The sequence below is a fragment of the Rhinolophus sinicus genome, chromosome 18, assembly GCF_057876585.1.
Source record: "Rhinolophus sinicus isolate RSI-liver-muscle chromosome 18, RSI-T2T, whole genome shotgun sequence".
In the NCBI taxonomy this organism is placed as follows: domain Eukaryota; kingdom Metazoa; phylum Chordata; class Mammalia; order Chiroptera; family Rhinolophidae; genus Rhinolophus; species Rhinolophus sinicus.
The window spans coordinates 46309695-46416634 of record NC_142518.1 but is presented as its reverse complement, the minus strand read 5'-3'; the positions used below and the strand labels follow the sequence as shown (position 1 = coordinate 46416634).

Sequence of the window (106940 nt, the reverse complement as noted above, 5' to 3'; positions counted from 1 at the left end):
AAACTGGCAGGTAGCAGCAGGCCTCAGGATGTCCTGACCTTTTGCAGAGCTACCCCAGGCCCAATACTGGTGGCAGAGGTCCTTGGTTCACAGCCTGGTCTCTCCCACCCGCCTCCAGGAATAGCACAGGCATTGAACAACAGCCAATCACCTTGCAACTTTTACCATGTAGTCCCCAGCTGGTTCCAGGCAGTGGGTGACCTGGGTGACCTGGGTCTGCACCAGAGACCATAGCAAGAGGCCCCAGAACTGACATACTTGGAGGTTGGCTTCAGACCACAGCAGAGCACTGCCCAAATAATCCCATTAGTGGCACACCCAAAGGACAGTCTCAACAGGCACCAAAGATCACTGGGATGAATCCTACTCAGTGAGGTAAGCCCTACTCCCCCCATGCAGCAGTCCATAAGCTGTGGACTTGGCCAAACCTCACAGACACTCAGCCTGAGGGTCAATCCTACCCACTAACATGCAAAGAAAAAGGAGGCTCAACTATTTTTTCTTTTAATTTATTTTTTATTTTTTAATTTTTCAAATTAAATTTATTGGGGTGACAATGGTTAGTAAAACTACATAGGTTTCAAGTGTACAATTCTACAATACATCATCTATATATAATATTGTGTGCTCACCACCCAGAGTCAGTTCTTCCATCACCATATATTTGACCCCTTTACCTCCTCTACAATCCTCCCTCCCCCCATAACCTATGGTAATCACTAAACTGTTCTGTGTCAATGACTTTTTGTTTCTTTGTTTGTCTTGCATATTATTTCTTTCAGTTTTATATCCCACATATGAGTAAAGTCATATGGCTCTTGACCCTTTCTGTGTGAGTTATTTCGCTTAGCATAATAATCTCCAGATCCATCCATGTTGAAACAAAAAGCAGCATTTCATCTTTTCTGATGACAGAGTAGTATTCCATTGTGTATATATACCACAACTTCTTTATCCAATCATCTATCAAAGGACACTGGTTATTTCCATGTCTTGGCCACTCTGAATAATGCAGCAATGAACATCACACAGAGGACATACATCTTTACGGATCAATGTTTCCAGATTTTGGGGGTACATACTCAGCAGAGAGATTGCTGGGTCATATGGTACGTCTATTCTTAATTTTTTAGCATTATCCATATGGTTTTCCATAGCAGATGCACCAACCTGCATTCCCACCAACAGTGTATGAGGGATCATTCTTCTCCACAGCCTCTACAACACATGTTATTATTTGTCTTGTTGAAGATACCCATTCTAACTGGTGTGAGGTGACAGCTCATGAACATTTTCTTTATACCAGGAAAATACCAGGGGTGCCAAAAAAATGTATACAAGTGGACACTTTGGTCAAAGTTCTTCAAGCAGTAGTTTGCTATAATCAGAAGTATCTGGGGACTCCGGTCATCAAAATGTGGGCGTGAGATGAGCCTCTGTAAAACTTCCCTGGAATTCACAACAAATGAACAACTATAACTCCACAAAGGACTCCCTGGACAGCAGACAGGCAAGACAAAGAGGCCCACTACTGAATTAAACTAAAGGTGGGCCAATCTGGCAAGTGGGAGATGAGGGAAGGGAGAAGTGCAGAGACGGAGCCACGCGGGCTCAGGACGCAGACCTAGCTCAGTGCTCCAAGTGCGCTTGCTGCATCCCAGAGCTACTGTAGCTGCAGGAGAGGGAAGAACTCGGGCTGCTAGGGCTCTAGTTATGGCCCACAGGGCTGAGGGGACAGCATATAACACGGCTGAACCCAACACTCACGACAGAGAACTCGGAGAAAAGACTGAGGGAAGAAGGCTGAAAATGGTGATTTAAGCCCTCAACATGGCAGAGAACGGAAGCCTTAGGCACTGAGACTAGCTGCCTTCTCCCTACCTTCCCAGAGCTCGCCACGCCCCCACCTGCCCAGTGCCAGAAGCAGAAGAGTAGCAGTATCAGATCAAAAGAAGAGAATATTTGCTGTTCTGAGAACTGTGGACCACAGACACAGATTCGCAACCCAACTAGTTCCAGCAAAGGGGAGGGAGCTGTGGAAGGACTAACTGTGGTGGTGGTTGCTGCCATTGCTCTGTGCTAACTCTCACAACTCAACCCGCCCCTGGTCGCACGTATCTGGGCGGATCCCTGCAGGACTAACAGAAATGCTGAAAATCACAGGCTCTGAATCTGGTGCAGGAAGATCTTTGGAACTTCAAAAGCTCTCCGAATACCCACACAGACACTGCGCCCTGTGACCCAGGCAAACTATTAACAGAGGAGAAGCCCGTCTCCCAGGGAATCCCCCCATTCTCTGAGAAGCTGGAATAGTGCAAAGAAAACATAGCACTACCATGTGAAAGAAAAAAAAAAGGCTGCAGTCGGAGAAAAAATAAAACATTCTACCAACAAGTACTGGAAAACAAAAGAAAGATCTCTTCCTATCAACCTGTTGCAGAAGTCACTCCTGTAGATGTCTAGGAAGAGAAATAATATATCAGTAATTGCCATTAATAACCAAGACAACAAGACAGCTCAGAAAGAAAGTAAAAAGTCTCCAGAAAAGGAACTTAAAGATATGGAAATATGTGACTTAAATGACAGAGAATTCAAGATTGCAATTCTGGAAAAACTCAAGGAGATGCAAGAAAACACAAAGGCAGTTTAATGAACTCAGAAACACAATCAAAGAAAAACATGAGCATTTTACGAAAGAGATTGAATTTTTAAAAAAGAACCAAAAAGAATTTCTGGACACTAAGAACTCAATTGAACAAATTAAGAATGAAATACCTAGCTTAGGTAGTAGACTTGACCAGATGGAGGAAAGATTCAGTGACATCGAAGATAGAAACCTGGAAATGACACGGATGGAAGACGAAAGAGACTTGAGACTTCAAAGAAATGAAAGAACTCTACAAGAACTTTCTGACAACATCAGAAAGAGCAATATAAGAATAATGGGCATACCAGTAGGAGAAGAAAGAGAGAAGGGAACAGAGAATATATTCAAACAAATTGTCGATGAGAACTTCCCAAACTTGTGGACAGAACTGGACCCTCGAATCCAACAAGCAAATAGAACACCTAATTACATCAATCTCAAAAAGCCTTCTCCAAGGCACATTGTATTGAAGCTGTTTAAAATCAACAACAAAGAAAGAATCCTCAAGGCAGCCAAGGAAAAAAAGACGGTAACCTACAAAGGAAAGCCCATTAGATTATCCTCAGATTTCTCAGGAGAAACTACACAAACCAGGAGGGAGTGTAACCAAATATTCAAACTATTGAAAGGGACAAATTATGAACAAAGAATTACATATCTAGCAAAGATATCCTTTAGATATGAAGGAGGAATAAAGACCTTTCCAGACATACAGAAGCTGAGGGAATTTTCTAATACATGACCTGCACTACAAGAAATATTAAAGGTGGCTATTCGACCACCATCAATAGGGACAATTTGTGGCAACCAAAACATAAAAAGGGGGAGAGTAAAGGCCTGAACCGGAATATGGGAATGGAGAAAGTAAGCGTGCTGACTAAAATGGAATACTCTAAATATCAAACTTTCTTTTACATAAACTTAAGGGTAACCACTCAAAAAAAAATCCAGAACTGAAATACATACTGTAATAAAAGAAGAAACAGAGGGAAACATCATAGAATACCACCACACAGAAATAATAGACAAAAACAAAAAGGCAAAGAAACAATGGAGACACAGCCCTACCAGAAAACTAAAGATAGCATGACAGGAAATCCTCACATATCAATAATCACCCTAAATGTAAATGGACTGAAGTCACCAAGAAAAAGGCAGAGAGTAGCAGATTGAATAAAAAACCTAAACCCAATCATATGCTGTCTCCAAGAGACACATCTCAGCTACAAGGACAAGCATAGACTCAAAGTGAAAGGGTAGAAATTGACAATCAAAGCAAATGGTATCCAGAGAAAATCAGGTGTAGCCATACTGATACCAGATGAAACAGACTTCAGGGTGAAAAAGGTAACAAGAGACAAAGATGGACATTTCACAATGGTAATGGGGATTACACAAGAAGATATAACAGTCTTCAATATTTATGACCCCAATCAGGGAGCACAGAAATATACCAAGCAACTACTAACAGAACTAAAGGGAGAAATTAACCAAAACACAATTACACTAGGGGACTTAAATACATCATTGACAGCTATGGATAAATCATCCAAAGAGAAAATAAAAAATAAAATAACAGCCGTAAATGACACATTAGATGAAACGAACATAATTGACATATATAGAGCACTTTATCCTAAACGTCAGACCATACATTGCTTTCTAGTGTACATGGAACATTCTCAAGGATAGACCACATATTGGGACATAAAATCAGCCTAAGCAAATTTAAGAAGATTGAAATCATACCAAGCATTTTCTCTGATCACGAGGCTTTTAAATTGGATATCAACTGCAAAAAAAAAGCAGGAAAAAACACGAATACACGATGATTAAACAACGTACAGTTAAAGAACGACTGGGTCACAGAAGAAATTACAGTAGAGATCAAAAGATACATAGAAACAAATGACAATGAAAATACATCCTACCAAAATTTTGGGGATGCAGCAAAAGCTGTTGTAAGAGGGAAATTTATATCATTACAGACCTATCTCAAGAAACAAGAAAAATCCCAAGTAAATAACCTCAAGTTACACCTTAAAGAACTAGAAAAAGAAGAACAAGTGAAACCCAAGGTCAGCAGAAGAAAGGAAATGACAAAAGTCAGAGCAGAACTAAATGAAATAGAGAACAAAAGGGCAATGAGAAAAATTAATGTGACAAAGAGCAGGTTCTTTGAAAAGATTAACAAAATTGACAAACCCTTGGCTAGACTCTCTAACATAAAAAGCGAGAAGACACTAATTGACAAAATCATAAATCAAAAAGGGGAAGTTAACACGGATGCCACAGAAATACAAAGGATCATCCAAGAATACTATGAAGGACTATAAGCCACCAAATTAAATAACCTAGAAGAAATGGACAAGTTCTTAGAAACATATAGCCTTCCTAGGCTGAACCATGAAGAACTGGAAAATCTAAACAGACCGATCACCAGTAATGAAATTGAATCAGTCATCCAAAACCTTCCCAAAAGCAAAAGTCTGGGACCAAATGGCTTCACTAGTGAATTATACCAAACCTTCAAAGAGGATCTAATACCAATTCTGCTCAAACTCTTCCAAATAATTGAAGACGAGACAGTATTCCCCACTCATTTTATGAGGCCTACAATACCCTGATACCAAAACCTGGTAAGGACAACACAAAAAAAGAAAATTACAGACCAATATCTCTGATGAATACAGATGCAAAAACCCTAAAAAAAATTCTAGCATATTGAATACAACAATGAATTTTAAAGATTATTCATCAAGACAAGTGGGGCTCATCCCCGGAGCACAAGGATCGTTCAACCTCCGCAAATCCATCAATGTGATACATCGCATAAACAAACTAAAGGAAAAAATCACACGATTATATCAATTGATGCAGAAAAAGATTGAAAAGATACAGCATCCATTTATTATTAAAACACTTAATAAAATAGGTATAGAAGGAAAATACCTTAACATAATACAGGCCATATATGACAAGCCCTCAGCTAATCTCATAATTAATGGTGAAAAACTGAAGACCTTTGCTCTACATTCAGGAACACGACAGGGATGTCCCCAACACCTCTGCTTTTCAACATAGGGTGAAGACCTTGCCAGAGCAATCAGGCAAAAGAAAGAAATAAAAGGCATCCAAATTGGGAATGAAGATATTAACCTGTCACTCTTTGCAGATGTCATGATGCTGTGTATAGAAAACCCTAAAGGCTCCACCAGAAAGCTGTTAGAAACAATCAACGAAAACAGTAAATTTGCTGGCTACAAAATCAACGTACAAAAGTCCATTGCATTCCTATATACTAACAATGAAATCTCAGAAAAAGAAATACAAAAAAAAAACAATTCCTTTTGCACTTGCAGCAAAAAGAATAAAATACCTAGAAATAAATTTAACCAAGGATGTGAAAGAACTCTGCTGAAACTATAAGACATTTTTGAAAGAAATTGAAGAAGACACAAAGAAATGGAAAGACATTCCGTGCTCATGGATTGGAAGAATCAACATAGTTAAAATGGCCATATTACCCAAAGCAATATACAGATTTCATGCAATCCCCATCAAAATCCCAATGGCATTTTTTAAAGAAATAGAACAAAAAAACATCAGATTTGTTTGGACCACAAAAGACCCCGAATAGCCAAAGCAATCTTAAGAAAAAAGAACAATACTGGAGGTATCACACTCTCTGACTTTAGCTTGTACTGCAGGACTCCAATAACAAAACAGCATGGTATTGGCAGAAAAACAGACACAGAGACCAATGGAATAGAATTGAGAACCCAGAAATAAAACCACATAAATATGGACAGATAATTGTTGACAAAGAAGCAAAAAACATACAATGAAGGAAAGACAGACTCTTCAATAAATGGTGCTGGGAGAATTGCATAGCCACGTGCAAAAGAATGAAATTGGACTGCTATCTGTTCACCATATATCAAAATTAATTCAAAATGGATCAAAGACTTAAGCATAAGATCTGAAACAATAAACTGCATAGAAGAAAACATAGGTACTAAACTTATGGACCTTGGGTTCAAAGAGCATTTTATGAATTTGATTCCAAACGCAAGGGAAGTAAAACTGAAATAAATGAATGGGACTATATGAAAGTTAAAAGCTTCTGCATAGCAAAGAAACCATCGACAAAATAAAAAGGCCACCAACTGAATGGGAGAATATTTTTGCAAACAGTACTTCTGATAAAGGACTAATATCCAAAGTATACAAGGAACACATGCAACTCAACAACTGAAAAACAAACAACCCAATTGAAAAATGGGCAGACGACCTGAAGAGACATTTCTCCAAAGATGACATACAAATGGCAAATAGACATATGAAAAAAAGCTCACTATCACTAATCATCAGAGAAATGCAAATCAAAACCACAATGAGACATCACCTCACCCCTGTCAGAATGGCTACCATGAACAAGACAAATAGTAACAAGTGTTGGAGAGGCTGTGGAGAAAAAGGAACCCTCACACATTGTTGTTAGCAATGCAGACTGGTGCAGCAGCTATGGAAGGCAGTGTGGAGGTTCCTCAAAAAAGTACGAATAGAATTACCAGATGACCCAACAATCCCTCCCCTGGGTATCTACCCAAAAAATCTGAAAACATTTATACATAAAGACACGTGTTCGCCAATGTTCATTGCAGCTTTATTTACCGTGGCCAGGACATGGAAACAACCAAAATGTACTTCGATAGATGAACGGATAAAGAAGTTGTGGTATATATACACAATGGAATACTATTCAATGGTAAGAAAAGATGATATAGGAACATTTGTGACAACATGGATGGATCTTGAGAATGTAATGCTGAGCGAAATAAGTCAGACAGAAAAAGCAGAGAACCATGTAATTTCACTGATATGTGATATATAAACCAAAAACGACAAAAGAACAAGACAAACAAATGAGAAACAAGAACTCATAGACACAGACAATAGTTTAGTGGTTACCAGAGTGTAAGGGGGAAGGGAGTGGTAGGTGAAGGTAAATGGGATCAAATATATGGTGATGGAAGGAGAACTGACTCTGGGTGGTGAACACACAATGGGATTTATAGATGATGTAAACCAGAATTGTGCACCTGAAGTCTATGTAATTTGACTAACATTTGTCACCCCAATAAACTTAAAGAAAAAAGAAGTGTCTGGACACTGATCGTACCCACTCTGAACACTTCTTGTCCTTGCAGAAGTCAAATGTGACATGTGTTCTTTTTTTGTTATCTGTATATATTGAGTATTACAATCTGAATAGTTTTTTGCCTATCTTAAAATTTGTACACATTTTTTTAGTATCCTCTGTACACTTAATTGGATGAGAAATTAATGTTTATTTTTTGTTCAGGCACTCACACTGATCACTTTTGTCACATTTCTTAACATACAGCCTGAGGTATTGTTTTTCAAGTTCTCATTGTTGATTAAATGAGGTCAAGCACTTTGAAAATGGGAATGCATTATAAATGTCTGAGATTATTACTTGTTATTAGCTTAGTGTTGGTTGTCAAATGCTCTTGTTGGAGAATGTTGAACTTTCTCTTTTATATAAAGATATTATTGGTGTCCTCCCTTCTCTAAAATGATTCTAACACTCACTTTGATTTCTAGATGAAGTACATTTTTGAACCTGATAACTATTCAATCTCCAAGCTGCCTTGAGTCCACTATTCTTCAAACAAACAAACAAACAAACAAACAAACAAAAAAGTAAAGTAAAACAGTCATCAGGAGCAGTCAAAATGGTAGGTGTAGTCTCTCTTTTTGTTTCTGAGATAAGGAGTCCTCCTCATTTTACTCATTTTGGGTAAACTGTCAGTCCTTTTCTTCCTGATTTAAGCAGGAAGTGCAGATAGCATTATATATAAATAAGTACTCCACGTTGCATAACTGTTGCCTCCTTTCAAATTTTAAGAGTGTGTCAGACATTCTTGTTGTATTTAATAGGTACTCAGGAGAGCTAGTCAGGGGCTAGAAATCTAGAAACCCCTTTCCACACTGTGTATGTTTTCTTGGGAGAATGGTTTATCTGCCATTCATGTAAAATTGACACTAAACTTGTCAGTCCAGCAGGGTCAGCCTTGAAGAAAATTAGAGAATAAATGAAGTGAGTCCTTCTTGACTTATCTTTTAATTACAGATCTCTTTTTCTCTTTCTTTTCTGCTGTCCAGACATCCAGTACTTCTCTTCTTATGCTGACTAGGTTTCAACTACTTGAAGAAAAGTGAATTGGAGAAATCACTAACATTTCAGTGTAAATTAATTTAAATTGTTTGTTTTATTTCTGAAGCGACTTTCTTTTATTTTAGTTATGAAACTACAAAATGTCACTAAGCAAAAATAAAATCAATAAAAAATCATCTGTGATCCCACCATGCTGAATTAACCCACTCTTAGTATTTATGTGTATGGCCTTTTTTGCTTTGTTCTTTACAGATATAGATATAGATATAGATATAGATATAGATGATATAGATATATTCATCAACATGGATTATATTATACATGCTGTTTATCAACCTGTTCCTTCTATTTTTAGTGATTTTTTCTTCTAATTAAAGTTTGTTGGTGTGACAATTGTTAGTAAAGTTACATGGATTTCAGGTACACAATTCTGTAATACATCATCTATATCTCACATTGTGTGTTCACCACCCAGAGTGAGTTCTCTTTCCATCACCATACATTGGATCCTCTTTACTCTCATCTACCATGCCCATCCCCTCTTACCCTCTGGTAACCACTAAACCACTGTCTACATCTATGAGATTTTGTTTCTTCATTTGTTTGTCTTGTTCTTTTGTTGTTTTCAGTTTTATATACCACATATCAGTGAAATCGTATTGTTCTCGACTTTTGCTGTCTGACTTATTTCGCTCAGTATAAAAATCTCAAGATCCATCCATGTTGTTGCAAATGGTGCTATTTCAACTTTTATTATGGCAGAATAGTATTCCATTGGGTATATATAAACAACAACTTCTTTATCTGTTCATCTATCGAAGGAAACTTCAGTTATTTCCATGTGTTGGCCACTGTAGATAAAGCTGCAATGAACATTAGAGCACATATGTCTTTATGGAAAAATATTTTCAGATTTTCTGGGGAGATACCCAACAGAGGGATTGCTGGGTCATCTGGTAATTCTATTCTTAATTTTTTGAGGAACCTCCACACTGCCTTCCATAGCAGCTGCACCAATCTGCATTCCCAACAACAGTGTATTAGGGTTCCTTTTTCTCCACAGCCTCTGCAACACTTGTTACTATTAGTCATATTGATGATAGCCATTCTAACTGGGGTGAGGTGATACCTCATTGTGGTTTTTATTTGCATTTCTCTGATGATTAGTTATATTGACCATATTTTCAAATGTCTCTTGGCCATTTGTATGTCCTCTTTGAAGAAATGTCTCTTCAGGCCCAGTTTTTAATTGGATTGTTTGTTTTTTCTTCTTGAGTTATATGAGTTCCTTATATATTTTGGATATTAGCCCCTTATCGGAGGCATTGTTTGCAAAAATATTCTCCCTTTAAGTTAGTTGACTCATTGCGTTGTTGATAGTGTCTTTTGCTATGCAGAAGCTTTTTAGCTTGATATAGTTCCATTCATTTATTTTACCTTTTACTTTCCTTGCCTTTGGAGTAAAATTCATAAAATGCTCTTTGAACCCTAAGTCCATAAGTCTAGTGCCTATGTTTTCTTCTATGCAGTTTTTTGTTTCAGGTCTTGTTTAGGTCTTTAATCTATTTTGGGTTAATTTTGGTACATGGTGACAGATAGCTGTCTAGCTTCATTATTTTGCATGTGGCTTTCCAATTCTCCCAGCACCGTTTTTTGAAGAGACTGTCTTTTCTCCATTGTATGTTTTTTGACTTTTGTCAAAAACTCTCTGTCCATATTCATGTGGGTTTATTTCTGGGTTCTCAATTCTATTCCATCGGTCTGTGTGTCTGTTTTTCTGCCAACACCATATTGTTTTAATGATAGCTTTCCTGTGGTAGAAGCTGAAGTCAAGGAGTGTGATACCTCCATCATTGTTCTTTTTTCTTAGGATTCCTTTACTATTTGGGGTCTTTTGTGGTTCCATACAAATCTGATGACTTTTTGTTCCACTTCTTTAAAAAATGCCCTTGGCATTTTACTGGGGATTGCATTAAATCTGTATATTGCTTTGGGTAATATAGCCATTTTAACTATGTTGATTCTTCCAATCCGTGAACATGGAATGTCTTTCCATTTCTTTGTGTCTTTTTCAATTTATTTAAGAATGTTGTATCATTTTCAGCATATGGGTCTTTCACATCCTTCGTTAATACCTAGGTATTTTATTGTTTTGTTGCAATTGCAAAAGGAATTTTTTTCACTCTTTTTCTGAGGTTTCATTTTTAGTATATAGGAATGCAAAGGCCTTTTGTAGGTTGATTTTGTAGCCGGCAACTTTACTGTATTTGTTTATTGTTTCTAATAACTTTTTGGTGAAGTATTTCAGGTTTTCCATATATAGCATCATGTCATCTGCAAAAAGTAACAATTTAACTTCTTTGTTTTAATTTGGATGCTTTTTATTTCTTTATTTATCTCTCTTGCATGATTGCTCTGGCTAGGACTTCCAATACTATGTTGAAAAGCAGAGGTGATACGGGACAGCCCTGTCATGTTGCTGAACATAGAGCAAAGTGCTTCAGTTTTTCACCATTAATTGTGATATTAGCGGTGGGTTTGTCATATATGGTCTTTATTTTGTTAAGATATTTTCCTTCTGTATCTATTTTAGTAAGTGTTTTAATCATAAATGGATGTTGTATCTTGTCAAACCCTTTTTCTGCATCTATTGATATTATCATATGAGCTTCGTCCTTTATTTTGCTTTTGCGGTGTATAACATTGATCAATTTCCCTATGCTGAACCATCCTTAGGTCCCTTGGATGAACCCCACTTGGTTGTGATGTATAATAATTTTAATGTATTGTTGCATTCGATTTACTAGAATTTTGTTTAGGAATTTTACATCTGTATTCATAAGAGATATTGGTCTGTAGTTTTCTTTTTTTGTGTTATTCTTACCAGATTTTGGTATCAGGGTAATGTTGGCCTCATAAAATGAGTTAGGGAGTATTGTCTTATCTTCAATTTTTTGAAGAGTTTGAGTAGCAGGGCTATTAGGTCCTCTTTGAATGTTTCTTAGAATTCACTAGTGAAGCCATCTGGTCCTGGATTTTTATTTTGGAAAGGTTTCAGATTACTGATTCAAATTCCTTACTGTTGGTCCATCTATTTAGATTTCCCAGTTTATTGTGATTCAACCTAGGAAGGCTATATGTTTCTCAGAACTGTCCATTTCTTCTCGTTATTGACTTTGCTGGCATATAATCCTTCATAGTATTCTTGGATGATCCTTTGTATTTCTATGACATCCGTGGTAACTTCCCCTCTTTCATCTGATTTTGTTTATTTGCATCTTTTCTCTTTTTATCTTAGTGAGTCTATCCAAGGGTTTGTCAACTTCATTAATCTTTTCAAAGAGCCAGCTCTTTGTGGCATTAATTTTTTCTGTTCTCTTTTTGCTCTCTGTTTCATTTAGTTCTGCTCTGATTTTTATTATTTCCTTCCTCCTGCTGACTTTGGGTTTCATTTGTTCTTCTTTTTCTAGTTCTTTATGGTGTAATGTCAGATTTTTTTATCTGGGAATTTTCTGCCTTCTTGAGGTAGGCCTGTAATGATACAAATTTCCATATTAAAACTGCTTTTGCTGCATTCCAAAAATTTTGGCAGGATGTATTTTGATTCTCATTTGTTTCTATGTATCTTTGGATCTCTCCTCTTATTTCTTCTTTGACCCAATCGTTCTTTAAAAGTATGTTGTTTAATCTCCACGTATGTTTGGTTTTTCCTACTTTCCTTTTGCAGTTGATATCCAATTTCAAACCCGTGTGATCAGAGTTTGTTTGGGATGATTTCAACCCTCTTAAACTTGGTGAGACTAGTTTTATGTCCCAATATATGGTCTATCCTTGAGAATGTTTCATGTATACTAGAAAATAATACATAGTCTCATGTTGTTGGATGAAGTGGTCTATAAATGTCAAATATGTCCATTTCATCTAATGTGTCATTTACGACTGATATTTCATTATTTTCTGATGGATGATCTATCCATTGTTGTCAATGATGTATTTAGGTCTCTTACTATAACTGTGTTTTGTCCATTTCTCCCTTTAGTTCTGTTAGTAGTTGATTAGTATATTTCAGTGCTCCCTGAGTGGGGGGCATAAATATTGATGACTGTTATATCTTCGTGTTGTAAAGTCTCCTTTATCACTATGAAATGTCCATCTTTGTCTCCTGTTACCTTTTTTATCCTGAAGTCTGTTTCACCTGATATCAGAATAGCTACACCTGCTTTTCTCTGAATACCATTTGCTTACAGTGTCAGTTTCCACCATTTCACTCTGAGTCTATATTTGTCATTGTAGCTGAGATCTGTCTCTTGTAGGCAGTATATGGTTGGATTAAGTTTTTTTTAATCAGATCTGCTACTCTTTGCCTTTCTATTGGTGAGGTCAGTACATTTATGCTTAGGGTGATTATTGATATATGAGGACTTCTTATCATTCTATCTCTAGTTCTGGTAGGATGGTGTCTTGATTGTTTCTTTGCCTTTTTGTTGTTGTCTATTATTTCAGTTTGGTGCTATTCTATGATTTTTCCCTCTATTTCTTCTTTTTTTATGTTACATGTTTCAGTTCTTTTTTTTTTTTTTTTTTTTTTTTGAGTAGTTACCCTCAAGTTTATGTAAAAGAAAGTTTCATATTTAAAGCATTCCATTATCTTTAGTATGCTTACTTTCTCCATTCCCTTGTTCCAGTTCAGACCTTTGCTCCCTCCCCTTTCATGTTTTTGGTGTCACAAATTATCCCTATTTATGCTGTGAGTTGATTTCTGCACTGCAGTAGCAAGTTCTCCTTTTCCTCTTTTTTTAAGTGTTTCTTTTTCCCCTTCTTTCCCATGTATGTTATATTTAAGTGTATAGTATCCTATTTGGTGTAGGGGTTGCAATTTCTTGTTTCTGTCTCTTCATAATACTTCTCATGGTTTTGTGTTCTTTTGCTTTTTTTTTTTTTTTTTTTTTTTTTTCCAGGTTGAATAGCCTCTTCAGTATTTCTTGCAGTGCAGGTAGTGTGTTAGAAAATTCACTCAGCTTCTCTATGTCTGGAAAGCTCTTTCTACCTCCGTCATATCTAAAGGATATCTCTGTTTGATATATTACTCTTAGCTCATAATTTCTTTCAATAGTTTGAATATTTGATTTCACTCCTTCCTTGCTAGTAGAGTTTCTGCTGAAAAATATGATGATAATGTAGTGGGCTTTCCTTTGTAGGTTACCGTCTTCTTTACCTTGACTGCCATGAGGATTCTTTCTTTGTTGTTGATTTTTGACAGCTTCAATACAATGTGCCTTGGAGAAGGCCTGTTGGGATTGAGGTAATTAGGTGTTCTATTTGCTTCTTGGATTCGAAGATCCAGTTCTGTCCACAAGTTTGGGAAGTTCTCATTGACTATTTGTTTGAATATACTCTTTGTTCCCTTCTCCCTTTCTTCTCCTTCTGGTATGGCCATTATTCTTATATTGCTCTTTCTGATGGAAAAAAAAGTTATTGTATAGTTCTTTCATTTCTTTCAATTCTCAAGTCTCTCTCTTCTTCCATCCATGACATTTCCAGGTTTCTATCTTCGATGTAATTTCCAGGTTTCTATCTTTCCCTCATCTGGTCAACTCTGCTACCTAACCTGGCTATTTAATTCTTCATTTTTTAATGAGTGCTTAATATCCAGAAATTCTGTTTGGTTCTTTTCTAAAATTTCAGTCTCTTTGATGAAGTGTTCATTTTGTTCTTTGATTCTGTTTCTGAGTTCATTAAACTGCCTGTGTGTGTTTTCTTATATCTTGTTCAGTTTTTTAAGAACTGCAATGTTGAATTCTTCACTATTTATGTCACATATTTCCATATCTTTAAGTTCATTTTCTGGAGACTTTTCATTTTATATCTGAGCTGCCTTGTTACCTTGGTTATTTATGGCAATTAATGAATTATTATTTCTTTTACTAGGCATCTGCAGGAGTGGGTTCTACAACAGGTTAATAGAAAGAGGTCTTTCTTTTGTTTTCCAGTAGGTGTTGGTAGAATATTTTATTTTCTCTCTGACTGCAGCCTTTTATCTTTTCTCATGCTGTAGTGTTATATTTTATCTGCAGTGTTCCATCTTCTCACACAATGGGGGGATTCCTTTGAATGTGGTCTTCTCCTCTGTGAACAGGTTACCTGAGTCACATGGCACTGCTTCCGTGGGGGATGTGAAGACCTAAAGCTCTTCCTGCATAAGTTTTAGAGCCTGTTTGCTTCAGCAGCTCTGTTTATTCCTGTAGGGATTCACCCAGATAGGTGGGGACAGGGGCAGGATGTGTCATGAGAGGTGGCCCAGAACAATGTCCGTGACAACCAGTATAGCTCATCCTGCACCCAAGGCTCCCTCCCCTTCACCAGAACTAGTTAGACTACGAGTCCCTGGTTGTAGGCCACAGTTGTCAGAACTGCAAATATTCTCTTCTTTTGATCTGACAGTGCTACCGTTCCACTGCTAGCACTGGGAGTGTGGGGGTGGGGCGAGTTCTGGGAAGGTAGGGAGGGGTCAGCTAGGCTTCGTGCCTAAGCCTTCTGTCCTCTGCTTGGCAGTGAGGGCTTAAACCACCATTTTCACCCTTCTTCCCTCAGTCTTTGCTCTGAGGTCTCTGTAATGAGCGTTGGGTTCAGCCATGTTATATGCTGATATCTCAGGCGGGACTGTGGGCCATAAGCGGAATGCAAGCAGTCCGAATTCTTCCTGTCCCAACTGTGGTAGCTCCAGAATGCAGGGAGCACGGAGTTCCCTTCTCCCCAACTCGCCCAATTTTCCCATCTTTAGATGATTTCAACGGTGCGTCTCTTAGTCTTGCCTGTGTGTTGCACAGAGAGCCCTTTGTGGAATTATAGCTGTTCAATTTGTTGTGAATTCCAGAGGAGAGTTCAAGAGGCTCTCCTCATGCTGCCATTTTTATGACATAGTCGCATCTTTTCATTTTGTTGATGGTTTCCTTTACTGTTTTATGTAGTTCCATTTGTTTATTTTTTGTTTGTTTCCCTTCCCCAAGGAGATAGATCAGAAAAAAAATTATGAAGAGCAATGTCAGAGAGTTTACTGCCTATGTTTTATTCTAGGAGTTTTATGATTTGTGGTCTTATATTTAAGTATTTAATCCATTTTCAGTTTATTTGTGTATGTGGTGTAAAAAGATGGTGCTGTTTCATTTTTTGTTGCATGTATCTGTCCAGTTTTCCAAACACTATTTATTGAATAGACTGTCTTCACCCCCACTGTATATTCCTGTCTCCTTTGTCATAGATTAAATAACCATATGGGCATGGGATTATTTCTGGGCTCTCTATTCTTGTTCCATTGATCAATGTGTCTATTTTTATGCCATTACCGTGTGTTTTGATTACAATAGCCTTGTAGTATAGTATGAGATCAGGTAGCAGGATACCTCCAATTTTATTCCTTTCTCTCAAGATTGCTGTGGCTATTCAGGGTCTTTTGTGGTTCCATATAAATTTTAAGATGCCTTGTTCTGGTTCTGTGAAAAACAGCAGTGGTGTTTTGATAGGGATTTTATTGAATCTACAGATTACGTTAGGTAGTTAGGACTTTTGAATGATGTGCTTCCTATCCATGAGCATGAAATGTGCTTCCATTTATTTGTATCTTCTTTAATTTGTCTCTTCAATGTGTTATAATTCCCTGAGAATAGGTCTTTTACCCACTAGGTTAAATTTATTTTTAGGTATTTTATTTTTTTGATGCAATTACACATGGGATTGTTTTCTTAATTTCTCCTTCTTATACTTTGTTATAAGTGTATATAGACATAACTGTTTTAATTAAACTAAACTTAAATCAGTTTTAATATTAAATAATTTCCTAGATCACATGACACTGAAAACCATTTGGATTAGTTTATTATTACATTTTTTAATTTATATGAGTACTTAATTCCCTTAAGGCAATAAAACAGAGCTGTTAATATAAATGAATGCTAATAATTTCTTCCAGATGTAGACATACATACATATAGACAGATAGACACAAACTAAGAACTGAAAGCTTCATTTCAAAATTTTAGGCATGACACAGGTATGGCAAAATCAAAACACAAAACAAACAAAAAACAAAAAAAACCTTCTAACAGTTGAAAGAAGTTAAGTTTAATCATCCAGATGGCTAAGACTTTACGATTTCTATTTATCCTTGATAAAAAATATGTAAGGAGACTGGAGGGTATGGTTACTTAGGCAGGGAACTTTTCAGCCACTTGTATGTTAAAAGGTATTCCTTTTCCCATTTTTCCCTTTGGTTTGTTTAGACTGTTGTGGGTTACGTTCACTTTCTGATATCAGTACAAAGACCTTAGGGCTATTGAGGCTTAAAAAATCTTATTAGACTTTTAATTCTGCCAAATTTCTGAATATAGAGTCACTAAATTCTTTGAAATATCTTGTAAGGTATCAGGCAAAACAAACAGCAACAAATTTTACAGGAGCTGATCCAGTGGTCAATGTTTCTTTTTTTTTTTTTTTAATTAGTTTATTGGGGTGACAAATGTTAGTAAAGTTACGTAGATTTCAGGTGTACAATTATGTACTACGTCATCTATAAATCGCATTGCATATCCAACACCCTGAGTCAGTTCTCCTTCCATCACCATATATTCGATCCACTTTACCCTCATCTACCACCCCCTCACCCCCTTACATTCTGATAACCACTAAACTATTGTCTGTGTCTATGAGTTTTTATTTCTCAATTGTTTGTCTTGTTCTTTTGTTGTTTTTGGTTTATATAGCACATATCATATGGTTCTCTGCTTTTTCTATCTAACTTATTTCTCTTAGCATTATAATCTCAAGATCCATCCATGTTGTCACATATGGTCCCATTTATTCTTTTCTTACTGCCGAATAGTATTCCATTGTGTATATATACCACCACTTCTTTATCCATTCATCTATTAAAGGACATTTTGGTTGTTTCTATGTCTTGGCCACCGTAAGTAAAGCTTCAATGAACATTGGAGCACACTTGTCTTTATGTATAAATGTTTTCAGATTTTTTGGGTAGATACCCAGGAGAGGGATTGGTGGGTCATATGGTAATTCTACTTTTAATTTTTTGAGGAAATCCACACTGCCTTCCATAACGGCTGCACCAGTCTGCATTCCCACCAACAGTGTATGAGGGTTCCTTTTTCTCCACAGCCTCTCCAACATTTGTTATTATTTGTCTTGTTGATGATAGCCATTCTGAGTGGGGTGAGGTGATATCTCATTGTGGTTTTGATTTGCATTTCTCTGATGATTAGTGATGTTGAGCATTTTTTCATATGTCTATTTGCCATTTGTATGTCTTCTCTGGAGAAATGTCTCTTCAGGTCCTCTGCCCATTTTCCAATAGGGTTGTTTATTTTTCTGTTAATGAGTTGTATGAGTTCCTTGTATATTTTGGATATAAGCCCCTTATCAGAGGCACTGATTGTAAAAGTCTTCCCCCGTTCAGTTGGTTGCCTCTTTATTTTGTCGATGGTTTCTTTTCCTGTGCAGAAGCTTTTAAGTTTGATATAGTTCCATTCATTTATTTCAGCTTTTACTTCCCTTGCCTTTGAAGTCAAATTCATAAAATGGTCTTTAAAACCAAGATTCATAAGTTTAGTACCTACGTTTTCTTCTATGCAGTTTTTTGTTTCAGGTCTTATGCTTAAGTTTTATATCTATTTTGAATTAATTTTGGTACATGGTGACAGATCGCAGTCCAGTTTCATTCTTTTGCACGTGTCTTTCAATTCTGCCAGCATCATTTATTGAAGAGGCTGTCTTATCTCCATTGTATGTTTTTTGCTTCTTTCTCAAAAATTATCTGTCCAGGGGCAGCCCCAGTGGCTCAGGTGGTTGGAGCTCCGTGCTCCTAACTCCGAAGGCTGCCAGTTAGATTCCCACATGCACCAATGGGCTCTCAGCCACGAGGCTGCCAGTTCAACTCCTCGAGTCCCACAAGTGATGGTGGGCTCCGTTTCTGCAACTAAGATGAACAGGGCACATTGAGGTGAGCTGCCTCCCTGATGGCTCAGTTGTTGGAGCACGAGTTCTCAAGTGCGGGCTCTCAACCACAAGGTTGCCAGTTCGATTCCTCAATTCCTGCAAGGGATGGTGGGCAGCACACCTGCAACTAAGATTGAACATGGCATCTTGAGCTGAGCTGCCGCTGAGCTCCTGGATGGTTCAGTTGGTTGGAGTGTGTTCTCTCAACCACAAGGTTGCCCATTGCATTCCCACAAGGAATGGTGGGCTGCGACCCCTGCAGCTAGCAATGGCAACTAGACCTGGAAGTGAGGTGTGCCCTCCATAACTAAGACTGAAAGGACAACAACTTGAAGCTGAACGGCACCCTCAAAAACTAAGATTGAAGGACAACAGCCTGACTAGGAAAAAAGTCCTGGAAGTACACTCTGTTCCCCAATAAAGTCCTGTTCCCCTTCCCCAATAAAATCTTTTTAAAAAAAAAAGTCTCTCCATATTTATGTGGTTTTATTTCTGGATTCTCAATTCTATTCCATTGGTCTATGTGTCTCTTTTTCTGCCTATACCATGCTGTTTTAATTATTGTTGCCCAGTAGTAAAAGCTAAAGTCAGGGAGTGTGGTACCTACAGCATTGTTCTTTTTTCTTAAGATTTCTTTGGCTATTCAGGGTCTTTTTTGGTTCCAAGCACTTCTGATGAGTTTTTGTTCTATTTCTTTTTAAAATACCAATGGGATTTTGATGGGGAATGTGCGAAATCTGTATATTGCTTTGGGTAATATGGCCATTTTAACTATGTTGATTCTTCCTATCCATGAGCATGGAATGTTTTTCATTATTTCTTTGTGTCCTCTTCAATTTCTTTTAGAAATGTCTTATAGTTTTCAGCATATATGTCTCTCAGATCCTTGGTTAAGTTTATTCCTATGTATTTTATTCTATTTGCTGAAATTGCAAAAAGCATTCTGTTTACTTTTTCTGCGATTTCTTTGTTAGCATATAGGAATGCAATGGACTTTTTTTTAATTTATTGGGGTGACAATTGTTAGTAAAGTTACATAGATTTCAGGTGTACAATTCTGTATTACATCACTTATAAATCCCATTGTGTGTTCACCATCCAGAGTCAGTTCTCCTTCCATCACCATATATTTGATCCCCCTTATCATCTTCTCCCAACCCCACCCCCCTTACACTCTGGTAACCCCTAAACTATTGTCTGTGTCTATGAGTTTTTGTTTCTCATTTGTTTGTCTTGTTCTTTTGTTGTTTTTGGTTTATATACCACATATCAGTGAAATCACATGGTTCTCTGCTTTTTCTGTCTGACTTACTTCGCTCAGCATTACATTCTCAAGATCCATACATCTTGTCACAAATGTTCCTATATAATCATTTCTTACCGCCGAATAGTATTCCATTGTGTAAATGTACCACAACGTCTTTATCCGTTCATCTATCAAAGGACATTTTGGTTGTTTCCATGTCTCGGCCACGTTAACAAAGCTGCAATGAACATTGGAGCACACGTGTCTTCATGGATAAATGTTTTCAGATTTTTTGGGTCGATAGCCAGGAGAGGGACTGCTGGGTCATATGGTAATTCTATTCATAATTTTTTGAGGAACCTCCACACTGCCTTCCATAACGGCTACACCAGTCTGCATTCCCATCAACAGAGTATGAGGGTTCCTTTTTCTCCACAGCCTCTCCAACACTTGTTACTATTTGTCTTGTTCATGGTAGCCATTCTGACAGGGGTGAGGTGATATCTCATTGTGGTTTTTATTAGCATTTCTCTGTTGATTAGTGATGTTGAGCATCTTTTCATATGTCTATTTGCCATTTATATGTCCTCTTTGGAGAAATGTATCTCCAGGTACTCTGCCCATCTTTCAATTGGGTTGTTTGTTTTTTTCTTGTTCAGTTTCATGAGTTCCTTGTATATTTTGGATATTAGCCCATTATCGGAGGCACTGTTTGCAAAAATCTTCACCCATTCATTTGGTTGCCTCTTGATTTTGTCGATGGTTTCTTTTGCTGTGCAGAAGCTTTTAAGTTTCATATAGTTCCATTCATTTATTTTAGTTTTACTTCCATTGCCTTTGGAGTCAAGTTCATAAAATGCTCTTTGAACCCATGGTCCATAAGTTTAGTACCTATGTTTTCTTGTATGCAATTGATTGTATGAGGTCTTATGCTTAAGTCTTTGATCCATCTTGAATTAACTTTGGTACATGGTGACAAATAGCAGTCCAGTTTCATTCTTCTGTACGGGGCTATCCAATTCTTCCAGCACCATTTATAAAAGAGGTTATCTTTCCTCCATTGTATGTTTTTAGCTTCTTTGTCAAAAATTGTCTGTCCATATTTATGTGGTTTTATTTCAGGGTTCTCAATTCTATTCCATTGGTCTATGTGTCTGTTTTTCTACCAATACCATGCTGTTTTGATTATTGTAGCCCTATACTACAAGCTAAAGTCAGGAAGTGTGATACCTACATAATTGTTCTTTTTTTAAAAGATTCCTTTGGCTATTCAGGGTCTTTTCTAGTTCCAAACAAATCTGATGATCCTTAGTTCTATTTCTTTAAAAAATGCCATTAGGATTTTGATGGGGATTGGATTAAATCTGTATACTGCTTTGGGTAATATGGCCATTTTAACTATGTTGATTCTTCCAATCCATGAGCACGGAATGTCTTTCCATTTCTTTGTGACTTCTTCAATTCCTTTCAAAAATGTCTCATATTTTTCAGCATATAGGTTTTTCACATCCTTGGTTAAGTTTATTCCTAGGTATTTTATTCTTTTTCCTGCAATTGCAAAAGGAATTGCTTTTTGTATTTCTTTTTCTGAGATTTCATTGTTAGTATATAGGAAAGCCTTGGACTTTTGTACGTTGATTTTGTAGCCAGCAACATTACTGTATTCGTTAATTGTTTCTAATAGCCTTTTGGTGGAGTCTTTAGGGTTTTCTATATATAGCATCATGTCATCTGCAAAGAGTGATAATTTAACTTCTTCATTCCCAATTTGGATGCCTTTTATTTCTTTCTCTTGCCTGATTGCTCTGGCAAGGACTTCCAACACTATGTTGAAAAGCAGAGGTGATAGAGGACATCCCTGTCGTGTTCCTGAATGTAGAGCAAAGGGCTTAAGTTTTTCTCCATTAATTATGAGATTAGCCGAGGGCTTGTCATATATGGCCTTTATTATGTTAAGGTATTTTCCTTCTACACCTATTTTATTAAGTGTTTTAATCATAAATGGATATTGCATATTGTCAAATGCTTTTTCTGCATCAATTGATACAATCATATGATTTTTGTCCTTTATTTTGTTTATGTGATGTATCACATTGATGAATTTGCAGATGTTGAACCATCCTTCTGCCCCGGTGATGAAACCCACTTGGTCGTGATGAATAATTTTTTCAATGCATTGTTGTATTCGATTTGCTAGAATTTTATTTAGGATTTTTGCATCGGTATTCATCAGAGATATTGGTCTATAGTTTTCTTTTCTTGTGCTGTCCTTACCAGGTTTTGGTATCAGGGTAATATTTGCCTCATAAAATGAGTTAGGGAGTACTGTCTCTTCTTCAATTTTTTGGAAGAGTTTGAAGAGGATTAGTATTAGATCCTCTTTGAAGGTTTGGTAGAATTCACTAGTGAAGGCATCTGGTCCTGGACTTTTGCTTTTCGGAAGGTTTTGGATGACTGATTCAATTTCGTTACTGGTGATCGGTCTGTTTAGATTTTCCAGTTCTTCATGGTTCAGCCTTGGAAGGCTATATGTTTCTAAGAACTTATCCATTTCTTCTAGGTTGTTGAATTTGGTGGCATATAGTCCTTCATAGTATTCTTGGATGATCCTTTGTATTTCTGTGGTATCCGTGATAACTTCCCCTTTTTCATTTCTGATTTTGTTAATTAGTGTCTTCTCTCTTTTTATCTTAGTAAGTCTAGCCAAGGGTTTGTCAATTTTGTTAATCTTTTTAAAGAACCAGCTCTTTGAAACATTAATTTTTTCTATTGTCTTTTTGTTCTCTATTTCATTTAGTTCTACCCTAATTTTTGTTATTTCCTTTCTTCTGCTGACCTTGGGTTTTACTTGTTCTTCTTTTTCTATTTCTTTAAGGTGTAACATGAGGTTATTTATTTGGGAGTTTTCTTGTTTCTTGAGATAGGCCTGTAATGAGATAAATTTCCCTTTTAAAACTGCTTTCACTGAATCCCAAAAATTTTGGTAGGATGTATTCTCATTCTCATTTGTTTCTATATATCTTTTGATCTCTCCTCTAACTTCTTCTTTGACCCAGTCCTTCTTTAACAATATGTTGTTTAATCTCCATGTATTTGTGTTTTTTCCTGCTTTCTTTTTGCAGTTGCTATCCAATTTCAAAGCCTTGTGATCAGAGAATATGCTTGGTATGATTTCAATCTTCTTTAATTTGTTGAGACTGATTTTGTGTCCCAATATATGGTCTATCCTTGAGAATGTTCTGTGTACACTAGAAAAACATGTATACTCTGATGTTTTAGGATGAAGTGCTCTATAAATGTCAATTATGTCCTTCATCTAATGTGTCATTTAGGGCTGCTATTTCGTTATTTATTTTCTGTTTGGATGATCTATCCATAGCTGTCAATGATGTATTTATCCCCTGGTATAATTGTGTTTGGTCAATTTCTCCCTTTAGTTGTGTTAGTAGTTGCTTGGTATATTTCGGTGCTCCCTGATTTGGGGCATAAATATTGATGACTGTTATGCCTTCTTATTGTACAGTCCCCTTCACCATTATGAAATGTCCATCTTTGTCTCTTGTTATCTTTTCACCTTGAAGTCTGTTTCATCTGATATCATTATGGCTACACCTGATTTTCTCTGGGTACCATTTGCTTGGAGTGTCCATTTCCACCCTTTCACTTTGACTGTATGCTTGTCCTTGTAGCTGAGATGTGTCTCTTGGAGACAGCATATGGTTGGGTTTAGTTTTTTTATCCAATCTGCTACTCTGTGCCTTTTTATTGGTGAGTTCAGTCCATTTACATTTAGGGTGATTATTGATATGTGAGGATTTCCTGTCATTCGATCTTTAGTGTTCTGGTAAGGCTGTGTCTCCATTGTTTCTCTTCCTTTTTGTTGTTCTCTATTATTTCTGGGTGGTGGTATTCTATGTTGTTTCCCTCTGTTTCTTCTTTTATTACAGTATGTATTTCAGTTCTGGATTTTTTTCCAGTGGCTACCCTTAAGCTTATGTAAAAGACAGTTTGATATTTAGAGTATTCCATTTTCTTCTGCACACTTACTTTCTCCATTCCCATATTCCGGCTCAAGCCTTTACTCTCCCCCTTTTTGAGTTTTGGTTGCCACAAATTGTCCCTGTTGATGGTGGTCGAATAGCCTCGTTTAGTATTTCTTCTAGTGCAGGTCGTGTATTAGAAATTTCCTTCAGCTTCTGTATGTCTGGACAGGTCTTTATTCCTCCTTCTTATCTAAAGGATATCTTTGCTGGATATATTATTCTTGGCTCATAATTTCTCTCTTTCTATAGTTTTAATATTTCTTTGCACTCCCTGCTGGCTTGTACAGTTTCTGCTGAAAAATCTGATAATAATCCAATGGGCTTTCCTTTGTAAGTTACCGTCTTTTATTCTCTGGCTGCCTTGAGGATTCTTTCTTTGTCTTTGATTTTAGACAGGTTCAATACGATGTGCCTTGGAGAAGGCTTGTTGGGATTGAGGTAATTAGGTGTTCTATTTGCTTCTTGGATTCGAGGAACCAGTTCTGTCCACAAGTTTGGGAAGTTCTCATCGACAATTTGTTTGAATATATTCTCTGTTCCCTTCTCTCTTTCTTCTCCTTCTGCTATGCCTATTATTCATTTATTGTTCTTTCTGATGGAGTCAGAAATTTCTTGTAGAGTTCTTTCATTTCTTTGAAGTCTCAAGTCTCTTTCTTCTTCCATCTGTGTAATTTCCAGGTTTGTATCTTCGATGTCACTGATTCTTTCCTCCATCTCGTCAACTCTACTACCTAAGCTGGTTATTTCGTTCTTAATTTCTTCTATTGAGTTCTTAATCTCCAGAAATTCTAGTTGGTTCTTTTTTAAAATTTCAATCTCTTTCGTAAAATGCTCATGCTCTACTTTGATTGTGTTTCTATGTTCATTTAACTGCCTATCTGTGTTTGCTTGCATCTCGTTGAGTTTTTCATAACTGCAATCTTTAATTCTCTGTCATTTGAGTCACGTATTTCTGTATCTTTAAGTGCATTTTCTGGAGACTTTTCACTTTCTTTCTGAGCTATCTTGTTGCCTTGGTTTTTCATGGCAATTACTGATTTACTACTTCTCTTCCTAGACATCTACAGGAGTGGCTTCTGCAAGAGGTTGATAAGAAGTGGTCTTTCTTTTCTTTTTCCAGTACTTGTTGGTAGAATGTGTTTTTTTTTCTCTGACTGCAGCCTTTTTTTTTTTTTCTTTCACATGGTAGTGCTATGTTTTCTTTGCACTATTCCAACTTCTCACACAATGGGGGGATTCCCTGGGAGACAGGATTTTCCTCTTTAATATTTAGTCTAGGTCACAGGGCGCAGTGTCTTGGTGGTTATGGGGAGAGCTTTTGATGTTCCAAAGCTCTTCCAGCTCCAGATTCAGAGGCCATATGTTTCAGCAGTTCTGTTTACTCTTGCAGGGATCCGCCCAGATAGGTGGGGTCAGGGGCAGGGTGAATTGTGAGACGTGGCCCAGAGCAATGGCAGCGACCACCACCACAGCCAGTCCTGCTTCCACAGCTCCCTCCCCTTTGCCGGAACTAGCTGGGCTTTGAATTTGTACCTGCGGTCCACAGTCCTCAGAACAGCAAATATTCTGTTCTTTTGATCTGACACTGCTACTGTTCTGTGTCTAGCACCGGTAAGGTGGGGGCGGGGTGAGCTCTGGGAGGGTAGGGAGGTGGCAGCTAGTCTCAGTGCCTAAGGCTTCCATTCTCTGCTCAGCAGTGAGGGCTTAAACCACCGTTTTCAGCCTTCTTCCCTCAGTGTTTTCTCCGAGCTCTCTGCCATGAGCGTTGGGTTCATCTGTGTTATATGCTACCCCCTGAGCCTTGTGGGCCATAAGCGGAGCCCTAGCAGTCCGAGTTCTTCCCTCTCCCGCAGCTGTGGTAGTTCCAGGATTCAGTGAGCTCGTAGCACTGAGCTAGGTCTGCGACCTGCGCCCGTGGTGCTCCGGCTCCGTCTCTGCACTTCTTCTTTCCCTCCTCCCCTGCTCATGCAATTCGCCCACCTGTAGGTGAGTTCGGTAGTGGGCCTCTTCGTCTTGCCTGTCTGCTGTCCAGGGAGTCCTTTGTGGAGTTATTGTTGTTCGATTCGTTGTTAATTCCAGGGGAGCCTTACAGAGGTTCACCTCACCCCACCATTTTGATCTCGCAATGCTTTTTTACATTCATTTTGTAGCCGGCAACGTTACTGTACTCATTGACTGTTTAGCTTTTTGGTAGAGTCTTTAGGGTTTTCTATATATAGCATCATGTCATCTGCAAAGAGTGACAATTTAACTTCCTCATTCCCAATTTGGGTGCCTTTTTTTCTTTCTCTTGCCTGATTGCTCTGGCTAGCAGTACCAATACCTGTTGAAAAGCAGAGGTGATAGGGGACAGCCCTGTCATGTTCCCGAACGTAGAGCAAAGGGCTTGTTTTTCACCATTACTTTTGAGATTAGCTGAGGGTTTAACATACATGGCCTTTATTATGTTGAGGTATTTTCCTTCTATACCTATTTTGTTAAGTGTTTTAATCATAAATGGATGTTGTATCTTGTCATATGCTTTTTCTGCATCTGCTGATAAAATTACGATTTTTGTCCTTTATTTTGCTTATGTGATGTATCACATTGATGGATTTCCGGATGTTGAACCATCCTTGTGCCCCTGGGAAGAACCCCACTTGGTCGTGATGAATAACCTTTTTAATGCATTGTTGCATTCGATTTGCTAGAATTTTTTTTAGGATTTTTGCATCTGTATTCATCAGAGATATTGGTCTGTAGTTTTCTTTTTTGTGTTATCCTTGCCAGGTTTTGGTATCAGGGTAATTTTGGCCTCATAAAATGAGTTAGGGAGTACTGTCTCTTCTTCAAATTTTTGGAATAGTCAGTGTTTCTTTTATGATTCATTTAGGAGTTATTTTGTGAGATTTTCCAGTCAAGATGGCAGAGTAGGTTAACAATGTGCTCACCTCCTCTGTGGACCACTTCAATTCCAACTAAACTACAGAATGACCATCATTGAGAATTGCCTGAAGTCTAGCTGAACCGAAGCCCTACAACCAAAGACATACAGAAGAAGCCGCCTCTAAAATGATAGGAGGGGGAGTGTAGGGTGTGGGCTCATCCCACACCTAAATATGACCATTACAAATCAGGAGAAATGTCTAGGCTGTGGAAGTGCTCCCCCTCAGAGAAGCAAGGGGTCCCAACCCCACACCAGGATCTCCAGCCATGGGTTCCAGTGCTGGGGAGAGACGTCCCCATAACTTCTGGCTGGGAAACCAGCAGAGATTGTGGCTGAATGAGCTGGCGGGCATCTGCAGTCCCTCTTTTGTTTTATTAGCTGCAGGTGTATAAAGCAACATGAAAGTTAGACATTTAAACCCCTCATATAGTGATAACACCCCCCACCCAAAGCTACCACCCATCTGACATCTTGTATAGCTATTACAATGCCATCAACTATCTTCCTTATGTTGTACTCCATATGTGGTGACTATATATACCTATATATTTAGTTATAGTTGACATTCAATATGACACTACTTCAGCTCTTCAGGTGTATAGCGCATTGGTCAGGCATCTACACAGTCTATGACCTGATTCCCCCCTGATAAGTCCGGTGCCCATCTGGCACCTTAGATGATCTTTACAACATTGTTCATTATATTCCCCATACGGTATTAACAATCAATTTATATTTCTTAATGCCTTCAGCTTTTTCACCCTGACCCCAACCCCATTTCTATCTACCACCCTGATAGATCTAGTACCTATCTGGCATCATACCTAGTTATTATAATATTGTTGACTATATTCCTTATGCTAAAACGTACATCCCCATGACTACTGTATAACAACCAATTTGTTCTTCTTAATCCATTCCCCTTTTACCCGCCCTTAACCCCATCCCATCTTATAGAAGTTCCTCAAAGAGTCCTTGTAATATTGGTTTGGTGATTAACTCCTTCAGCTTTTTCTTGTCTGGGAAGATCCTTATCTGTCCTTCAGTTCTAAATGAAAGCCTTGCTGGGTAGAGCGATCTTGGTTGTATGTTGTTGCTTTTCATCACTTGGAATAGTTCCTGCCACTCCCTCCTTGCCTCCAAAGTTTCTGTTGAGAAATCAGCTGACAGTCTTATGGGGGCTCCCTTGTAGGTAACTAACTGCTTTTCTCTTGCTGCTTTTAAGATTCTCTCTTTGTATTTAACCTTTGACATTTTAATTATGATGCATCTTGGTGTTGGCCTCTTTGGGTTTAGCTTGTTTGGGACTCTCTGTCCTTCCTGGACTTGTATATCTTTTTCTTTCACTAGGTTAGGGAAATTTTCTGTCGTTATTTCTTCAAATATGTTTTCAATTCCTTCCTCTCTCTCTTCTCCTTCTGGTACCCCTATAATGCAAAAGTTGATATGCTTGATATTGTCCTGGAGGCCCCTTAAACTCTCTTCAATTTTTTTGTTTTCTTTTTTTCTTTTAATCCGTTCTGGTTCGGTGTTTTCTTTTACCTTATCTTTTGTTGGGTCCTCTGCTTCATCTAATCTACTGTCGATTACCTTTAATATAGTCTTCATTTCCATTATTATATCCATTATTTCTGACTGGTTCTTTTTTATGGATTCCATCTCCATTTTTGTGAGATAATTGAGCATTCTTATACCGGTGTTTGGAACTCTGTGTCTGATAGATTGCTTATCTCTGTTTCACTTAGTTCTTCTTCTGGATCTCTGTTCTGTTCTTTCATTTGGGACATGTTTCTTTGTCTCCCCATTTTGGCTGCCTCCCTGTTTTTGTCTCTATGTATTAGGTAGGGCTGTTATGTCTTCTGGTCTTAGTAGAGTGGCCTTATGTAGTAGGTGTGCTGTGGGGTTCAGTGGTGCAATCTTTCTGGTCACCTGAGCCACACACTCCAGATGTGTGCTTTGTGTGGGTTGTGTGTGCCTTCCTCTTGTAGTTGAGCCTTAGTTGATAATTGTACATCAATGTGAGTGCCTGACCCTTGGGCTCAGTTGTTGTGAAGACTAGTCTTGACTACAGTGGAAGAGTTATTATGCAGGGGCTGATCCTACAGAGCAGGATCTGCCTCAGCAGGACTCTGGTGCCTGTCCAATATGCCCCTTGGGTTTGTTGTACTTGGAGACAGCTAGGTGATGCTCCAGCTCATTTTGAAGCAGACCACTGGGGGCACCAGCCCGAGAACCACCTTGGAGGGAACCTACTATAGGTCTACTTCAGCCACAGCCCATGCCCCACAAAGAGCCACCTAGCAGGAGCCAGAAAGAAATCTGCAGATGTCTGCTGCCCGTGCTGTGCTTAGAAGCACCTTGAGAGGCCAAGCCATGAAACAAGGCCAGCTGCCACTAGTGCCAGCTTAGGGCTGCTCCTTCAGAAGTATAGGACACACTCAAGCTAGAGGCTGCTTGTCTGGGTTTCGTGAACTTTTGAAAGACCTTTGAGAGGAAAGTGCAACTTGAGCCAAGGTAAGCGGTCTGCATGAAAAAGTCACTGTAAGCAGCCTAGATGTGCCCAAAAGTTGTGCGGGGCCAGGTCTCAAATCACCAGGGCAGTGCGAACAAACAGCAGAGACTCAGAAATGGTGTCTTCCTATGTTCGCACGTCGGGTAGGGGGAAGGCTCAACAAAAATACAATGGCCTCCACCAGCTCCCCTGTCTAGGAGAAATCTGCTTCTCCAGCCCCCATGCCAAGCCAGACAACTCAATTCCCCACCATTTGTCCCTGCTGCCTTTCCAGCTGTTGCCCCAACACTGGAGCTCAGAGCAAGTGATTCCACTAGTGGGTAAATCCGCATGCAATCCTTTTAAGAGGAGCGCCTGTGAGTACAGCTACACTGTCTCACTCGGTCACAATCTCCACTGTTTTTCACAGCCAAAAATTATGGGGACTTCTCTCCCCTGCACTGGAACCCTGGGCTACAGTGGAGCTGGTATCTCTCACTCCTTTAGGAGATGGTGGGAACCCCACAGCCGAAATAGCCCTCCCAATGTTTAATGGTCACAGGTGGGTGTAGGATCAGCCCATGCCTCATCTCTGACCTTCCTACAAGTTCAGGTGGCTTCTTCTGCAAGTCCTTAGTTGAAAAGCTTCAGTTAAGCTTGATTTTAGGTGATTCACAATAATGGTTGTTTTGTAGATTAGTTGTAATTTTGATGTGGTTGTGAGAGAAGGTAAACACAGCCTTTACTTACTGCACCATTTTGGTTGTCCAAACTGCAGTTGTCTGCAGTCCCTCTTAAAGTACCCATGCATGGACTTACTCATTGATAGACTCCCTTGCTCTAAGCTCCAGTGCTGGGAAAGCAGCCCAAAATGTTCCAGGGACATACAGGGCTTCAGGACAAGGAATGGAGTTGCAGCTTTCTCCTGGACAAAGGAGTTGGCAGAAGCCATTGTTTCTTTGTTGAGCTCTCCCACTCTCTGCATGCAGATAGGACCAGACACCATATGCATCACCATCAAACTGGCTATCACCTTTATCCACCCCAACCTAGTGATTCCCTGAGACCATGCCACACCCAACTTTTGGGCATACCCAAGCCACTTCCAGGTCATGCTGTGGACTTTCCTAAAATCTCTCAAAGGTTCACGAAACCCAAACAAGCAGTGTCTGGTTTTGGCATGTCTCATACCTCTGGCTGAGCAGCCTTAAGCATGGCACTAGCAACAGTTGGCCTTGATTCTCAGATTGGCCTCTCAAGGCACCTCCAAGCCCAGCAGGGGCAGTGGCCATTTGAAGATTGCTTTCTGGCTCATACCACATGGCCCCAAGCAGGGCACAGGCTGTGGATGACTTTGGTCAGCATCAGGTCCCCTCCTAGGAGGCCACAGTGTTAGTGTGCACAGTGGCCAGCTTCTGACCAAGCTGGAGTATCACCTGGCCACGTCCAGGGATAACACACCCAAGGTGCAGACTGGACAGGCACCAGAGCCCTGATAAAGCAAACCCTGCTCTGTAGGGTCAGTCTTTGTATCATAGTTCCTCCACTATAGTCATGGCCAGTTTTCGCAATCAGCCCAAGGGTCAATCCCTCCCACTAACTTGCAAAGAGCAACCAAGGCTCAACTACAACAGGAGGGCACACACAACCCATACAAGGGACACATCTGGAACACCCAGCTCTGGTGACTAGAGAGACTGCACCACTGGACCCCACAGGACACTATGTAATGCCACACTACTAAGACTGGGAGACATAGCAGCTCTACATAATACATAGAAACAAACCCAGGGGCACACAAAATGGGGAGATAAAGAAACATGTCCCAAATAAAAAAACAGAACAAAGGTCCAGAAAAAGAATTAAACAAAATAGAGAAGAGCAATCTACCAGATGCAGCATTCAATACACTGGTTATAAGGATGCTCAATGATCTGAGACAGAGCTTCAACAAAGAGATAGGAAATGTTAAAAATAGAGATAAAAAAACAAAAAAACGAAACAGTCAGAAATAAAGAAAAAACAACTGAAATGAAAAATACATTAGAGGGAATCAACAGTAGATAAGATGAAGCAGAGGATTGAATCAGTGATTTTAGAAGACAAGGTCACAGAAAACAGCCAATCTGAACAGGAAAGAGAAAACAGAACACAAAACAAAAAAAATGAAGAAAGTTTAAGGGGCCTCTAGGACATCATCAAGCATACCAACATTCGCATCATAGGGGAATCAGAAGGAGAAGAGAGAAAGAGCAAGAATTTGAAACCCAACTTGAAGAAATAATGATAGAAAACTTCCCTAACCTGGCAAAGAAAATAAATATACAAGCCCAGGAAACACAGAGTCCCAAACAAGATGAACCGAAAGAGGCCCACTCCAAGACACATCATAATGAAAATGCTAAACATTAAAGACAAAGAGATAATCTTAAAAGCAGCAAGAAAAAAACAGTTAGTTAACTACAAAAGAGCTCCCATAAAATTGTCAGCTGATTTCTCAACAGAAACTTGCAGGCCAGAAGAGAGAGGCACAATATTCAGTGATGAAAAACAAGGAATTACAACTCTACCCAGCAAAGCTATCATTTAAAATTAAGAACAGATGAAGAGCTTCACAGATGAGAAAACGGTAAAAGAGTTCATCAACACCAAACTAGCATTACAAGGACTCTAAAAGGGACTTCTTTAAAACAAAAAGATCAAAATTATGAATAATAAAATGGCAATAACTACATATCTATCAACAATTACTTTAAATGTAAATGGATTAAATGTTCCAAAAAAAAAAAGATAGGGTGGCTGAATGGATAAGAAAACAATGCCCTTACATATACTGCCTACAAGAGATTCACTTCAGATTGAAAGGAATACACAGACTGAAAGTAAAGGGATGAAAAAAGATATTTTGGGAAAATGGAAATGGAAAAACAAAATCCTGAAGTAGCACTACTTATAGCAGACAAAATAGACTTTAAAACAAAGGCAATCACAAGAGACAAAGAAAGACCCAGTAATCCCACTTCCGGCTATTTATCCTAAGAAACCCAAAATGGTACATTGAGGGAATGAGTGCATCCATATGTTCATTGCAGCATTGTTTACAATGGCTAAGATGTCGAGACAACCTGGGTGTCCATCGATTGGTGAATGGATAAAGAGTAAGTGTTACATATACACAATGGAATACTGTTCGGCCATGGATGTGAATAGGTTCTTGCCATCTGCAACAGCATGGATGGACCTGGAGGGTGTTGTGCTGAGAGGAGTATGTCAGACAGTGAAAGACAGATGCAATATGATTTCGCTTATATGTGGAATCTAAAGAACAAAATAAACAAGCAAAACAGAAACAAACTCATAAATACAGAGAATATTTTGATGGCTGCCAGATGGGAATGGGGTTGAAAGGATGCATGAAAAAGGGGAAGGGATTAAGAAGTACAAATTGGTTGTTACAAAGTTGTCTTGGAGATTTAGGGTATAGCATAAGAAATATAGTCAATAATATTGTAATGGCCATGTATGGTGCCACATTGGTACTAGATCTATTGGGGTGATAGATGGGAGGAGGAAGGGGGGCAGATAGAAAAGGTGAATGAATTAAGAAGTACAAACTGATAGTTACAAAGTAGTCCTAGGAATGAAAAATAAAGCATAGAGAATATAGTCAATAATATGGTAATAACTATGCATAGTGCCAGTTGGGTACTAGACTAGTAAGAAAATCTGGATTAAGAAACTGGTACATTTATACAATGGAGTATTACTCAGCCATAAAGAAGAATGAAATCGACTTCCGGAAAAATGGGGGCGTGAGGTGAGCCTCTGTAAAGCTCCCCTGGAAATTACAACGAATCGAACAACAAAAACTCCACAAAGGACTCCCTGCACAGCAGACACGCAAGACGAAGAGGCCCACTACCGACTGAAATCACCTACAGGTGGGAAATTCGCGCGAGTGGAGGGTGGAGGAAAGGGAGAAGTGCGTGGAGACTGAGCCGCGCGGGCGCAGGAAGCAGACCTAGCCCAGTGCTCCGAGCTCGCTGCTTTCCGGAACTACCGCGATGCGGGAGATCAGACTGCTAGGGCTCCGCCAGGGCTCCACAGGGCTGAGGGGACAGCATATACCACGGCTGAACCCAACGCTCACGACAGAGACCTCGGAGAAAAGACTGAGGGAAAAAAGCTGAAAACGGTGGTTTAAGCCCGAACTGCTGAGCAGAGAACGGAGCCTTAGGCACTGAGACTAGCCGCCCCCTCCCTCCCCTCCCAGAGCTCGCCTAGCCCCCACCTGGCGGTGCTAGAACCGAAACAGTAGTAGTGTCAGATCAAAACAACAGAAAATTTGCTGTTTTGAGAACTGTGGACCGCAAACACAAATTCACAGCCCAACTAGTTCCGGCAAAGGGGAGGGAGCTGTAGAAGCAGGACCAGCTGTGGTGGTGTTTGCCGCCATTGCTCTGGGCCACCTCTCACAACTTACCCCGCCCCTGACCCCACCTATCTAGGCGGATCCCTGCAGGAGTAAACAGAACTGCTGAAACATACGGGCTCTGAATCAGGAGCTAGAAGAGCTTTGGAACATCAAAAGCTCTCCGCATACCCACCGGGACACTGAGCCCTGTGACCTAGACGAACTACTAACAGAGGAGAAGCCCGTCTCCCAGGGAATCCCCCCATTGTGTGAGAACCAGGAATAGTGCAGAGAAAACATAGCACTACCGTGTGGGAGAAGAAAAATAAATTGCAGTTGGAGAAATAATAAGACATTCTACCAAAAAGTACTGGAAAACAAAAGAAAGACCTCTTCCTATCAACCTGTTGCAGAAGTCACTCCTGTAGAAGTCTAGGAAGAGAAATAGTAAACCAGTAATCGCCATGAATAACCAAGGCAACAAGATAGCTCAGAAAGAAAGTGAAAAATCTCCAGAGAAGGCACTTAAAGATACAGCAATATGTGACTTCAGTGACAGAGAATTCAAGATTGCAGTTCTGAAAAAACTCAACGAGATACAAGAAAACACAGATAGGCAGTTAAAGGAACTCAGAAACTCAATCAAAGAACAACATGAGGATTTTACGAAAGAGATTGAAATTTTAAAAAAGAACCAAAGAGAATTTCTGGAGATTAAGAACTCAATAGAAGAAATTAAGAATGAAATAACCAGCTTAGGTAGTAGAGTTGACCAGATGGAGGAAAGAATCAGTGACATCGAAGATATAAACCTGGAAATGACACAGATAGAAGAAGAAAGAGACTTGAGACTTCAAAGAAATGAAAGTACTCTACAAGAACTTTCAGACTCCATCAGAAAGAGCAATATAAGAATAATGGGCATACCAGAAGGAGAAGAAAGAGAAAAGTGAACAGAGAATATATTCAAACAAATCGTCGATGAGAACTTCCCAAATTTGTGGACAGAACTGGACCCTCGAATCCAAGAAGCAAATAGAACACCTAGTTACCTCAATCCCAACAGACCTTCTCCAAGGCACATTGTATTGAAGCTGTATAAAATCAACGACAAAGAAAGAATCCTCAAGGCAGCCAGGGAAAAGAAGACCGTAACTTACAAAGGAAAGCCCGTTAGATTATCATCAGATTTTTCAGCAGAAACTCTACAAGCCAGGAGGGAGTGGAACCAAATATTCAAACTATTGAAAGAGAGAAATCATGAGCCAAGAATAATATATCCAGCAAAGATATCCTTTAGCTATGAAGGAGGAATAAAGACCTTTCCAGACATACAGAAGCTGAGGGAATTTTCTAATACACGACCTGCACTACAAGAAATACTAAAGGAGGCTATTCGACCACCATCAACAGGGACAATTTGTGGCAACCAAAACTCAAAAAGGAGGAGAGTAAAGGCCTGAACCGGAATATGGCAATGGAGAAAGTAAGCGTGCTGAAGAAAATGGAATACTCTAATTATCAAACTTTCTTTTACATAAACTTAAGGGTAACCACTCAAAATAAATCCAGAACTGAAATATATACTGAAATAAAAGAAGAAACAGAGGGAAACATCATAGAATACCACCACACAGAAATAATAGACAAAAACAAAAAGGCAAAGAAACAATGGAGACACAGCCTTACCAGAAAACTAAAGATAAAATGACCGGAAATCCTCACATATCAATAATCACTCTAAACGTAAATGGACTGAACTCACCAATAAAAAGTCACAGAGTAGCAGATTGGATCAAAAAACTAAATCCAACCATATGCTGTCTCCAAGAGACACATCTCAGCTACAAGGACAAGCATAGACTCAAAGTGAAAGGGTAGAAATTGACACTCCAAGCAAATGGTGCCCAGAGAAAATCAGGTGTAGCCATAATGATACCAGATGAAACAGACTTCAAGGTGAAAAAGATAACAAGAGACAAAGATGGACATTTCATAATGGTGAAGGGGACTGTACAACAAGAAGACATAACAGTCATCAATATTTATGCCCCCAATCAGGGAGCACCGAAATACACGAAGCAACTACTAACAGAACTAAAGGGAGAAATTGACCAAAATACAATTATATTAGGGGAATTAAATACATCATTGACAGCTATGGATAGATCATCCAAACAGAAAATAAATAACAAAATAGTAGCCCTGAATGACACATTCAATGAAATGGACATAATTGACATTTATAGAGCACTTCATCCTGAAACATCAGACTATACATTCTTTTCTAGTGTACATGGAACATTCTCAAGGATAGACCATATATTGCGACATAAAATCAGTCTCAACAAATTTAAGAAGATTGAAATCATACCATGCATATTCTCTGATCACAAGGCTTTGAAATTGGATATCAACTGTAAAAAGAAAGCGGGGAAAAAACACAAATACATGGAGATTAAACAACATACTTTTAAAGAAGGACTGGGTCAAAGAAGAAATTAGAGGAGAGATCAAAAGATACATAGAAACAAATGAGAATGAAAATACATCCTACCAAAATTTTTGGGATGCAGCGAAAGCAGTTTTAAGAGGGAAATTTATCTCATTACAGGCCTATCTCAAGAAACAAGAAAACTCCCAAATAAATAACCTCATGTTACACCTTAAAGAACTAGAAAAAGAAGAACAAGTAAAACCCAAGGTCAGCAGAAGAAAGGAAATCACAAAAACTAGAGCAGAACTAAATGAAATAGAGAACAAAAAGACAATAGAAAAAATTAATGTCACAAAGGGTTGGTTCTTTGAAAAGATTAACAAAATTGACAAACCCTTGGCTAGACTTACTAAGATAAAAAGAGAGAAGACACTGATTAACAAAATCAGAAACGTAAAAGGGGAAGTTATCACGGACACCACAGAAATACAAAGGATCATCCAAGAATACTATGAAGGACTATATGCCACCAAATTCAACAACCTAGAAGAAATGGACAAGTTCTTAGAAACATATAGCCTTCCAAGGCTGAACCATGAAGAAATGGAAAATCTAAACAGACCGATCACCAGTAACGAAATTGAATCAGTCATCCAAAACCTTCCCAAAAGCAAAAGTCCGGGACCAGATGGCTTCACTAGTGAATTCTACCAAACCTTCAAAGAGGATCTAATACCAATTCTGCACAAACTCTTCCAAAAAATTGAAGAAGAGACAGTACTCCCTAACTCATTCTATGAGGCCAACATTACCCTGATACCGAAACCTGGTAAGGATCACACAAAAAAAGAAAACTACAGACCAATATCTCTAATGAATACCGATGCAAAAATCCTAAATAAAATTCTAGCAAATCGAATACAACATTGCATTAAAAAGATTATTCATCACGACCAAGTGGGGTTCATCCCCGGGGCACAAGGATGGTTCAACATACGCAAATCCATCAATGTGATACATCACATAAACAAAATAAAGGACAAAAATCATATGATTATATCAATTGATGCAGAAAAAGCATTTGACAAGATACAACATCCATTTATGATTAAAACACTTAATAAAATGGGTATAGAAGGAAAATACCTTAACATAATAAAGGCCATATATGACAAACCCTCTGCTAATCTCATAATTAATGGAGAAAAACTGAAGCCCTTTGCTCTACGTTCAGGAACACGACAGGGATGTCCCCTATCACCTCTGCTTTTCAACATAGTGTTGGAAGTCCTTGCCAGAGCAATCAGGCAAGAGAAAGAAATAAAAGGCATCCAAATTGGGAATGAAGAAGTTAAATTATCACTCTTTGCAGATGACATGATGCTATATATAGAAAACCCTAAAGACTCCACCAAAAAGCTATTAGAAACAATCAACGAATACAGTAAAGTTGCCGGCTACAAAATCAACGCACAAAAGTCCATTGCCTTCCTATATACTAACAATGAAATCTCAGAAAAAGAAATACAAAAAACAATTCCTTTTGCAATTGCAGCAAAAAGAATAAAATACCTAGGAATAAACTTAACCAAGGATGTGAAAGACCTATATGCTGAAAACTATAAGACATTTTTGAAAGAAATTGAAGAAGACACAAAGAAATGGAAAGACATTCCGTGCTCATGGATTGGAAGAATCAACATAGTTAAAATGGCCATATTACCCAAAGCAATATACAGATTCAATGCAATCCCCATCAAAATCCCAATGGCATATTTTAAAGAAATAGAACAAAAAATCATCAGATTTGTTTGGAACCACAAAAGACCCCGAATAGCCAAAGCAATCTTAAGGAAGAAGAACAATAATGGAGGTATCACACTTCCTGACTTTGGCTTGTACTACAGGGCTACAATAATCAAAACAGCATGGTATTGGCAGAAAAACAGACACATAGACCAATGGAATAGAATTGAGAACCCAGAAATAAAACCACATAAATATGGACAGATAATTTTTGACAAAGAAGCTAAAAACATACAATGGAGGAAAGACAGCCTCTTCAATAAATGGTGCTGGGAGAATTGGATAGCCACGTGCAAAAGAATGAAACTGGACTGCTATTTGTCACCATGTACCAAAGTTAATTCAAAATGGATCAAAGACTTAAGCATAAGACCTGACACAATAAACTGCATAGAAGAAAACATAGGTACTAAACTTATGGACCTTGGGTTCAAAGAGCATTTTATGAACTTGACTCCAAAGGCAATGGAAGTAAAAGCTAAAATAAACGAATGGGACTATATGAAACTTAAAAGCTTCTGCACAGCAAAAGAAACCATTGACAAAATAAAGAGGCCACCAACTGAATGGGAGAAGATTTTTGCAAACAGTGCCTCCGATAAGGGGCTAGTATCCAGAATATACAAGGAACTCATGCAACTCAACAACAAAAAAACAAACAACCCAATTGAAAAATGGGCAGAGGACTTGAAGAGACATTTCTCCAAAGAGGACATACAAATGGCAAATAGACATATGAAAAAATGCTCAACATCACTAATCATCAGAGAAATGCAAATCAAAACCACAATGAGATATCACCTCACCCCAGTCAGAATGGCTATCATCAACAAGACAAATAGCAACAAATGTTGGAGAGGCTGTGGAGAAAAAGGAACCCTCATACACTGTTGGTGGGAATGCAGACTGGTACAGCCGTTATGGAAGGCAGTGTGGAGGTTTCTCAAAGAATTACGAATAGAATTGCCATATGACCCAGCAATCCCTCTTCTGGGTATCTACCCAAAAAATCTGAAAACATTTAGAGATAAAGACACGTGTGCTCCAATGTTCATTGCAGCTTTGTTTACGGTGGCCAAGACATGGAAACAACCAAAATGTCCTTCGATAGATGAATGGATAAAGAAGTTGTGGTATATATACACAATGGAATACTATTCGGCTGTAAGAAAAGATGATATAGGAACATTTGTGACAACATGGATGGATCTTGAGAGAGTAATGCTGAGCAAAACAAGTCAGACAGAAAAAGCAGAGAACCATGTGATTTCACTGATATGTGGTATATAAACCAAAAACAACAAAAGAACAAGACAAACAAATGAGAAACAGAAACTCATAGACACAGACAATAGTTTAGTGGTTGCCAGAGGGTAAGGGGGGCGGGGGGTGGGGGGTGGGAGATGAGGGTAAGGGGGATCAAATATATGGTGATGGAAGGAGAACTGACTCTGGGTGATGAACACACAGTGGGATTTATAGATGATGTAATACAGAATTGTACACCTGAAATCTATGTAATTTTACTAACAATTGTCACCCCAATAAATTTAATAAAAAATAAATAAATAAAAAAAATAAAAACCATTGTCTATGTCTATGACATTTTGTTTTTTCATTTGTTTGTCTTGTTCCTTTGTTGTTTTCAGTTTTATATACCACATATCACTGAAATCACATGGTTCTCTACTTTTTCTGTCTAACTTATTTTGCTTAGCATAACAATCTCAAGATTCATGCATGTTGTCGCAAATGGCACTATTTCATCTTTTCATACGGCAGAATAGTACTCCATTGTGTATGTATGTACCATATCTTCTTTATCCAATCATCTATCGAAGGAGACATTTTGGTTGTTTCCATGTCTTGGCCACCGTAAACAAAGCTGCAATGAATATTGGAGCACACAAGTCTTTATGTATAAATGTTTTCAGATTTTTTTGGGTAGATACCCAGGAAAGGGATTGCTGGGTCATATGGTAATTCTTTTCTTAATTTTTGAGGAACCTCCACACAGCCTTCCATAGCGGCTGCACCAGTCTGCATTCCCACCAACAGTGTATAAGGGTTCCTTTTTCTCCACCGCCTCTCCAACACCTGTTACTATTTGTCTTGTTGATGATAGGCATTCTAACTGGTGTTAGGTGATATCTCATTGTGGTTTTTATTTGCATTTTTCTGATGATTAGTGATGTTGAGCATTTTTCATATGTCTATTGGCCATCTGTATATCCTCCCTGCCCATTTTTAATTGGATTGTTTGTTGTTTTGTTGTTTAGTTGTATGAGTTTCTTATATATTTTGGATATTAGCCCCTTATCAGAGGTGTTGTTTGCAAAAAATTTTCTCCCATTCAGTTGGTTGCCTCTTTATCTTGTCAATGGTTTATTTTGTTGTGCAGAAGCTTTTTAGTTTAATATAGTCCCGGTCGTTTATTTTGGCTTTTACTTCCCTTGCCTTTGAAGTCAAATTCTTTATTTTAGTTACAGTTTATTGGGGTGACAATTGTTAGTAAAATTACATAGATTTCAGGTGTACAATTCTTTACTATATCATCTATAAATCCCACTGTGTGTTCATCACCCAGAGTCAGTTCTCCTTCCATCACCATATATTTGATCCCCCTTACCCTCATCTCCCACCCCCCACCCCCCTTACCCTCTGTTAACCACTAAACTATTGTCTGTGTCTATGAGTTTTTGTTTCTCATTTTCTTGTCTTGTTCTTTTGTTGTTTTTGGTTTACATACCACATACAGTGAAATCATATGGTTCTCTAGTTTTTCTTTCCGACTTTTTCACTTAGCAAAGTCAAATTCATAAAATCCTCTTTGAACCCAAGGTCCATAAGTTTTGTTCTATGCAGTTTATTGTTTCAGGTCTTATGTTTAGGTCTTTGATCCAATATCAGACTCCCTGACTTTAGCTTGTACTACAGGGCAACAATAATTAAAACAGTATGGTATTGGCAGAACAACAGACACACAGACCAATGGAATAGAATTGAGAACCCAGAAATAAACCCACATAAATATGGACAGATAATTTTCAACAAAGGAGCCAAAAATATGCAATGGAGAAGACAGTGTCTTCAATAAATGGTGCTGGAAGAATTGGAAAGCCACATGCAAAAGAATGAAACTAGACTTCTGTCTGTCACCATGTTCCTTTTTTTTTTTTTTGGACACTTCGCTGATGGTGTTTTCAGTATACCATCTCCGCATTCCACTTTTCCAAATTCTCTCAGTTTTCATGGTGCTCAGAGCTAGACTAAATTCTTTTAGTGGTAAATCCCTATGAGCTGTTTGTCGTTTGCCTGGCAAATAAGTTATCTGTGTGCACTTTCAAATGTCTCCACAAAGAAATCTTGTCTAAGGTCAAATATAACAAAAACAGCTTACAAAAATCCCCAAAGCACTCTCCAGTTTGAACATTTGGAGGCTACCATAAAGGATCCTGTGAAAGGGGTAAAAAACGTAAGACATGGTTGCTGCCTTTGGAGAAACCAACAGCCTTTCCTTCTTTCAGCTGTGGCAGCTCTCCTTGAGATTAGAACTTCTCTTAAACTAGGCAAACTGCAGTGCTGCAAAGTGAAGTGCAGACCTCCTTCATCTAAGCTTTGAGGGTGTGGGTGGTAGAGAGCACAGAGTTGAGAGTCAGGAGAGTAGTCTTGCCACTAAACAGCAAGTTCCGGCACCTCACTGGATTCCACTTTCACCCTTAAATGAGATGTTTGGGCAGCCCCATGGTTCAAAGTTTCCTACATTTGATTCCATAAGTAAGTTACAAGTACATCTGTCAGTATTCTTTATTTAATTTTTACTTGTCCTCCTGTTCCAGTCACTTTCAGACCCTCCTTATTTCTCCTCCAGTTAGCTCCTTTAGCAGTCTAAATCTGGGGATTCCTTGACTTTCCTGTTAGCTTTTTATTCCCAATTCCACAGTTCCAGCCGCGTGCTTTATTTGTGAACTCACTTTGTCTTTGGCTCTGCCTGCAGTCCCTATTGGTCTATTTGGTATACTGGCAGTACCCACCTTCATTCCGCAGAGCTGCTCCTGCTTGCCTGATGTCTTCAGAAATTGCTGACTCTGTAACAGTGATCTTCTATTTTTTAAATTTAAACCTCTGGTGTAATTCTGTTTGACCACGGTTTGGCTTGGGACTTTTTGAAAGTTTTTTTTTTTTTTCTTCATTCTTTGCTTCCCTCACCTCCCACCATTCTTAATGACTCTGTTTACTATTCATTTGCTATGCATACCAGTTTCAATGGTTCTGTTTACTTCAGACCTAGTGCATGCCTGGCCCCATGACTTGAGGGAAGTTTTTGCATCTGTATGGGACCCACTCCTGTCCCTGGGGCAGACCAGCCTCTGGGAAGCTTTTTTTTCCTGGTGTTGCCTGTCTAACTTCTCCTTTTCTTTGTTCTGCTCATCCTTGCATGTCTATAAAACTTTTAGCGATATTGAGAGAGGAAGGCAGTGTTTGTGACAGGGGGTCCATTCTCTTCCCTTAATGCTGGCATTTTGGAATAAAACTGCTTTTCTTTCCACCAATCTTGCCTCCTGAGTTTTGGTTTTCCTGCAGCAAGCAGCTAGACGTTTTGCATGATAACACCTCCATAGCTACTCTCAAACCTCCCAAACTTTTTCATCAGGTTTCTTAAGTTTAGGCAATTGGGAACGGATCTCACCTCTCCTAGAACTCTCCTAGAACTCTCTCCCCCCCCCACCCCTTCTCTGATACCAACAGCAGTAAACTCTTCATAAAGGCAGTAGATTTAATTGAATTGACTGAACTCCTATCTGAGGATCACCATCCCCCAAACTCAGGTCCTGGCATTTGTCTCCCGTCAAACATTAGCATCTCTATAACTCTTAAATAACAGTTTGTTTACTCTTGCCTTAGCCAGGCTGGAGAGACTCTCACATCAACTTATTGGAGAGCATGGGGGATGGGCGGGGAAGAGGGAGCCTGGCTACACCGTTCATTGTGAGTTATAGTATTTTTAAGTGCCCCTGCCCTTTCCCCTCACAAATCCTTTTGTTAGCTAACACTTGTGTTCAATCCTATGATTCAGCAATTTCCTCTTTCATTCGGGGCCGCAGCTGCTGCGACCCTTAAGAAACAGAATTCACACAATGAAACGGCCAAGGAGATAGGTTTGCAAATTGGGAGCGCTAATCTCAAGAGAACGGAAGAAAAGGTTGGCGGGTCCCACGATTGCGCAAATCAATGAATAGCCTGGTATACAATGAGGTAACGGCCCTCCTGTCAAAGAACTCCGGAGCAGTGGCTCTCCACTCCCGGGCCTGGGCAGGCACACACTGAGTCCTTTGATGTCTCTCTTTCAAAGGGCGAGGCTGCAGCGACTGGCAATTGTGCTGGACATATCTGGGAAGGACCTGGGAGGACCTGTAAGCTAGGAACTCTTAGCCAGAAGAAAGGCGGCCGCTCCACGGTCACTCCTAATTTCTTTGCTAAACGGACTAGAGAAAAAAATGCAAAAGAGCTAGAGGGCCTGCAGAAAAAGTTCCGTCCTTTATATAATCTTCCCTGGAGGGCAATGCTTTTCAAGGAGCCCCTATCATCCAGCTCACTTTGCCTTCCCTGCTGAGGCGTGCGGTCGTCCCCTGCCCATTGTTGACCCCAGACGTTGAGGTCTGGAAGCGGCTCTGTCCGCCACCCAAATTATTTTCGAGGTAACTTCTTGCATGCCCATCATAAAGGTGATGATGACATCCAGAGGACACTTAATTGCTTAAAGCGCAGAGACAGAGAAGATAGGGAATAGGTCTCATTCAGCAGCCAGGGAGGGGAGGCAGCCTAGAAGTCACTGCCACTACCTTCCCCTGACCTGGTGACCTGTCAGTGTTCGCCACCATGTGACCCCGCTGAGGCCACAGCGACCACTCTTCTTTTTCTTTTCCTCTCACTTTTTCTTTCTTGCCCCTCCCCTCCCAGTCCCTGGGCTAGAAACAGCTGCTGCTGCTGCTGCTGTAGCTCCTAACTTTGTGTCTTTCATCTGTCCCCAATGGCTGTTGGCGTGCTCAGAGATGCCAAGGGGACAGAAACAGCCTCCAAGAGGACTTCTGCATGGGGACTTGTGCTCTGGGAGAGGACACCGAAGATGCGGACGGAACGCACAGAGTAGCACGGGGCGGGGCCGCCAGGCCTGGAGATGAATTCGCCTGTTGCTGGGATGCTGATGGATAGAGTTACACAGCTACTGGGGGCGGCTCAAGTAGGTGTGGAGAAGAGTTTCCGAGTTGGGGGGCAGGGCGAGAGGACTCCAAGGGCTCTTTTTACATCTGGAGCCTCATTAGATTGGGACCGTATAAAAGGCGCATTCCCTCGCCAGCCATTGAGTGCCGCGTGGAAGGACCTTCATTCCACCGCCCTCAACGCCTAGCGTCCGCCGCTGGGGCCAAGTAGGTCCCGCCTTCTCCTCTTTCTTTGCTTAGCTTCACTTCCCGGCTTGTCTTTGTGTTTGGTGACTGCTTTTCCAGCCCGGTCTTTTATCTTTATTAATCTCGGACGGGTCACTGTAGCTCGGTCTCTTTTCCTATTCGGTACACACTGTCCCGACTAGAAAATACCTGGAGAGTGACTTGCTTTAGGACAGCCATCCTTTTTTCTACTTTCTATGTTCCTAGACTTTACAGTAACTTTAGTTTTCTGCGCCAGTTATAGAATCTGGAGTTCCTAGGGTCGGAGGACGGTTTTCAGGAAAGTCTCGTCTATTTATGCCCAGTGTTGATTTTAATGTTACATTTTATTCCTTTTCCGTAGACATTGACTGGTAAATGACGGTTAGGTGCTTATTTTATTGAAGAGAGAAATGTAAATTCCTTGCGGAATGTACACAAGAACTTTGCCCAGCGCTGTTTTTTATTTATTTATTTATTTATTTATTTATTTATTTATTTATTTATTTATTATTTTTAAATCTTTTTTTATAACCACCTAAGTGATCACTATTTGTGGCTTAGGGTGGAGAGGTTGATTTGTTAGGAAATCATTGGGCTTTTTCTGTATCTTTGCATCGCACGTTGAGGGTACCCGTTATCATTTCTATGAATCATTTACTTTTCTAAAGCTAAAAAGAAAACTAATTGGTAATGCCCTTGCTTTTTCTACCTGTAATTTATTATTATTATTATTATTATTATTATTATTATTATTATTAAACACTTGCTTGAATGGGCGCCATGTGAAATCCTTTGAGTCAAGTTGTCTGGGTCTCTTTCAGTAGTACACTTGGAAGTTTTTTTCTTTCCCAAATTTGTCCGTATATAAGCAATCCGTTGATAATTGGACAAATTATTTTCAAGGATTTTGACTAATGCCGAATTCATTGAAAAAAGTGATTATCAGTATCTTCACAAATATTCAAAGGAATCAAGAACCATAAGCATTAATTCATAACTTACAACACCTTACAGAGAGAAATCAACCCTTTTCTCCCTCCAGTCTCCATACTGTCCTATCCCCTGCCCCACTCTTGCGCATGCTGCCCCCCTCTTTGGCTATGCCACTCTCTCTTAGAAGATTGAAAGAATAATGAATATAAGTGAAACATAATTCGTAAAGCAATATCTGTGTCATAAAGAGTGGGTGACAGAAATACCAAGGAGCTTTCATGGTTTATTTTTGTAACTTACCACAACAATTTTTAAAAGTGTTACTTAATTTTTTTATTTTTTTTTGCAAAGAATGGAAATTAACTCTAATTCTTGGAAACTTGTTTATATTTTTCTCTGCAAGTGATAATGTAAATTGTTTTTAATCAAAGATAAAGGAATAAAATTTTCAGGGAGGGAGGCAAATACAGCTAGTTTGTATCTTGAGAATACTTTTAAATAACTCTCACTAACAGAATTTAAGTTTTATTTCATACTGTTCTTCAAGCTCAAAAATAAATAACTTATTAGAAAAGTTCAATTTTTCATTCAATGCTAAATAGAAACCTGGTTGGCAGAATTAGCAAAGCATGGCTTTTTTTTTCTTTTGGTAAATTTTTCAACCTGTTTGTGTGTCTATCTCAGAGCAAGTCTGTCTTGAAATCTTCCCAGATCGAGGTGGTTCCATGCAGCTCATCCCTGCTGAGCGCCAGATTTTAGCATAAGAGTAAGTACCTTTTGCAGCGCTGACTTCTTTTATTAAACCCTTAAAGCACTTATTGAAAACTCACTTCCAGCTCCAAATTTAAATTGCTCAGCTCATCAGTATAAACCTGACATCCTAGGTCCCCAAATCCAGTTTTAAGCTCTAGGGAAAATTCCTTGTGTTTTATTACAGTAGAATTAAATTGACAAATTTGAATCTCAGCCTCTTTCTACCGTATTTCAACTGTGCTGTAAATTGAAATTGCAATTCATAATGCAATTTGTTCTGGAAATATTTGAGAAGTAAATTTATAATTGCCACTTAAACTTGCTAGGTTTCAAGGTCTCTAAAATCTTAACACACTGCGTGTGTGTTGGGTTTTGTTTGTTTTTGTTTGTTATGCTATGATTTGGATTTAGAGTTTGGAGCTATCACCAATATTTTCATCTCTAAAGGAAAATAACATTTTTCACAAACTCTCATTCTGTTTTAATTACACTACTTAGTGAATTAAATACTGTCTCTAAACAGGAAAAATATGGTAAGTTTAATACTTATCAAATATAGTCACTTGGTTTTTATTTGTTGACTTACTTTTTTCTAAAAGTAAGCAAGCTCTTTCTACTTAATCTTTCAACAAGTGAAATAATTCACTTAGGCTAAAATTTAAATTTTTGAAATGACTGAAATCTAAAATTTCTTACTTAAGATAATCTATTTCTGCCACACCTTTTAATGTTCAGCATAAATTGATTTGTAATGATAATTTGAGAACATAAAGTTAGTAGCCTTTCTAAAATTAAAGACTAAATGGCATTTAAAATAAACTTTTGTAATAACATCTTATGCCTTTACTACAGAAATGTTATTCTATTCAATGCAGAAAATTAATTTTTTTGGAGATTAAAATAATTTTAAACAGTCAGGGTTATATGACACCAGTATAAGGAATGTATTTATAGAGTATTAATCTGACATAATAATTTGTAACAACTTCATTCTTTAGAACAATTTAACCAGAAAGTATCATTGATTTCATCAAAGGGTAAAGAGCCACAATACTCAAACAGAAACTCAAGGGTCTTTCTAGGAATAATAACACATGCAACATATGATGCCGTGAGCCTTCACCAGAACTAAACATAATTTTAAATTATGACTGATGTTTGTAGTTCTGGATTTTCTTGGGGGCCTTAGTTTGAAAAAAAAAACTTGTTGACTTAAGTATTTTTTTATGGAGAAGCTTTGAGGTTAGAAATGCTATACTAGATCAGCCAGTGACCATCCATTTCTGTAGTCAATGACTTAAGGTGACACTGAAAGATACTTCATGAAAAACATAACTACCTTCTATAGCATCAGCCTCAGAACAGTGGATATGCATCTCATACATCCTCAGTTTTCACTAATAATCCAATATTGATTGATGATCTTGAAATTTTGTCTAGTCCCTTCTCAAATCTATTCATATACTATATATACATATTTTCTATTACAAATTCTACAGAATGATAGAAAGTCCTATTTCGATAATGTACCCTGGTAATTCTTCTTTTTATTTATCTTTAAAACTACTTCATCCTTCAAGTGGGGGAGAGGAGGATCTTAGAGGAGGATCTTGATTCTGATGTTCCAGTATTTGTTGTACAGATGCAAATTTGTCCTAGGTTTACCCTGTCATTTCCCCTTTTAATGAAATAACTTGTGTTTTAATTTTAAGAGTGAAATAGAGTAATTTTAGAAAATTTGGAAAACACATAAAACTCATTTTTAAAAATGTAAGTCACTTATAATCCCAATCAGAGATAGCCAGTGATAAAAATCCTAGTGTATTTCCATCCAATCTATTCTCTATGCATATATGTATATACAGAGGGTGACAAAAAATGTATACCTTTTTTTGGGCAGGGGCAATATTGGGGAACAGTGTGTTTCTTCAGGGCCCATCAGCTCCAAGTTGTTGTCTTTCAATCTAGTTGTGGAGGGCACAGCTTGGCTCCAAGTCCAGTCTCCGTTTTCAATCTTAGTTGCAGGGGGCGCAGCCCACCATCCTATGTGGGAATTGAACCGGCAACCTTGTTGTTGAGAGCTGGTGCTCTAACCAACTGAGCCATCCAACCGCTCCTGTATACCCATTTTAAGAAAGGAAAAAACTGTATTAAAATTGTAATACTCAATACCGTTCCCCCCCCTCAAAATAAGACCTAGCCAGACAATAAGCTCTAATGTGTCATTTGGAGCAAAAATTAATGTAAGACCCGGTCTTTTATTATAGTAAAATAAGACCGGTTTTATACTATCTTTTGCTCCAAAAGATGCCTTAGAGCTGATTGTCCAGCTAGGTCTTATTTTGGGGGAAATACGATATATCCCAATAACAAAAGATGAATACAAGTCATGTGTAAACATATTTTGGCACCTCCAGTATGTCTGTAAACATATTAATCATAGTTGGTTGCATGCTATATAATAGTTCATATTGTCAAATTTATCCAACAGTGTGTCTTGTGTACTTTCCCATGACTTCAGAATTTAAGTGTACAATTCTTGTATCTCAAGTATGTTATTTATCTGTGCATTTCATTGATGTGCAATATTGTGTGCTCAAGAGTTATTTGTGTGTCTCTTTGTTTAACATTGCCTGATTTCTGGAAGTCGTCCTCCAAACGTTTAAATTCTATATAGAGTTTTTTAAAAATTATGCTCAATATTTTACAAAATGGACTATGCAGAAATTGGTAACAAGAATCCCTGTAAGATTTTTTACTTTAAAATTATGTTTTAATTCATCTAAAGTAATAGTAGCATATTAAATCTCTGGCTTTAAAAAAATACAGTCTTTACATTTACTTTTTATTTTTATTGAAATATACAGTGGTACCTCGGTTTTCTAACATAATCCGTTCTGGAAGACTGTTCGAGTTCTGAAACGTTCAAAAACTGAGGCGTGGTTTCCCCATAGAAAGTAATGCAAAATGGATTAATCCATTCCAGACCTTTAAAATCAACCCCTAAAACTGCAAATTTAGCAAGAATTTTACTATCTAATAATATCATAAAATTTACGGCGTTCGTAAACCGAAATGTTCATCAATGGAGACATTCGAAAACCGAGGTACCACTGTATTTTACATATAACACTATATAAATTTAAATTGTAAAGCATGTTAATTTGATACATTTATATATTGTAATATGATTGCCATTGCAGTGATTATGAGCACCTTTAATATGTTGCATAATTATTATTTATTTTTAGTGGTTGGAATAATTAAGTTCTAGTCTCTTAGCAACTTTGATGATTATTATACAATATTATTGTGTACATTCTCTATACTATAGTTCTTTAGGACTTACTACTCATTGCAAGTTTGTACCCCTTAACAACATCTGACCTATCTTCCCACCCCCATTATCTGGTAAACCCTCTGTTTTTATGAGTTTGGCTTTTTTATGTTTCACATGTAAGTGATACCGTATACTACTTGTTTTTCTTATCTGTGACTTATGTCTGACATATCTCACTTAGCACAATGTCAAGTTTCAAAAAATCCATTCTTTATAATTGCATGTAACAACCTGAATATTTAAAATACTTTTAAAACATGTTTATTACAACATAGCTAACATACAATATTATATTAGTTTCAGGTGTACTCCATAGTTATTCAACATCTATATACCTAAAGGAGTGATCCCCTAAGTCCAGCAACCATCTAACACTGCACCATTCTATCACAATATTATTGACTATATTCCCTATGCTGTACATTACATCCCTATGACTTATTTGTTTTATACCTGGAAATTTGGACCTCTTATTCCCCTTCACCTTTTACCCCCTTTTTAAATTTTTCAATTACAGTTGACATTCAATATTATTTTATATTAATTTCAGGTGTACAGCATAGTGGTTAGACATTTATATTTTATGAAGTGATCGCCTTCTAGTCTGGTACCCACCTAGCACTATGCATAGTTATTACCATATTATTGACTATATTCTCTATGCTTTATTTTACATTCCCAGGACTATTTTGTAACTACCAATTTGTACTTCTTAATTCATTCACCTTTTCAATCTGACCCTTTTCCCTTTCCCATCTATCACCCTGATAGATCTAGTACCCATATGACACCATATATAGATAGCTATTACAATATTATTGACTATTTTCCTTATGCTATACCCTAAATCCCCATGACTACTTTGTACTTCTTAATCCCTTCTGTTTTTTCCCTCATCCCCTCAACCCCATTCCCATCTGGCAGCCATCAAAATGTTCTCTGTATTTATGAGTTTGTTTCTGCTTTGTTTGCTTATTTTGTTCTTTAGGTTCCACATATAAGCGAAATCATATTGTACCTGTCTTTTACTGACATACTCCGCTGAGCACAACATGCTCTAGGTCCATCCAGGCTGCCGCAGATGGCAAGAACCCATTCCCTTCCCTGGCTGAGCAATATTCCACTGTATATATGTACCACCTACTCTTTGTCCATTCTTCCATCAACAGACACCCAGGCTGCCTCCACATCTGGTCATTGTAAACAATGCTGAAATAAATAAACGGATGCACATGGCCCCTTGTAGTAGAGTTTTGGGTTTCTCTGGATAAATACCCAGAAGTGGGATTACTGAGTCCTTCTTTTGCTCTTGCTATATAGCCTTTGTTTTAAAGTCTATTTTGTTTGGTATAAGTTTTGCTACCCCAGGTTTGGTTTTGTTTTGTCTCTTGTACACAGCATGTGTAAGGGTCTTGTGTTCTTATCCATTCAACCACCCTATCTTTGATTGTAGCATTTAATCCATTTACATTTAAACTAATTGTTGATAAATATGTAGTGATTGCCATTTCATTATTCATTTTATTTATTTATTTATTTACTTATTTATTTATTTATTTTGTCTTAAAGAAGTCCTTCTAAGATTCCTTGTAATATGGGTTTGGTGATGATCAACTCCTTTAGCTTTTTCCTTTCTCGGAAGCTCTTTATCTGTTCTTAATTCTAAATGATAGCTTTGCTGGATAGAGTAATCTTGGTTGTAGGTCCTTGCTTTTCATCACTTTGAATATTTTGTGCCAGTCCCTTCTGGCCCGCAAAGTTTCTGCTGAAAAACAAGCTGATAGTTTTATGGGGGCTCCCTTTTAGGTCACTAATTGCTTTTCTCTTGCTCTTTTAAGATTCTCTCTTTGTCTTTAACATTTGGCACTTTAATTATGATGTGTCTTGGTGTGGGCCTGTTTGGGTTCATTTTGTTTTGGACTCTGTGTTTTCTGGGTTTGTATGTCCATTTCCTTTTCCAGGTTAGGGAAGTTTTCATTATTTCTTCAAATAGGTTTTCAATACTTTGTTTTCTGTCTTTTCCTTCTGGTACCCCTATAATGGGAATGGAGGTACACTTGATGTTGTCCCAGAGATCCCTTAAACTATCCTTATTTTTTTGGATTCTTTTTTCTTTTTACTGTTCTGGTTGGGTGTCTTATGCTACCTTAACTTCTAAATTGCTGATTCGATACTTTTCTTCATCTAATCTACTGTCAATTCCCAGGTGGGTACTAGACTAATTGGGGGGATCACGTCGTAAACTAGATACATTTCTAACCACTATGCTGTACACCTGAAACTAATATAAAATAATATTGAATGTCAACTGTAATTGAAAGATTTAAAAGAGAGGAGAAAACGGTGAAGGGGAATAAGAGTTTCAGATTTTCAGGTGTAAAATAAATAAACAATGGGGATATAATGTACAGCATAGGGAATATAGCCAATAAGGTAATAAAGGATAAAATAAAAATGACATTAGGCAAGCTCTAAAGAAATAAATGAAGTGTGGACTTCAGTTAACATGTTATAATGAATCAATATTGTATCATTATAGAAAATATCATACTAATGTAAGATGTTTATAATGGGGAAATTTGGTATGATGTATGACGTGTGATCAAATTATATGGTGAATGTTTAAATGAAAAAAATATTATTACAGTAAAAAACACATTGCCATTAATCCCCCTCAAAATACTCCCCCACACATTGAACAAACCTATCCCATCATTCTTGCCACGTTCTGAAGCATTTCTGGAAGTCCTCTTTCGTGAGTGTCTTTAGTTGCACTGTCATGGCTGCTTCCATGTCCTGAATCATTGTGACTTTGCCGAAGAGCCAGATGTCGCATGATACCAGATCCAATGAATAAGGTGGATGAGGACACACCGTAATGTTTTCATTTGATAGAAATTGCCGTATACCAGAAGTGATGTGTGATACAGAGCATTGTCATGATAGAGGATGATTTACGGCACACTTAAAAACACACCTTGTCTCAACTGTAGTTCACACCCAACTAACTGCACCAAACAAGTTGAAACTTGTCACACACTGTCACTAAGGTTCAATGTGCCACTTCCTGTATTGAAGATCCCTGCCTCTCTGTTGAATGGCACGGGCAGCAGAATTCACCATATTTTTTTTTATCACAACGGAAATGCTTCGAGTGACACATTGCTTCTGGTATGGCAATTTCTGTCAAAAACATTACGGTGTGTCCACATCCACTTTATTCACTGGATCTGTTAATGTGTGACTTCTGCTCTTCCCCAATGTCAAAATGACCGTGAAAGGAAAACTTTTTGAATCAATTCAGGACATGGAGGCAGCCACGACAGCGCAACTAAAGACACTCCCAAAAGAAGACTTCCAGAACTGCTTCAGAAAGTGTCAAGAATGATGGGATAAGTGTGTTTGAAACGAGGAGAAATACTTTGAGGTGGATTAATGGCAATGTGTCTTTTACTGTAATTATTTTTTTATTTAAACATTCACTCTATGGTTTGTTCACATCTCATATATGAGAACTCCTTGCAATACCTCTGAAATTTTTCTGTAAATCTGACACGATTCTAAATGATAAAGTTTATACATAAAAGGGGAAATACATACACTCAAGGGTTATTAATAAAGTTAAAATATTTTACTGCTTAAAAAAACATATAAATAACCTCTCAGTGCATGCTTGAATAAGCTTCAGTTTAAAAATGTTTTCTTTTCTTTTAAAAAAAAAAAAAAAGATTTTATTGGGGAAGGGGAACAGGACTTTATCGGGGAACAGTGTGTACTTCCAGGACTTTTCCAAATCAAGTTGTTGTCCTCTCAATCTTAGTTGTGGAGAGCACAGCTCAGCTCCAGGTCCAGTTGCCATTGTTAGTTGCAGGGGGCACAGCCCACCATCCCTTGTGGGAGTCAAACCGGCAACCTTGTGGTTGAGAGGACATGCTCCAACCAACTGAGCCATCTGGGAGCTCAGTGGCAGCTCAGTTCTAGGTGCCGTGTTCAATCTTAGTTGCAGGGGACGGAGCCCACCATCCCTTGTGGGAGTCGAGGAGTTGAACCACCAACCTTGTCGTTGAGACCCCCGCGCTCCAACCGACGACTGAGCCATCTGGCCACCCGGGAGCTGAGCTGCAGCTCATTGACTTCATTCTACTTGCAGAGGGCGCAGCTCGCTGGCCCATGTGGGAATTGAACCGGCAGCCCCATTGCCCAGAGCTTGCGATCTAACCAATTGAGCCACCCATCTGCCCTATTTTCTTTTTACTTTAAAATTCTATCAAATCCAGTAAATAAAATTAAATAATTAAGAAATCTAAAAATATATAAATAAATAAATCTTGATCAATCCAGTCATTAGAATGAGCTAGACAGCAATGACTTTTGCCATAAATGAAACAAATTTTGTAGAGATAGAAGAGATTTAAATTAGCCTAAAGTACTTTTTCACTGTTGAGTAAATAGTAAAAAAAAAAATTAAATTTTCAACTACTTCCTATATTCCTAACTTAAGAGAACACATGCATTTTCCTGCTAGATGTACTCCATATTTTTTTATGACTCCCAACAGTTTTTTTTTTAAAAATGTCTTTCAGATGGATACTAGATTTATTGGGGTGATCACTTCATAATTTATACGAATGTCTAATCACTGTTGTACAGTTAGAACTAATATAATATTGTTTGTCAACTGTAATTGAAAAATAAAACAATTATTTAAAAATTGTCTTTCACTTATGAAAAACTGTATTCACAAGTAAGAATGTCTCTTCAGACTACATCCAATTTGGTAAGGAAATGATGTAAGTAGTGACTAGAATTATGACATGGTGAACATTCCTTTGCATCTGTGTTACCACAGTGATGTAGAACCACAATAGGAAATTTCATTTGGAGTGCTTGCCTAATTCCAAGAGGTTTCCTCTTGAGTATCCCCTTCTCCATGCTCAAAAAATCATATTTTACTTTCTGATTTTTCTCCAAGTGATTATGGAATCAAAGATCTGGACTATTAGACTATATTTTGTCATTTGGTGCCATCTTCATATGCAGTATTTGAAATTGGAAAGTATTTTAAATGTAAGGGTTTGGGCTTGAAGCTTTGAAGCTTTGGCTTATGTTTAAGATGTTTGGTTTCAGTATTTGAAAGAGTTAAGGTAAATATGTGCCTATTATTTTTAAGGGATCTAGTTAATTCTTACAGCCTTCTAAGCAATACACAGTCTTATTTGGCAGGTTAACATCATAGATTGGAAATTAACTGAACTTGATCTGAGTGGATCAAATGACCAGTGACTTGTTTAATTAAACCATTCTTCACACTGTGAAATGGAGCTATCTTTGTCTTCATGAGTAAAGTCTTGACTCCAAATTTTATAGTCTTTCATTATGAAAACCAATAATTATTTTGAAATGTTGCCATAAAACAATTTCAGTTAAGTAAACATTTCTAGAGAGAAAACTATTTAAGATAGCTTTTTTCTCAGAAGTATTACATCAGGTTTTGTCGTTTAAAATCACTACTTTGACTTCGTTTGATTAATCTAAGATTTCACTTTCTTAGAAACCATTTAGTGTGAAAGCCAATCTTTTCAGACATGACTGATCCATGGGTTTGCACTTACTCTTACTGAAATACCTCCTATAGCTCCAATTATCTAGGAATTCCATGTATCAGGTAAGGGTAGTTTTGCGCTTTTTTTCATCCTAACTGGTCAAAATTTTCTTAAATTCAGTATCAGCTTTTATGTATAAAAATTGTGTCACTTTTTATTTTTTTTTATTTTTTTAAAGATTTTATTGGGGAAGGGGAACAGGACTTTATTGGGGAACAGTGTGTACTTCAGGACTTTTTTTCAAGTCAAGTTGTTGTCCTTTCAATCTTAGTTGTGGAGGGTTCTGTTCAGCTTCAAGTTGTTGTCGTTTCAGTCTTAGTTGTGGAGGGCGCAGCTCAGCTCCAGGTCCAGTTGCCATTTTCTAGTTGCAGGGGGCACTGCCCACCATCCCTTGCGGGACTGGAGGAATTGAACTGGCAACCTTGTGGTTGAGAGCCCACTGGCCCATGCGGGAATCGAACCGGCAGCCTTCGGAGTTAGGAGCGTGGAGCTCTAACCGCCTGAGCCACTGGGCCGGTCCCACTTTTTATGATTGGTCACTTAGTTTAGATGTTTTTAGTCTTTTCACCAACATCAGTTTATCTTCCTTGTAGACTTTTTAAACTTGCTTGAGAGACCTTTAACACTAGCTTAGGCCACATAGAACCTCCTTTTGTATTGATTTAGCTTCCTTTTCAGCCTCTTTTGATTAGCTCAAAAGTCCTGGTATTGTGTCTTAAAGTTTATACTACCCACAGTTTCTTTTGATGAATGGTTTAAAAATATGACTCTAATGCATACTAACGTTTCTTCATATTTATTCATAGGTGTGAGTTCAATTTTCTAATTTTTAAAAGTATCATTTTGATTAGCAGTGACCGCTACATATAAGATTGGTCTCAAGAAAGAGACGGTGTAGTTTAGATTTAGCATTTACTCATTTAAAATAGGCTATTCAAGAAAAGTTTTATCTACATACATAATGTGAAAAGATCACCTAACTTTTCTTTGGAGTTTAAGAATGGGCAAATATTGTACTTCTAGCTTATAATTTTGTTTGATATCATGTCAAGGAACTGAGATTATAATGACCTCATTGAAATTTAAATTACTATTTTTTATTAGATGGAGAGGTTTCATCTGAACACCACTGATGGAACACAGTATACCACTAATTTTTCACAAGTGATGGCTCATCCCAAGAGATATACCGGGTGGAATTCTTGTCCTCAATACTGGATACAACAAGTATGTATGAATTTTACATTCAGATAAGTTTCATTTTCTTTTTTTTTTCTTTTTTTGCAGGGTTTCTTTTTTATGGGGGGAGTTGGTCTTTCCACATCAATATACCTATTTTCTATGACCTTTCTATATATGTGGGTGGGAGAGGACCTGTTCCTATTTATGGGTATTGAATTTGTCATAAGTGACAATGAACCCAATTGTACTTTTGCCCTTGAGCATCACAAGTCCTCAATAATTAGTCTGATGTTTTTCAAAAGGGCAATAATGATTTTTCACAGGTTAATTAACAGAAAAGTATGTCATCAAAGAATGGTTTATTTCTAGATTATATTGGTACAGGTTAACCCAGGAGAAACACTCACCATCAAGTCTCATGATGGGAACATTCAGAACATTCAAGGTCAGTAAAAGTATAAGTAAATATATGTGTTGTTTGATACCAAATAGAGTGAATTTAAATATTATTATAGTATGAAATGACTTTATTAGCAATCTATTCCACTAATATCCTTTCCTGTTTGAGCCAGATTAAATGCTTTTAAATTTATACATTCTTCACAGAGCATAGTATCAATAGAACAACCAGGGATCATCTTGCTAGTCTCACTAAAGAACTTCATGTAAGGTACTTTTAAAAATTGAAAATTAATTGAAGAATTGCATTTCAAAAAGTCCAGATTTTGGAGATATTGACAGCCCTGATAGTTTTACACTTCTCCTATAGGAGGTGACTGCTGAGGACTTCAGACAGTTCATTCATTCATACATTCTTTTGCCTTTTTTAAAAAATTATTTTGTATATGTATCCATTACAATTGACATTAAATATTATATTAGTTTCAGGTGTACAACAAAGTGGCTAGACATTTATATAACTTACAAAGTGATCCCCCAATAAATCTAATACCCACCTGACACCATACGTAGTTATTAAATATTGACTATATTCTCTAGATTGAACTTTACGTCCCTGTGACTTTTGTAATTGGCAATTTGTACTTCCTAATCCCTTCACCTTTTTCACCCAGCTCCCCAACCCCCTTCTGTCTGGCAATAATCAGTTTGTTCTTTGTATCTACATTTTTTTCTGTTTTGCTTGTTTACTTTGGTTTTTGATTTTTGGGTTTTGTTTACGTTTTTAATAACTTTATTTTTCAATTTCAATTAAAGTTGGCATACAATATTATATCAGTTTCAGGTACATAAAATAGTGGTTAGACATTTATATAACTTACAAAGTGATCACCCCAATACATCTAGTACTCATCTGACACCATACTTAGTTATTACAATATTATTGACTTATACTGTACTTTACATCCCCATGACTTTTTTTAAAAATTTTATTTTATTAAATTTATTGGTGTGACAATTATTAGTAAAATTACATAGATTTCAGGTGTACAATTCTGTATTACATCATCTATAAATCCCATTGTGTGTTCACTACCCAGAGTCATTTCTCCTTCCATCACCATATATTCGATCCCCCTTACCCTCATCTCCCACCCCCCACCCCCCTTACCCTCTGGCAACCACCGGCAGTAAGAAAAGATGATATAGGAACATTTGTGACAACATGGATGGATCTTGAGAGTGTAATGCTGAGCGAAATAAGTCAGACAGAAAAAGCAGAGAATCATGTGATTTCACTGATATGTGGTATATAAACCAAAAGCAACAAAAGAACAAGACAAACAAATGAGAAACAGAAACTCATAGACCCCATGACTTTTTATAACTGCCAATTTGTACTTCTTAATCCCTTCACCCTTTTTACCCATCCTTCCAAATCCCCTCTCATCTGGCAACCATCAAAATGTTCTCTGTATCTATGAATTTGTTTCTATTTTGCTTGTCCATTTATTTTGTTTTCTTTTTTAGTTCCACACATAAGTGAAATCATATGGTATTTGTCTTTCTCTGTTTGACTTATTTCACTTAGCATAATACCCTCTATGTGCATCCATGTTGTTGCAGGTGACAAGATTTCATTCTTTTTGATGCCTGAGTAATATTCCATTGTATATATGTACCTCTTATTCTTTATCTGTTCATCTGTTTATGGACCCTTAGGTTGTTCCATACCTTGGCTATTGTAAATGATGCTGCAGTGAACGTATAGATCCATGTGTCTTTTCAAATTTGTGTTTTGGGTTACTTTGGATAAATACCAAAGTGGAATTATTGGGTCCTTCTTTGTCTCTTATTATAGCCTGTGTTTTAAAGTCTATTTTACCTGGTATAAGTATTACTACCAGAGATTTTTGTTGTTTGTTTCGATTTTCATGAAATATCTTTTTCCATCCCTTCACTTTCAGTCCATCTGTGTCTTTAGATCTGAAGTGGGTCTCTTGTAGGCAGCATAAGTATGAGTCTTGTTTTTTTTATCCATTCAGCCACCCTGGTCTTTTGATTAGGGCATTTAATCCATTTACATTTAAACTAATTGTTGATACCTATGTTATTGCCATTTTATTACTCACATTTTTTATCTTTTTTTTTTCTTCTTAAAGAGTTACTTTAACATTTCTTACAATACTGGTTTGGTGGTGATGACTCCTTTAGCTTTTTCTTGTCTGAAAATCTCTTTATCTGTCCTTCAATTCTAAATGATAGCTTTGCTGGGTAGAGTAGCTTGTTTCAAGGTCCTTGCTTTTCATCATTTTGAATATTTCATGCCAATCCCTTTTGGCCTGCAAAGTTCCTGTTGAGAAATCAGCCGACAATCTTATGAGGGCTCTCTTATAAGTAACTAACTGCTTTTCTTTTGCTGCTTTTAAGATTCTCTCTTTGTCTTTAACATTTGGTATTTTAATTATGATGTGTCTTGGTGTGGGACTGTTTGGTTTCATCTTGTTTTGGACTCTGTACTTCCTGGGCTTGTATGTCTTTTTCCTTTGCCAGGTTAGGGAAGTTTTCCATAATTATTGGTTCGAATAGGTTTTCAGTTTCTTACTGTCTGTCTTTTCTTTCTGGTACCCTATGCCCTATGATGTGACTTGTACACTTGATGTTGTCCCAGAGACCCCTTAAACTGTCCATTTTTTTTGGATTATTTTTCTTTTTTACGTTCTCTTTTGGTGTTTTCTTCTACCTTATCTTCTAAATCACTGATTCGATCCTTTGCTTCGTCTAATTTACTGTTGATTCCCTCTGATGTATTTCTCATTTCAGTTATATTCTTTGTTTCTGACTGGTTCTTTTTTATGTTTTTTTTAATCTCCATTTTTATGTTTCCTATCTCTTTGTTGTAGTTCTCCCAGAGATCATTGAGCATCTTTATAACCAGTGTTTTGAACTCTGTGTCTGGTAGATTGCTTGTCTCCATTTTGTTTAGTTCATTTTCTGGAGTTTTCTCCTGTTCTTTTATTTGGGACATTTCTTTTTCTCCTAATTTTGACTGCCTTCCTGTGTTTGATAGGTAGATCTGCTACATCTCTCAGTCTTGGCAGGGTGACCTTATGTAATCAGTGTCCTGTGGGGCCCAGTGGTGCAGTCTTCCTGGTCACCTAAGATGGGTGCTCCAAGGGGGTCCCTTGTGTGGGATGTGTGAGTGCCCCGTTGTAGTTGAACCTTGATTGCTGTTGGCGTGTCAGTGGGTGGTATTAACCCTGCAGCTGACTGACAGTGAAGATTGACCATGACTACAGTGGATGAACTGTTATGTGGCAGCTGACTCCACAGTGAGATTCATTATAAGGGGGGCTCTGGTGGTTCCTGAGTACACCCTTTGTGTGTGTTTGTGGAACTAATTGGATGGTGCTCTGGTATGGCTACCAGGTGAATTCTTTCTGAGGCCTCTTGGGAGGGGCTCCAGTGCAGGCCCAAGTTGTCTGTTTCCAGCCTAGAGTCACTTGGTAGGAGCTACAAAGTGATCTGTAGTTGGTAGCTGCCTGTGCTGGACTTGAAGGAGCCTGTGAGAGTCTATGCTGTGAACCAAGGCTGGCTGCCACTCGTACCAAGATGGAGGCCACTTAGCAAGAGGTACCAGGCACACAAAGGCCAGGTGCTGCTTGTTTGGGGTTTGTGGACCGTTCAGAGATTTTAGGGAAGTCTGCCTCAGGCAAGGATGGGTGCTTGTGAGGAACAGCTGCTGAAAGAGGTTCAGGCCTCTGCATGAGTTGGGTAGTGTGGTTCTCAGGGAATCACTAGGGTGGGGTGAGTGGTGTTAGCCAGTATGATGAATGGGAGGAGGGCTTAGGAAAGGACGGATGGCACCTGCCAGCACTTAATATCCCAGCCAGAGCTGTCCCTGCAGCCCTTGCCCTGAAACCAGATAATTCAGTTCCTCCCCATGTTATACCTGAGGCTTTATGAGGTGCTGCCTCAGTGCTGGAGGTCAGAGCAAGGGAGTCCATCAGCAAGTACATCTGTGCACAGGCCCTTTAAGAGTAATGCTTGGGTCTCCAGCAGCCTTCCGTCTCACCTGGACAGAATTCCTGCTGATTTTCATAGTCAGATGCTGTGGGGCTTCCTCTTCCTGGCACTGGTGTTCTGGGCTGGGGAACCCAGGGTGGGGCTGGGACCCTATGGTCCTGAGAGGGGACCTCCACAGTCGAGATATCCTTCCTGATTTTTAACTGCTACGAGTCAGTGTGGGACCAGCCCATTCCATATCTCTGCCCCTCCTACCAGTCTTGCTGTGGCTTCTTTATTTCCATTCATATATTCTACAAGTATTTCTTAGTTCCAGCACAATACTAGACATTTAAAATATAACACTATATGGGAAGGGGGGAAATTATATATAAATAATTTTCTGTATATATGTACATATACATATATAGTAAATGTGTAGCGTATAGAATTGCTTCAGTAATTAATATGAAATTAATAAGTATTTACTTCATATACGATTTATTAATGATTATTTCAAAGTGATATGATTGTTTCTATTTTTATGCCAATTATTTTGTATCCTAAAGTGATTTTGAGCTATATCTCAAAATTTCTTAAAACATTATCATTTAGCAATGGATTCCATGTGGCTGCTATACAAAGTTGATCATGAACTCATTTATTTTCCCCCATTATTAAAATTAAATTACCATTCTAGGATGTGAAAGCCACATATATTTTTAAAACTAAACAGTAATTATAATAATTTTCAGGTAAAGAAAAGAATGATGACATATACAAGTATCCATTCTGTGTTGTATTTTTAGTTTCTATGCAATTGTATGTTTAAGGTGTAAGACTGCCCACTATAAACGTAGGATATCACATGAATAACATTAGGTCCCTCTCTATAAAATGCTGTTTTTTAAAAATTATTTCACTTTACTATGTGTTGTTGGAGAAAAGCCTTAAAACGAAAATTGATTTAAGTTTTATTAAGAAATATATTTTACAGTACAGAGTAAAACTTCTATTACTTAATTTGTAACCATTTTAGGTGGGAAAGAATGGGTAAGTACAGTACAATTATACTGGAAAGTTGATAGTTAATTTTTATTGGCAGTAAAATTTGCTAACATTTTTATAATATAAATTTTACCCAATCCTCATTATGTGTGTCAGTTATTTTTCATCAAATATGATGAATTTGCACTGATTCATCTACATTCTTACCTAGTCTCCTTTGCAAGTAAACAACATACACTTTGAAAATGGCTGGTTATTGTTACAGCTTGGAGCTGGTTTTCACTGTGCAAAGTTAAATGGACTGTTTAAAGTTACTAAAGAATTTATTAATAATTCTCTTTTAGGACCCGCAGATGTACCTTTGATGTCACCAAGTGGTACTTTGCCACTAATATATCTTCCTCCTGGTTACACGTCTCAGGTATACTACCGTGGTTTTATTTAGTGTTTAGCACTACATTATCAGTTAATTTTTATTATGTCACTATATGATAAGAGAACTTCCAGAATACTATTTATTTATTTACTTTATTGTTATCATCATTGCTAAAAAGCAATTTCAGTGATGGTTAACCAAACCTCGCTTATGTTGCCTTATTCATCTTATGAATCTGTATCTTGTCATATTAATTAATCCTCCATTGTTTTTGTTTCTGAGTACTTTAACCAATCTTATGCATCTATTACAATTGCTACAGTAATGGCTTCTGATAGTGTGTGGGATTTAGTCCCTAAAACTACTTAGTATCTTCAGTTCAACAGTATTTCTTTTTTTTGTTAGTATTAGGTTGGTGCAAAAGTAATTGCAGTTTAAAAGGTAAAAAATAATTGCAAAAACTGCAATTACTTTTGCACCAACCTAATAAAACTATATAGATTTCAAGTGTATAATTCTATAATGCATCATCTATGTATTGCACTGTGTGTTCACGACCCAGAATCAGTTCTCCTTCCATCACGATATATTTGACTCCATTTCCCTCTTCTACCACCTCCTCCTCCTCCCCCTTAACTCTGGTAACCACTAAACTGTTGTCTGTGTCTATGAGTTTTTGTTTCTTTATTCGTTTGTTTTGTTCCTTTGTTGTTTTCAGTTTTATATCACACATATCAGTGAAGTCATGGTTCTCAGCTTTTTCTGTCTAATTCATTTCACATGGCATAATCTCAAGATATATCCATGTTGTTGCAAATGATACTATTTAATCTTAAGACAGAGTAGTATTCCATTGTGCGTATATACCATATCTTCTTTATCCAATCATCTATCGAAGGACACTTTGGTTGTTTCCATGTCTTGGCCACTGTGAATAATGCCGCAGTGAACATCAGAGAACATATATCTTTACAGATACATGCTTTCAGATTATGGAAGTAGATACTCAAGACAGGGATTGGGTCATATGATAATTCTATTCTTAATTTTTTGAGGAACCTCTGTACTGTTTTCCATAGTGGCTGTACCAATTTACATTATAACCAGCATTGTATGAGGGTTCCTTTTTCTCCCCAGCCTCTCCAACACTTGTTATTATTTGTCTTGTTGATGATAGCCATTCTAACAGGTGTGAGGTGATATCTCGTTGTTTTGATTTGCATTTCCCTAATAGCTAGCAAAATTGAGGATCTTTTCATATATCTGTTGGCCGTTTGTATGTCTTGTTGGGAGAAGGTTCTGTTCATGTCTTCTGCCCATTTAATTGGATTGTCTGTCTTTTTGTTGTTGAGTTGTATGTGTAACTTATATTTTGGATATTAGCCCTTTGTTCGAGGCATTGTTTGCAAATATCTTCTCCCATTTGGTTGGTTGCCTCTTTGATTTGTTGATGGTTTCTTTTGCTGGCAGAAGCAATCCACCTCAAAATCCCAATAGCATTTTTTTTTAAAGAAAGAGAACAAAAAATCATCAGATTTTTATGGAACTGCAAAGGACCCCGAATAGCCAAGGCAATCCTAAGAAAAAAGAATACTGCTAGAGGTATCACACTCCCTGACTTCAGTTTATACTACAAGCAACAATATCAAAACAGCATTGGCAGAAAAACAGACACACAGACCAATGGAATAGAATTTAAACCCAGAAATAAGTCCACATAAATATGAACAGATGATTTTTGACAACGGAGCCAAAAACATACAATGGAGAAAAGAAAGCATCTTCAATAAATGGTGCTGGGTGAACTGGAAAGCCATGTGTAAAAGAATGAAAGTAGACGGCTATCTGTCACCATATACCAAAATTAACTCAAAATGGATCAAAGACCTTAACATAAGACCTGAAACAATAAACTGCATAGAAGAAAGCATAGGTATTAGACTTAGGGACCTTGGGTTCAAAGAGGATTTTATGAATTTGACCTCAAAGGCAAGGGAAGAAAAAGCTCAAATAAATGAATGAGACTATATCAAACTAAACAGCTTCTGCACAGCAAAAGAAACTATCAACAAAACAAAGAGTCATCCAACCAAATGGGAGCAGATAATTTCAAACAATGCCTCTGATACCTGGCTAATATGCAAAATATACAAGGAACTCACAATTCAACAACAAAAAGACAAACAATCCAATTAAAAAATGGGCACAGGACTTGAATAGACATTTCTCCAAAGAGAACATACAGATGGCCAATAGACATATGAAAACAGGCTCAACATCACTAATCATCAGAAAAATGCAAATAAAAACCACAATGAGATATCACCTCACACCTGTTTGAACGGCTATCACCAACAAGGCAAATAATAACAAGTGTTGGAGAAGCTGTGGAGAAAAAGGAACCGTCGTACACTGTTGGTGGGAATGTAAATTGGTACAGCTGCTATAGAAGGCAGTGTGGACGTTCATCAAAAAATTAAGAATAGAATAACCATATGACCCAGCAATCCCCTCTCCTGGGTGTATACCCAGCAAATCGGAAAACATTTACTGGTACAGGTATATGTGCTCTGATGTTCATTGCAGCTTTATTTATGGTGGCCAAGACATGGAAACAACCAAAGTGTCCTTCGATAGATGATTGTATAAAGAAGATGTGATATATATATATATATATATATATATATATATATATATATATATATATATATATGGATTATATGGATTTACTACAGTCCCCCATTGAAAAGTGTGTAGATTGTTTCCAGCCTTTTGTGGTTACAAACAATATTGTAATGAATAATCTTGTACATTTATTATTCCAGATTTGTGAAAATACATCTTCAGGATAAATTCCTCCACGTAGAAATGCTGGGTGAAAGGGTATATGCATATGTGTTTTTGTTAGATATTGTGAAAACAGATAATTCCATTTAGAATGAAATGATATTATGTTGACCTATTTACTGTGTTCTTGATCTTCACAGCTGTGCAATAGAAAAAAAACATATCTCTAGTATTAAAAACTTCTGAAGTCATGGAATATCTTATTAATGTCTATATGTATATACATACATACATGTATATATGTACACACATATATATGTATATATGCACACATATATGTGTATATATATATGTACACACACATACTATTCTGGCATAAGAAAAGATGAAATAGTGCCATTTGGGGCAACATGAACGGATTTTGAGATTATTATGCTAAGCAAAATAAATCAGACAGAAAAAGTCAAGGACCATATGATATTACTGATATGTTGGATATAAAACTGAAAGCAACAAAGAAACAAGATGAGCGAATAAAGAAAGAAAAACTGATAGATACAGACAATAGTTCAGTGGTTATCACAAGGTAAGGAGTGAGGGGGATGGTAGAAGAGGCAAAACATGGTCAAATATATGGTGATGGAAGGAGAACTGACTGGGTGGTGAACACACAATGTGATATATAGATGATGTATTGGGACTATGGGAATATATCAAGCAAATTGCAATATTTCATCTTTTCCTATGGCCGAGTAAAAATCCATTGTATACACCACATCTTCTTTATCCACATCTTTATCCAGTCATCTATCAAAGGATACTTTTGTTGTTTCCATGTCTTGAACACCATGAATAATATTGCAATGAGTTGTAAGACTACAAATGGCATTTTTTTTAAAATTCCTCAAATATTTATCAAACAACTAAAATGGACAGGGAGGTATGGCTCCTATAGACATTAAGATATTCCATGACTTCAGAATGTTTTATATTAGAGATATGTTTTTTTTCTATTGCACAGCTGTGAAGATCAAGAACACAGTAAATAGGTCAACATAATATCGTTTCATTCTAAATGGAATTATCTGTTTTCACAATATCTAACAAAAACACATATACATATACCCTTTCACCCAGCATTTCTACGTGGAGGAATTTATCCTGAAGATGTATTTTCACAAATCTGGAATAATAAATGTACAAGATTATTCATTACAATATTGTTTGTAACCACAAAAGGCTGGAAACAATCTACACGCTTGTCAATGGGCGACTGTAGTAAATCCATATAATAAAGTACTACGTAGCTGTGTGAAACAAATGGGGAGGCCCTATGTACTGATGTAGAAAGCTTTTCAAGATATATTGCTAAGTGTGAAAAGCAAGGTACAGAACAGTATAAGTAATGCTAGCTTTATGTAATAAAATGAAGGAAAAATAAGAATTTTATTACTATTTGCTTGTATAGGTATAAAGAAATTCGGGAAGGATTCAGAAGAAAATAAGAACAATAGTTGTCTACTGGGAGGGCACTGAGCAGATAAGGGTTGGTAGGGAAATTTTTCGTGTACACTTTTCTATACTTTATGGTTTTGAACCATGTTAATATATTGTATATGGTCAAAAAGTACCTTTTTAAAAGCTACACTTGTGAGGAAAAGGAAGACTTATCTTGCCTCCTGCTTGATATAGTTTCACTTTATTGATTTTTCATCCTTTTGGGTGTTTAAATTAAGAGCACAGGATATAAATGTAAAACTTGGTAGGAAAAATACTGGTTTTACAGATTCTAATACGTTTATATGATTCTGTCTTCCATTTTAGGTAGTGGAAGAAAATGGGATTCGCAAAATCATTATTGTGCCTCAAACAGTTGACTGTCAGATGATCGTGCCTGCTCCTGTACCACAAATATCACACTTTATCACGCCAGCCTCTCCTCTGTATCCACCAGCGGCTCAACTGATCTATCCCACAGCTCAAGGGGACTTTCCACCACCTTACATCCAAGAGCCTGTGCCAGAGCAGCTGTTGCCACCACCCCCACTACTGCTGCCGCCACCACCACCGCTGCCGCCACCACCACCACCACCACCACTGCCGCCACCACCACCACCACCAGCAACATTTATATACCCCGAGCAGCATGGTAGTATATAATTTTCTTAAACAGGAAATATTTTTGATTTATTAAAATTAACAGCTTTGGGCAGTTATTAAAATGAAAAAAGTAAAAGATAGTAAATTTTCCATGAATGGTTGCATTTCATGCATGTATATTAGAATTGATGACAATAAGTACCGTTTGTGTCTTAAGCAAAATGCTCATAAGCAGAATTTTTAGAAAATTTTTTTCTACTTTGGTATAGTATGTGATTATGCCGTTTATTTTTACTGATTGGATCTGTAAAATCATAAAAGAATATTTTGATTGTTAATGCCAAACAGTGGGTACATAAAAGACAATTGAACGATCAACATTGCAATTATCTTAGGACCTTAAAATTTTGAAGTATAGATAGATACTCTTTTGGAAAACACTTTGTATTTGTTCATGTTTTTCTTTCTGTACATATCAATACATTATAAAAATACACATTTAATATCTGTATTAAAACAAAATGGGAATTTTTAAAAATAAAACATGGCTTTTCAGCACTTTCTGTTGGTTTGAAAAAAGATTTAAAAGACCTTGAGATATGTAATTATTATAATTATTAAACAGTATTCCATTGTCTCTTTTAGAAACCTATTCCCGTGGAAGAACAAATTACAACCAACCTGATGAAAGGGCTGCTAAAATGAAAGAACATATGAAGAAAAAAAAGAGAGAACTCCGAGTTGGTAGACATAGGAATAACTATATGTTTAATAACACCTCTTTGCTGGTGAACAAAACTAATGATATTTCCAATGTTCCTGATGCTCCAAGTACTTACACTGTGGACAATGCTCCATGCAGCTATACTGTTGACAGTACTTCAAGTACCCACACTGTGGACAATGCTCTGCAAACCTACACTGTTGACAACACTTCAAGGACCTGTGCTGTGAACAATGATCTGAACATTTACACTGCTGACAATACTCCCAGTATTTACACTGTTGACAACCCTGTAAACACTTGCATTGCTGATAATGCTCCCAGCAATATTTCCCCTGACCATATTCCTAGTACTTCCACCACAGACACTGCTCTGCACCCTTCCACTACTGATAGTGTCCTGAGCCCTTCCAGCACGAATTATACCCCCAAGACTTCCACCTCTGACTGTACACCTGTACCATCACCTATTGACAGTACTCCAAGGTCTTCCATTGCTGACAATGCTCCCAACACTCCAATCTCTGAAAGTGCTCCCTGCACTTCTGCCACTGATGGTGCTCTCAGTACTTGCAGTGCTGCCAGCACTTCTAACACTGCCAGTGCTCATGTTGATATTAGTCATGGAAAGAAACAGAGTTCTATGGGAAACAGAAATATCAAGCAGAAACCAGGTGGAAAACGAAGCAAGAGCCCATCATCAAATGAAGCAGAAAAAGGTAAGGTCAGAAGTTTGGTTTTGCTCCCAATGAATAAGCATCCTAATGTTTAGGAATCTCAGGGTATTTAAAATATTTAGGTGCAATTTTCTGCTTCCATTTCCTCATCTTCATTGTACCCCTATCTCTAAATTCTTAATGAGACCACAAGTAGGAAGCCTTTTTAAATCATGCACAAATGTCCATCTTCATTCAAAATGTGCCAAGTATTATATGCACACCACATAATTTTTTTTAGTTGCTTGTTAGTGAAACATTGGAAATTATAGTCCTAACACATTCATGATTTTACTTAAATTGGGAACTTTTAAAATTTTTTTGTTTGAGTTTGTTTAATAGTATACACATTAGACCACTCTCTTCTTTTAAAACTTTTAATGTAAATTGCTACTAGGTGTTTAGTAGATTTCTTGGTGATGATGTATTTGTAATTGTATAATAGACGTCTAACTTATTTCTCTTGTTTTTGCCAATGTGATTTGTTTGGGGTGCTTTTTTTTTTACTTATAGAATGCAAAGCAGAACATGGAAAGTCATACTGTTTCAGCATTGAGAAACCTATAGTAAGTAAAGTGAATACTTAATATTCCTTTTAATTTACTTTGTCACTCTAAAACATGCAAATTCACTGATATTTTTCTCTAGTACAGTTATAACTTGAAGCCTTTACCTGGTTAAAATTTCATAATCTCTTTTAGCCATTCAATATATAAAGATCCAATGTGGCATTGCTAAAGATAGTATTAATGGCTCATTGTTTAATCACAGTATTTAAGTACCTAATATGAGGGAAAAGATATACAGAGGGTGCCAAAAATGTATATACATTTTAAGAAAGAAAACCTGTATTAAAATTGTAATACTTAATATTTATTGATAACAAAAGATGAATACAAGTCACATTTGACTTCTGCAATTTCAAAAGGTGCTCAAAGTGGTTACCATCATCGTCCAGACACTTTTGATTACTGCGAGCTACTGCTTGAGCAACATTGACCGAAGTGTCCACTTGTATACATTTTTTGGCACCCCCGGTACTTAACATCAAATGAGACTTAGGGAAAGATTATATCATAAATTACAGATTATAAATTTAAGAGTCCTACTTGAATTTTTGTCATTTATTTTAGGTTTCTGATATTCAAACAAGATCTGCTGTTGTTTCATGGAAACCACATGTTTTTGAGAAATGTGATCATACTAAATCTCCTGTAACATTTGAATTGGCAATATCTAACAGTGGTAAAAATGGAAAATATAAAAATGTGTACATGTAAGTCTCTTTAATCATCTCTTATTTCTTATTCAATTTAAATATGCTATCTAAACATATAAACCTCTAGGCTGAGTCTGAAAGATTTTTGTGCAATATTTTCCAAGCTTTAAATGCAATTTTCTACAGAAACAGTTTTATAAATAAATGATGGTAAGTTGCCAGGTCAGTCCACAAAATTCATTGAATCATAAATATGTTAAAGCTGAGGGGGACCTTAAATATCAACTAGTTCATTCTCTTAGATTACAGCTTTTCTATTTGACAAGTTTAGACTCAGGGAAGAAAAGTTTCCCTCCAGTTCTCCCTTATCTTTTTTGATCTTAGGTCATTTTAAGGAAGCAGAAAGTGTCACACGATGGTAGGTCTTTGGGTATACAAGCAAGATATGTACATTGCAATAGAAATTTAAGATTTGGGATCTCCTGAGAATTTCATTATATGCGTTAGTTATAAAGCGGAGCTATGATAGTAACAGGATGAGCTTAGGAATGTGCTCAGAAGACAGAACCAGAACCAGGGAGGATACAGTGCAGGACACAGCAAGAGCATACCCAACCACTTCCAACAGCTTCTCAACTGAAGAGGGACATACAATCTGAAAGAGAGCAAGCTGAGAGGAGAGACACAGTAGAAAGGAAATTCCAAGTGGGGAAGAAAGAGAAATTCCTTTGCTCATCAAACAACTAGGCAGAGAGAGACCTGGATATTTCTGTACAGCACTTTTAAAATCACAACACATTTTAAACTTTATTTGCCATAATTTGTCATCTATATTCAGAGACTCAAAGTGAAAATCTGAATCTAATTAGTTATTATATAAAGTTTTATTTCTTTTATAATTAGCAGCTAGAAAAATTTTTAAATTACAATATACAATCTTTTATATTAGATAGAGGGGTGGGAAAATGTAAAATATTATAAAAAACCGTTTATAAAATTAAGCTTCACTTTAATTTACAGGGTGGTCTTTTTCTGGTGTTATGTATTTTACAAGTCATTGTTTTTTATAAAAATATACTGGCCTATACCTCTGATCACCCTACAACCTTGAGTGGCCTTTGCTTAGCAGTAACAATCTTTTTTTTCTATTATTTTTAAAATTAAATCTATTGGGGTGACAATGGTTAGTAAAATTACATAGGTTTGAAGTGTACTAGTCTATGATACATCATCTATATATCACATTGTGTGTTCACCACCCAGAATCAGTTCTCCTTCCATTACCATACATTTGACCCCCTTTACCCTCTAATACCATCTCCCTTACCCCCTTACCCTCTGGTAAGCATGGAATTGTTCGCTGTGTGATTGAGTTTTTGTTTCATTTGTTTGTCTTGTTCCTTTGTTGCTTTCAGTTTTATATCCCACATATGAGTGAAGTCATATGGTTCTCGACTTTTTCTGTTTGGCATAGATGGATCTTTAGATTATTATGCTAAGCGAAAGAAGTAACAATCTTTTAGCTCTTTTTGGAGGCTATTTCAGGGTATAGAGCCTGAAGGAGCTCCTTAAGGTGGTAGAGTACAACTAGGTACTTATGACTGTTAGCTCAGGAATATGTAGGTTTGGGATCACAGCTACTCTATCCACTGTAGCAAATAGGTGCTCACTCCGGAAAGATTGCTCTGTGACTGAATGAATAAATTGAATGATGCATGGTGTCTTTGAGGCTTTTCATATCAATGCTATTTAAAGACAAATCTGTATTGTTATAGTGTGAAGAAGTTTCAGTGGTAAAACGATAAAGTTGCATTTCTTAAAGCTATATTAATTTGGCATACAAATGAAGAATTTTGAGTTAATATTACTTTTTTGCATTCATATAAAATGGGTTAAAATTATCTAAACTTGAAGGAGAATTGTGCTTCTTTATTAGTTGACTACATAAGATTAGCAATGTTACTTAGCTTTTAAATATGTACAAGATCTGTTATAAACAAAGGTTATCTTCACAGTGGTGATGAATTTACATTTACTCTACTTGACCTACAACCATCCATGGTCTATTTTGTAAGGTAAGAACTCCATCCTACGCAACCTTGCCCTACCCTATAGCCAGTCAGATTCCCCAGTCTATACTAGTTCACTACTTATAATTCCTGCAGCCAGCCTAGCTATACTTGCTAGCAGAGTGAGCGTTCCTTGAAGCTTCAAAGCAACCCCCTCCAAATCCAGCATTTGTTCACTTTCATTTAGAACAGGTGAGAGGGTGATTTGAGGGCCATTATCTGCAACGATCCAGCTTTATGGTATTAGATTTTTTAGATATGTAATTAGCTCCTAAGAAATGTATCTGGAAACTCAGGTATGCAGTTAAATACTTGTGTTAGGATAAATGTTTGAAAACTTACAACAATTGTCATTACATTTTTAGAATTACAACCATAAGCGACTCAGCACACAAAACTGTGTCTGAAGTGGTTAGCTTCACAACTCCAGGCTGTGAACCAGACCCTCCACTTGCACCCAAACTGATTAACCGATCCAAGTGCAGCCTGAATTTACAGTGGAAAGTAAGGATTTTACTACCAAAACCTTTTCTTTTCTTTTTTTTTTATTAAATTTATTGAGGTGACAATTGTTAGTAAAATTACATAGATTTCAGGTGTACAATTCTGTATTACATCATCTATAAATCCCATTGTGTGTTCATCACCCAGAGTCAGTTCTCCTTCCATCACCATTTATTCGATCCCCCTTACCCTCATCTCCCACCCCCCACCCCCCACCCCCCTTACCCTCTGGCAACCAAAACCTTTTCAATCAACATTTATTTTAATTTAAAAACATTCTACTTTGTCCTGAATTTTAAACATGAAATTATGCATGCCTCTTCTGACCTATTTCCCCAGCACTTTTCCTTCCCCATAATCGTCTTTCTTTTCTTTCTATCTGTATCAAGCATCAAGTAAATTGAGAAATGTCAATCAGAATTTCAATAATTAATAAAAGTTGAAGTGTCAGTTTCTACAACTTAAATTTATTTATAATTGTAGCTACCAATAAGTCTACCTCTCAATTTACTTAAGTACTAACTTTCTTCATTGCATAAAATTTGGAAGACAACAAAACAGAATTTGGTCATGTCTTATAGACTGTAAAAAATGCAGTTTAATTTCAAAATCTGGATTGCTTCAAAAACAAAATTTAAGCAAATTAATTTTACAGTAATTTCTGTCATTTTATTTATATACACATTCTTACATACACTGTGAAAAAACAGCCCCTCGTAATCTTATCTTTCTGATATTTCTAGGGTTCCAATGATAATGGTTCCAAAATAAACAGCTTCCTTTTGGAATGGGATGAGGTAAGCAGTTTTATTTTTAAAAGCACTTGTTTATAAATGATTATGAATATTATGATGAATTTCTATTGGTAGAATTTTATAATATTCTAACGTTTTGTGTGTATTAAGGGCAAAGGTGAAGACTTCAAAAGTTGCTATGTGGGTACCATGAAACAGCATAAGGTCCTCAAACTGAATGCTTCTACAAAATATTCATTCAGATTAGCTGCAAAAAATGAATTCGGCTTGAGGTACATTGAATTATTGCAATATTTAAAAGTCAAACTTTAAAAGGAAACTGAAACTAATTTTTCCATCTTTATTTTTCAGTGATTTCAGTGAAATAGTAGTCTTCTGTACATCAGGAACTATGCCTCTGACACCTTTACCACCAAAGCTAAAAGAAGCAGGAATCTGTGATTTGTCACTAGAATGGTGTGCTCCAACTAACACAAACCTAAATGACAGCCTTACTTATGTACTAGAAATGGAGAAAGCAGGATCTGTAAGTTCTCTTTTCATATGCTTTAATCTTCAACTTCAGTCTCAGGTACATTTTATATGCATTTTACAATGAAAATTTTAAATTTGATTAATTTCATTTCTACTCAATCAAACTGCATGATTCCTTAGTCTCTGTGTTTTAGATGGGACCAATGTAGAGCCAAAGTTAGGCAGGCCTGTACAGGGAGATCTAAAGGTACCCAAGTCCCTTAAAAGTGGCTATAGAAGCAGCAGCAGCCATAGCAACAGAAGAGACTGAAATGAGAGATTCAGAGAAGTGTGTTAGTTCTTCAACATTGGGCCTATCCCAGCTGACCTTGGGTGGTCACACAAACCCTCCACATACTTGTACCAGGGCAAGCCCTTTCCTCGTCTTGATTTTCTGATGTGGGTGGACAAACTGTTTCATTTCATTCTGAATTTTCAAGTCTATGCTGAATAGCCTAGTCAACTTAAAAAGCCGCTATAAATTTTATGTTGTATATATTTTACAACATTTTAAATAAAGCAACTAAGAGATTTGTTCTGTGTAAGTAATATGCTAAGTGCTTTCATGCACAGTATCTCATTCTAAAAAAATCTCATTCTTAAAAAAGAAGCCCTTTAAGGGCTTTTTCTCCATTTTTTATATAGAGAAACTGAGTTTCAGAGAGATTAAGGGACTTGTTCGCGACGACCCAGATGGAAAGTAATTTGAATTTGGAACCTGAACCCACGCCTGCCTGTTTCCTAAGTACATTGTCTTTCATTTGCAGGGATTGGGTTTTAAACCTAAATACAATGGACAAGACCTCTCGTGCACTATAACAAATCTTCAGAGAAGTACTACATATAAGTTCAGGGTATGTGGCTATAATTTATAAATTTGTATCATGTTGTAATATAAAATTATACTCCATTAGAGATAAAAATGTGTCTATTTTGGTTGAAATTAAACCTTATTTTGCATTTGGCTTTCAGAAATTTTTAGTCAAATAACTTGCTTTATAATATTATTTGCAACTTACGCACATTTTCAAATCAGGCATTTATTTCTAGTGGTAAACCAAGGTATTCTCTTTTACTCAAACAGATCTTTGCCTACAATATGGAGGGAAGGAGTAAACCCAGTGGAGAAGTAAAATATACTACCTGTCCGGATAAGCCTGGGTCCCCTAAAAAACCATACACAAAGGGAAAGATCCGTGCACACAGAGTAAAAATTGGATGGGGTAAGTAATGTTTTTGTATTTAAAATTTACCCTGTCTTAATATTAACTATTGAGAAGAAATCTTGCTCCAATTGCCCTCAGCTTTATAAAATATTCTCTTAATCATTTGTATATGAAATATTTCACCATGTAAATTAGTTTAGTTGTAAACTGCATTGTTTTTTCTAGTTCTCTATTGAGTTCTACATTGCTATCATATTAAGTCATGCATGAATAAATTACTGAACTTTATATGGGCCCTTAATATTATGGTTATTCCAAGTAAGACTATATCTAATACAGAAGCCACAATTAGGAGGACATATCAATGATAAATGTCAACTTAACAAGAAATTATATTTATAAAAATTATTTTGCCTCTAAACTGGCAAAATCAACTCTAAGGTACATATACTTAGCATTTCAGTCTCTTCAAAGAACTTTAAAATATTAACAAAATGCTTCATGTCCAATATTCCAAGTATGTAACTTGGATTATGTTATCATCTTTATTAATATCTGAATATTAATATCCTATTATGTTTCTTTTTTAATTAAAATTTATTGGGGTGACAATGGTTAATAAAATTACATAGGTTTCAAGTGTACAATACTATAATACATCATCTATATGTTGCATTATGTGTTCCCCACCCAGAGTCAGTTCTCCATGTATTTTGACCCCCTTATCCTCTGGTAACCACAAAACTGTTGTCTGTGTCTATGAGCTTTCGTTTCTTTATTCATTTGTCTTGTTCCTTTGTTGCTTTCAGTTTTATGTCCCACATATGAATGAAGTCATATGGTTCTCAACTTTTTATGTCTGACTTATTTTGTTTAGCATAATAATCTCAAGATCATCCATGTTGTCGTAAATGGCAGTATTTCATCTTTTCTCATGGCAGAGTAGTATTCCACTGTGCATATATACCACATCTTCTTTATCCAATCATCTACTGGACACTTTGGTAGTTTCCATATCTTGTCCACCGTGAATAATGCTGCATTGAGCATCGGAGGACATGTATCTTTACAGATAAATGTTTTCAGATTTTTTTTGGCAGATACCCAAGAGAGGGATTGTTGGGTCATATGGTAATTCTATTCTTAATTTTTTGAGGAACCTCCACACTGCCTTCCATAGTGGCTACACCAATCTGGATTCCCACCAACAGTGTATGAGGGTTCCTTTTACTCCACAGCCTCTCCAACACTTGTTACTGTTTGTCTTCTTGATGATAGACATTTTAACAGGTGTGAGGTGATAGCTCATTGTGGTTTTGATTTGCATTTCCCTAATAGCTAGTGAAATTGAGGATTTTTTCATATATCTGTTGACCGTTTGTATGTCTTATTGGGAGAAGTTTCTATTCATGTCTTCTGCCCATTTAATTGAATTGTCTGTCTTTTTGTTGTTGAGTTGTATGAGTTACTTATATATTTTGGATATTAGCCCTTTGTTGGAGGCATTGTTTGCAAATATCTTCTCCCATTTGATTGGTTGCCTCTTTGTTTTGTTGATGGTTTCTTTTGCTGTGCAGAAGCTTTTTAGTTTGACATAGTCCCTATTATGTTTCGTGTTTGTATTTTTTCCTCTCTGAAAAAATTTTAATTTATGAGATAACATTCCAGTGAAAGACTTCTAAGTTTATTCAAGAATAATTATAATTTTATTTCTTTCTTCAGAACCACCCGATGATAATGGTGGGACATATATTTCAAGTTACAGTTTAGAAGTTAGTGAAAATTTGGATGGTAAGACGTTGTGATTTTTATTAAGTTTTCATTTTGAAGTAATTTTGGATTTTCCTAGAAGTTGCCAAAATAGTATAGAGAGTTCTCATGTATAACTTTCACTCAGCTTCTCCTAATATTAAGATCTTATATAACCCCAGTACAATTATGAAAACCAGGAAACTGGCACTGATACAATACTATTAACTGAACCCCAGAACTTACCTGGATTTCTCCAGTTTTTGGTAAAATCGTATTTACTTACTGATCTTTTATGATTAATTCCACAGGGAATATAAATATTTAATTAGTGTAAATAGGTAATCGGACCACATTAATTTCCAAAATGGTTATTTCTTAGTATGTACATGAGATAACAGTGGGAACTCATGAAATTTATAAGCTACCTATAAATAAAAAGTTAAGTGAAATAAGTCAGAAAGAGAAAGACAAATACCATATGATCTCATTTATATGCGGAATCTAAAGAAAAGAATAAGTGAATGAACTAATCAGAGACAGTTTTGGAAACATGGAGGAAAAACAGGGGGTTGCTAGAGGGGCGGGGGGGTGGGGATAAGGGGAAGGTGAGAGGTTTTGGGAACGTATGGGGGGAGGGGGGTTCACACAGTGTGAGGGATGTAAATGATAAATGTCTAAGTTTTGCTCAGTCTTGTGCACCTGAAACTAATTAAAAAAAAAAAATTGGTACTAAAAAAATAAATAAATAAATAAATAAATAAAATAAATAAATAAATTGTATAAAATTTCTTTTATCCCTTCAGTAAATTCATGGAACATAATCTACAATGGAACCACAAGGGAATTTCTATATGATCACCTACAACCTAGTACTACATATAAACTGAGAGTCTTTTGCACTTCGCCTATAGGCCAAAGCCAGGTGAGGAAAGAGAGACGGAATAGTTAAATTGAGAACTGAAATGAACTGTATCATATTACTAAATATTTTACAAAACTGAACTTGAATTCATTATAGTCATAAGGTGTTTTGTATTTTTCTTAGCCTTCAGATATATTGACTATTCAAACACCCACTCTTTCTCCTGTATCTTGCTGTCCTTCACCTTTGAATGGTAAAGCGAAGTCCAAAGAAACCAACATTCAATGTGGTGAGGTTTCTTGTGTGATTTGAATGACTGTACCTAAATTTCTTGTTTTGTAACCTCTGATTTTTATATATTAAATGTAATTAAAGCAGAGCAAATGGTTTTCTTTTACTACAAAATCAAATAATGTTTAGAAAATTGTTTCTTGCTTGGTAATTAGAATTATAAAAATTTTTAATGTCTGGAAATTAGATTAAAAAGTGAATTGGAAAAAATTAATATAATTTGAATTCTGTTACTTATTTTCACAGTCTTCTTAAATTATTTTGTGTTATTTTAAAGAAACACCCTTAAAATTTAATATTATTTGAAAAAAAGATTGTTTATTTTGTATATTTTTATAGACAAGCTCCCTAATGGAAACTCTGATGTACCTGCAAATGTCCAAAAGGCACAAGAGATCCAAGATGACACAGAAGGGCACTCTGGCTCTGAAGGGAGATCCATAGTGAGTAAATAGGGCTGGAGTTGTCATATTGTTCAGTTGTTCCATTTGTAATTCATTTCACTTTGGATGAATATATGCTTCTACTTCCTATCAAAGTGGGGAGTGACCATGCCTACACAATAATTTGTGTGTTTGCTTATTTGTCTGTTTGTGTTTATTTGTAGTTTGGATGTCATTCAACAAATTGTGAAACTGTGCCAGGCCCAATACCTCCTTCTAAATGTGGTACACCTGTGCTTACCTGCAAAGGTTCAACCTGTGTTATTGTTAGTTGGGAAGTATGTTATCAATTTATTTTTTATTAATTTTGGTGATATGAAAGTATAATAATTGGTTTAGAAGTTTTTTTGAAAGTCTATAAGTCTAGAACTCCCTAAGAAGTCAGAGTTTAGATTAGGGTTCCACAAATTTTGACCATGGTTCTAGGTCACACTAGTGACCTGATACTAGTGCTACTAGGAAGGGTAAGACTTTGGTAATCCTGCTTTCCAGACCCTATATTTATGGAGGATAATAAACTTGGAAAACCAAATAGACAATCAATAGGTCACAAATTGAATTTTTAAAACCAAAACAAGAGATAAAAAATTAAATCAATTTATAGAACTTAGTGTTTTTTTAAGAAAACTTATTGGGAAATTTCTGGTAGTGTTTGTATATAACTCTATACTATGACACATAAGAAATGTGACTATGAGGTAATGAAGTTTAAAAAAAAACAATTTTACATCCATGTGAATATCTTCCCATTTAAACTAATCAAGCACAAAAGATAAGAATTGGCCTAGTTATTAAGCCACCTACGTATCTCTGAATTTTTCCTCCCTTTTACCCAGACTCTTAACAGAGGGCTTTTGACATTGACACCCAAGCTTTAATCTGATACTAATAAATGACAGGTCTGATTACAGCTCTGTACAAAAACCAGAGAGTACTGGTGTTTGTGTCTGATCCCATTTATCAATAGCAATATTAAGCAACATTAATATATCTAAGTTTGCTCTTTTTTAAGTAACCCATTTGAAAATAATTTTAATAAATTAAAAATAATAATTCATCAAATATGTGGGATTAGTCAATGTTTCTCTTAATTTTATTTGAGCCTTTTAATGTTATAATTATAGTTTTCTGTCTTAAGTTTAATTGTTTCTACACTTGTCTATATCTCATACCACTTAATAGATTATAAGCTATGACATTGAAAGGAACATGTAACTATCCACGGTATCTAGTAGAGTGAACACTTATAGAAAGAACTCAATTTCTATTTGTTGCATCTTTCAGATCCCTGTGTGTAATGGTGCTGAAATCACTAATTACAGACTAGAGTGGGGACAGATTGAAGAATCGATGCACTTGATTTACACTGGTCCTTGTCTGAGCTATGAAGTCAAAGGTCTTATTCCTGCAACTACATATTTCTGCAGAGTCCAGGTAATCCTAACAGTTCTTCCAATGTAATTCAGGCAGCAGCTATTAACCTATGCTATCCACATTCATGATACTGGCATCATTTCCAGTGTAGGGACCAGAAGGGAATCACAGACTTCAAAAATCTTAAATATTCCCCATATTCAGCAATAACATTCTGTGCTTCTTCACCTGGCATTTAGAGCCCCACATAATCTGGCATCTACTTTCTATTCTAATTTGATCTGCCATTATTTTCTGTATAGTTCTGTGTTTCCCAAATTTCCCTGAACTTAATAATCACCTAAAGTGCTTGTTTAAAAACACTGATTCTTACACCTCCACTCAGACCTATTGAATCAAAATTTCTATTTCAAAGAGTTGCTAATGGATATATTTAAAAAGCACCCAATATGATAATTATTACTATCAATTAGGAAAAACTACACAAACTATTTCAAACAAAAAGTTTATTCTACCACCACCCTCAAATATGCCTTGCACATTCATTCATAGTGTGTTGCCTATCTTGTCCCATAAAACCAAGCTTCTACATGAACACTTTCCTGAAAACCTTAGCTGGAAGTGATCTCTTCCTCTTCTGAACTACTAGAATTATAAGACTCATAACTTTAAGGTTTGGGGAGATAGTCCAAATTTAGAACAACCCTATATATTGTCACTGTTAAGTTAAACCATCAAATCATACGATCCCTAATATTGGGTGTCTAAGCTGCATCTCCCAGATTGCCTGTCATAACTGGAAGTTGTTTGTTTGTTTTTAAATCCTGTCAGATTTTTTGGGTGTCTTTGTTTTCTGTATTGGATAAAAGCTCTCACAATATATATTTATTAGTTAGAAGGCCACTGCAGTAGTCCACAGGATTGGTTAGCTTCTGCAGTGGGAATACTGAGATGTTAATGGATTTGAAAGATATTAAAGGTAAAAATCAATGAAATGGGTTTCTGCCAAGACAGAGTATCCCCATGTCTCCCAGGTGCTCCTCCTTACAAGTTAAAAAATCCTGAACATAACACAACAAACAAGCATAAGAAATCTCTGAATGGTGGAAAGAAAGAAAAATGTAGAAAGAAAAAGATCCTAAGGATCTTACAAAGTGAGGAACAATACAGTTGTGAGCCTTCTGGGTCTCCTTAACACCTCCCACATATCCAAAAAATGGTGTGGGAGAAGCATCTGATTCAAAACTGCCGACAGGGACAGATAGAAAAAAACCTTCAAGAAAAGCCTCTTCCCCTACCCAAGGAAAATGACTGTGAAATTGGTAGCCTAACAAGAGAAAATGTTTTGAGTATTACCCACCTTACTCCAGCCAAACATCAATGGAAAACCACACACACCCCTGTCCTTCCCCACCCTGAAATTTCAAAAGCCTGGATAGGAAGCTGACCATCCACTTCATGCCAAAAGCAAGTAACATGTTTTAATTTCTCTATCCGGGGATTTCAGTTTGGGCAGTACCAAGCAGGGAGTTAATTCTTCTATCCTCTGCCTAGCAGAAGCAGGCAGTGCTCTGCTCCCAATCCCCTGCCAACTGATATCAGTATGAGAGCTTATGATCTCCCATACCTCTCTGACAGAAGCAGGCAGTAGCACTCTATTTCCCCTGCAAGGATAGTGTTGACAGGCTGAGTCTCCACTCCCATCCACTAGCAACAAACTGAACAAGACAATGTAATTCAGGCTACTTAGCACTCTACTTTTCTCCTATTCCTGTGTCAGTGAGGCCCGTGAGAAACTGAACCTACATTTACATCTACCAATGCTGAGACTGAAATAGGATATTGGAAGCATGGCTAGTCAGCACTCAGGTAACCTCTCACCTGCTCTTAGCAAGGTCCAATGGAAAGCTTAGCCTCCATCTCTGTTCAGCATCATGGAGAAAGCTAGGTGGTGAAAGCTATCTTAATTAGCACCCCACTCCCTTACCTTGGTGTCGAGACCCACCTGGAAACTGAGCTTCCACTCCCACCCTGCAGGAACACAGAAGTGTTGGTTAATCCTCCACTGCTCCCCTCCGTGTTATCAGTAGGGCCCAGTGGGGAGGTGGGCTCACACTAATACTCAAGAGATATTGATACAGTACAAATAATTGCCCTACTTTTGCTGGAAAGATATCAAAAAGGGGCCTAGACAGGAGCTAAACATCTACCCTACCAAACCTTTGTACTATACCTCCAGAGGGATAGTGCCTACTAAACAAAATAATTAAATAAGACCCACATTCTCATTATATAATATGCAAAATGTCCAGAATAATAATTTATCATAACAAGAACTAGGAAAATCACAACTTAAATGACAAAAAACAATAGTTTCTATGATGAAGCAGAGGTTTGAATGATCTAACAAGGATTTAAGCAGCTATCAAAAAATGTTTCAAGAAGTAATTGTGAGTTACCTTGAAACAAATGAAAAAATATTTTTAAATCTTGGTAAAGAAATAGAAATTATAGAAAAGAACCAAATAGAAATTACAGAACTGAAAAATACAATAACCAAAATAAGTTTACTGGATGGGCTTGATAGTAAAGTGGAGATCACAGAAGATAGAATCAGTGAACGTAAGGAAAGATTAATAGAATATACCCAATTGGAATACCAGAAAGGATTTAGAAAGGAAACAAGAAGGTTTGGAACTACAGAAAAGAAATAACATTGAGTTTGTGTTCCAAGATGGTGATATGAACTCAACCTCCTCTCACAGACACACTAAAACTATAGCTACACATGGAATAATTCCTTATGAAGGAAACCTAGAAACTAGCTGAGCAACTTAAACATTGGGCAAATACCCACAACAAAATGGGTAGGAAAGGCTGAGATACACAATATAAACACCCCACCGAGCACAGTAACATACGATTGGAAGGGAACTCAGAACTCCCAGCTTCTCCCTGAGGAGTGAAGAATTTGGATCAAACATTGCATCCCAACTTTTAAGATTTCCACCTAAGGGTGAGCCCTGCAAACATTTCACTCTGAAAGCCAATGGGACATTCATCCACGAGACCCAGAAGACTATAGCAAACAAAGGAACAGTTCGTAATGGCCTTGCAAGGACTTCCAGAGGCTATCCCTTCAAGATTCAGCACAGACACAGTACAGAAAAATGCCCACCTCCCAGTCTTACCCTGAAAGAGGCCTATTTGCATATATTTAAACCTATATCTGAGGGTCAAGATCCTAATTTAGCACACATCTAAGGGCCAACTGCAATCGTCCTCTGGCCAATACCAGGTCACCAGAATCTCCGTGGAAGCAGCTTATGTACATGTCTGGAACCCCAGCATTTGTGGCTGCCACCCAGGTGATGAAACACTTGATGTCCTGGCTCTAGTGACCAGAAGATCTTGCATTTGCAGGGCCCAGAGTACTATAGCAAACGAAGGAGTTTTAAACTCTATCAGCACAGAGGCAGCAGTCAGAAACACCCATTTCCCCATCTTTCCCTGAAAGATGGTGATTTCCATATCTTAAAAGCTGAAGCCCGAGAGTTCAACTCCTAATGAACCTGAGTCTAGGTGCTGACTGAAATAATGACAACTCTTAGCACACCCTCAACTACTGGGAATCACTAAGAACAAGGAAGTGGCTTGCAAAATCACTAAAGTTTAAGAAAAAACAAGGACCTAGGGCCAGGCTGAACAATAAGATTGATCTCCAGCATAAGGCCACTCTTTAAGACTGGAAGAGGGGGCTGTTATACCTAATGCACATAAAAAAACATAGAGACTCAGGTAAAATGAAGAATAGAGAAATACGTTCAAACAAAAGAACAAAACAAAATTCCAGAAGTAGCCCTGCATAAATGGAAATAAAGAGATCAAAATAATTATAAAGATGCTCACCAAGGTAAGGAGAACGAAGCATGAGCTACAAGGTGTGCTAAAAAAAAAAAAAAAAAAAAAAGATGGTGGAGTGACATCATCAACTGGCAGCGTGAGGTGAGCCTCTGGAAATCTCCCCTGGAATTTACAACAAATCGAATAACTATAAGTCCACAAATGACTCCCTGAACAGCAGACAGGCAAGACGAAGAGTCTCACTACTGAATTCACCCAAAGGTGGGCAAATTGCTTGACAGGAAAGGAGGGAAAGGAGAAGTGCGGAGATGGAGCCACGGGGGCACAGGACACAGACCTAGCTCAGTGCCCCGAGCTCGCTGCATCCTGGAACTACCGCAGCTGTGGGACAGGGAAGAATTCGGACTGCTAGGGCACCGTTTATGGCCCACAGGGCTGAGGGGACAGCATATAACACGGCTGAACCCAACACTGATGGCAGAGACGATGGAGCACACACTGAGGGAAGAAGGCTGAAAATGGTGGTTCAAGGCCCTCACTGCCACAGAGAATGGAAGCCTTAGGCACTGAGATTAGTCGACCCCCCCCCCACCCTCCCAGGGCTCGCCCCCCACGAACCTGCCCAGTGCTAGAAGTGGAACAGTAGCAGTGTCGGATCAAAAGAACAGAATATTTGCAGTTCTGATAACTGTGGTCCGCAGACACAAATTCACAGCTCACCTAATTCTGGCAAAGGGGAGGGAACTGTGGAAGTAGGTCCGACTGTGGTGGTGGTCGATGCCATTGCTCAGGGCCACCTCTCACAACCCACCCTGCCCTTATCCCAACCTATCTGGGGGGATCCCTGCAGAAGTAAACAGAACTGCTGAAACACGAGGTCTGAATCTGGTGCAAGAAAAACTTTGAAACTTCAAAAGCTCTTCATATCCCCACATGGATGCTGTACCCTATGACCCAGGTGAACTGTTAACGGAGGAGAAGCTCACCTTCCAGGGAACCCCTCATTGTGTGAGAGGCTGGATTAGTGCAGACAAAATAACAGTGTGATAGAGATAAAAAGGCTACAGTTGGAGAGAAAATAAAACATTCTACCAATACGTACTGGAAAACAAAAGAAAAACCTGTTCCTATCAACCTGTTGCAGAACCCACTCCTGTAGATGTCTAGGAAGAGAAATAATAAATGACTAAATGCCATGAATAACCAAGGCAACAAGAGCTCAGAAAGAAACTGAAAAGGCTCCAGAAAATGAACTTAAAGATAAATGAAAATATGTGACTTAAATGACAGAGAATTCAAGATTGCAGTTCTGAAAAAACTCAATGAGATGCAAGAAAACACAGGAAGACAGTTTAATGAACTCAGAAACACAATCAAAGAACAATATGAACATTTTAACAAAGAAATTGAAATTTTAAAAAGAGCCAAATAGAATTTCTGGAGAATAAGAACTCAATAGAAGAAAGTAAGAATGAAATAACCAGCTTAGGTAGAAGAGTTGACCAGATGGAGGAAAGAATCAGTGACATCGAAGATAGAAACCTGGAAATTACATGAATGGAAGAAGAAAGAGACTTGTGACTTAAAAGAAATGAAAGAACTCTACAACAACTTTCTGACTCCATCAGAAAGACCAATATAAGAATAATGGGCATACCAGAAGGAGAAGAAAGAGAGAAGGGAACAGAGAGTACATTCAAACAAATAGTCAATGAGAATGTCCCAAACTTGTTGAAAGAACTAGATCCTTGAATCCAAGAAGCAAATAGAACACCTAATTACCTCAACACCAACAGGCCTTCTCCAAGGACATGGTATTGAAGTTGTCAAAACTCAATGGCAAAGAAAGAATCCTCAAGGCAGCTAAGGAAAAGAAGACGGTAAACTACAAAGGAAAGCCCATTTGGTTATTTTCAGATTTTTCAGGAGAAACTGTACATGAAAGGTGGGAGTGCAAACAAATATTCAAACTACTGAAAGAGAGAAATTGAGCCAAGAATAATATACCCCCCTAAGACTTCCTTTAGATATGAAGGAGGAATAGACTTTTCCAGACATACACAAGCTGAGAGAATTTTCTCATACACGACCTGCACTACAAGAAATACTAAAGGAGGCTATTCGACCACGATCAACGGACAATTTGTGGAAACCAAAACATAAAAACGGGGAGAGTAAAGACCTGAACCAGAACATGGGAAGGGAGAAAGTAAGCATGCTAAGGAAAATGGAATACTCTAAATATCTTTTTTTACATAAACTTAAAACTTAATAGTAACCGATCCAAAAACATGCATAACTGAATATATACTGTAATAAAAGAAGAAACAGATGGAAAAATCATAGAATACCACCACACAGAAATAATAGACAAGAAAAAGGCGAGGAAATAATGGAGACACATTCTTACCACAAAACTGTAGATAGAATGATAGGAAATCTACACACATCAAGAATCACCGTAAATGATAAAGGACTGAACTCACCAATAAAAAGGTACAAAGTAGCAGCTTGGATCAAAAAACTCAACCCAACCGTATGCTATCTCCAAGAGACACATCTCATCTACAAGGACAAGCACGGACACAAAGTGAAAGGGTGGAAAGTAACACTCCAAACAAATGGTATCCAGAAAAAATGAGGTGTAGCTATACTGATATCAGATTAAACAGACTTCAGGGTGAAAACGGTAACAAGAGACAAAGATGCACATTTCATAATGGTAAACGGGCCTGTACAACAAAAAAACGTAAGAGTCATCAATAGTTAAGCCCCCAATCAGGGAGCACCGAAATATACCAAACAACTAACAGAAATAAAGGGAGAAATTGACCAAAACAAAATTATACCAGGGAACCTAAGTACATCATTCACAGCTGTGAATAGATCATCGAAAAATAGAAAATAAGGAAATAGCAGCCCTAAATGACACATTGGATGAAATGGACATAATTGACATGTGTAGAGCACTTCATCCTAAAATATCACACTATACATTCTTTTCTAGTGTACATGGAACATTCTCAAGGATACACCATATATTGGGACATAAAATCAGTATCAGCAAATATAAGAAGATTGAAATCATACCAAGCATATTCTCTGATCACAAGGCTTTAAAATTGGATATCAACTGCAAAAAGAAAGCAGGAAAAAACACAAATACATGGAGATTAAACAACATACTTTTAAAGAATGACTGGGTTAAAGAAGAAATTAGAGGAGAGATCAAAAGCTACATACAAACAAATGACAATGAAAATACATCCTACCAAAATTTTGGGGATGCAGCAAAAGCTGTTTTAAGAGGGAAATTTATATCATTACAGGCCTATTTCAAGAAACAAGAAAACTCCCAAATAAATAACCTCATGTTACACCTTAAAGAACTAGAAAAAGAAGAACAAGTAAAACCCAAGGTCAGCAGAAGAAAGGAAATAACAAAAATTAGAGCAGAACTAAATGAAATAGAGAACAAAAAGACAATAGAAAAAATTAATATGACAAAGAGCTGGTTCTTTGAAAAGATTAACAAAACTGAGAAACACTTGGCTAGACTCACTGAGACAAAAAGAGAAGACACGAATTAACAATATCAGAAATGAAAAAGGGGAAGTTATCACGGACAACACAGAAATACAAAGGATCATCCAAGAATACTATGCAGGATTGTATGCCACCAAATTCAATAAACTAGAAGAAATGGACAAGTTCTTAGAAACATATAGCCTTCCAAGGCTGAACCATGAAGAACTGGGAAATCTAAACAGACCGATCACCAGTAACGAAATTGAATCAGTCATCCAAAACCTTCCAAAAGCAAAAGTCCGGGACCAGATGGCTTCACGAGTGAATTCTACGAAACCTTCAAAGAGGATCTAACACCAATCTTTCTCAAACTCTTCCCAATAACTGAAGAAGAGACAGTACTCCCTAACTCATTTTATGAGGCCAACATTACCCTGATACCAAAACCTGGTAAGGACAGCACAAAAAAAGAAAACTACAGACCAATATCTCTGATGAATACAGATGCAAAAATCCTAAACAAAATTCTAGCAAATCGAATACAACAATGCATTAAAAAGATTACTCATCATGACCAAGTGGGGTTCATCCCCGGGGCACAAGGATGGTTCAACATACGCAAATCCATCAATGTGATACATCACATATACAAAATAAAGGACAAAAAAATCATATGATTATATCAGTTGATGCAGAAAAAGCATTTGACAAGATGCAACATCCATTTATGATTAAAACACAATAAAATAGGTATAGAAAGAAAATACCTTAACACAATAAAGGCCATATATGACAATCCCTCAGCTAACCTAATAATTGATGGTGAAAAACTGAAGCCATTTGCTCTACGTTCAGGAACACGACAGGGCTGTCCCCTATCACCTCTGCTTTTCAACATAGTGTTGGAAGTCCTTGCCAGAGCAATCAGGCAAGAGAAAGAAATAAAAGGCATCCAAATTGGGAATGAAGAAGTTAAATTATGACTCTTTGCAGATGACATGATGCTATGTATAGAAAACCCTAAAGACTCTACCAAAAAGCTATTAGAAACAATCAACAAATACAGTAAAGTTGCTGGCTACAAAATCAACGTACAAAAGTCCATTGCCTTCCTATATACTAACAATGAAATCTCAGAAAAAGAAATACAAAAAACAATTCCTTTTGCAATTGCAGCAAAAAGAATAAAATACCTAGGAATAAACTTAACCAAGGATGTGAAAGACCTATATGCTGAAAACTATAAGACATTTTTGAAAGAAATTGAAGAAGACACAAAGAAATGGAAAGACATTCCGTGCTCATGGATTGGAAGAATCAACATAGTTAAAATGGCCATATTACACAAAGCAATATACAGATTCAATGCAATCCCCATCAAAATCCCAATGGCATATTTTAAAGAAATAGAACAAAAAATCATCAGATTTGTTTGGAACCACAAAAGACCCTGAATAGCCAAAGCAATCTTAAGGAAAAAGAACAATAATGGAGGTATCACACTTTCTGACTTTGGCTTGTACTACAGGGCCACAATAATCAAAACAGCATGGTATTGGCAGAAAAACAGACACATAGACCAATGGAATAGAATTGAGAACCCAGAAATAAAACCACATAAATATGGACAGATAATTTTTGACAAAGAAGCTAAAAACATACAATGGAGCAAAGACAGCCTCTTCAATAAATGGTGCTGGGAGAATTGGAAAGCCACGTGCAAAAGAATGAAACTAGACTGCTATCTGTCACCATATACCAAAATAAACTCAAAATTGATCAAAGACTGAAACATGAGACCTAAAGCAATAAATTACATAAAAGTAAGCATAAGTATTAAACTTATGGACCTTGGGTCCAGACAGGATTTTATGAACTGACCTCAAAGGCAAGGGAAGTAAAAGCTAAAATAAATGAGTGGGACTATATCAAACTGAAAAGCTTCTGCACAGCAAAAGAAACCATCAACGAGACAAAGAATCAACCAACCAAGTAGGAGAAGATTTTTGCAAACAACCCCTCTGATAAGCAGCTAATATCCAAAATATATAAAGAACTTATACAACTCAACAACAACACAAAGTCCAATTTAAAAATGGGCAAAGGATCTAAACAGACACTTCTCCCAAGAAGACATATGAATAGTCAACAGATATGAAAAAAATACTCAACTTCACTAGCTATTAGGGAAATGCAAATAAAAACCACAATGATATATCGCCTCATACCAGTTATAATGGCTATCATCAACAAGACAAATAATAATAAGTGTTGAAGAGGCTGTGGAGAAAAAGGAACCCCCATACACTGTTCGTGGGAATGAAAATTGGTACAGCCACTATGAAAAACAGTAATAAGTTTCCTGAAAATGTTAAGAATACAATTACCATATGACTCAGCAATCCCTCTCCTGGGTATCTACCAGAAAGATCTGAAAACATTTATCCATAAAGATATATGTACACCTATGTTCATTGCAGCATTATTCACGGTGGCCAAGATATGGCAAAAACCAAAGTGTCCTTCAACAGATGACTGGATAAAGAAGGTGTCGTACATATACACAATGGAATTTTACCAGGCCATAGGAAAAGATGAAATATGGGCAATTGTGACAACATGGATGGATTTTGTGTTCATTATGCTAAGCAAAATAAGTCACACAAAAAGTAAGGAACCATCTGACTTCACTCATCTGGGACATAAAACTGAAAGCAACAAAGAAACAAAAACTCAGGTACAGTTTATTGGTTACCAGATGGTAAGGGGGTAAGGGTTACAGAAGAGAGGAAACGGGGTCGAATATATGGTGATGGAAGGGGAACTGACACTGGGTGGTGAACACACAATGCAAAATATAGATGATATATTATAGAAATGTACAATTGGAAACTATAATTTTACTAACCAATGTCACCCCAATAAATTAAATTATATGTATATATAATTTACTATATTTCTTATAGGTTTTTAAAATGTAGTTGATGTTTGATGTAAAAATTCTAAGACCACCTGGAGGAAATACTTAAAACAATCACATTTTTTAAATGGGGAGGTTAAAGGTATCTAAATTGAAGTAAAGTTTCTAGACTTCACTCAAAGTGGTAAAACATCAATACCAATAGACTGTGATCAGTTCTCTATGTATATTATAATACCTCGGAAGACACTAAGAAAACAAATATGAGACAATACAGTTAAAATAATATAAATAAATCCAATCAAATTAGTTTTCCAAAAAGTATTTAAGTGTCACATGGGAAGGTAAAAAATGAGCCAGGAGACTTGTGATGGGAGACTTCAGCAGTGTTCAGGGAAAAGGGAGGTGGCCTTTGTTACCCAGGCCTCAGCTTCTCAGGTCCCTCCGCCCACTCCTTACCAGGAAACAAGCTGTTGAGGCCAGAGACACAGTGAAGTAAATTACATTCAGACAAGGGGAGATGCTCCTTGTGGGATGAGGTCACTATTTCCAGTTACGAAATAGAAGAGAGAAACAGAATATACAGGAACAATAAAATAAAAAAGGTCAGGCTTAATTCCTAGCATATCAATGATTACGTTCAATGTAAAAGAGTCTAAATATACTAATTAAAAGACACAGGTGGAAGAATGGATCAAAAAACATGGTAGAACAATATTCTCTCTACAAGAAACTTACTTCAAATACAATTACAGGAAAGTTGGAAGTGAAAGGATGGGAAAAAGATATACCATGCAAACATTAATAAAACCAAAAAACAGGAGTGGCTACATATATGAATACTTCAAAACAAAGAAATTTCTAGAGACAAAGGAGGACATTACATAATGATGAAAGGATCAATATAGCAAGACACGTAAGTACCTTAAATGTGTATGCTCCAAGCAACAGAGCCTTAAAATATATGAAGTATAGTTGATAAAGCAGAAAGGAGGAAAAGGCAAATCCACATTTATAGTTGGGGACTTCAACATCTTTCTCAGCACCTGATAAAACTACTAAACAGAAAATGATCAAGGATATTGAACAGCTGAACAATACAATCAACCAATAGGATCTAAGAGACATTTTAACACCCCACCTAACAATAGCAGATTACATGTTCTTTTCAAGCATCCATAGATGCTTGAAATAGGCCATATCCTGGGCCATAACACAAACCTCAACAAATGTAAAATAATTGAAATCATACAGAGTTTGTTCTCTGGCCATAATAAAACCAAACTAAAAGACAACAGGAGTATCTCTGAAAACAGACAGAAATTAAACAAAGCACTTCTAAATAATCCATGGGTCAAAGGAAATATCAAAGAAAAAAATTAAATACACAGAATTGAATAAAAATGAAAATACAACATAGCAAAGTACGTGGGATGCACCTAAATCAGTTCTGTGTGATAAAGTTACAGCACTATATGCTTATATTGGAAAAGAAAAAGACTAAAATCAATAACCTAAGCCCTTACCTCAATTAGTAGATAGAAGAGCAAAAAGAACCCAAAGCAAGCATAAGGAAGGAAATAAAATGGCACAAGCAGAAATCAATGAAATTGAAAATAGAACAATAAACAAAATCAATGAAACAAAAAGCTAGTCTTTGAAAACAATAAAATTGATAAACCACTTGCAAGACTGACAACGATAAAAAGAGAGTACATACAAATTACTAACATCAGGAATAAAACATGGGATATCACTATAGACTGACTTCATCATTAAAAGGCTAATAAAAGAATATAATGAACAACTTTATACTCATAAATGCAATAAGATAGAAGAAATGGACCAATTCCTTGGAAACCACAAACTACTAAGACTCAGCCAAGATGAAATGGACCATCTGAATAATCCTATAGTCATCAAATAAATTGAATTCATAAATTAAAAAAAGAAAAAAAAGTCTCCAGGCTCAGAATGATTTCACTGGAGTATTCCACAAAGCATGTAAAGAAAAATTAACACCAATTTGAAATAATCTCTTCCAGAAAATAGATGAGAGAGCTCCCAATTCATTTTATGAGACCAGTATTACCCTAAAACCAAAATCAAAGATGGTAAAAAAAAAAGCAAAAAAAAACATAAGAAAGAAAAAGAAAACTGCAGTGCAGTAACTGATTGATTTAGATGCAAAAAAAAAAAAAAATCAACAAAATGTTGGTATATCCATTCCAGCATTGTATATAAAAAGAATTATACACCATGTCCAAGATGACCAAGTGGGATTTATTCCAGGTATGCAAGCCTCGTTCAAAATTGGAAAATCAACCAATATAATCTATACAAACAGGCTGGAGAAGAAAAATCATATGATCATATCAATTGACCACAGATACACGCAATCTAGTTCTAAAATTTATAATGAAAAGTCACAGGACCTACAATAGATAAATCAATCTCGAAAGAGAAAAATAAAGTGGAGGAAATCACTCTAATGGTAGATCTTACTATAGTAACTACAGTAATCAAGACAGTGTAGTATTAATGGAGGGACAAACACATAAGTCAATAGAACAGAATAAAGAACCCAGAAATGAACCCATACAAATATGTTCAACTAATTTTTGACAAGATGCAAATTATGATGGAGAAACTGGATATCTATAGGCAAAGAACTTAAAGTCAAGAAGCTTTACACCTCAGATAAAAACTCAAAATGGACTATAGAAAACTGAAAAGTAAAACAAAACTATAAAGCTTTTAGGAAAAAAATTACTGTAGAAATTCTTCAGGATCAAGGCTAGGCAGAGTTCTTAGACTTGATACCAAAACACAAGCCATAAAATGAAAAATTAATAAATTTGACCTCAAATTTAGAAACCTTCACTATGCATAAGACCCTGTGGAGAAGATGAAAAGACAAGCTACAGACTGGGAAAGAATCTTTACAAAACACATATCTGACAAAGGACTAATATTTAGAATGTGTAAAGGACTCAAAACTCAACAGTTAAAAATCCAAACAACCCAGTTAGAAGATGGGCAAAAGACATGAACAGACAACTCACAAAAGAGGGCATACAGATGGCAAATAAGCACATGAAAAGATCTTCAACATCACTAACCATTAAGGAAACAGGTGATAAGATACCATCACACACCGATCAGAATGACTAAAATAAGAAACAGTGATAACAGTAAATGCTAGCAAAGATGGGGAGAAACTGTATTACGCATACATTTCTGGTGAGAATTACATTCACTCTGGAAAAGAGTGGCATTTTCTTACAAAACTAAACATGTACTTAATATATGCCCAGCACTCTTGGGCACTTATCCCAGAGAAATGAAAATTTATGTCCACAATAAAAACCTGTATGTGGATGTTCATAACACCTTTATTTGTAAGAGCCAAAAAATAGAAACAGTTCAGATATCCTTCAACAGTGAAATGGTTAAAAAAAAATGTATAGCCATACCATGGTACACTATACAGCAATAAAAAGAAACAAACTATCCAAATGCACAACTTTGATGGGTCTCAGGAGAATTAAGGATATATATGCTGACTGAAAAAACCCTATCTGGAAAATTTACATACTGCATTATTCCATTTATATAATATTCTTGATATGAAAAAATTATAGTGATGAAAAACAAATTACTGATTGCCAGGAATTAGAAAAAGGTGGGAGGGAGAAGGTGCTATGACTATAAAAGGGTAGCACAAGGAATTCTTGTAATGGAACTTCTGTATCTTAACTATGTTGGTCACATGAAGCTACTACACATGTTATAAAACTGTAGAACTTAATACACAAATGAATGCATGTAAAACCGGTGAAATATGAATGTCAACAGATTTTTATCAATGTCAATTTCCCAATTGCAATATTTTAATGTAGTTATACAAAATGCTACCTTTGGGGGAAAGTGGGTGAAGAGCACATGTGACATGACTGATCTCAAAAGTTTTTTTATAAAACAGTGAAACTTGGTGAATGGATGTGATCTTTGGGCTACCACCAACAGAGATAGAAACTACAATATGAAGAAAAGGCAGAAAATTTGGTGGGGTCAATAATGAACTGGTTTGAGTATATTTTTCCTTAAGTGTCCATATTAGCTCTCTTCACTTATTTTCCCATATTTGGACTCTTCATCTTCCTAAATATGCAACCTAAAGATTCAGTGTGTATGTCAGCATTTTAGAACCGTATTGTTTCACATAGCAAAGTATACATGTAGCACTTCAACATGTTTGACACCTTAAATTTATATAATGCTATGTGTTGATTGTATCTGAACATATTTTTAAGCATTCTTTTTGTTTTTAAGATTTTATTGGGGAAGGGGAACAGGACTTTATTGGGGAACAGTGTGTACTTCCGGGACTTTTTCCAAGTCAAGTTGTTGTCCTTTACAATCTTAGTTGTGGAGGGCACAGCTCAGCTCCAGGTCCAATTGCCGTTGTTAGTTGCACCATCCCCTGCGGGAGTCGAACCGACAACCTTGTGGTTGAGAGGACGCGCTCCAACCAACTGAGCCATCTGGGAACTCAGTGGCAGCTCAGCTCAAGGTGCCGTGTTCAATCTTAATTACAGGGTGCAGAGTCCATCATCCCTTGTGGGAGTCAAGGAATCGAACTGACAACCTTGTAGTTGAGAGCCCACTGGCCCATGTGGGAATCAAACCGGCAGCCTTTGGCATTAGGAGCATGGAGCTCCAACCACCTGAGCCACCGGGCTGGCCATATCTCAATATTTTTAAAGGATAATGTTGTTAGAATTTGAGTTTAAGAAATTGTGTTTTGTTTTTTTTGCAGCAAAATTGTTTATGCACAAAAACAAAGTAATGAATCTCTAACACAGTATACTTTTCCAGGCTGTAAATATAGTTGGAGTTGGAATGTTTGGAGGAACTGGCACAGTAACCACACCAGGAACTGTACCAGCAGTAGTACCAATATTACATGAAGTTGAAAACAAAGTTCCTGCCAAATTGGCATCATCTTGCATTGCTGTTCAATGGAAGGAGCCAAACTGCCATGGCTCTCCAATCACTGGATATCGCATTGAATATGGAGACAGAAAAATTTTGACTGTTGATAGAGTAACAGAGTGTCTTCTGAAAAATCTACATCCTGATACCACATACAAGTAAGTCACTTATATCTTCCTTTGAGTAGATGAAAAGCTTTTTGAGAATTTGAGCAAATCGACATTTGTACGTTTTATATAGCCCACATAATATTTATTTTGGAAGATAGTTTTACTGTTTTAGAAAAATTTGGCATCACTAAGAGCCAGTTTCTCCTCATCAAGAACTATCAATAGTAATTATGCAAATTCAAGATTTTTGTTTCAAAAAGGTGTCTCTAATAATTGGTATAATATGATGGTCAATATCCTACATAGGCTTACTAGGGGCTAGCTTAAATGTAGAAATTTATTTTCTTTTCTAAATCTAAATTAATATAGTTTATTTTTTTTTTTACCACTAGAATCAGAATTCAAGCTATCAATCATTATGGACTAAGCCCTTTTAGCCAATCAATAAGAATCAAAACCAAGCCACCACCACCTGAGCCTCCGTATCTTGACTGTGTGGTCTATGGACACCACAGCCTCAAACTGAAGTGGGGTAACTCTTCAAGAAAAGGGTCACTTTCCAACATTAGAAGCTATAATTTGTTAATGGGAGATCAATCTGGCAGGTAAATTATTTTTACTATTTAACATATATTATAATTATAATACAAATGTTTTAAAATTGCCTACCTTAATCCTTCAATCCCAGTGGTTTCAATGAACTAATAGATATGAAAGCAGCTCATTATTGTGTTAGATATACTTTCTTCAGTTCCTACTGATAATTTAGCTGTCTGTTCCGCCTCTTCCAAAACACTTCCTCCTTTATACAACATATTATTAATACAAGAGGATAGAAGTAACCAAAGAAATATGAAAGCCAGCACCTTGCCGTTATGATATTTACAAAGAATTTTTCTTTTGTATTTTACCTATCTGGCTTCAAGTTGATTCACTTAGGCCTTATTGAGGTTTTAAAACCAGTTTTAAGTCAGTTATATAGAGTTATTTTTACCTGTATGACTGCTGATTAATAATATTGCTTCTCAGGGTGGCTGGTTAACTCTGTTGGTTAGAGTATGGTGCTGGTAGCACCAAGGTTGCTGGTGCAATCCCTGCATGGGCCACTGTGAGCTGCACCCTCCTTAAATAATAATAATAATAATAATAATAATAATAATAATTAATAATGCTTCTCCCATCTTGATTCCAAATCCCAGATTTTCTGTCATTTACCATGGACCTTGTCAGACTCACAAAGTGCAAAGACTGAGTGAATATACTCAGTATGAATTTAAAATCCAGGCATGTAATGAAGCTGGTAAGGGACCACTGTCTGTTATCTACACTTTCACTACAACAAAAACCCCACCAGCCACACTTAAAGGTAAGTGTTATAAGCCATGACAATAAAGGTTGCACTAATTTGTGTTCCAATAGCTCATATATAAAACTCCACAATAAAGTTTACTTTCAATAGTCAACAATACGATACCAAAAGAAACTAGTACTTAATTATGGATTTAAAAGGCAATGTAGAATTAATCAGACTTCCAAAAACATAATATTTTAAAACATACCTTTTTTTTTTTTTTTTTTTTTTTTTTTAGCCCTGTAGTACAAGCTAAAGTCAGGGAGTGTGATACCTCTAGTATTGTTCTTTTTTCTTAAGATTGCTTTGGCTATTTGGGGTCTTTTGTGGTTCCAAACAAATCTGATGATTTTTTATTCTATTTCTTTAAAAAATGCCATTGGGATTTTGATGGGGATTTCATTAAATCTGTATATTGCTTTGAATAATATGGCCATTTTAACTATGCTGATTCTTCCAACCCATGAGCACGGAATGTCTGTCCATTTCTTGATGTCTTCAATTTCTTTAAAAATGTCTTATACTTTTCAGCATATAGGTCTTTCACATCCTTGGTTAAGTTTATTCCTAGGTATTTTATTCTTTTTGCTGCAATTGCAAAAGGAATTGTTCTTGCATTTCTTTTTCTGAGATTTCATTGTTAGTATATAGGAATGCAATGGACTTTTGTACGTTGATTTTGTAGCCAGCAACTTTACTGTATTCGTTGATTGTTTCTAATAGCTTTTTGGTGGAATCTTTAGGGTTTTCTATATATAGCATCATGTCATCTGGAAAGAGTCATAATTTAACTTCTTCATTCCCAATTTGGATGCCTTTTATTTCCTTCTCTTGCCTGATTGCTCTGGCAAGGACTTCCAACACTATCTTGTAAAGCAGATGTGATACGGAACAGCCCTGTCGTGTTCCTGAACTTAGAGCAAAGGGCTTCCGTTTTTCACCATTAATTATGAGATTAGCTGAGTGCTTGTCATATATGGCCTTTATTATGTTAAGGTATTTTCCTTCTATACCTATTTTATTAAGTGTTCTAATCATAAATGGATGTTGTATCTTGTCAAATGCTTTTTCTGCATCAATTGATATAATCATATGATTTTTGTCCTTTATTTTGTTTATGTGATGTATCACATTGATGGATTTGCGGACGTTCAACCATCTTTGAGCCCTGGGGAAGAACCCCACTTGGTCGTGATGAAAAATCTTTTTAATGCATTGTTGTATTCGATTTTCTAGAATTTTGTTTAGGATTTTTGCATCTGTATTCATCATAGATATTGGTCTGTAGCTTTCTTTTTTGTGTGTTGTCCTTACCAGGTTTTGGTATCAGAGTAATGTAGGCCTCATAAAATGAGTTAGGGAGTAGTCTCTTCTTCAATTTTTTGGAACAGTTTGAGCAGGATTGGTATTAGATCCTCTTTGAAGGTTTGGTAGAATTCACTAGTGAAGCTATCTGGTCCCAGACTTTTGCTTTTGGGAAGGTTTTGGATGATTGATTCAATTTCATTACTGGTGATTGGTCTGTTTAGATTTTCCAGTTCTTCATGGTTCAGCCTTGGAAAGCTATATGTTTCAAAGAACGTTATGATATTTACAAAGAATTTTTGTTCATTTGTCCATTTCTTCTAGGCTATTGAATTTGGTGGCATATAGTCCTTCATAGTATTCTTGGATGATCCTTTGTATTTCTGTGGTGTCCGTGATAACTTCCCCTTTTTCATTTCTGATATTGTTAATTAGTATCTTCTCTCTTTTTATCTTAGTGAGTCTAGGCAAGGGTTTGTCAATTTTGTTCGTCTTTTCAAAGAACCAGGTCTTTGTCACATTAATTTTTTTGTCTTTTTGTTCTCTATTTCATTTAGTTCTGCTCTGATTTTTGTTATTTCCTTTCTTCTGCTGACCTTGGGTTTCACTTGTTCTTCTTTTTCTAGTTCTTTAAGGTGTAACTTGAGGTTATTTATTTGGGATTTTTCTTGTTTCTTGAGATAGGCCTGTAATGATATAAATTTCCCTCTTAAAACTGATTTCGCTGCATCCCAAAAATTTTGGTGGGATGTATTTTCATTGTCATTTGTTTCTATGTATCTTTTGATCTCTCCTCTAATTTCTTCTTAGACCCAGTCATTGTTTAAAAGTATGTTGTTTAATCTTCATGAATTTGTTGTTTTTCCTGATTTCTTTTGCAGTTGATAGCCAATTTCAAACCCTTGTGATAAGAGAATATGCTAGGTATGATTTCAATCTTCTTAAATTTGCTGAGGCTGATTTTATGTCCCAATATATGGTCTATCCTTGAGAATGTTCCATGTACACTAGAAAAGAATGTATACTCTGATGGTTTAGGATGAAGTGCTGTATATATGTCAATTATGTCCATTTCATCTAATGTGTCATTTAGGGCTGCTATTTCATTATTTATTTTCTGTTTGGATGACCTATCCATAGCTGTCAATGATGTAATTAAGTCCCCTAGTATTATTGTGTTTTGGGCAATTTCTCTCTTTAGTTCTGTTAGTAGTTCCTTGGTATATTTCGGTGCTCCCTGATTGGGGGCATAAATATTGATGACGGTTATGTCTTCTTGTTGTATAGTCCCCTTTCCCATTATGAAATGTCCATCTTTGTCTCTTGTTTTCTTTTTCACCCTGAAGTCTGTTTCATCTGATATCATTATGGCTTCACCTGATGTTCTCTGGGTACCATTTGCTTGGAGTGTCAATTTCCACCCTTTCACTTTGAGTCTATGCTTGTCCTTGTAGCTGAGATGTGTCTCTTGGAGACAGCATATGTTTGGGTTTAGTTTTTTGATCCAATCTGCTGTTCTGTGCCTTTTTATTGGTGAGTTCAGTCCATTTACATTTAGGGTGATTATTCATATGTGAGGATTTCCTGTCATTCTATCTTTAGTTTTCTCGTAAGGCTGTGTGTCTCCGTTGTTTCTTTACCCTTTTGTTGTTGTCTATTATTTCTGTGTGGTGGTATTCTATGATGTTTCCCTCTGTTTCTTCCTTTATTACAATATATATATTTCAGTTCTGGATTTTGTTTGAGTGGTTACCCTTAAGTTTATGGAAAAGAAAGTTTGATATTTAGAGTATTCCATTTTCTTCATCACGCTTACTTTCTCCATTCCCGTATTCCGGTTCAGGCCTTTACTCTCCCCCTTTTTATGTTTTGGTTGCCACAAATTGTCCCTGTTGATGTTGGTCGAATAGCCTCCTTTAGTATTTCTTGTAGTGCATGTCTTGTATTAGAAAATTCCCTCAGCTTCTGTATGTCTTGAAAGGTCTTTATTCCTCCTTCATATCTAAAGGATGTCTTTGCTGGATATAATACTCCTGGCTCATGATTTCTCTCTTTCAATAGTTTGAATATTTGGTTCCAGTCCCTCCTGGCTTGTAGAGTTTCTGCTGAAAAATATGATGCTAATCTAATTGGCTTTCCTTTGTAGGTTACCGTCTTCTTTTCCCTAGCTGCCTTGAGGATTCTTTCTTTGTCGTTGATTTTAGACAGCTTCAGTACAATGTACCTTGGAGAAGGCCTGTTGGGATTGAGATAATTAGGTGTTCTACCTGCCTCCTGGATTCGAGGATCCAGTTCTGCCCACAAGTTTGGGAAGTTCTCATCGACAATTTGTTTGAATATATTCTCTGTTCCCTTCTTTCTTCTCCTTCCGGTATGCCCATTATTCTTATATTGCTCTTTCTGATGGAGTCAGAAAGTTCTTGTAGAGTTCTTTCATGCCTTTTAAGTCTCAAGTCTCTTTCTTCCATCTGTGTCATTTCCATGTTTCTATCTTCGATGTCACTGGTTCTTTGCTCCATCTGGTCAACTCTACTACCTAAGCTGGCTATTTCATTCTTAATTTGTTCTACTGAGTAGTTAATCTCCATCAACTCTATTTGGTTCTTCATTTAAATTTCAATCTCTTTCGTAAAATGCTCATGTTGTTCTTTGATTGTGTATTGAGTTCATTAAACTGCCTGTCTGTGTTTTCTTGCATGTCGTTGAGTTTTTTCAGAACTGCAATCTTGAATTCTCTGTCATTTAAGTCACATATTTCCATATCTTTAAATTCCTTTTCTGTAGACTTTTAACTTTCTTTCTGAGCTGTCTTGTTGCCTTGGTTATTCATGGCAATTACTGATTTATTATTTCTCTTCCTAGACATCTACAGGAGTGGCTTCTGCAACATGTTGATAGGAAGAGGTCTGTCTTTTGTTTTCCTACTTGTTGGTAGAATGTTTTATTTTCTCTCAGACTGCAGCCTTTTTTTTCAGTCTCACACAGTAGTGCTATGTTTTCTCTGCAGTATTCCAGCCTCTCACACACTGTGGGGAATTCCCTGGTAGACGGGGTCCTCCTCTGTTAATAGTTCACCTGGGTGACAGGGCACGGTGTCCGTGTGGGTATGCGGAGATCTTTTGATGTGCCAAAGCTCTTCCTGCACCAGATTCAGAGCCCGTATATTTCAGCGGTTCTGTTTACTCCTGCAGGGATCTGGCCAGATAGGTGGGGCCAGGTGCAGGATGAATTGTGAGAGGTGGCCCAGAGCAATGGCAGCAACCACCACCACAGCCAGTCCTGCTTCCACAGCTCCCTCCTCTTTGCCGGAACTAGTTGGGCTGTGAATCTGTGTCTGTGATCCATAGTTCTCAGAACAGCAAATATTCTGTTCTTTTGATCTGACACTGCTACTGTTCAGCTTCTAGCCCCAGGCAGATGGGGGCGGGGCGAGCCCTGGGAGGGTAGGGAGGGGGCAGCTAGTCTCAGTGCCTAAGGCTTCCATTCTCTTCTCAGTAGTGAGGTCTTAAACCACCGTTTTCAGCCTTCTTCCCTCAGTCTTTTCTCCGAGGTCTCTGCTGTGAGCGTTGGGTTCAGCTGTGTTATTTGCTACCCCCTCAGCCCTATGGGCCATAAACGGAGCCCTAGTAGTCCGAGTTCTTCCCTCTCCCGCAGCTGCGGTAATTCCGGGATGCAGCGAGCTGGGAGCACTGAGCTAGGTCTGCGTTCTGCGCCCGCGCGGCTCTGTCTCTGCACTTCTCCCTTCCCTCCTCCCCGCTCATGCGATTCGCCCACTTCTAGGTGAATTCAGTAGTGGGCCTCTTCGTCTTGTCTGTCTGCTTTGCAGGGAGTCCTTTGGGGAGTTATTTTTGTTCGATTAGTTGTAAATTCCAGAAGAGCTTTACAGAGGCTCACCTTGTGCCACCATTTTGATGACCGGCTTTAAAACTTATCTTTGAGATCAACTAATTCAGCCAATCACTCTATCACCATTTTTTAAGAGGAAGAAGTCTCCAAAATGGTAAGAAACTTAGCTAAAGGACACCATGAGCCAGTGGCAGAGCCAAGATTAGAACTGTAGGCTTCTTATTCCCATTGTACTTCTTCCACTTTGCCAATATATTCATTCCTTGCTATATCTTATGTTTTCTCAAATAGATTAGTACAAAAAACTCACCAACTGATAGGTGTGATTATACTGATTAAAGCTGAAAAATAAGACTATGTAAACTTAGTATTTGGTACATATTTAGTACAAACTTGTAGCTTCATATTTGATAATTAGTACCTATTTGGTAATTTCTGAAACTCTGAATTTCTCTCCTTATTTGAATAACAAAATAAAGTGCTATATGTAATACATAATAAGGCCTATTTACAGTCATGAAAGCTTGATTTTTGAGAATTTTTTTCCAGTTATCAAATTCAGTTGTTCCAGTCCGTCCACATGAGTCCAATCACTATTTTGAAATCATTTGTGTTTAGTATAAAGCTAACTGGAACATATTGGAATTAAATATGGCTTAGACCACAATAATGTCTTTCTCTTTTTTTATAGATTTAAGCCCCATTTTCCTGAAATGTAGAGAGATTAATAACATGAAATAAAGATCCTGGCCTACTTTATTTGCACAGTTGCTTTCATCCCAAAATAAAATTATTAATGAATGTACAAATGCTTCCAAATATATGATGCACCATATAAATACAATGCAAGAGATTATACCAGTAAGGATTAAACAACAATAATAAAAATTGTAGTAAAGTCTTACTGGAAAAAGAAAAAAATATATTATTAATTGATAGTTTTAAGTACTTAAAGTCTTTATTACAATCATTAAGTTGGTATGGCAAAATGCTTTACAATAAGAACTATAACTGTATATTTCTTAAATTATGTATACATGGGCTGCCTTTTAAGAGAGATTTCAATGTATTCAAGATGATCTAGGAAAAATGGAACCCTCTAAACTGAAATTCTCTTTTTTTCTAGCACCTAAATTACATCAGGCGAATAACAATATTTGTGAGGTCAAATGGGAGTCTTTGGAGCCAATAAAAGGAGATCCCATTGTTTATAATCTTCAACTCATCAGTGAAAAACGAACTGACCTGGTAAATTTTTGCAAATTTGGTCTTAAAAATTATATAGTTTCATATCCTGCTTGGGATTGAGGTCTTGTCAAGGAGTAAAATATTATTTTAGGATGTTTAAAGTAACTAAATCTTATCCAAAAGTCCTATCTGGTCATTAGAATTTTATGTATGTAATACTTATTTGGGGACAGTTAGCTTATTCATTGAATTAACTTATCACTATTGATTGATTTGGTACTGTTAGCTTCCACTGATCACATGCACAACTCATTCCAAACACAATTAAACTTTAACAATCATAAGTCTTTATCATTTCCTACATTGAACAAAATTACCTAAGCAGTGCTGGGTCCTCTCAAGACATTAGAAACTATAAGACTAAACTTTTATTTTTTGTATGAAGATATTCATGAAATGAAGGGATTATTTCATATTTTTCCTATTATTGAAAACCATACCATGTTATTTTATTTGGCGAGAAAATATAATTTTCATTTTGATTCCTTTTCCTTTAGATTTACAAAGGACCAGACACTTCGTTCTCCTTTTCCAACTTTCTCACAAATGCACATTATCACTTCAAGGTCTGCGCTGGACGCCAATATCAGAATTCTGCTGGGTTACAAGAGGTCTGGGGACAATATAGTCCCAAGGCTCTTTTCTCAACTCATAGGCAACAGTCAGGGACTAGCAAAAGCAGTGGAATAAAAGGGGGAAGCCGTCCTAGTGAAGGTAAAAATGAGAAGCCCAGGATAGAGATGAGCGTTGATACATTTATTCTAATCCTTATGATAGGATTTGTACTAATTGCCATTCTGTGTGCTGTCACAATTCAATACTTCCTAATCACCTAATCCATTTTTATGCATTTTCATGTTTTTAGGAAGTTCTAAAACAAATTACATCAAATATAGAAATTGCTAGATACATCTCAGTTCTTACTTAAAAATAAATATCATTTGGTAGAAATCCTTACATTTAGAAAAGATTTTTGTAGAAAATAGGTCTATTTTAAATTTGAGAATTTTAGCAACAAAACACTTTTACTGTTAGGTAAAACTATCTAAAACCTCTCATGATAACTATTCCCTGCTTTAATTTTTCAAATGATTACTTTTTAAACTTTTTAGAATTTTGAGAGAATAACAGTACTTTAGAATTTTATTTAGAACAAAGTGGGAAAAATAATTCTACATGTCAACTTATGTGAAATAATAAAAAAGTACCTACCAACCTTCTGTACTGTAATTGTTTTCAAAGTAACATATTTAGGTGTTTGGCTTGTGCCCTGATTACTTTGATAGTGAGGAAGTAGTAATTTATGGCATTTTGGAAGTAGAAATAGGGATGTGGGGAGCCATTTTATACCATTCTTAGCTCTTTAAAATATACCCAGTGTTAGTTACGCTCTAGTTAGATTGATTAAACATTACACATATGATGACTCATTTTTACATGGCATATTAAAGTGATTTCTTATCAAAATTGATGAGTTCACATCCATTTCTAGTTACAAATGAAGTATCTCTTCTTTAGTCCCACAATCCATCCTCCAGGAGCTGTTTTAGCAATCTTGCTAGGGAGACATGACTCATTCCAAAACACTGTTTCTTACCTTCATTAAAAATGTTTAAATATTATCTCCTAATTCAGAGTTTACTCTTTGTGTTTCAAAACTGAAAATCAAATTCAACATAAAAGTGTCGATTTTTATGTGTGCTAATAATTCTAGTATATCCAATGACATTATCTTTCATTGGGTATTGTACTATGTGGCATGTTAAAGAATATTTACTAAGGTGGTTGTTGTTCAATTTAGAGATTGAGGTATGGTTTAAAATATGGAAAACAAATTAGTTTTCTTCAAAAGTAAATTGTGATGTAATATTAATCCACAGTCTACAAATTATATCTACTTCATACTTTTATTTTAATTAGAGATTACTGATAATGGAAGTTTTAATGTAATAAATTGTTATCTGTCAAGACATTTCTGCCACACAAATAATATTTTAAAACCTGCTAAAGAATTATATATTGTCACTTTTTCTTTGCCTGCAACAAATATCTAATTAACAGTTTACTTAGCAGCAAACAGTTTAAAGGTTTGTTGAAAATACCACCTCTACAGTAATTTGCTTTTAAAGGAAAATGGGAAATTCTCTTGATTTAAAATATCTTTTGAGATTGGTAATTAAACTGAATACATTTTAATCTGCTAAAAGTTAATGTTTTGCAGCTTGTATATTTCACATACCTACATTCATCAAATGTAAAGAGTACTATTTACATATATTAAAGTATAACTATCATAGGAAACATTTTTAAATACCAATAAAAATTAAGATTATTCACCTACTATTTTTGAAATGGGATTTGTGCAAGCTTATTTATTTGGAATAATTATCTTTTTAATATTGCATGTTTATCTCTTCCCAAAGAAATTTGAAAAATAAAAACCGGTTCATGGTGTTTTTATTTTATTTTTTTATCTTTTGCACTTTACTATATCTTGCTTAACAGATGTTGCATTTCTTACAAATTGAAGGCAAGCCCTCTCCCAGCACATACATTGTAGCTCGTTTTTTTGTCCCTGTGTTGTTGGGTTTTTTTTACATAATTTAAATTTTTTTCAATTACAGTTGACAAACAATTTTATATTAGTTTCAGGTATACAACACAATCATTAAACATTTATATAACTTACAAACTGATCACCCCAATAAATCTAGTACCCACCTGGCACAACACATAGTTATTACAATATTATTTACTAGATCCCTTATGATATACCCTACATCCCCATGACTTTTTTGTAAATAACAAATTTATACTTCTTAATCCCTTCACCTTTTTCACCCATTTCCCAACTCCCCTCCCATCTGGGAATCATCAAAATGTTCCCTGCATCTGTGAGTTTGTTTCAGTTTTGTTTCTTCGTTCATCCTGTTCTCTAGATTCCACAGGTAAGTGAATTCATATGACATTTGTCTTTCTCTGCCTAACTTACTCCACTCAGCATGATACCCTCTAGGCCCATCCAGGTGGCTGCATATGGCAAAATTTCATTCTTTTATGGCTGAGTAATATTCCATTGTATATATGTACCACCTCTTTATCCATGCATCTGTTCAGGGAAATGTCGCTAGACTCCATATCTTGGCTATTGTAAATAATACTGCAATGAACATATGAATGCACATGTCCCATCAAAGTAGTGTTGGGTTTCTTCAGATAAATACCCAGAAGTAGGATTACTGGGCCCTTCTTTGTCTCTTGTTATAGCCTTTGTTTTAGGTCTATTTTATCTGGTATAAGTATTGCTAACCTAGCCTTTGTTTTTCTCGTTTCTTGTTTCCATTTTTATAAAATATCTTTTTCCAACCCTTTACTTTCAGTCTGTGTCTTTCATCTGAACCGTGAGTCTCTTGTAGACAGCATATGTAGGGGTCTTGTTTTCTTATCCATTCAGCCACCCTATCTTTTGACTGGAGCATTTAATTCATTTACATTTAAAGTAATTGATGATAGATATGAAGTTATTGCCAACTTATTTATATTTATACATATTTTTTCATTTTAAAGAAGTCCCTCTAACATTCCTTATAATACTGGTTTGGTAATGATGAACTCCTTTAGCTTTTTCTTGTCTGGGAAGCTCTATATGTGTCCTTCTGTTCTAAATGATAGCTTTGCTGGGTAGAGCGATCTTGGCTGTAGGCCCTTGTTTTTCATCACTTTGAATATTTTCTGCCAATCTTTTTTGGCCTGCAAAGTTCCTGTTGAGAAATAAGCTGACAGTCTTATGGGGACTCCCTTGTAGGTAATTAACTGCCTTTCTCTTGCTGCTTTTAAGATTCTTTCTTTGTCTTTAACTTTTGGCACTTTAATTATGATGTGTCTTGGTGTGGGCCTCTTTGGGTTCATCTTGTTTGGTACTCTGTGTGCTTCCTGGGCATGTATGTCTATTTTCTTCTCCAGGTTAAGAAAGTTTTCCATCACACATTGTGACGTATAGCTGATGTATTACAGAATTGTCCTCTTGAAACCTATGTAATTTCACTAACCATTGTCATCCTAATAAATGTTAATTAAAAAACAAAATGAAAGTTTTCCATCATTATTTCTTCAAGCAGGTTTTCAATTCCTTGCTCTCTCTTTTTCTGATACCCGTATGATGTGAATGTTGGTATGCTTGATGTTGTCCCAGAAGCCTCTTAAACTATCCTCATTTTGGGGGGGGGATTCTTTTTTTTCTTGGCTATT

The 106940-nt window shown here is 36.9% G+C and overlaps 1 protein-coding gene across 1 annotated transcript; it reads left to right on the top strand.

Moving 5' to 3' along the window:
* Positions 1 to 44515: 44515 nt before the first annotated feature.
* Positions 44516 to 105131, top strand: LOC109435610 (fibronectin type III domain containing protein 3C1-like). Its single transcript, XM_088794750.1, has 27 exons — positions 44516 to 44648; positions 46266 to 46347; positions 56382 to 56504; positions 56829 to 56904; positions 62216 to 62292; positions 66859 to 67183; positions 67780 to 68577; positions 69088 to 69140; positions 69708 to 69850; positions 71779 to 71868; positions 72228 to 72366; positions 73110 to 73163; positions 73272 to 73393; positions 73473 to 73647; positions 74402 to 74488; positions 74719 to 74857; positions 76523 to 76591; positions 77356 to 77474; positions 77598 to 77703; positions 78045 to 78148; positions 78313 to 78426; positions 79433 to 79582; positions 94716 to 94990; positions 95335 to 95547; positions 96142 to 96308; positions 102571 to 102692; positions 103190 to 105131. The coding sequence occupies exons 3-27, from the start codon at positions 56382 to 56384 to the stop codon at positions 103526 to 103528; spliced, it is 4179 nt and encodes a 1392-aa protein (XP_088650876.1). The 5' UTR covers positions 44516 to 44648; positions 46266 to 46347; the 3' UTR covers positions 103529 to 105131.
* The last annotated feature ends 1809 nt before the right edge of the window (positions 105132 to 106940 follow it).

Coding starts and splice junctions, on each gene's coding strand:
- LOC109435610 (XM_088794750.1), top strand. CDS start 56,382: ATGGAGAGGTTTCATCTGAACACCACTGATGGAACACAGTATACCACT. Junction 68,578..69,087: donor ATCAAATGAAGCAGAAAAAG/GTAAGGTCAGAA, acceptor TTTTACTTATAG/AATGCAAAGCAGAACATGGA. Junction 94,991..95,334: donor CATCCTGATACCACATACAA/GTAAGTCACTTA, acceptor TTTTACCACTAG/AATCAGAATTCAAGCTATCA.